Source organism: Peromyscus eremicus, chromosome 12, assembly GCF_949786415.1.
Source record: "Peromyscus eremicus chromosome 12, PerEre_H2_v1, whole genome shotgun sequence".
Classification (NCBI taxonomy): domain Eukaryota; kingdom Metazoa; phylum Chordata; class Mammalia; order Rodentia; family Cricetidae; genus Peromyscus; species Peromyscus eremicus.
Genome location: NC_081428.1, coordinates 74,346,478 through 74,490,656, shown reverse-complemented (window position 1 = coordinate 74,490,656; position 144,179 = coordinate 74,346,478). Strand labels below are relative to the sequence as shown.

At 41.0% G+C, this 144,179-nt stretch overlaps 1 protein-coding gene across 1 annotated transcript; it reads left to right on the top strand.

Annotated features, from left to right (window-relative positions):
* The first annotated feature begins 40,964 nt into the window (after positions 1-40,964).
* On the top strand, positions 40,965-108,841 carry LOC131922282 (PH domain-containing protein DDB_G0287875-like). Its single transcript, XM_059277043.1, has 19 exons — positions 40,965-41,109; positions 70,156-70,226; positions 73,001-73,025; positions 76,571-76,684; positions 79,913-79,983; positions 80,648-80,672; positions 82,052-82,165; positions 84,991-85,061; positions 85,726-85,750; positions 87,127-87,240; positions 90,063-90,133; positions 90,798-90,822; positions 92,198-92,302; positions 95,112-95,182; positions 96,297-96,321; positions 100,921-100,955; positions 101,741-101,765; positions 104,295-104,471; positions 108,474-108,841. Exons 1-19 carry the CDS (start codon positions 41,088-41,090, stop codon positions 108,839-108,841), a joined length of 1,554 nt encoding a protein of 517 aa, XP_059133026.1. The 5' UTR covers positions 40,965-41,087.
* The last annotated feature ends 35,338 nt before the right edge of the window (positions 108,842-144,179 follow it).

Here is a 144,179-nt window from a genome sequence, read left to right as displayed (position 1 = left end):
CCATGATGTTACCTGGGCCTCGCAGGGGTGCTTATCCATGTCCTGCTTAGGCCTGATGCTCCTTCGTCTCCTGGCTAATGACCACCATTGTCCTAACACTTCTGCTCCCTGGAGCCAACTCATCTCCAGTCTTGCTGATTCCATCTCCTCAGAATTACCACTTTCCCTTGCATGCATGCTCCCCGGGCTGGCAATCACCTCATTCCGGTCTTGCCCCATTTAAGGGGTCCCGGGGCTTTCCAGTATTAGTATATAAAGTGCAATTTTGACCCTAACACTGTCCTCTGTTAGTCGCTTACTGAGACCTAACAAACTTCTTCACAACTCAGTGGTTGACACAATCTCAACTTATTATCTCCCAGTGTTCTGTGGGGCAGGAATCTAGGGGCAGCCTAGCTGTTGAGAGGTCTCTCTGAGGCTACAGGACTGTGTTTTGATCTGAGGGTTCAGGTGGGCAAATCTGCCACCAAGCTTCAGTAGCTATTGTCAGGTTTGGTTCTTGCCAGCCGTAGGCTGGAGAGTCCTTGCCATAGGGTCACTCATAATGCCCCCAGAGTCGTTAAGGCCGGGGCCTGGAGCCTGGTAGCCCTGACAAGTTAGGCTTGGCCATCCACCTTAAATAAGCCAACTAAACAGAGAGGTAGCAATGGGTCGCAGAGAAAGGAGACTTAGTCAATGTTGGGAACACACAGGAAGGAGAAGTAAGGAGGTCCAGTGGCCCCAAGTTCACCTGCGAGGTCTTGGCATGAGGCTTAGGTTTGACTAGGCGTCTGGAGGTCTGCATACTGAAGCAGTCTCAGTCAGAGTGTCCCCTGCCCCATCATCCACCCATCAGTGTCTTCAGCTCCAGTCTCTCCGGCAAAGTTGTCACAACTGTGAAACTGGAGACAAATTCCTCTCCTGCTGGCCCCAGGCAGTCAGCATTTTCTTTCTCTTAGCGTGAGATTCCTGGAGAATCCGGTTTCTTGAGGGAACCATTGTTTCGGCCGAAAGGAAGGGCACAGATGCCTTCAGAATATTTTGTTTCCGCCAGGCTGGTTCCAAGAGGGCTGTTGACAAGAGGCCAACACAAATCACATTCTTTGCAACCTAATCTTGGAAATGCTCCCACCTCTATTTCTGGAGCTGCAATTGCTCCATCCGACCCATATTTCTTTCAAGAAGACGGCAGAGCTGGCCCAGGCCTTGCTGGCTGCCCAGTGTGCACTGCCCTCTCCCTGGCCTTTGTACAGCCAGTGCGTTCTTGCTGGGAAATGTGTTTTGATGGCTCTGGGCAGAACTGTGCTTCTACCCTGTCCTTTGTGCTTTGTTTAAAGCCGTACAAGCAATTACCTTTTATAATCCTAGGCTCGCTTTAGGTTAGCCCCTTCAAATTGTCTCCAGCAAACTGTTAGGGTGCTGTGTCACTTTCCCTGGGGAGACATGAACAACATCTCCTCACCCCGGGATAGGGGTGATAGGGCACCCGGGACTAACTAGAGGAAGGATTCTGTGGAAGTCTAGCTTCGTGAGCCAGTGAGTTTCCTGAGGATACTTACTAGAGCATGGGGCCTCACGGGCAGCTGCATCACTGAGAAGCCCACCCCAGAAGGAGGACAGAAGCTGTATCCCTGGGGCTCCCTGAACACCCTGTACTCAGCTGAGTTGATTGGAGACTCCCCTCTTCACAGCAGTTGTGAGACCTTGTGAGTCTTGTAACTTTGTCCACCCCCCTGCCACACACTTCTCCATTTAGGAGAGAAAGTTTCCATTTAAAAAATGCTACACAAATGAGACTGTGGCGGCTAGAAGGCGCTCTCTGGGCACTGGCTTGTACCTGAGTGTTTGGTAGAGGGCTGACTGCAGGCTGTTGTCCTCACCAGTGCCTCATTTATACTCTTGAGTCAGCCATTGTATTCTAGATGGTTCTTTACTGATACTATAATCTCCCAGTGCTTCCTGCAATGGGCTAATTAAGGCTTGTTTAATTCTGTTTTAAAAGTTCATCTTATTTTTATGTATGTGTCTGTGTCTGTGCAATGAGCACATGCCTGCTTCCCCAACACACCACTCCAACAAGGCCACGCCTCCCAATCCTTCCTAAACAGTCCATCAATGGGGAACCAAACATTCACATATATGAGCCCAAGGGGCCATTCTCATTTAAACCACCACACCCATGTGCTCTCACAGACCCAGTTCACCCTGGTAAATACGCTTGTCTACCTAGGTGCAGAGCCATCTCCTTCCTCAAAATGGAGTCGTAATTTGCTTGTACAATGGAGCCTCTCAAGGCAAGGAACAGCCTGAAAAACCACTGTTTAATACAATGTGGAGCCACTTAGGACAAGGTACCACCTGATCTCAACAGGCTTCAAAGCAATCTGTTCATTCTGGGGATTTTGGATTTAAAAATCAGGTGTTTTGTCTTTCCATACACTTCACAATATTCAATCATCTCTCTCTCTTTCTCTCTCTCTCTGTGTGTGTGTGTGTGTGTGTGTGTGGGGAGAGAGACAGACAGACAGACAGACAGACAGATGGTTTTGGGGATCCATTTCAGCTCCCTTCACATCTACCTTTGAGCTACATCTCCAGCGTAGCTGTGAACATTTTGATATGTCTATTTAACATGATTTGCCAGATGCCTCTGATGCACCCAATACAATGTCAAGCACTGGGAATAAACAGTACCTGCTAGACTGTTTGAGGTGCCACGTAGAGGGACAGCAAGTTCTTAAGGTTGCAGAGGAAGCTGGTCATGGTGGCACAGGCCTATACTCCCAGCTACTTAGGATGCTGAAGCAAGAGGATCTGCAAGCTTGAGGGCTGCCTCTGTCTCTTAGTGACAGCCTGTCTCCAAATACAAAGTGTAAACTGGGCTGTAGTGGGTAGCCATTCCAGCTTTGTTCTGGAAGTTCCAACCCCCATTGAGACTTCGGCAACTGTCACTCCTACAAGGCGGGGCCAAGGGAGGCGCCTGGGGACCCGAGATTGGGATCGGGGAATGCTCTCTTGGTTCCAGGACGCTGGATGGTGGAGGTAGACAGAGGAGAGCTCCAGAGAACACCGCTGGACTGTGATACACCTTCCCCAGACCCCGCGACCTACCTATCCCTTAATTTGTAAGTTACGCCATTAAATAAATCTCCTTTTAACTACGTGGAGTGGCCTAAATAATTTCGCCAATATCTGGCGCTCACGTGGGGCAAATTCCAAAAGCCTGGGTGGCTCCTGCCCTCAGCCTCCTCCCCGGCTAGCGGGTACCTAAACCCGCCTGCAAAGTTCCATATAACCAGGGAACACCTACACGGTTCCATTCCCGAAAAAGGGAGCAGCTAGTCCGGTCTCAGCTCCCTAGCTTAGCCCTGAGACCAGCGAAAGAGGCACTCCCCAGTGCCTGAGTGCACACAAGCCAGCTGCGGCTCGGCTCCGCCATCTTGACTCCAGCAAGCTGCAGTCAGCCAAGATCACCAGCAGGCCCTGCTTTGGAGCTGTACCATCGCCACCTGCCGGCTGAAAAGTGCTACTACACCCCCCAAAACCACAAAAGGTAAGTAAAAGTACCTGATAATTTTACACCTTAAAATTGACTAACAAATTTTGAGTAATTCTTGTAATATGGCTGACAACATTACCTCACAAGAATTTGAAAACCTTTTTGCCTGTATGATGAATGACATCTTCCTGGAAATATACGACCTTCCTAAGGCATATCTGGCCTGTACCATTTTGGCATTCATTGTAATAATCCACGCAGTGTTCAAACACTGGTTTAAAAACAAGAACAAAGATGAGTCATTATTGGGACTGATACAGGCTTTAAGCGAGAGCAATGACGGCTTACAGAAAAAGATTCTCTCTCTGGAATCTGCTAACCAGGATTTACAGGCTTTCAAAAATAACAATGAAGGCTTACAGAAAAAGATTCTATCTCTGGAATCTGCTTTAATGGATAGCAATGAGACCTTAGAGAAAAAGATTCTCTCTCTGGAATCTGCTAACCAGGATTTACAGGCTTTCAAAACTAATAATGACGGCTTACAGAAAAAGATTCTATCTCTGGAATCTGCTTTAATGGATAGCAATGAGACCTTAGAGAAAAAGATTCTCTCTCTGGAATCTGCTAACCAGGATTTACAGGCTTTCAAAACTAACAATGACGGCTTACAGAAAAAGATTCTATCTCTGGAATCTGCTTTAATGGATAGCAATGAGACCTTAGAGAAAAAGATTCTTTCTCTGGAATCTGCTAACCAGGATTTACAGGCTTTCAAAGATAGCAATGAAGACTTACAGAAAAAGATTCTATCTCTGGAATCTGCTTTAATGGATAGCAATGAGACCTTAGAGAAAAAGATTCTCTCTCTGGAATCTGCTAACCAGGATTTACAGGCTTTCAAAACTAACAATGACGGCTTACAGAAAAAGATTCTATCTCTGGAATCTGCTTTAATGGATAGCAATGAGACCTTAGAGAAAAAGATTCTTTCTCTGGAATCTGCTAATCAGGATTTACAAAACAGGCTTGTACCAAAAATTGATCTTATTGATAATAAATGTGAATATTTAATGGACAGGACACTAACTCTCCAGACACTATATAAGGAAGAAAGATTATCATTAATTGATAAGATAAGGTCCATGGAATCATGTGGTTCTGAGGAACATAAAAACTTCTATGATTCCATGAGAAATCTGGAGTCCCTTGCCAGAGAGGAGGTTCACTCCCTAGAACAGACCCTAGGTGCTCGTTTGCAGGCCTTAGAAGAAACTCTCAGTAAACATGACAAGGGACCTAATAAGCAGAAGGGCAAGACCATAGAGGTTGTAACATCTCCAAATGGCTCTCACACAATGGCTTATCCTGTTATCATCCATGAGAAGCCAGCGGATGACACACACCCCGAGCCATATAATACATATACATTACAACCAATTTCAACAAGGGACTTTAAAAATATAAAGGAAGCAGTAGTTATGTATGGGATACACTCCACATACGTAAAACAATTGTTAAATTCAAGGTCTACCTCACATAGAATCATCCCAGATGACTGGCATCAGTTGATTTCAGCTGTTCTAGAATATAGTCAGCAGCTACAGTGGAAAAGCTGGTTGAGAGAAGAGGCAAAAAATTTAGAACAACAAGGTAAACTCAGAGGTTTTGTGATCTCCCAAGATCAAATACTTGGTGAGGGATGTTTTGCTGACAGGAATGTACAAGCCATTTATGATGAACATACAATATCCCTATGCCGTACAGCAGCTCTAAATGCTTGGGAAAAAATTCCAGAACCTGGAAAACCAACTGAGGTATACACAAAGATATTTCAGGGACCGTACGAACCCTTCACTGATTTTTTACAAAGACTGAACACAGCTATAACAAGAGCTGTATCAGATAAAGAATTAAGAAAAGTATTAATTGAGTCCTTGGCGTTCGACAATGCTAATGCAGAATGCAGAAGAATACTTACACCATTAAAGATCAGATCAGCTCCTTTGGAAGAATGGATTCAGTATACTAATGGTGTTGAGTCTCGTAATTACAGTAATGAGGCTTGGATAGGAGAGACAAATCCCAGAGGTGAAAGAAGGCCCAGTGTTACCAAATGTTTTAAATGTGGTACACCAGGTCATATAAGTAAAAACTGTACATGGGGTACTCCTAGGAGTAATACTCCTTTTAGGAATAGCCTAAACAGGAGACCCCAACCACCTCCTGGATTATGTAGAAGGTGTGGCAAAGGCCAACATTGGACCAGTGAGTGCAGATCAAAAATAGATATACGAGGTAACCCTTTACTGGCGGGAAACGCCTCAGGGGGCCTCTTGCAGGCCCCCAAATCAAATGTAGTACGAACATTCCCAGCCACTGTGGAAGAAATTCCTCTCCAGGACAACTGAATAAACCACTGCCTAATGTAAAAACCGATACTGCAATGGATGATAAAACAGCTCTGATGGATGGATCACAGTTTACAAAGAACACTATAAAACAAATATTTTGGCAGACTTCCATAAATGGTCAAAGACCAAAGCTTAGAATTCGAATTAATGGCCTGGTTATGGAGGGACTGGTAGACACAGGTGCAGATGTGATTATAATTACACCAAAATCATGGCATCCGAATTGGCCTCTTCAAGAGGTAGATGTCCAACTTTTAGGGATTGGCACCCTATCTCAGATAAAACAGAGTTCGAGATGGGTTGAATGCATAGGGCCAGAAGGACAGAGAGGAAGACTGAAGCCATATGTAGCAAATGTAGCAGTAAATCTTTGGGGCCGAGATCTGTTACAACAGTGGAATACCCAGATTAAAATTCCTACACTTTCAGAAAAAGAATACAGACCAATGCATGTTTCTAGGAATAATATCATCGCATGCTATAAAAATCAGGCACCAACCATTCAGGCTGTTCACAAACAGAGCACAACTGCTGTTGAACTCTCAGAAGTACCAACTGCCTTACCTTTAAAATGGCTAACTAATAAACCTGTCTGGGTTGGACAATGGCCTTTGACAAAAGAGAAGCTACAAGCTTTAGAACAGCTGGTTCAAGAGCAGTTAAATGCTCAACACATTGAAGAATCTACCAGCCCTTGGAATTCTCCTGTATTTGTTATTTAAAAAAAGTCTGGTAATTGGAGAATGCTGACAAATCTGAGAGCTATTAATAAAGTAATTCAGCCAATGGGCTCCCTACAGACTGGGATGCCCTTGCCCTCTCTGCTACCTAAAGAATGGCCTATAATAGTTATTGACTTAAAAGACTGTTTCTTTACCATACCCTTACAAGAAAATGATAGAGAAAAATTTGCCTTCACAGTACCTAATTATAACAATTCTCAGCCAGTCAAGAGATATCAATGGAAGGTCCTGCCACAGGGAATGTTAAACAGCCCTACTTTGTGCCAATACTTTGTGCAGAAACCATTGGAGATAATTCATGTAAAGTTTCCACAATCCATAATTTATCACTATATGGATGATATCCTATTAGCTGATCCAAAGTTAGATACATTAGAAAGCATGTTTGAAGAAGTAAAAAAAGTTTTGCCTCACTGGGGACTGCAACTTGCTCCTGAAAAAATACAAAGAGGAGATTCTATTAACTACTTAGGATATAAGATAGAGCTACAAAAAATTAGACCCCAAAAGGTACAGCTAAGGAGAGATCGATTGAAGACTCTTAATGATTTTCAAAAGTTATTAGGAAGCATTTCCAACTTACTGGGTATCATGGGAATACCCAAAGATGGACTACAAAATTTGGCTAATACTCTAGAAGGGGACAAAGAATTAAATAGTCCAAGAGAATTATCAGCCGAAGCTGAGAAGGAATTGGCTCTAGTAGAAAAGACAATTCGAGAAGCACATGTGGATCGTGTGGATCCAGAACTTAAATGCATTCTTGTCATATTCCCCTCCAGACATTCCCCAACAGGTATTTTGATGCAGAGGGAAGATATTATATTGGAATGGATATTCTTACCACGTAAACCAAATAAGAAATTAAAGACTTATATAGAAAAGATCTCTGATTTGATTCAAAAAGGTAAACTAAGACTTCGCCAGTTGACAGGAATGGACCCAGCAGAAATTGTAGTACCTTTAACTAATGAAGAAATTTCATCACTATGGAAAGATAATGAATACTGGCAGAGAGCCTGCAGTAACTTTTTGGGAGAGATTAACAACCACTATCCCAAAAGCAAGAGAATAGAATTTATAAAGAAAACCGAATGGGTCCTTCCTCACATTGTATGACAAAAGCCAATTTCTGGAGTCCTCACATTCTATACTGATGCAAATAAATCAGGGAAAGCAGGATATAAATCAGGAGACTTAAGTAAAGTGGTACAAAGTCCATACAGCTCTGTACAAAAGGCAGAACTGTATGCCATTCTTATGGTACTGATGGACTTCACAGAACCCCTCAATATAGTCACTGACTCTCAATATGCAGAGAGAGTTGTTTTACATATTGAAACTGCTGAATTTATTCCTGATAATACAGAATTAACTTCATTATTCATACAATTGCAGGAAATCATCAGAAAAAGGGAACATCCTATATATATATAACACATATCAGATCCCATACAGGTCTGCCAGGACCTCTAGCACAAGGTAATGATGAGATTGATCAGTTACTAATAGGTAATGTGCTAGAAGCTTCAGAATTTCATAAGAAATACCATGCAAATAGCAAAGGTTTGAAGAAGGATTTCTCCATCACTTGGCAACAGGCTAAGGATATTGTGAAAAAATGTCCTACTTGTTCCATCTATAACCAACTTCCATTACCTGCAGGGAGCAATCCAAAAGGTATACAAAGAAATGAAATTTGGCAGATGAATGTGTTTCATTTTGCAGAATTTGGAAGATTAAAGTATGTACATCATACCATTGACACCTATTCAGGATTTCAATGGGCAACTCCTATGAGTTCTGAAAAGGCTGATTCTGTGATTACACACCTATTAGAAGTTATGGCCATCATGGGGATACCTGTACAAATTAAGACAGACAATGCTCCAGCATATGTCTCCAATAAAATGAGACAATTCTTTGCTTATTACAATATAAAGCATGTTACAGGTATACCACACAATCCCACAGGCCAAGCAGTCATAGAAAGATCCAATTGAACTTTAAAGGATATGCTAAATAAACAGCAACAGGTAACAATGACTCCTAGAAATAGATTGCATAGTGCTTTATTAACCTTGAATTTTCTCAATGCTGATGAGAAAGGAACAACAGCTGCAGAGAGACATTGGACGACAGACAAAACTCCCGAGCTAAACCAACCGGTTTATTTCAAGGATGTGCTGACATCAGAATGGAAACCTGGATATGTTCTACGTTGGGGAAGGGGTTTTGCCTTTGTTTCTGCAGGAGAAGAAAAGCTATGGATACCAACAAAATTAATAAAAATTCGATTTGAACAGGAAAAACCCCTTGATGAGGTGAAGTAAAAGATCATCCACCAATGTGACATCTCTACAAGTTGTAAGAAAAATTTAACAATCAAGGTTGGGGTAGGGTTCTGTTTTTGTCTTTCCAGGATAATGGAAATACCCATCTTCCAAAAATCATAAGGCCTTGGATATCCAGATGTTTACAGCAGAAAGAAAGAATCTATTGGTACCAATCTACACACGGTAAAATCTCACTGTCTAACATCTATCTTTCTATCAATCTAGAAAAGTTGTGGTTCCAATTCAATTATAAGCCAAGCTGGCTTTGGAGATGGAACTGGCTCACTCCTTCTCTAAACCCAAGCACATTGCTAAAACAAAAGTTTGAGAGATTCTTCAGTACCATATCAGAAGAGCCCTCTGGTGTGGGACAGAAGGAAACCAATAAAAAGGGACCATTGTCTTCTAGATTCTAATTCTCTCCATGCTTACTCTTGATTTCTCAGAATCCTTTCTTACATGCTATGTCCTCCTTAAATCCAAATCTTCCATTTTGATAACAAATAAGTTTTTCTAATAGCAATCTCAGAAGTCTCCAGAAGGAAGATGGGGCCCCAACAACAACTCTACCCAATCCAGAATGATGCCATGGTAATCATCATCATACTACACTTCTTACCAGAATTTCAGACAATCTTACCCATTACTCTAAGAATTGCTGCAGAACCTACAGTTAGTCTAACTGAAATTTAACTATCTGTGCTTTCTCACAGTACCCAACAGAGATAACATCACCCCTTAAACAGCAGGAAGCAATTCTAAGAAAACGACGCCCCTTCTCCCTTAGGTTTCATAATTCTCAGGGTTATGGATGATGGTTATAGGGTTGGGGGTGGAAGGAAATATTAAACTCAGTACTCTTAAAAAAAAAAGGAAAAGAAGAAATGGAATGGATACGTATAAGACATTATGGTAGATTATTGTGTATACTAGTAAACAAATTTAGTAAAATAGCAGCCTTAAAGAATTTGCACTGTAATTTGCACTGTTATGGATTCTTATATGTTGATACAAATGTAAACTATTTTTATATTCCTGTTTAAGATAATTTGTATATTGATACAAATACAGAACTATACTTGGTATAATGTACATATATTTCTACTCTTATTTGAAATGTTTGTATATTGATACAAATGTAAATTTATATTTGTCATACTTTATGTATGTTCTACTTCTGTTTAGGATATTTGGTATATTGATATATATTTAAGATTATTGTCATATTGCATATCCCACTACATACTCCTACCTCTGTTATAAATATTGATATATATTTAAGATTATTGTCATATTGCATATTGCACTATATATTCCTACCTCTGTTATAAATATCTTGTGTATTGTCACAATTTTGAAGTCATCATTCTTTACCATACATTTGCTTATAGACTGTCTACCTTGTTTACGTGAAGCCTTAGTCCTTAGGTTATTTCAGTAGATAAGACTTATAGATTTATAGTCACCTATGCTTGTCATCTCTATAGTTACGTTAGTTAGGTTATACAGATTTACAGATACATAGGTCAGATGGACAGGTAATCTTCAAACACTTCATAGACCTAGAGAATATGGCATTTAAATAACTTAGAATTCTGTCGATGTGAGACACAATTGCTCCTGGCTGCACCAATTTGATCCCGAGAGAATGTTGGGCTTCTAGACATTTCCATTTGGAAGTTTGTCTTCTTGGCACAAAATGGCCTACTGGGCAAAGAACTGCCCTTGCCTCGCCGGCTGACAGTACAAATGCAATGCTATCCTTTCTGGACAAGCGGGACACAAGGAAAGCGACCACTGTACTCTGCCAAGACAGGGTAAGATGGTCTTTCAGAATTCCTGCTTCTGAAAATGGTCTGTCAGATACTTTAGGCCTGTAGCCAATTTGAATGCACCAACAATGCTGAGAAACATTAGGTGACTGTCCAGGCTGCCAGCTCTCTCGGTCTACTCTCGCAAGATTCCTGAAAGTTGCTTGCATCCATCTACCATTTCTCAGGTACCATTATATTCCTTCTCAGGTCTTTGATGGGATTGAAGACTAGCAGTTATAGTTACAACTTAGTAGATAGAACATATTAAGTATTAGATTCAGGTTCTTTAGGATAGGACACCTTTTGGAATGATCTTTGTAACATGCCATTTACCTATGCTCTATACTTCTCTGGATTTTAGTATGTGTTTCTTGCTTGATATTATTTGCATTGTAGTTCCATCTTATCTAGGTCATTATCCCTCATTATTCCTGGACAATATTTGATAACCATTCCTTTGTATATAGTCTTGTATTAGGTTAGAACTTTCTTATTTAGACAAAAAGGGGGAGATGTAGTGGGTAGCCATTCCAGCTTTGTTCTGGAAGTTCCAACCCCCATTGAGACTTCGGCAACTGTCACTCCTACAAGGCGGGGCCAAGGGAGGCGCCTGGGGACCCGAGATTGGGATCGGGGAATGCTCTCTTGGTTCCAGGACGCTGGATGGTGGAGGTAGACAGAGGAGAGCTCCAGAGAACACCGCTGGACTGTGATACACCTTCCCCAGACCCCGCGACCTACCTATCCCTTAATTTGTAAGTTACGCCATTAAATAAATCTCCTTTTAACTACGTGGAGTGGCCTAAATAATTTCGCCAATACAGGGCTGAGGGTATAACTATATGGTTGAGCACCTGAGGCCTTAAGTTCAACCTCCAGTCCCGATAATAATAATTAATAATAGTAATAACAACAGTGATGATGATGACAACCCAGAGCGAACTAGACAAAGACTTCAGACAGCAATTGAGCTCAAACAAGATCCAGAGTCAAGCAATCAAAGCAAAAGAACTGGGAGGCATTAGGGCAGGCAGAAGAGAACGGCACACTTCCAGAAATACAGCAGTGGTGGGCTTTGGGGCCTAGGGAAGAGGTTCGTTTTGAATAGCTGTTGTGGTGGTTTGAAAGAAAATGGCCCCCAAAGGGAGTGGCACTATTGGAGTTGTATGGCTTTGTTGGAGTAGGTGTGGTCTTGTGGGAGGAAGTGTGTCCACTCAAAGGCGGGCTTTGAGGTCTCATATATGCTCCAGCCATGCCCAGTGTCTCAGACCACTTCCTCAGCTACCTCTCCAGCCCTATGTCTGCCTACACACCAACGTGGCCCACTACGATGACAATGGACTGAACCTCTGACCTGTATGCCACCTCGATTAAATGCTTTCCTTTATAGGAGTTGCTGTGGCCATGGTGTCTCTTCACAGCATGTAACTAAGACAGCAGTTCTAAGGCAGTCTCTCCACAGCACCCTAGAGGGAGGGTCGGGAGGAAAAGGTCTCTGGTTGTGAGTGTTTGAGATGCTGGGTTGGTTAGTTTTTGTCAACTCGATGCTAGCTCAGGTCATCCCATCACTTAGGAAGAGGGACCCTCAATTGAGAAAGTGCCCCCATCAGACTGGCTTGTATGCAAGTCTGTGGGACTTTTTTTTTTTTTTTTTTTTTTTTTTGGATTAATGAATGATGTGAGCAATTCTGCTCTGGGCAGGTGGTCCTAGGTTGTATATAAGAAAGCAGGCTGGGCAAGCCATGGAGAAGCCAGCCAGTAAGCGGTGTTCCTCCATGGCTCTGTTTCAGTTCCTGTCATGACTTCCTTTGACAACGGTCTGTAACACGTAAGTTTAAGATAAAGCAAACCCTTTCTACCCCACATTGCTTCTGGTCAGCGTTTTATTACAGAGATAGAAAACAAACCAGGACAGGGACTAATATGGAGCATCTGCAGTGGGGGCCAGGTACAGGACAAGGCGGTACAGGGAAGCGTGACTGCTTCTGAGTCTAAAGATGCTGTTCTTATCTCCACACTGGAGCAAACGCTGAGTCCAAGCTGTGCTAATGGCCTTGCTGAACAGACTTCTTCCTTCCTCACAGGTGGCTCCCAGTTTAGCTGTACTGCATTTGGAAGCTGTTCCCCCCCCCCCACCCCCCCCGTCATCCATTCATAACCACGATGCTTGGTTGCTTGATTAGGTAACCAAAACCTGTACCATAAAGACTCAGTTTTTAAGTATTCGGAGGGTTGATGTGCAAAGACAACATACATGAACAATAGACCAAGAGGTATACTGTGACAGGAACAAGTCATCCAGCTCTTCATATTTGAACCTGAAGATTCTAACTGTAGCGTTATAGCCAAATAGACAAGTCACAGCCCTTGTCAAGACTGATCTTGGGTGGCTATGAGTGTCTGGCATCTTAAGTCTTTGGGTCATCCACAGCTTGGCTAGGAATAGTCCCATTGCATAAAAAAAATTGTGTCAGCATGCTTCCTAATTAATGGAATCTTGTGGTTCAGTCTGTAATAAAAGCAAATGGGGTTAGCTATGTAAGCCCTCCTGAAGGTCTCCCGTTATGTGGTCTCATATGATATGCCTGGTAGTAGAGGAAGTTTATACATTGGAAGTGAAAAATAGATTAAAACAAATCGATATACCAATTGTTTAAAAAAAGTGGTTGGTGGGTCTACAGCAAGGCTCAGAGGGTAAGGGCACTGGCTGTTCTTCCAGAGGACCTGGGTGTGATCCCCAGCATCGGCCTGGCAGCCAACAACCCCGTTACTCCAGTCCCAGGGAATCTGATAAATACTCTTCTGTCGGGCACTGTGTGCAAGTGGTGCACACACATACTGCCAGCAAAACAGCCAAACACACAAAATAATAAAATAAAATTTAGAAAAAAAACAAGGATTTGATAATATAGCAACAATGTGGTGTGGATTCCTTTTTTCTTTTTTCTTGCTGAAGTTATTCTGAGATGACTATATTAACAGCAGGGATGCATGGATGCTATGAGTCAGCTTTGGGACTTAAGGGGGTGGACACCTGGGAAGTAGGTGAAGCGATGGCACCTTATGTTTAACGCTGTTTCAGCGGTAGGTTAATGGGAAGCCAGAGTTTGTGACTTAGAACAGACAGCCTTTGCCGTCTGGATCTCCCTCTATCCCTGACACATGAAGATTTCACTAGAGTCAGACGTATGCAAATTAGATTTCCCTTCCTAAGCCAAGGTTAAATAAGAGGGAAAATTATGAAAGGTTGCTTATGGCAGCAAAGATTTTTGAGGGCTTGAGGATGAATTTGCTTTAAAGCCAGGCTAGATCTCACTGCTAAGCGGGAATAAGGTGGAGGGAAAGGAGATCCCGGTATAAGCACGTTCCAGTCCAGCATTTGTGTTGAGGGGTTCTGACCCTTGCTAATTACAGGCATTTTCCTTGGCCTTGAGAAGCATTTGGCAAGGAAGCTGAAGGAGGGCGTTCCCTCCTTTCCGTGTTCCAGGCTGGGTCCTGGCACCCACTGCAGGGACAGCCAATTCCCAGCGTGGCTCCCTAGGAAGAAGGATTTCTTTCCTTTTCTCTGGTTCAGCCTGGGATGGAAAACCTATTCGATGCAAGTTGTGGTCAAGAGGGAAGACAGACGAGCAGACTTGGGGAGGTGGGAGGGGACGCTGCTGCCTGGGCAGCCACACCCATTGGCCAGGCTGGGCCCCACGGCGGCGGTCCCATGTGTGTGCCCACGTCCGTGTCAACTCCACACATACACTCCATGCATAAGCCCTCTACGCCATTCCAGCCCACCACATGGCCACACACACTCATGCTCAACCTATGCAGTTAATCAGGCTCACACACACACTGTGGCATCCACACTCACTCCCCCGCTCCCACCCCCAACTCGACCACTCGACTGTACGCACAGGCCACACACATAGACATTACAAGTCACTCAGTGAACACCCCCACCCCCATCTATCAGGACACGAGCCTAACACAATCTCCCACCCCAGCTGCCCGACGCCCCGAACCCAGCACTAGTTCCGGGCGGCTGGCGCTGGGAGGAAAGCGCTAGGTCTCGGGTCACTGTCGGACCGCGGCGGGGGCGAGTGCGAGCCCCGCAGGACGCCATGGCACGTATGTGTGTATAGTGTTTATGTCTGTACACACTTGTGTGTTTATGTGTGAGTGAGGGTGTGTGTGAGGCCCTGGGGTCTGTCCTCCAACTTCCCCCTTGTTTGGGTCAGAGTCTTTTGTTGTCTGCAGACTGGCTGGTCTGTGAGCTTCTGGGGACTCTTCTCTGCCCACCTCCCGTCTCAAGGTAGGAGCACTGGGGTTGCAGACACAGGTTTCCGTGCTTGGCTTTTCTGTGGGGTCTGCAGATTTGAACTTGGGTCTCCTCACTTGCGCGTCAAGCACTTTGCTCGCTGGGCCGCCCCCCAGACCTTCATCTGTTCTTCTTCGTCTCTGCCAGGCCCCCACTCCTGTTCTGTGCCCCTGCACTGGCAGCGATGCAGGGGTCTCATTCATGTGTGGCTGTGGTGCCCAGAACTGCCAGGTGCTCTGTTTCTGTCCCCTCACTTGGTTGGGTATCAGTTCTTACTACCTCTTCACCAAAATAAAATTGTTCTTGAGTAGAAACAGTTAACGTGTTTGGGAACCTTGTTGTCTGTCACGATTCTTATAATCTGTTCTATGTATCTTACATATTTTCTTTTCATGAGATGTTGTAGAAACGAAATACAGATATGAATACAGCTGCATCCACCCTTTAAGCAGCGTCTAAGGGTGTGCCCCATGAATTTTTGTAATTTCTTTAAAGTAGCACATGTATAGATGAGGACACCATTGGTTTGTTCATTGAAGCTGAGAATGCAAAATGAGAGATATCCCATCATACTTGAGAAAGAGAGAATCAGAACAATTAAGCAAGTTCAGTATATATGATGGATGTTATATATATGATGGATGTCAAAACTGTGAAGTTCATAACCATATAAAATAGAAAAAGCTGAAAATATGTACATGTTTATAGAAGACATGTAAAATATATACTCAATGGTGCATTATTGCATAATTAGCGTGTTTGGATAATGACTAGTTTTTGAGGAATAAACTAGGACTTTTGTAAACCTTCCGACTACAGACTCTTACTGTGTTAAGAGTGTTACTTACTGTGTTACTTAACCTTTTCCTGGTAAGAATGATGTTGAGTTGAATGAATGAATGAATGAATGAAGGTTTCTAAGAACAGTTTTGAGAGGAGGGGGAAGTTGTGGCTTAGCTGTAGGAGAGAGGTAGGAGAGAGTAAACCATATGAAGATATTAGAAAGTAGACTTTTGTCCTTGAGTAGACATTGGTTTAGAAGGAAGAAGAAATTAGAGATGTAGGTGGGTGAATTTGAGAGATGTTTGAGGTGAAATATATGGGTGTGAGTAGACTTGGGGTGAGGGGAAGGGATGGGAAGTTTATTGGGATCAACTTCTAGGCTTCCGTCCTTTACAGCTGGGATAAACGGAGAGCAAGTGACGTGGGTGGTCATAAAGTCGGGTTTGGATTTGCTGAGTTTATGTGGTCTTAGTTGCATACAGGGTTGGAGAACTCAGAGGGGAGGTTTGGGCCAGAGATTGTATGAACGTTTTCTGTTAACTAGAGCTTGTAGTTGGAGCCATGGGGAAGTGTGGTATCTCCAAGAGCAAGAAGACACAGGGCAAAGAATAAAGAAAACCACCCTTAGGCTCTCTCTTCAGACAAGTGTGGCGAGTCAATGCATGAGGATAAATTCTGAGATGACTAGAGAAGACAGATCTTCAAATGGAGTGCTGGACGGGCAAAGGGCGGTGAATTCTGGAAGAAGGAACAGGAAGATGTAACCAGTACTCATCAGGTTGTTCCTTAGATATTGCCAATGACACTCCTGGTTTTTTTTTTTTTTTCTGCAGAAGAGGATGAAAGATTTAGCCTTGCAATCATTACTTCAGGAATATACTAAAGTATTAGTCAAAGCAATTTCAGATAGATTCTTCAAGGCAAAAAGCCAGCAGAGTCCCAGGAGCTGAGAATTAGGAAGTGACTGCTCATGTTTGCTCACTGATTACTTTGTGATGGACTAAACTGACTGTGCTGAGGATATTCTCGACAATCAATGCCATTCTGTCCATTTCAAAGTTGATAAAGAAGACCCAGTGGAGTCAAGAAGCTTTCTCACGGCATATAGCTAGTTAGGACTAGAGCTTGTATCTGGATCCAGGTATGCCTGATGCTGGAATCTGACCCAAAACCAGAACAGAGAAATTTAGAGTTAATGAGCAGAACCAATAGCTCAAGTCCATTAGAGCCAACGATGGCGAAAGTGTTTTAGAAATGGGCAAGTGTCGTTTACAGTAATGAAATCCAGCAGAGTGAGAGCTGTAAAGAGGTCACTGGATTTGGAGAATAAAACTCAAGTGAAGGCTTATGAAAGAGAAAGTGATTAGAAGATGACAGGTGGGGTTGAGTGGGTGTACATGATATGATGTAGGTGCCACTAGCAGAACTCAGAGTTGGCTTCATAAAGTCACATAATAGATGAGCTCGATTTCCTGCAGAATGCATCTCAGAAGATGTCTGTTCCTTTCGGGTTGAAAGCAGTCGGAGTGGGACTTAATGTCACCTAAGATGATATTAGCATATCTAAAGAAAGACTGTCTCTGGAGAAGATGGAAGAATGGAGACAGAGGCAGGGCTGGAGGTGATTTTCAGGACTGTTTAGGGGAGACTGTATGCTACCTAAAGGGTGGGAAGCAGCCTGGTCTTCAGGCATTTGGATATAATCGAATCCCTGTTGGTCGATGTCCTATACAGAGGTAAATTGCTGATTAGAGAATTTAGCTGTTAGAACTTCAGAGCAAATGAACTTTGTCCGTAGGTTAGCACTGTAGTTTTGTGTTATTCTAGTGTTCTCTTTCCCCACATCCATACTATGAACGCTAGGAACCTCATACTCTCTGTTTTCCCTGGCAGTCCCTGGTTGCTTCTTCTGAAGGATAGCTCTGTCATACCCATAATTGGGGCTACAGGGAATATATTCACTGCGGTGACAGTGAAACGTAGCCGGAGGGGGAGAGGGTAGTTAGGTAGAACAGTCAACTTCTACCCTTTATTTCTCCATAAGACTGAAGGTCCTGCTTGACCTTGACTGGTAGTTGAAGAGGGGAGCTCAGGTCTTGGGTAGGAGATGTGGACTAATGTTCTGGGTAAGTCTATTGAGAGATGTCAGAGCTGGAGAAGGCCGATAGGTATCCTCACATTAGACTGGTGCTCAGGAATGTGTCCACCTCCCCAACAGCATAAAACAGAATGCTTGTCTACACACGCTGAAGTCTTTCTGTATGAGTGTTAACTCACCCGCTGCCAACAGCTCACACTGAGCAGTGCTGAGAACAGTAATGTAAGCATACATATTTAGTAGGTAGTTTGATACCATGTCCATTCAGGAAAACAACAGAAGTAGGTTCTTCATTGGGGCCTGTGACCTCAGGACCTCTGACCAGGTTTAGAATGTATTGCTGTGATAAAATACCCTGACAAAAGCGTGGCGGTTTTTTGTTTGTGTGTTTGCTTTGTTTTGTTTGTTTGTTTTTTGGTTTTTCGAGACAGGGTTTCTCTGTGTATTTTTGGTGCCTGTCCTGGATCTCACTGTGTAGACCAGGCTGGCCTGGAACTCACAGAGATCTGTCTGCCTCTGCCTCCCGAGTGCTGGCATTAAAGGCGTGAGCCACCACCTCCTAGCGGTGTGGCGGTTTGAATGAAATGTCACCCGTAAGTCTCAGGCATTTGAAGATTTCATCCCCAGTTGGTGGCTGTCTGGGGAGAATTCAGTGTGACCTTGCTGGAGGAAGGGCCACTGGAGCCTGGACTTTGAATTAGCTCTCGCTACTTCCTGTTTGTGGTTTCTGAGCTGTTCCTGCCGCCATGCCTCTGCTCAACCATCAGATACTCTAACCCTCTGGAACCATATGTCCAATTAACCGCTTTATTTTATAAGTTGCTGTGATCATGGAGCTTTATTACAGCAACAGAAAATAACACAAAAAGTACCCAAAGACAGGAAGAATTTATTTTAGCTCACAGTTCAAGGTGTAGTGCATCGCATCATGGCAGGGAAGTCAGAGAAGCAGGGAGCTGGAACAGCCGTTCACATTCCATCTAAAGTAAGGAGAAAAGAGCAAAGAATGCATGTTGTGTTCAACTCTCTTTCTCAATTTTATATAGTCCAGAATCTGCTGTCCTAACAATGACCCCACTCACAGTTAAGGTGGGTCTTCCTACATCTATTAACGTAACTAAAATAGTCCCCAGTGGGCATGCCCAGAGGTCCATCTCCCAGATGACGCCATATTCTGCCATGTTGAAAATTAACCATCACACAGTACCAGGTATGCATTCCCTCCCATGGTCCTCTAATTCAGTCATGATGTGGTTGGTTATGCCACAGCAGTCATGCCATTATTGTATGAGTGGCATGTCCTGCCTGGCAGGCCAGTATTTTAATGCCAGAGTTTCATAGCTGGGTAAGACTGTTGATGACTTTTCTCTGCCAGCAGCCTGCATGGCATTATGAGAGCTTTCTAGCATGAATGAAGCTTCCATCTCATTTCCAGTGTGATTTTTCTATGTCCTGTAACCAAGATGTGTGGTGTCTTCAGCAATATGGCCTTACCATCAAGTTCTTAAGGGCAACCAAGAGCATTGGCAATAACCTGTATTGTTTTGGGGACCTCTTGGGCCTCCATGACCAGTACTCTATAGGGAAGTGTCTTACACCTAGAGCTGGTATACATGGCTTTTGGGAGAAACATTATCTACCCATGCAGGATATGTCTATTCAAACTTTTTTTTTTTTCAAGACAGGGTCTCTCTGTGTAGTTTTGTAGACCAGGCTGGCCTCAAACTCACAAAGATCCTCCTGCCTCTGCCTCCAAAGTGCTGGGATCAAAGGTGTGCGCCACCACTGCCTGGCTAACATTTTTTTTTTTTTTTTTTTTTTTGGTTTTTCGAGACAGGGTTTCCCTGTGTAGCTTTGCGCCTTTCCTGGAACTCACTTGGTAGCCCAGGCTGGCCTCGAACTCACAGAGATCCGCCTGGCTCTGCCTCCCGAGTGCTGGGATTAAAGGCGTGCGCCACCACCGCCCAGCTACAATTGGTCTTAAATTGTATTCTTGAGTTAGTTTACAAAATAGGTTCCTAGGCGAGTTTTTCCGCATGTCCTTATTTCGGCCAGCTCTCTCAACCTCTCCTCTTCCACTACCCCATGTCTGTAGCCACTGAATCATTTCCTCTGGCTGTGTTCCTCCCCGGTGCCTTCATAGCACGTGTTCTACTCCCCTCTCCCCTGAGGCCTCCTCCCCTAGCCCCAACAGTGGTCCCTTTCTAACTTCCTGGCCTCTAGTCACTCCAGGGTAAACACACACATCTAAAATTTGAAAGCTAGGATCCTCTAATGAGTGAAAACATGGAGTTTGTCTTTCTGAGCTGGGTTACCTCAGTCAGGGTAATATTTTTCAGTTCTATCCATTTGCCTGCAGATTTCCTAATTTGGTTTTATGTACCACTTATTCATTACCCACTCGTCAGTTGGTGACATCTAGTTTGATTCCATTTCACATCTATTTTGAGCAGAGCAGCAATGAACATGGATGTGAAAGTGTCTCTGTAGTAGGAAGTGAAATCCTTTGGGCACATTCTCAGGAGTGATTTAGCTGAGTCGTATGGTAGTTCTATTTTTAGCTTTTGAGAAACTTCCACACTGATTTCCATAGTGGCTACACAAGTTTGCATCCCTGCCAACAGTGAATAAGGATTCCCCTTTCTCCACACCCTTCCAGCATTTGTTATCATTTTATTTCTTTTTTCAATTTAAAACGCTTTTAGGAAATACATAAATACTGTATTTACATAATTTTCACTTCTTCCTTTTCCACCTCCACCTCCTATCATGTCCCTTACTCCATCCTCTATAATTACACACACCAAACCAAACAAACCAACAAAATAGCACCCCGAATCTACTTTGTCCGTGTAGTGGTGTTCTCATGGGATGACCAGTTGGGATTGGATAATCCATTAGTTGGTTTGTACCTAAAGAAGATTGCTTCTTCCTCCCTCAGAAGCCATTGCCTGTAGCTTCTCGGCTAGGGGTGAGGCCCTTTGAAATATCCCCTGTCTGCATTGACATGTCGACTGGTCTGTTATTGTGCTGGTCTTGTTTAGGAAACGGTATTGTTGAGATTTCATGGGTGCAGAATCCCTGCCACGTCTGCAAGACACTGCGTAGCCTTTAGGCATCCTGGTCCTGTGGCTCCCATAACCTCTCTGTCCCTTCTTCTGGGATGTTCCCTGAGCCTTAGAGGTAGGGATTGCATTGTAGACGGTCCACAGGACACCCCATTGTCACCTGATCTCTACATTTTGACCAGTTGTATATTTCTGTCGTGGTCTCTGTCCACTGCAAAAACAGGCTTCTTTGATGAGGGGTGAGATCTATAGACATCTGTAGGTGTAAGGGTAAGTACTTACAATACAGCTGTACATCATATTGGCTTATGGAAATGACAGTAGTGGTGTCTCCTCTAGGGTCTATAACGTCTACAGCAGTGGCCAGTTGAGTAGGTGTACAGTCCTAGACATGAGTTACCTGCTGTCCAGCAGGCCTTAAGTCCAGCCAGTCAGCTGTTTGTCACTTCCAAGATAGATGTGCCACTATGACATTATCGTACGGTTTCTATTGCTGTGAAGAGACACCATGACCACAGCCACTCTTATTAAGGAAAACATTTCATTGAGGTGGCAGCTTACAGTTTCAGAGGTTTAGCCCTGTGATGCATGCAGGCATATCTTGATCAGAAGGCAACTTAGGAAGCAGACTGTGACTGGGCGTGGCTTGAGTATATATGAGACCTCAAAGCCCGCCTCCACAGTGACACACTTCCTCCAACAAGGCCATACTCACTTCAACAAGGCCACACTTCCTAGTAGTGCCACTCCCTTTGGGGTCCATTTTCTTTCAAACCACCACAGGCATCATTAAGGACATCTTGCCAAACTGGTTATTGTTGTGGTTTATAGGCTTTACAGCTTGGGAGGACTACTGATTACCCATTAGCAGCCTGTATGGAACCTCTGTGAGTTCCTATGTGCATCGGTCTGGTGTATTTAGAAGACCTTGTTTCCTTGGTGTCCTCCAACTCCCTGGCTCTTAAAGCCTTTCTTTCTACCTTCTCTTCCACAGAGTTCTTTGAGCCCTGAGGGGAGGAATTTGATGGAGATATTCCATTTAGGGCTGAGTGTTCAAAGGTCTCTCACTGTATAATGTCTGGCTGTGAGTCTCTGTATTTGTTTCTGTCTACTGCAGGAGGAAGCTTCTCTGATGGTGGCTGAGCAAGGCACTGATCATGTTTGTCTTTCTGGGTCTGGGTTACCTCACTCAGGGTCATTTTGGTTTTTTTTTTAGTTCCATCCATTACTTGTTAATTTTATTAAAAACAAACCAAACCAAACAATAACAAAAAAACCACTGGAGTAATATAGTCCATTGCAGAAATATCCCACATTGTCTTTATTCATTCATCTGTTAGAGGACATCTAGGTTGTTTCCAATTTCTAGATATTATGAGTAGAGGAGCAAAGAACATGATTGAGCAAGTGTCTCTGTGGTAGGATGAAGCATCCTTTACGTGCCTGAGTGTGGTGTGGCTGGATCTTGAGGTAGATCAGTCCCCATCTTCTTGAGGAACTCCCATACTGATGTCCATGGTGGCTGTCCCAGTTCACACTCCACCAGCCGTGGAGGAGTGTTCTCCTTACTCCACATTGTCGCCAGCATGAGCTGTCACTGTTGTTACTCATCTTGGCCATTTTGACAGGTATAAAATGAAATCTCAAAGTAGTTTGATTTGCATTTCCCTGATGACTAGGGATGTTGAACATTTCTTTAAATGCTTCTCAGCCATTTGAGTTTCCTCTTTTTGAGAATTATCTGTTTAGCTCTGTACCCCAATTTAATTGGGTTATTTGTCTTCTTGATATCCAGATTTTTGAGTTCTTTATATATTTTGGATATTAGACCTCCTCCAGATGTGTTCTTGGTGAAAATCTTTTCCGATTGTTTAGGCTGCCACTTTGTTCAAATGATGGTGTCCCATGCCATGCAGAAGCGCTTCAGTTTTGTGAGGTCCTGTTTATTAATTGATATTAGTGTCTGTGCCAATGGTGTTCTGTTCAGAAAGTCTTTTCCTGTGCCAGTGAGTTCAAGGCTGTTTCCAACCACTTTCTCTTCTATCAGGTTCAGTGTATCTGGTTTTGTTTGTTTGTTTTTGTTTTGTTTTGTTTGTTTGTTTTTTCGAAACCGGGTTTCCCTGTGTAGTTTGGGTGCCTGTCCTGGATCTCGTTCTGTAGACCAGGCTGGCCTTGAACTCACAGAGATCCATCTGCCTCTGACTCTGGAGTGCTAGGATTAAAGGCGTGTAACACCACCACCTGTCTTTTTCCTGCTTTTTAAATAAAGGTCATTTAAATTGAAACCAGGGCCTCATAAATACTAGGCAAGACCTCTCCCAGGGAGCCATACCTTCATGCCCTAAGGTCATTTTTTTAATATAAAAGTGATTTTTTTGTTTTTTTGTTTTTGTTTTTGTTTTTGTTTTTGTTTTTCGAGACTGGGTTTCTCTGTGTTGTTTTGGTGCCTGTCCTGAATCTTACTCTGTAGACCAGGCTGGCCTCGAACTCACAGAGATCCATCTGGCTCTGCCTCCTGAGTGCTGGGATTAAAGGCGTGCGCCACCACTGCCTGGCGTGAATTATTTTTTTAAAGTGATGTTTACTTAGAATGTAGAAAAGTTTCCTATTGTGCCACTGCTTAGACATTCCCATTTGGTGCTTTCTTCTTCTTCTCCTCCTCCTCCTCCTCCTCCTCCTCTTCTTCCTCCTCCTCTTCTTCTTCTTCCTTCTTTCTCCCTTCATCCTTCTTCCTTCTTTCTTTCTTCTTCTGCTATTTTTTATTATTGTCCCTGTAGTATATGATTCTATATTCAGCTTTAGTTTTTCTAACTTGTAAGTGCATATGTATGCACGTGTAATCACACATAAAGTATGTATATAAGCTGGTGTGGGACACTTATAATCCCAGAACTGGGGAGGCTGAGGCAGAAGAAGCTCTTGATGATAGCAGCTTAGGCTGTTTAGCAAGACCCTTCTCAAGCAAACAAACAAAATAAAAGAAAAACCTTTGTCAAACATGGCAACACATACCTTATAATCCCAGCACTGGAGGTATAGGTGGGAAGATTAGGATAAGAAAGCCTTCTTGGCTAAAACTAAATCCCATTGTGCTTCAGAAATTTATACATGATGTAAAATGGTCAAGCTGATTGATAGACATGTGCATCCTATTTTATTTATGTGATGACACCTAAAGGCTGTCATGCTGTGATATTGTGCACAGAAGTGTGTAATACTGTTGTTTGTGGGATTCTTTTCAGCACCAGATGCCTCTCTTCCGGAAGAAGATGGTGTGGGAAATCCTCCACCAGCAGTTGCTGTGACAATGCCCTGCCCTGGGCCTTCTAGCTGCTGGTGGTTCTTTCATGGATGTTTCCATATACCTCATGCATTATGGGTTAAAAGTCCCCATATCATTTCTGTTCTCTCACAGGTACTGAGCTATCAAGAGTGCATGAAGGCCTCTCCACAGTAGCCCTGACTTGAGGTGTGGAGGGGCTGCTTGCAGCCCTGTTTGTAAGGCTGTGCCTGCCCAGAGCCCTGGACTGTTCACCCCATACAAGAACAAATGCTCATTAATATTTTTTGTGTTAAAGAGTTATTTCCATATGAATGTGGGAAATGCAGGATTTGTTCTATGAATTGTTGTTTTCTGTATATTTGTTCACATGTATTCATTCACTCATTTGCAAACATTGGGCAGTGCCCTTTTCTCACTGCTCTTTTATAATTAACTATAAATCATTTGTTTGAACTATTTATTTCTGAAAAGAATGTAATCTAACTGCCACTCCCTGCTGCAGAGGGACCTCAGCAGGGGGAGGAAGGGAGTGTTGACTAGCTTCTCTAGTGCTGGAGTAGGAACTGCCCACATGAAGTTAACGTTCTCCCTTTAGAGGCTTGAAAATGCCAGAAGAAATGACGATGCTGTGTTGTAGGGATCTAGCTGCCTCTTAGAGAGTCTGCCGCTATGACACGGCACAGTTCATGGAAATGTGGCCAAGGACCTAAGTCTCTGCGTCCTCAGAGCAGTGCGTGCTCATCTTAGAGACTTTCTTTTTTAGAACTGAAGTAGCTTGGCTTCCTCTCGAAACTGGATTCAAAGTGACTGTGACCATAAATGTTTCATCCTAGGTGTGGTTGAGTATGACCCTCACAATGGTAGAGGGCTGGCCTGAGTTGTCTGTTTCAGAAGATGCTCCTCAATTTAAGCCTATTTTTCCTCAGAGGTTTTTTTTTTTTAAATATATAAATATATATAAAGCTGAAATTAAGTTCTTGGCTCATTAGCATGCCCTACTCCAGTCCCACTGAGCCTCCGGAGAGAGATTTAGTACGTGGCTCTGAGGTCATCTTTTACAGTCATCTATTTTGCATATGAAAGTTTGTATTTAACTTTTTTGTTCATTAAAAATCTTACAGATGTGGTTATGCATTTTTTTTTCAAAGATTTATTTATTTATTATGTATACAGCATGTATGACTGCAGGCCAGAAGAGGGCACCAGATCTCATTACAGATAGCTGTGAGCCACCATGTGGTTGCTGGGAATTGAACTCAGGACCTCTGGAAGAGCAGTCAGTGCTCTTAACCTCTGAGCCATCTCTCCAGCCCCTGGTTATGCATTTTTAATTTCAGAAAGTTGGTCAGAGCTTATTTTACAAGATCTAGTGCCTAGTGTTGCTTTTATCATGTAATAAAAGACTGTCTGGCAGAACTTAGAATATGCTGATAATTTTTCCTCTTTTGTCGGCTTCAACTTTCCAAACTTGTTCTGGAAACAAACAAAAAGAAGAGATAAACTTAGAAAAGCTGCACTCATGTTAGATACAGATGCACATATCTGTTCTTGAGAATCCTGGGCAAGCTGCTCAGAGGTTATAGCTGTTGAAACCTGTTTTTTCTGAGACTTGAAGTGGCCTTGGTATGGAAACTGGGCCTGTGATGTGGGCCCAAATGACTGAGCCTACCCAGCGTGACCTGGGGGCCTGGCCAGACCTGAGAGCATATGGTCCAGTGATTCAGGGGTGAACTGTTTGTGCTTCTTCCTCCACAAGGACAGACTGTGTACAGAGATCCCTTCCTTTAGCCTAGACCCTTTTCCTGGCCTCCCTAGGAACTGTGCCAGTGATGCTGGGATCTGGCAGCTGGTACAACCAAAGGAGCTCAGAAGTTGACTGTGTCTACACTGCTGAAAATTGGATGCTAGAATTCTACCTGAGAGTTTATGGCTCAGACCTACGAAGATGGCTGCCTGACCTGAATTTAATCCCCTGCACCCACCATGGAAGGAAAAACTGACTCCCCAAATAGTCCTCTAACCTGCACACTGGCACACACCAACAGGTGCACCATAGTAGTAACAAGTAGATTTTAAAAGGAATTAAGGGCCTTGGATAAGGTTTGTTTCTGTTGGCTTTGTTCTCTTGGATGGTGATTTGTTCTCCACTCAGGTGAGTGGTGCTGTGGTTGATGTGGTATTTGAGGGACATCCTCTGAGCTTACCACCAATGTTTGCTCTTGAGAGCTATTCTTAATTCAGAACACGAAGCTAGAGAGAATTCACTCTCAGTCTCAGCCCAGCACCCATGTCATAAGCTGGGCAGCTACTCACATCTGCAATCCCAGTTCTGAGGGAATAGAGGCAGGAGGACCAGACCCTGAGGAACAGGAGGAGTGATGGAGGACACTGACCCCTCTTCCGGCCGCCTCCTGTGCACATCTGCAGGCAGTGCACACACCACACTCATGCAGACACACAGTAAGTCTTTACAGAACAGCAAAGTAGGGGTACAGATGTGAAGCTACAGGTGCACTACTCTGCCTGAATTCTGGGATCCAGGCTAAGGCACCACAGCCCATGGTTCTTGAGGCACTGATACGTCTCCCTTGGTGTGAGGACATGTGTGGGTAATAGAATTGTTACAGTCAAACAGATTATGAAATAAAAATAGGTGATAAAAACAGCTATTGGTGTAACTAGTGAGACAGCAAAATCAAAGCCAGTGATTTGTGTGTGTGTGAAATTTCAATTTTGGGACCTGAAAAAGTGTTGCATTGTTCTGTTTAGCCCACAGTCTCTGAAAATGAGTAAATTTTAAGAAATTCATAGTGTTGGTGACTTCTCTTTCTGCAGTCGACTGCTTTACGCTTGTGCTTTACCTGGAGTTGGGGTGGAGGAAAGCTGTCCAACCACCCCTGCAGATTTTGTATCCTACCCAAGTTGATTAAGGCTCTTAGAACCCCTACTCCTTCTCTCCCGAGTCTTGGACACAACTTGGGGACTGCTGAGGGGATGCTGGGTGTTCACCTACACCGAGAAGATGCACATGATGCTGGGGCCTTGTGTGGGTGTGGGGAGTCTTCCTGAAGATACAGTAAACCCCAAATACATAAACAACATAAAATACTGTAGTCACCCTGTAGCACAAATCTTAAAAGTTCTTATTAATAAACAAATCCAGAGCCAGGTAGGAATGCTGAATGATCAGAGAAACAGAACAAGCCACAGCTACCTCACCTTGCCAATTCCTCAGCAGATCCTGTTTCCTCAGGCTGGAAGCCTCCAAGTCTTCATCCAAAATGAATCTCAGCTGAACTGCTGCTCAAAAGCCTAAAAGCTTAACCAGGCTAGTTCCTGGTCCTCACACCTTATATACCTTTCTGCTTCCTGCCATCACTTCCTAAGATTAAAGGCGTGAGTCACCATGCCTGGCCGTTTCCAGTGTGGCTTTGAACTCACAGAGATCCAGATGGATCTTTGCCTCTAGAATGCTGGGATTAAAGGCATGTGCCACCAGTGCCTAACCTCTATGTTTAATATTATGGCTGTTCTGTTCTCTGACCCCCAGATAAGTTTATTGGGTTGCACAATATATCAACCACCGTCAACCACATTTAAATGGCTTTGTGAGCTAATTTTGAGAAGACCTCCATATCAAATAAGTTTTTAGAATTTATTTGTAAGGTAGAGATACAGCTGGCTTGCTAACTTACTGTTTTAATTATTTAATATACACAGGGATAGCCAGGTGGCGGTGGCGCACGCCTTTCATCCCAACACTCGGGAGGCAGAGCCAGGAGGATCTCTGAGTTTGAGGCCAGCCTGGTCTACACAGCAAGATCCAGGACAGACACCAAAATTACACAGAGAAACCTTGTCTACAAAAACAAAAACAACAACAACAACAACAACAACAAAAGCCCCCCCAAAAAAACAAAACCCCATACACGCGTGTGATTTTGGGTGTGTTGGAATAGATAATAATTTTATCTATTTACGAGGAAATTATTAAGTGGCTTTTTAGATTTTGTATTGAAACTCATATTTTATCTTATAATCAATATATAATGCATGTACACAATTATTTTGTGAAATAAATGTTTGCTTTTTTGGGCTGGAGAGAGGGCTCAGCAGTTAAGAGCCCTTGCTGTTTTTGTAGAGGACCATAAATTTAAATCCCAGCATCCACACTGGACAGCTAAGAATGGCCTATAATTCTGACTCCAGGGAATCCACCACCCTTTCTGGGCCCTGCACACTCATACATGGTATACACTCACATAGACAAACACACAGTCGGACCAGCTCGAGAGATGGCTCAGTTGTTAAAGAGCACTTGCTTCAAGCCTCAGGGGATCCAGTGCTCTCTTCTGGCCTCTTTTGGCACCCGTACTCACATGCACAAACCCCACACAGATAATTAAAAATAAAAATTTTGAGAAAGGGCCCCACCTGTCCTAAATATATAAATCAGGCTGGCCTGGAATCCACAGAGGTCTGCCCACCTCTTCCTCACCAGTGCTGGGATTAAAAGTATGCACCAGTATGTCTAGCTCTAAATTTTCTTTTTCATTTCAAAGTGCTGCAGGCAAATCCAGGGGCTTTGGTGTGCTGGGCAAGTTTGCTATCACAGAATAGACTCCCCAGCCATAGTTGAAAACACTGCTCTTAATGACTTGAAAACAAAATGAAAGGTTTTTAAAGACAGGAAATGGGCAAAGAGGGAGGAAGGGAAGGAGGGTGAAAGAGAGGCACAAGCTGATTCAAAATGATCCATCTAAACCTAGGCAAACAGGCTAGAAGCTTCCAGATCCTTAATGGAAATCTGTAGGGTAATCACTGGTTTGTACATTGGCATTTCCAGTAGAAGTCCTGTTACTTCTCTACATAGGTGATAAGACAGGGAATCTGGGATTGACAGGATGGCCCAACAAGCAGCTGAGTTCACTCCCTAGAACCTGTGGGGGAAGGAGAGAACCACCATCCGAAAGCTGTCCTCTGACCTCCGTATGCAACACCAACACACACACACACACACACACACACACACACACACACACACACACACACACACCACAAACAAATTCAGATTTAGAAACAAAAAGGAGTCTGGCTGAGTCGATGTGAGAAGTGTGTCTTCTTTCTGAACATGCATAGCCAACATGAAGGTTTTACATTAACAAATTATGTCTTTGTTTTTATTTTGTTTTGAGAAAGGTCTCTGTAACTCAGGCTGGCCTGGAACTCACTTTAAAGCCCAGACTGTTCTCAAACCTACTGCCTCCTGAATGCTGGGATTACAGGCATGGACAACTACGCCTAGCTAAATGTCTTAGCCTAGCATCTTTCAAATGTAGATATTGAGTCCTTGTCTCCAAGACTCCTATGGAACTGTTTACATGAAACTGTTAGAACTACAGAGTTCTTGAGGGCATGTGATTCAAATATATAAAGAAAAGTTCTACACCCCTGCTGTAAACACCCCCCCCCCCACTACATGTCATATGTCAAACATGTTACACATATGGCAGTCATAAAGTGTGATTCCTAAGTATCTGACACCTTTTATAATCTCATTTAATAATGTCAATAAAAAGTACTTATGGTAGAAAAATACTGATAGCAGGTAAAGAATAAAAATTCTGGCCACCTACCACCCCACTCCATATCCAGACTTCCCACATCTTCCAGGGTCCCACAGCCAGTCCCACCACCATCTCCTCTTCTGAAGTCAACCTCTAGATGTCCACTAAGACCTGCCCTACCTACATCCATCCATAAGACCCTTTGCCCTGCCTGCACCACCCCACATCATACATCAATCCATTCATAGTAGGCAATTTCACTGGCCCACTTTCTCCAGTAGATCACCTGGACAAAAAAATAAACATCTGAATTAATTGACATCATACATTAAATGGACTTCACATATCTACAGACTAGTCTATCCAAACACCAAAGAATATGCATTCTACTAAACAGCACATGGAAACTTTTCTAAAAATAGGCCACATCCTGGGACACAAATGATTACAAATTCAAAAAGATTGAAATAACTTCTTGTATCCTATCTGACCACAATGCAATAAAACTTAAAATTGATACTGGGCAGTGGTGGTCCATGCCTCTAATGCCAGCATTTGGGAGGCAGAGACAAGTTTGAAGCCAGCTTGGTCTACAAAGTGAGTTCTAGGACAGTCAGGGCTGTTACATACATACCCTGTCTCAAAAAACAAAACAAGAAAAAAACAAAAAGTCCAGGACCAGATAGATTCACAGCAGAATTCTAGACATTCAAAGAAGATCTTAAACCATTCAAAAGAGTGCTCCAAACTCCTCCTATGAAGCCAGATAACTCTGATACCTAAACCAGGTAAAGGCAAAACACAAAAAGAAAACTACAGGCCAATATTCCTGATGAACATAGACTCAAAAATAATAAATACTTGCAAACAGAATACAGACATAACATCAAAAAGATTATCCACCAAGTTGGAATTATCCCTGAAAAGCAGGGATGGTTCAACACATGCAAGTTGATAAATAAATGACATAAATGGACTTAAAAGCAAAAATCTCATGATCATCTCAATAGATGCAGAAAAAATACTTGACAGAATCCAACATTCATGATAAAAGTACTAGAGAATAGAAGGCTAGAGGGAGTAAAAGCTATATACAAGTAACCCACAGTCAACATCTTTCCTGATGGAGAAAAGCTTGAAGCAATCCCACTGAAGTCAGGAACAAGACAGGTCTCCTATCCCGACTCCTTCTCAACGCTGTGCTTGAAGCACTAGCTGCAGCAATAAGGCATGAGAAGGAAATTAAAGCGACACAAATAGGGAAAGAAGAAGTCAAACTATCGCTGTTTGCAGATGACACACTATACACGAGAGATCCCCAAAATCCTACCAGAAAACTTCTGGAGACAATGAACACAGCAATGTGGCAGGATACAGAATCAATTTGCACAAATCAATAGCTTTTCTATTGGTATTCTATACCAACAACACATATACAGAGAAGGTGGTTATAGACACACACTCATCCACAATAGCCTCAAAGAAAATACAGTATCTAGGGGTACACCTAACCAAGGAAGGGAGGGACCTCCACATGAAAAAAGAGATAGAGACACAAGAAAATGGAAAGACACCCCATGACTGTGGGTTAGTAGAATTAACATTGTGAAAATGACCATTCTACCAAAAGCCATTTATAGGTTCAATCCCAATCAAAATCTGTACCTCATTCTTCACAGAAATAGAAAAGGGTATCCTAAAGTTCATATGAAACCACGAAAGACTATGAATAGACAAAACAATTCTTGGCAAAAAGAATAATTAATGCTAGAGGAATTACAATTCCAGATCATAAGATATATTACAGAGACATAGTAATAAAAACAATGTGTATTGGCAAAAAACAGACATGCAGACCAAAGGAACAAAATTAAAGATCCAAACATGAGCACACATAACTTCAGCCATTTAATATTTGATGAAGACTCAAAAACAACAACAAAACAAACAAATAACCTTGGAAACAAGAAAGCATCTTCAACAAATGGTGCTGGGAAAATGATGTCCACATGTAGTATACATTAGATCTGTGTCTATCACCTTGCACAAAAACAAACTCCCAATGGATCAAAGACCTTAACCTGAAACCTGAAACTGCTAGAAGAAAACAGTAGTACCCTAATGATACAGGTGTAGGAAAGGACTTTCTGAACAGGACTCTATATGTCCAAGGATGAAGGCCAGCAATTGACAAGTGGGACTCCATGAAACCACAAAAGCTTCTGGTTTTTATTGTTTGGAAACAAGTCCTACAATAGATGAATGGATAATGAAAATGTGGCACATACACACTGGGAATACAAATCAGCTGCAAAGAAAGATGAAGTAACTTTGTGGGTAAACAGATGGAAGTAGAAAAGGTCAAATTGAGAGAGGTTACCCAGACCCAGAACGACATGCACCATATGGTCTCTTATTGAAGGTTCCTGGCTCCAAATCTTCAGATGTGAATACGTAGCCTATAGGAACTACAGAAACAAGGAAAGTAAAACAGAACCATTGTCAAGATAGGGAGGTAGGAGAACAATGGAAAGGGAAATGGGAGCAGGGAATCTCTAGGGTGGGAGAGGAGAGTAAATACAGAGGAGGGTGAAAGGAGGGTAAAGGGGAATAGCAGGACGCAAGTGATTTGATGGGGAAATGGAAAAGACAGGTTCTTCAGGGACTGAAGAGGGAGGTATATACAGAAGGAGGAGAGAGGTGGGTCAAATAACAATAAGGACATCTAGCCACATGGTGGTGGTGCACACCTTTAATCTCAGCATTCAGGAGGCAGAGGCAGGTAGATGTCTGTGAGTTCAGGACCAGTCTGGTCTACAGAGCTAGTTCCAGGACAGCCAGAGCTACACAGAGAAACCCTGTCTTCAAAAACAACAACAAAAAACCAACAAGGACATATGAAAAAGCTACAAGGAATCATACTATTATTTACAAAAAAATCCATAATACAAGAAATTGCGTGTATAAATATACATATATATATTTTAATGAACCTTTCTCATCTGGACTTTTTGTGCTCCCTCAAAGAGCCAAAGATCACCTAACAAAAACCCCAATAGCATACAGGAAAAGTTCTCTTCTGAGTTGTTGTCTAGGGCTAAGAGACTCCCAAAACATAGCCAGTTGCAATTTCCCTTGGCTACTCCTCAGAGGTGGAAGATAAGTCCCTATTGTTGAAGACACCAGGTACTGCAGAAACAGGGCCCAGAGGCCCAAGAGCTGGGACAGATTCGCAAAGTCCCCTCCCTGATGACTAGCTTTCATGGTATCTGAAGTCACTATGCAAGCTTCCAAGGGAGGGAGACAACCAACAGTCCTACCCAGCTATGACACCTGTGAGCCACATCAATGACCATCATGGCAGGATAACCCTAAAGATACAGTAATGGCACACATACCTTGGTGGTAACCAGTAGCTCTCTGATTGGACTTGACAAGTTCAACAAGAGGGAAACCATGCCTGGCACTGGAAACCTAGCTAGCTAATCAGTGCTAGTGAAGTCATGGTTATTGGAAGAGAGTCTACAAACACTAATTTACTAAACTAGCATGATCTCTATCAAAAGCCTATAATCATTTGTCCTTATACCCACAGATCAGTGTATTTTTCACCTTCATCAAGAAAACCTCTCTTCACAACACAAGGAGACTATTAGAGAAATTCACAAGCAATAAAAATGCAGAATTATAGAGCTCAGTCCCAGTGGATGCGTCTACAAAACATTCCTGCACCTAAGGCTCCGGGAACATTGTGGAAGAGGAAGTGGAAAGTTGTAAGAACCAGAGGATCAGGGAGTTTGCTGTGGGACTGTGTCTCCTAGTCATGTCTGGCCAGCATGACTGTCCGAACGTGAGCTGAACAAGGATGACACCAACGGACATGACAATCTAGATAGAGAACCCACGAGGCCGCAACCCTACAGAGAACTATACAGATAACTGAGGATGGCTAGAAATGGGAGGCGGCCTTCCCAGAGAAGTGCATACCAACTGATTCAGCGCCCAATGGTCAGCCCTGAAACTATACACACAGGTAGCATTATATGGACCGAACAGACTCTACTTAGGAATGCATATGTATATCCATATCCATATATGCACACAAATAACAATTAGTAAAAAAAAAAACCGGACATGAATTTGAAGGAGAGCAGGGAAGGGTATATGGGAGGGTTTGGAGGGAGGAAACAAAAGGGAGAAATGTTGTAATTAAATTATAATCTTAAAAAACTTTTAAAGGAAAACAGAAAAGAATAAAAATTCTCAACTTAACCACCCAGAGTTAGCTTGTGACTTTGTTTGGCATATATCCTGGCCGCCTTCCACCATATTCATGCTTATGTGTGTGTATTTTTAAATTAACAAATATACCAAGTTGTGCTTATATGATACCTTTTTATCATTTTTATTTTTACACAACATTTTGACAATTGATTCTGACCATATCTTCATGTCAATGTCATAATTGCTTCACAATCTAAGGTACAATTGTAACTGTAATATCATTACATATAACATTTTATACAATATATGGCTTTTCCTCTTAGAACAAAATGGAATCATTAAGATCTAGGTTGCTGGGTATAAGCTGGGTGTCTAGGCTAACACTTAGGTGTGTGTTAACTGCGTGGGAGCACACGCCTGTAGCCACACACTCTCCAGAGCTATAGTGATTGTCCTTTCTAGCATGAACTAAGGGTCTGTGTCTCCAGGGATTTAATGTCTACATTTTTCACAGGTGGGCCTTTATTCAGTGCACAATGAAGGATAGTCATCTCAGTGGATGACTTGAGCTTCACAGAAATTTTTACAAGAAACTTTTTGTAAAAATTTGAAGAGACAAAAAGAGAAAATAGGATAATGAGCCTTTATGCAAATATGTTCTGCAGTTATTAAAGTACAAATAATTCTGATAGGTGTGGCAGTACACACCTTTAATCCCAGCACTTGTGAAACAGAGTTCTGGGCCAGCCTGGTCTGCACAATGGGTTCCAGGCCAGCCAGGGCTACATAGTGAACCCCTATCTAAAAAACAAAAGAAAAAAATACTGATTTAGTTCACCTATTTCTTTTAATGGGGGATAGTCAAACCTGGCAAGCAAAACCCTGATGAACCATCATGTTCTTCTACTTAAATGCATCAGAATGTCTCCCTCACAACAAAGAGAGTCATTTCACATTTAACAAAATAATTGATTAAAAAAATTCCAATATCCAGGTCATTTTCATAGCTCCCTGATTATGTTAAGAATATGTTAGAATCTAAACTATTTGGGGGTTTGCTCCATTTATCATGTGTACCACACTGTGTGTCTTGCTACCCAACCAGGAGCTAAGATGTAGGTTTTGAAGTTGATTTTCTCAGGTAGTTGGTTTGGTTTATTAGGCAAGGACCCCCTTTAGCTGACTTTACTGCAACAAGAGCTCAGAATGTCAACTTGTGCCAGTTAGTGGTGCTGGTTGTGATCAGCGGCGCAGGCTATGTAGGTCTGAACTCTGTTTTAAGTTTTGATAAATCCTTCTTAAAGTGTGTGTGTGCACGTGTGTGCACATGTGCTATTTCATTCACAAATATAAAATGCTGATTTTATATTTCTGTCACTACTCCTGTGCTCATGAGCTTGAATTGTTCTAGGAAGGAAAAGCTCCCAACTATTTGGCTGTGTGCGTATTTTACACAGTGGAGGATGGCATGGCGCTTAAGTTCATTGTCATTGTTTTGTTACCACACAGTCCCTGACTTAAACTTGGAATTTCCTATTGGTGTCCCGATTTCTTTTCATAGGTCATTTAGAAAGCCATATTTGGGCACAGTTGCTCTCATCCCTGGGTTATTGGTACTTCCAGACCTTTGCAATAGAAGAGGAAATGCCTTTCTTTGAAGAGAAGAATTTTCACTTATTTCACTTTCAAATTTGAGACTCTGAGGTTTCTCTTCTTATATTATAATACTGCACATCAGGGTGGCCTTCTGCATCAACAATCATTTGCTTGGTCCTAACATATATGTATAATGATGCCACAGTCTCAATGCCCGTGTTCTACTCATAGGACCACTAAGCCCAGTGTGAGATGTGCTCTAGAGTCATGATGAGAGTACTCATCTGAAAACCAAAGAACTGGTGCTGCAGCCCTGAGGCCCTGAGTTTGATCCCCAGTGCCACCAAAAACCCCTCCGTTCACACTATGAGTGGTTGTGCTATCAATTCAGTATGCAGTTGTATTTGTGTTTGGGGACTTTTGTCTCTGTTTTTGCTTACATTGAGCAAATGATTGGGGCAAAGTTCCATGGCAAGGCATGTTCATAGTAGGTCTGCCACTTCTACCCAGTTCTCCCTGCAGCACTCACATGTTTACCTCCAGACTTCTGAATATAGCCAAGACTTACATGTTTTTCTATTGCTTTCCTAAAGAAGGCATCATAAACCATGCACACCCCTTGATTTAACCTCAGCTGTTCTAGACCCAATTCCTCATGTTCCTTCATATTACTGAGTAATTTGAGGCACTGTAGCTTATTGCTGTACCTTCCTAAACAGATGTTGAGGGTACCAGTCTTTCTATCATGAACAGTACAGTAATACAGGTACCTGTCTTGGGGGTAGGTTACATGAAATGAGGTTGCTAGGTCAAATACCCAGGAACATTTGTGATTTTGCTAGGTACTGCCAAATTTCCTTGCACAGAGGTAGCTTCTTCTTCATCACTCCCCAGACATGGCTTCACTGTGTAGCCCTAGTTGTCCTAAAACTCAATCTGTAGACCAGGCTGGCCTTGAACTCAAAGAAATCCACCTGCCTCTTCCTTATGAGTGCTGTGATTAAAGGCATGCATCACTACCATCCAGCTAGCTTTATTTTTAAATTAATTTGTGTGTGTGTGTGTGTGTGTGTGTGTGTGTGTGTGTGTGTGTGTGTGCGGTTGTTTGACCTGTGTTGGAGCCCACCTAGGTTTCCTGGTGGCTTTATCCTGCAGGTCTGCATATAGAGGATGATTGGACCACGGGCCTGCATATCAGGTGTTTGGAAGGGTCTACACTCTGGGAAAAAGTAGGGGTGGGATAGCCCCCAACAGATGGCACCAGTGAGCAGAGACAAAGACAAAAAGAAAATCCAGAGTACTTGGCAAAAGGGAGAGTTAGGTCTTCACAATAAGCAGTTGGTTCAGTCCAGTTTTGTAGTGAAAAAAGTTAAATGAGGCAGGGGTTTTATCCTCAGGAGAAAAAGAAAAAACGGGATGAAAGGATGCCCAAGTGCTGCAACAAATGTTTGTCTTTGTCTATGTTTCTCTGTCTATGTTTTTCTCTCTCTTTAGTGAAGTAAGTCATAAGTTTAGTTTGAGATATTAGGGTAGAATAAGCTTTAGGTATATACATTGTGAAGGCTTAGGTGAATTTAGAGTGGAGCAGGTTTTCCCAGCCTGGGACGCAGAGAGTAGTGTCCCTGGCAGACTGCGAGTTTGGCAGTCTGAGGGGCTGGCTTCAGGAACTCCAGAAGTCACTGAGAACGGTGGACACCAGAGGCAGCAAAACAGTCACAGCCAGGCATCTGCAGCTGAGACCCGAGGAACATCAGTACAGCGCAGGTGGCAGATGCCCCAGGGCCTGCAAGCTTTCTGCAGAAAGAAAGCAGCAGTGAGGAGAGGAGTGGAGACTCTAGGGCAGGTAGCAGCTTGAAGTGCAGCCAAGGCTTCATTAGACCCTAGTGGCTGGTGCAGGCCTGTCTCTTGAAACCACAGTCCCTGGTGGTTGGAGCCCCGAGACAGCATGGGAAAAGTGGAGAGCTGAGCAGGTGACACAGCAGAAGTGACATGGGAGAGGCTAAGTGCCAAGTGGGCAGCTGGAGTGCTGGAGCCCAGGGAGCTAGAGCCATGCTCCAGGCTGAACAGCCAGATCAGGGCTCTGCAGGAACTGCTGAGACACAGCTTGAGCTCCCAGCAGTAGGGTGTGGCTGGAGCCATGGAGTCACCTGGGGTTACATTCGTCATGCAACAAGAAAGCATATAGAGGTTTCCAGGACCCAGAGTGCTGGAAGCAGGTAATGGGACCCAAGGAAGCTGTAGTAGTGGCTGGATTTCCTCCCAGAACCAGGGTTGCTGTAGGAAAGCAATGGCTCATAGCAGCTGAAGGAGACAATTTTGAGCCTGTGTGGCTGTGAGGTGATTGAAAGCTTTCTAGCCTCGGGACACAGAGGTCCTGGGAATGGCCTGGTTTTGGGAGGCACAGACATACTGGGACTGTAAAAGCTGTAAAACTGAGCTAGCAGCAAAAGCTTTGCAGTTTCTGTTTGCTGGCTAAAAGAAAATCTCTTTTAAGAGGACTTTTCACCAACTAGCTCTTGTGGAGCTATTAGCTTTTGCTATGAGGGAAAACTACTATAAAATGCTGTTGTAATTGAAAGTACCTCTGTCTGTGAGAATGAAAGTTGCAGAGACACTTGTTTGAACTAAAATTGTTAACTGCAAAAAGTTTTTGGCTGTGAGAAATGCTTCTTCCTTTTTGGAAGTAGAAGTGTAGAACCAGAATTTATTTTTTTGAACTTTTTGAACTTAAAAAAAAAAAAAGAGATACAACTACAAAAAGGTTTTGGTTATGGTTCAAGAATTTATTTGAATTTTTGGATTTAAGAAATGAATTGCACAGGGGTGATTTCATTGCAATGGGACAACTTTGAGTTTACTTATGTGTATAGACTCTATCAATGGTGATGACTTAGGAACTGTTTTATGGAATTATTTGTGTTAAAAATGGAACTGTTGAAATGCAAAAATTTATTTTTTTTCTACCTAGGCTCACGATATAGTTTTGTGTATGCATATATGCTTTATTAACTGTGGTGATTCATGAACTGTTTTGTGTTAAAAATCGAACTGTTTTATAGAACTGTTTATATAAAAATGGAACTGTTTATAGAATTGGTTTTGTGTTACAAATGGAAGTGTTTAAATGGAGAAGTTGGGTTTTTTTTCTAACTAGGCTTGAGATTTAGCTTAAAAAATTATAAAGAAACCGGGGAATTAATATTCCTTAGTCTATTTAATTTAAAAAAGTATTTTCTTGTTGAGTGGATTAATGTTATGTTTTGTTAGTAAGAAATTCAAATGGTTATACTAAGAGATTACTTTAAAGTGTAAAGAGTTTTATTAAGGAATTGCTTTTGGATGTTTTGCTAAAGTTTTTAAAGTGTTAATGGTTATATTGAGAATATTGCTTTTAAATGTAGGTTTGTAGGAATTATAACTGTGTATAATAATATTGATGTCTTTTGTGGTTAAGGATACCTTCTGCATCTCTTATTGCTTACTTCTCTACCTATTTCCTAAGTCTGTACCCAGGAAAAGCAAGTAGTTGATCTTAGTTGTAAGTGAAATACTTACTTCAAAATAGGGGTCCAACTATATTTAGATTTTATATTTCTGAAATATTAGTCCAAAAATGAGATGTTTTTAAGTTTTTTAAAAAAGAATTTTGTTGTTTTATTTAACTTACTTTGGAGAGTTCCCAATTAATTACATTTTAAGGCTAGATGAAAGAGAAAAAGAAAAATTTTCACCATCACCACTGAAAAAAAAGAAGAAAATAAAAACAGAATTTTATATATCAAATAAAGCGTAAAAGGTCTAGGGGCCGAGTAGTACGCAGAGGGAAGTGAAGGTAAGAGGCATGTAGCTGACCAAGAAGCACATACAAGGACATGGAAAGTATCAGCCACTACCACTGCATGTATGTGTAGAATTTTGTAGAATAGAGCCTACCCCAATACACTCTGAGCAGGTCAACCATACTAGGTGGAAACTGAAAACCATACATTCATTATATTACTCCATAAATGTAGACTAAGGAACAATGTATTCGGACTGTTGTGTACTAGGCTTAAAAGAAAAAAAAACCTTTCCAGCCTACAAAGAGATTTCGGTCCAGGAAAAACTATAGCATGAGGTGCATTGCTGTGGGATGTTCTGTATGGCAAATGTGTTGCTGATTGGTCAATACATAAAACACTGATTGGTCATTGGCTAGGCAGGAAGTATAGGCAGGACAAGGAGGAGAATAAAGCTGGGAAGTGGAAGGCTGAGTCAGAGAGACACTGCCAGCCGCCACGATGACAAACAGCATGTGAAGATGCCGGTAAGCCACGAGCCACGTGGCAAGGTATAGATTAATAGAAATGGATTAATTTAAGCTGTAAGAACAGTTAGCAAGAAGCCTGCCACGGCCATACAGTTTGTAACCAATATAAGTCTCTGTGTTTACTTGGTCAGGTTTAAGAGGCTGTGGGACTGGCAGGTGAGAAAGATTTGTCCTGACTGTAGGCCAGGCAGGAAAACTCTAGCTACAGTGCATAGTACAAGGATCTATTGAATGGAATGATTAGAACTCTAGTAGGTCCAAATATAGAGATATTTCCCAAATTACAAACTAAGGCAGTTGTAGTGTGAGGCCATGCAGTAGTTCTGAAGCTCTGAACTTTATCTATTGTGAATTAAGTGGGGCAGACTGATTGGAAAGAGAGAGATTATGGAAAGAGATTTGCCAATATTTCCATATTTAAAAAGTCCTTAGGCTCAGGGTCTGGTATTTAAAATAGCTGTAGGGCAGCTGGTTAGCAGCTTGCCCAGGTTCAATCCCCAGCAACACAAACGTGAAAGAAAAACATCTATGGCCTGACTAGACCTTTCTTTGTGCTTATTTTATCCAGAAGTTTCTATTGAAGAAGCTTGATAGCCCAGCCAGGACTGAATGAACTACTAGTGACTACCTTGAGAACAAGAAGAGTATGTGTCATCTTAATAATGAATTAAGAACTTCATCCTTTTGTATAATTTTTTTTGTCATCAGTGTTGTGATTATTAGTGTGTACATCCTTGTGTATTTTCATTGAACTTGTAAAAGTACTCCTATGTCCAACTATCTATGCTTGTAATAAGCCAGCCTCTCACTACTCAAGGTTTAAAGTAGTAATAATGTGTGTGTGTGTGTGTGTGTGTGTGTGTGTGTGTGTGTGTGTTCTCAAGACCCTGACATTTGTCAGGACCCAATAGGGCTAACTGGTATTCATTCCTTAATGTCTAGGATTTGGCTGAAATGACTTAAAACAGTTGGGACTCTTTTCTATTCTGACCAAGAAGACGCAACAGTTGTGATAGGAAACAAGAAGACAGAACCCCAGACCATCCCAGCTGATGAAGAGCCAGGATGATGCAAGCTGCAAGACAAGGTAAGTAAGTTTCAAAAGAAAGTACTGAGGTCAATTTCTTCCCCCAAAGGAGGAACCTGAGAATTTGCTGGGCTTTTTGCTGCTTCCTTGGAAGTGACATGGGGGAGTTCTGACTCTGCTTGGCTCTTTCATGTCTCTGAATTTAGCATAACTACTTCCCTATTCTGAAGCCCAGACCAAGGCAAATTCTCTGTCAAGAAAGGTGGTCTTCACATATACAGAATAAAGAGATGATCTTTTCAAGGTATGGTTGAGGAAAAGTTTTTGTTTTTGTTTTTGTTTTTATTTTTGTTTTTTTGACAGGGTTTCCTGGATCTCACTCTGTAGACCAGGCTGGCCTTGAACTCACAGAGATTTGCCTGGCTCTGCCTCCCGAGTGCTGGGATTAAAGGCATGTGCCACCACCTCCTGGCAAGGAAAAGTTTTTTATTGAATATATGAGGGAGAGTACAGCCAGAAGTGTCTGGAAGAGTCCAGAGAAGGGAGAGAAAATAGTAGACTAAACATGACCAGTATACTGAACTGGGCCATGGGGGGAGCACCAAGAGAGGGGTCCAAGAACCAAGAGAGAAGAGAACCAAGACAGGGGCTGGAGAGATGGCTCAGTGGTTAAGAGCACTGGCTGTTCTCCCAGAAGTCCTGAGTTCAATTCCCAGCAAACATATAGCCACTCACAAACCATCTGTAATGAGATCTGGTGCCCTCTTCTAGCACGCAGGTGTACATGCAGGTAGAACACTGTATACATAATAATAAATAAATAAATCTGAAAAAAGGGAGAGAGAATCAAGACAACAAAAAGAGGGCACATGTCCAAAACGGCAAGGCCCTACAGGGATGAGAAGCTGGGGAAAGGGAAACCCATGAGCTGAAGAAGTTTAGGGTAGGGGTTGGGGTAAGAAGAGCTGAGAGGAGTCATGGACTCTATAACAGGTATTCGCAATGCTGAGAGAGTCTAGAGGCCAGCATGTTCTTTGGTGTGTTAATAGGTACCAGTCAGCCATTTGTCCCCAGTTTCTTTTGGACCTGACACACTAATAACACAGTTGAAGCACAAAAGAATGAGAGAAATAAGCACAAGAATCCACCTGTGTGTCTTTCCTGACCTCCTTCAGTCCTGTGGGGTCAGGCCTTCATGGTCAGAAAAATCCATTGGAGACAAACCCATCCCCCCAGTTCCTTGGGTTATTTTGTTTTTGTTCTTGTTTTTTTGTTTGTTTGCTTGTTTGGTTTGGTTTGGTCTAAAAAAAAGAAAAAGAGGCTCAGAGTGACAAGGTTCAGGGTAGAAGCTGCATTTCTCACTATGGAGACTGAGCTCCAGGCTATCCTATGAGCACAAATGTAAGCAAGAGTTCCCCTAATTTTCTTCTTGTGTTCCAGAGGAAGGTTCAAGAGGGTTCTGGAGAGACTCAACTAGTTGTGAACTCAGTGAGTGGATTGATACCTGAGAAAACAGAGAAGCATTGTACAACCTGGGGTGGAATGTTATCTAAGGATACAGAGGCACAAGGAAATGAAAGGGGAAAGGATGGGGGAAGTGAAGCTGGGAATGGGAAGCCAGGGGAGAGGTTATCTTTAAGGATACAGTCAGGAAACCCCTGTTGTTTTACTGTCAGCTTGGCAGCTGCATCTGAGTCTAAGGCTACTTTAGCTGCTGTCTACAGCTCTGCAGTCAGTGCTCCTCTACTCAGGCTGCGGCTGGTGGGACTTCCCGTCCTTCTGACATCGGTTCTGCCACTGCCATCAAATGTAGGTTTTAACTAAGTCTCTATCGTTCTATTTACCAATAAAGACTTGGGAGTCAGATGATGGGGTGAAAACCTGCTAGCTCAGAGATGCCTAAAAGCAACCAACTGACTGACCTTCCTCTTTGGCTAGTGACCCAGCAAGATTATCTCTCCAGCTGTTCCAAACCCAAAAGACTGCCAATACTCCAAATCTCCCTACTACTTCCTGTCTGTCTGTCTATCTGTCTTCCTGGCTCCCTCATACTCACTATGGCTAACTCCTGTCAATTAGTTGCAGGCTCTGAAGGTTTTAACTTTAACATAGTAAAATTACATATAACAAACAAGAATTACAGTTACAGGCTGAAGAGATGGCTCAGTGGTTAAGAGCGCTGGCTACTCTTCCAGAGGAACCAGGTTCAATTCCCAGCAACCACATGGCAACTCATAACTGCCTGTAACTCTAGTTCCAGGGGATCTGACACCTTCACACACACATACATGCAGGCAAAACATGAATGCATGTGAAATAATAATAAATAAATTTAAAAAAGAATTACAGTTACAATATCTAGTCTATTTGTATTTTGTAAAATTAAAGAAAATATCTATCTTATATTTGTGAGTCTAAAGTTTCATATCTACCTTATCTCTTATCATAACCAAGGAAAACCATAATTATAACTATTTAGTCTTCAACTACATCAAAGACTTCAGAAGGATATACTATTACCTAAGTAAACAGGAAGAACATTGTAAGCAACTTCCAAAAATCTAGAATGTCAAAGACAGTTGCCTGGACAGTCACCCAAAGTTCTGCAATGTTGGGTCATCCATCTTCAGCCTATGGGTCTAGAGTCTTTCAGTCACTTTTCTCTGTGTCCTGTAGAATGTCTGGCAGTTTCCTCTGTGAAGCAGGAACCTGAAGGACCATCTCACCTTGCAAAGTTCAGTGGTCACCTTCCTATGGGTCTTGTATGTTCAGTCAATACAACATTTTGTCAAGCAGTCCAGGCAAGAACAGTTTCTTGCCCAAATGGCTATTTTTGCCAAGAAGAAGATAAATTCCATATGGAGTGTCTTTGACGCTCATCTTTCTTTGAAGTAAATCAGTGCTGCCAGGAGCAGACATGTCTCGTTGTCCAGGAAAGTCTAAGTTTTTAAAACATTTAAATGCATATTCTGTGGGTCTTTGAAGTGTTTGAAGATTACCTACCTAATTGAAATGTATCTATATATATCTAGAAAACTTAACTAACATGACTATAAGTTTGATTATCATGGATTATTAATTATTAATCTGTATTTCTCAACTATACACTACAATTTCAAATGAGTTGCACAAACAAAATACTTTAAATAAGAATAGAAATATACATACAGTATAACAAAATTAACTTTAAATTTGTATCAATAAACTAAAATCCATAGCAATGTAAAACATTTTAAACAAGTTGCTCTTTAAAAGTAGGTTCAACAATTCACCCTTTTATCCTATCATATCTATATCCTATATTTTCATATCATATCCTCCTTTCTTCTTTTAGAAAGATACTGACTATGACCAATAACAATTTGTAACCAACAACCTAAACAAAGACAAACATCCATAATCCATTATTTGGGAATGTGGGCATAGTGTTCTAGGCTACTTCCTGCTGATAGGGGGCACTGGTAGTCTTATGGGGATCCTGAAAAAATTTGAGATAATGGTCAAGTCCTGACTGGAGTAGTCTGTGAGACTGCATTGTCTGAGCCAGTTGCCTTGAAACAGTTCTGGATGTTGGATCATCTGGGCCATGTTGTCATCAGAGACCTTTCAGGGGGTCTTGACTGGTCAAACCATATTAGCCTGGAAGCAGTCCACAGGTTTTCATCTTCTTTGGAAACAAAAGCAGAACCTCTTTCCCAAAGCAACATATCCTTAGACATACAATTTGAAATCGAGATACCTTTAATATATACATATTGATTTAACTCAGCAATTTTTACAATCAAATGTCTCTCTGCAGTTAAAAATCCCAAAGACAACATAATCCAGACTCTCTGTGTGATATCCATCTTTACATGGGTTATTTTTTATACTACCTTTACTGTCTCTTTAAAGATTTTCTTTTTTAAAACTATCTATTCCTTTATATAACTGCATATATTCCTTTTTCTCTCTTTTCCAAGCCTATGTACATTTTTACACACATTGTAAACTATTCCATCTGAACCTGTCTTATTGTGAACCTATTGCTTTAAATTGCAGTATTACTAGGACTGAAATGGCAGCTTTGGCTGCTGGCTCCACCCACCTCAGCTTCCCAATATGGCAGAACTATGTTTACAGCCAGCTCTGGGAACTATGCTTACCGCCAACTCTGATAAGCAGTGGGTCTATGCTTTCATCGAGCAGCATGTAGCCCAGAAACCTCTCTCTCTCTTTCTCTCTTTTTTTGTCTGTACTAGCAAAGGTTAAATCCACCACGTAGCATAATGTTTGGCTTGGAGAGGCCTCTGTGTACCACGGGAATGCATCATGCTGCAGGTCAAGCCCACACACTGCTGCAAACCCGCCATACTGTAGCTCACAGCTTGCCTGAGAGACACAACTAGGAAGCTGTTTTTAGCTCTGTTTTAGAATCTTTTTTTTTTTCAAGCTTTCTCAGGTTTTAGGTGGAAACACTTGCTCCACAGTGGGCACCATTTGTAGCTGAAGATTTCCTGTGTCCTGCCCAGTCTGTAGCAGCTAAGACCTAAGTAAACACACAGAGGCTTATATTAATTAAAACTGCTTGGCCATTAGCTCAGGCTAACTACTGACTAGCTCTTATATTTAGATTAACCCATTTCTATTAATCTATGCATTGTCATGTAGCCTGTGGCTTACCTGTTCTCTGACACCTTGTTCTTTGGGTGACTGGATCAAGTCTGCCAACTCCTCCCTTCCTTCTCCCTGTATCTCCATTTTGCTTTCCTGTGCAGCCTTATTCTGCCTGCCTATAGGCCAAATCAGCTTTTATCATCAACCAGTGAGAGCAGCACACATTCAGCATACAGAAGGATCTTCCCACAGCAACTGGGTCTTGGGAAATTGGTGTCATGAGAAATGAATTTATATAAGTCCTGCACATGAGAGAAAGTGTGGTATTAGGCTGAGTTTAACTTATTTCACTTAAAAAAGATTTCAGTTGTACCTCTTTTCCTAACAAATGTCATGATTTTATTTTTATTTACAGGATCACAAAATTCTACTGCGAATATGTATCATGCTTCCTTTATCCATTTCTTGTTGATGGGCATCTAGGCTGGTTCTATTTCAGGCAATTATAAATAGTACAGCAATAAATGTAGGTATGTAGGTAAGGTATTTCTGTCTATGTTAACTTAGCACCCTTCAAATATATACATAAGAGTGACATAGGAGCCTGAAATGGTCATTCAGTGTTTAATTTGTTGAGGCGCCTCCATACTTATTTCCGTAGTGGCTGCACAGGTTTGGTTTCCCACCAGCAATGATAAGGGTTCTCCTCACACGCCCTTCTCTCTTGAATTTGATGTTATTTGTTTTCATGATCATGGCCATCTGACTGGGTTGAAATGGAATTTCAAAATACTCTTGTGTCTCCTTCATGACTTGGAACACTTTTCCAAGTATTTATTGCCCATTTGTATTTCATTTAAGAATGGTCTGTTCAGTTCATTGGTCCATTTACCATTTCAGGTGCTTTGTTTTCATCTGTTCCATTTTTGCAGTTCCTTATATATATCCTAGAAAGCAATGACTTGTTTTTTGTTTTTTGGGTTTTTTTTTGGTTTTTCGAGACAGGGTTTCTCTGTGTAGCTTTGCGCCTTTCCTTGAGCTCACTTGGTAGCCCAGGCTGGCCTCGAACTCACAGAGATCCGCCTGGCTCTGCCTCCCGAATGCTGGGATTAAAGGCGTGTGCCACCACCGCCCGGCACAATGACTTGTTTTATGAGTAATAGGCAGATTTTTTTTTCCCCATTCAGTAGGTTGACTCTTCATTCTAGTGTTGTTTCTTTTGCTGTGCCAAAGATGTTTTAATTTCATGTAATCTCTCATTTGTTAATTTTTTTTTTTTGAGACAGGGTTTCTCTGTGTAGCTTTGCGCCTTTCCTGGAACTCACTTGGTAGCCCAGGCTGGCCTCGAACTCACAAAGATCCGCCTGGCTCTGCCTCCCGAGTGCTGGGATTAAAGGCGTGCGCCACCACGGCCTAGCTCATTTGTCAATTCTTAGAATTATTTCCGATGTATTAGAGTCCTTTTCCAAAACTGCTTGCCTATTCCTGTATCTCAGGTGTTTTTCTTAGATTTTCTTGGAATAGTGGTAAAGTTTCTTGTCTCACTTTAATATCTTTGATCCATTTTGAATTGATTCTGTGGAGGGTGAGAAATAGAGATCTAATTGTGTCCTTTTACATGTTAATCATTTCCTCAGAACTATTGGTAAAGGAGGCTATTTGGTCTCCAATCTATATTTTGGACAGCTTTTCCAAAATGATATGACTGTGACTCTAAGGCTTTCCCTTGCTCACAAAGTAAAGATGTTGGATCCTTTCTTTTTTGCCCATGACTTGGGTAATTTCCATAATTTACTGAATTGAACCCTCACTACTGAGACATCTTCATTAGCAAGATAAACATTTTATAATCTATCTCATGTTAAAAAGAAATAAATCTTCCTTAATTTGTAACCTCCTACAGCTTTACTACATTTTCAAATTTGTCACAATAATTTTCTGTATCATTTAATCCATATGCCCCCATTTCCTCACAGTCACTGCTTCTTTGAATTCACACTTTGAAGCACTTTATATCCACCTGCTCATCAAAACTGTACTCAGGATGGTGTGGCTGGCAATACATAGATTAATAGAAATGGGTTAATTTAAATAGTAAGAGCTAGTTAGTAATAAGCCTGAGATGTTCAGCCAAGCAGTTTGTAATTAATATTAAGCCTCTGAGTGATTACTTTAGAAGCAGCCATGGGATGGGGTGGGACAGAAAAAAGCCTCCATTTACACCAACCTCCTGCCACCTCTGTCCTGAAAATACTAGCTTTGCTATAACAACCCCACAATTTCCTGTTGTTATTATTATTTTTTGTTTGTTTTTTTCGAGACAGGGTTTCTCTGTGTAGTTTTGGTACCTGTCCTGGATCTTGCTCTGTAGACCAGGCTGGCCTCTAACTCACAGAGATCCACTTGTCTCTGCCTCCCGAGTGCTGGGATTAAAGGCGTGTGCCACCACCGCCCGGCACTCCTGTTGTTATTTGACCAGACCATATATGTAGGATATTACCCAATGAGAATCTCCCTTCAAGATTTTTATGTAAGTTGTTTCTCAGGATTTATGGGCTGGGAGCTTGGTCTCCAGTATGGCAGTGTCGAGAGCCTAATGGAAAGTAATTAGTGATGTTTTAATTTAGGCACAGTGGCTGAGCCCTCATGTACTGCTATTTCAGCCGGCAATTGCAACTCTGCAGTTATGGGCCTGCTTCTCCAGCAGTGGCCTTGGCTGCTCAGGCCACAGCCTGGTGGGAATTCTGTTCCCGCAGGCACCAGCTCTGTCACTGCCATTGGAGGTAGCTTTAACTAAATCTCTATCGTTCTATTTATAAATAAGACTTGAAATTCAAAGGCTGGGATGAAAACCTGTGAGCTTAGAGAGGCTGAGTAGCCAAAAAGCTAACCTTCTCTCCTTGCTTCTGCTTGCCAAACCAGAAAAACCTGTTCCACTCCAAATCCCTCCCTCCTACTTCCTGTGTCTCTCTATCTCTCCTGGATGCCCTCTGATGCTGTATGATCACTTTCTGTCAACTAATTGCTAACTCAGCCTCCTGATCCAAGGTTAATTTTATTTAATCAACACAGTGCAAACTCAGGGCTCACAGTGTGATCAAATATCCCCCAACAAATTAGAACATGGCAGGCCCCACCTCAGGAATGGATTAATGCTGTATACAGAGAGTGGGCTGGATCTGTCAGGAGTTAATTCCTGGTGGATCATGTAGTTAGAAATAGACATGCCTGCCCTTAACTCATACACCTTTTACACATGTCTGGTACCCTTTCTGATTTTCTGTGACTGTGCAACACAGTCAGAGGACTCTTCCTAGGATATCAGACAGCACTATACTATGTAGACTTTCTAGCTACTAGAATCATGAGTCAAATAACATTTTTTTCTATATTGTCCAACATCAGTTTTGTTGTCCTGACAGAGAGTATACTAAGAGATATAACAGAGATAATTCAGTCTTTTTCATCATATAAGTACTAAAGTGGTAATCAAGACCTGTTAGTGCCTGTGTTTCTCAATTTGTGAAGCTGGTAAAAGTGAAGGAAGTCCAGAGCTGGGGAGATGGCTCAGTGGTTAAAAGTCACTTTCTATTCTTGAAGAGAACCCTGTTTTTGTTCCCAGTACCCACATGGTGGCTTACAGCCATCCTTAACTTCATTCTGAGTGACATGGCACCCTCTTCTGGCCTCCACAGGTACAAGGCACAACACACACACACAGTGCATATATATTTGCAGGCAAACCATTCATACAAAAAACAAATAAATGAAGAGTCTTTAAAAATTGAATGGCGGGGTGGTGGTGGCGCACGCCTTTAATCCCAGCACTCGGGAGGCAGAGGCAGACGGATCTCTGTGAGTTCGAGGCCAGCCTGGGCTACCAAGTGAGTCCCAGGAAAGGCGCAAAGCTACACAGAGAAACCCTGTCTCGAAAAACCAAAAAAAACCAAAACAAAAATTGAATGAAGCCCACATGTAGAAAGGAGAAGAGATTGCTGGGGAGAGCCCTAGAGGTCTACGGGTCCTAGGTTGAAATTGTTCCATCCCATATTTAGGAAGTGGAACATCTCAGAGTCCTTCCAATAAATTATTTGCCACTTGTGACTAAGCAGTTCAAATCAAATAGAACAGGCCCAAACTCAGTGCTATTGGTGGAATAGGCATTGGCTCTACTGAGAAAAGTCTTGAAAGATGAAGAAAAAACCAGACACTGCTCACTATGGAGCATCATGACAAGCAGATGTCATGTGTTAGGTTTTCAGTAAGCAAGTTGCCAGTGTCTTCTCCATCCTAATCACTCTGCTCTCTTCTATTGGTGACAGGACTGAGCTGTACCTAGAGCTTCAATTCCATATGGCCTAGGTGGGACTTCCCTTGCTCACAAAGTAAAGACATTGGATCCTTTCTTTTTTGCCCATGACTTGGGTAATTTCCATAATTTACTGAATTGAACCCTCACTACTGAGACATCTTCATTAGCAAGATAAACATTTTATAATCCATCTCATGTTAAAAAGAAATAAATCTTCCTTAATTTGTAACCTCCTACAGCTTTACTACATTTTCAATTTGTCACAATAATTTTCTGTGTCATTTAATCCATATGCCCCCATTTCCTCACAGTCACTGCTTCTTTGAATTCACATTTTGAAGCACTTTATATCCACCTGCTGATCAAAACTGTACTCAGGATGGTGTGGCTGGCCAACCGTGAAGTGAGACGCAACAAAGGAAATTCTTGGATTCTAGCAACGCAGATGTAACAGGTGTAGAATGGTGAGGTTGGTCCAAAATGTGCTCAATTCTAGGGCTTCCTATCCTCACCGTTTCTCTAGTATTTCTTTCCCACAGACTCTAGACTCATATATCCAGTTGGCTACCTGGCTTTTCTACTTAAAAGTGTAACAGGCATCTCAGGCTTTAAAATCTCCAAAGGAAATTTGACTTCCCTCCTGTCTGTTCCCACAGTGTTCCTTATCTTATGAAAAGCATCATCCTCCATTGCATCCAAGATATTTAGAACATTTGCCTTTCTTCCCTGTTAACCACATGCCCAAAGCTTGGCCTTGGGAAAATAGTAGAGAGAAGTATGTGTCACAGGAAAACATTCCCACAGGAATGAGGGACTCAGCCATTTCTTCCTGCCATAATACTCCAGAGGAAATCCAGTTTATAGGGGACCATTGTTTTGATGTTCTGATAGCCAAAGGGAAGAAAACAAGTTGTTCTATTTAGAATATTTTTACTCTTGCAAGTAGGGTTACCTATAAAGCCTTTGCTTTCTAATACACTTGGGGGACTTCTATCTATCTAGTGAAATGTAAGCTCCAAAGGAAACTTCCTTCCTTTGTCATTCTTGACATCTCAGGCACCAACCCTAGCTGCAGATAGCTTTAACAGCCATATGTCTCCACCATTAGAAAGTCTTGGGGGGTTTCCAGAATCTTTTCTTCCCATTTCCTATTTCTCAAGCCACTTTAGCTCTCATATATTTTTTAAGCAGGGAGGTTAGACATAAAGCACTTGGCCAAGTTTCCCACTGAGGGCAAAGTCCCATCCTTAGAGCACAGTCCCCCTTGTAGATCTTAGTTTAGATGCAGAAGAATTAATGATGAGTGGTAAATTCTGTCATTTCATTCTGTATATTCTACTCTGCCATACCTGGAAACTGTAGAGGAAGAAGGGAGTGTAAGGGCTCAAAGCAGTGATTCCAAGTCACAAAGCATCTACTTCTATAACCATCCTGGCAGGCATGAAATAATGTAGAGATATACTTTTGGTCCTCCCTTTGGTATTAGGACACTGATACCATTGATGCCAAGAATCTCATACTGAGAGAAGGAACAAGCTAGGACCCTTGAGGAAGCCAGGAGGACTTATTTTCTGAAAAGAAACTTAAAATGTATCATATCACTTTTCAGGAGACTGAAGCTCAGACAATGGTAAAGGGGGTCAGGAGGGAGGGAATACCTTGACCAGCACTGCTGAGCTATGGATACCTCTTGACTTTGTTTAAAACTAAACCTCTGATAGGATCCTGAGGATGGTTTTGATGGAGGAGTCAATAAACCTCTTCGTTCCTCTTCACAATGTACTATCATAGCCAACATCAACAGGCCTTCTTAGGGTGCCATCTTGTGTTGTTCAGTGGGACTATGGCAGAGCAGTCAGGGCAGCATTCATGGGAAGTGGTCCAGTGGGGCTGAAGCAAAGAAAAGAGTTAATTTATCAGTCTTTCATTTCTGCTTTCCAGTACTAATTGTGTCTTTAATTGATTAGGGAGTGTCTTAGTTACTTTTATATTTCTGCGATAAAACATCATGGCCAAGGCAACTTATAAAAGAAAATATTTAATTTGGGGCTTAAAGAGTCTATGACCATCATGGCAGGAAGCATGGCATCTGGGAGGCAGAAATGGCACTGGAACAGTAGTTGAGAACTTGCATTTTGATCCACAAGTAGGAGGAAAACACACACACACACACACACACACACACACACACACACACACAATGGCAAAAGGTCTTTTAAGGCCACACCTCTTAATCCTTCCCAAACAGTTCCAACAACTGTAGACCAAGTGTTCAAATATATGAGCCTATGGAAGCCATTCTTATTTGAACCACCATAGTGGGATTCAGAGTCACGGTTTGGACCCTAACATGGGTACCACTTACACACCAAGTATAGGAACTGTACAGCTGAGGATGCCTAAAGAGATCTTCCTCTAACCTATTCTACCCCTCTGTTACAAGCTGGGTGGGTTAGCAATTCTAAAGAGCTATGCTGATCACCCCAAGCTTATGAAAAGCCTCTTGAGGCAATCCCAGGCTTGTTCTCCTAAGAACAAGAGGGGCTGAGCTCCAATAGACACATAGACAATCTAATCAAGAGGCTAGCCCTTGTAACCATATGACCACATTTTAGAATATCTGTACTCTTTCCAGGATGGTTGCATTTAAAGCCATCATGCAGTCAAACGAACCTATGATGTTGGGGAGGACAAAAAGACCCACAACTGGACAATGTACAGAGAGGGGAATTTTGGAACACTCAGTCCTAAATGATATGTCTTCATCAAGTCTGCCCCTCGTGACTCAGGGACCTATGCAGAAGAGGAGGTGGAAAGATTTCAAGAGCCAGAGGTGACAAACCACTCCAAGGAAACACTGTCCTCCAGATGTAGCAGGATTGATGCACATGTGAACTCGTAGAGCCCGTGGTAGCACACATGGCACCTTCACAGGGGCGAGCCACACAGGGTCCCAACTCTGAGAGGGGGAAGTGAACAGGATTCCTAACCCAGAAGCTATTTGCAAGCAATACCTATGGGCAAAGGAAAAATAAGTTTTCTACAATGTCAAACAGATGGCGTTTGCAGAGTTCTTGGCCTAAGCCCTCATGTTGATGATAGACTTCACTGACCACACTGCTTACTGTTCCGTGCATTATAAAAGCTTCTGCACAGAGCTTGTTGCTCATTCTGGTGTGACCTCCTGGTGTACAGACTTGCCTTTCTGTATCACTCAGCTCCACGGCCATCACCTAGCAGCGGTGAAGTAAATAAACTTCCAATTAGATGATGATGAATGAGTACAGTGTGTATTGGCACCTTCCCCACACTCTAACTTCCAAGGCCTTTGTGAAGTGGTAGAGAAAGCTGAGTTACTCGGGCCTAAGTGTTACATAGCTACTACAATATTAGTAGACTTGAAGGACATCATAATTAATAGTTTAAAACCCAGGACTACAACTACAGTCAACTAATCAATGGTCAAGAAGAATGGGACCTGAGTCATATCTCTGACCCTGGAAGGGAACATGACATCTTGAATGGCTAAGAAAACTTTAATTGATAACTGCCAAAACCTGGTTCTGGAGAAACCTGGTAACTGCCAATACCTGATTATTGAGAAAATGACCTTAGTTTAAAAAAAAAAAAAAAAAAAAAAGATCTGATCTCCGTTAGGGAATCTTGAAAAGCATGGTCCTGAAATCTCAAACTGCTAGCCACAGATTGCTGCAACTTGGCATCACAGAGCTGCAGCCTATTGCCCTGTGACCCACACTTTAACCTGAACCAAACTTTAGTCAACCAGAACTGCTCTTATTTGTATGACTCTGATTTGCACAGGCCCTATTCACATGGCCTGGAATGCATAATTGAGGATTGTGTGCACTACCGTTTATGTTGACCTCCCAGACTAGGTAATCTGAACTGCATTTCTTTGCATGGGATGAACTACATGCCAGGAAAGTACACAAGGAAAGTCCCCCTTACTATAAAAGTAGTTTGCTCAAATGGAGACATCCCCCACACCTGTCTCCCGCCCGCTGCCCTGTGCTCTAGGTGATACTGTAGTTACTTCCCAGCCTGCTTCCCTCTTGTAGTCTACTCTATAAACTATTATTCCTGTTCTGGGCTAAAGAGTGAATTTGTTAACTCTACACTTATGCCTTCCCTACTACTGTAGTGGCTGAACACTCAGCCTGCTACAAAAATCTTATAAAATTACTATCTAGCAAGAGGCTTCTGATAGTGAGCAAGGGATACCATATTCACTTCCCATAAGAATCAATCCGAATGGTCTTGTCAATCACCCACACAGGATAACACCCATGAGGGGGCTTTGGAATAAAGCTTGCTTAAAACATAAATTGACATAATAGTATCTTTGGTCACTGTTAACTTACCCCTGTTGAGAGTGCCAGACTTTACTCTGTAGTAAGGACTGTCTACCTCCTGTACTATACTCTAAAATGTCTCATCAGAATTCTCTCCATAGAGATAACAAGGACCAGGGAGAAGAGGCAGAGCCAGGGTGAAGTTTTTCATGTATTTTTTTTCTTCCACAAAAGGGGAGAAAAATTGGGTAAAACTTGGACTGGTCTTTTTGTGGCAAGGATGTGGGGAAAGGAGAAAACATTTTCTTTGGTGGTGGGAGTGCAAATTTTTACAGCCACTATGGCAGTCAGTGTGGTGGTTCCTCAGGAATCTGGGAATAGATCTACCTGAAGATCTAAATATGCCACTCTTGGGCATGTACCCAAAGGATTCTACCTCCTCCTACAGAGAGACTTTTTCATCCACATTCATTGCCGTTCTAGTCTAGATGATGTCCATTGACTGATTGAGAAGATATTGAAAATGTGGTACATTTACACAAAGGAATTTTGTGTTTTTTTTAAGCTGAATGAAATTCCATTGTATAATTAGACTAGAACATCCTTGCCAGCATGAGCTGCCATTTTTTTTTTTTTTTTTTTTTTTTTTTTTTGGTTTTTCGAGACAGGGTTTCTCTGTGTAGCTTTGCGCCTTTCCTGGAACTCACTTGGTAGCCCAGGCCGGCCTCGAACTTACAGAGATCCGCCTGGCTCTGCCTCCCGAGTGCTGGGATTAAAGGCGTGCGCCACCACCGCCCGGCCAATGTTTTATTGATAGATTTTGGTTGACTGGTATAAAATGAAAGTAGTTTTAATTTGCATTTCCCTGATGGCTAATGATGTTCAAGATTTCTTTAAATGCTTCTGAGCCATTTGTGTTTCATCTCTTGAGAATTCTATGCTTAGTTCTATACCCCATTTTGAATTGGGTTATTTTCTTGTTGTTCAGTTGTTTTAGTTTTTTATGTATTTTAGATACTAAGCCACTATTCAATACATAATTGGTAAAGATCTTTTCCCATTCTATAGCCTGATACTTTGTCTGAATGATGGCATCCTTCGCCATACAGAAGCTTTTCAACTTCATGAGGTCCCAATTAGTAACTGTGGGTCCTAGTGCCTGTGCTACTGGTATTCTGCTCAGGGAGCATTTTCATGTGCCAATGGGTTCAAGACTATTCCCCACTTTCACTTCTATCAGATTTGGTGTATCTGGCCTTATATTGAGGTCTTCAGTCCATTTGGAATTAAGTTTTGTGCAGGATCATATGTATGGATCTATTTGAATTCTTCTACATGTAGCTGTCCAGTTTGACCAGCCGCATTTGTTGGAGATGCTTTCTGTTTTACAGCTCTGGAGGGAAAGGTATTCTGACTGTTCAGGTAGTCAAGCTATACCTGGAGCTGCAATAGGACAGCTCAGCTCCGGAGAGAAAGGTATCCTGTTTGCAAAGTCAGGCTATACCTGAAGCTGGGATGCAGTAGGGGATGGTCTCCCTGCAGTATATAGCAATCCTGCTCCTCTCTTGGAGAAAGCCATCACAGTTGAGCTTTGTTCTGCCTCCCCACCCCCACGTTTAGGAGGACTTCCCAGAAGAGCGCTGCTGCTGCTGCTGCTGCTGCTGCTTCTCCTCTCTGGCCCAAGATGTTGCTTCTTCTGCTTCACTCTGCTAAATGGGAAACCCCTGCAGAAATGTAGCAATCTCCTCAGGCTCTGGTGGAAATCTGTTACATTTTTCTGCTCCACCCTGCTCAGTCCCCTAAGGGATGTCTCAGCAAGGTTCTTCTGTTCTGCACCTGCAAATGAAGATCTTCACCTAACACTCTTTTAAGAAAGAGCTTTATCACTCTGGAAGTTGCAAACAGCCCAGCACCAAAGTTCACACTGAAACCCTGCTGGTGGCCCTTTCTGATTTCATCTCTGTAACGCCACTGCTCAGAGGCACACAGGTAAGTTTGGTTTCTAACATTTTTTGTCAATTATAAGTTTTTGTTTTTAATGTTTTGAGGTAGGCAATTGGTTCCTTTATTGAAGTACAAATTGAGAAAAAAGAAAATGCTATTCCTTTAAGTCCAGTATACAACTCTACCAGCTGCACTAGCAGACAGCTGACAGGACTGGAGTTAGAAGAGACAAGAGTATTGAATCTTGGGAGAACAAAGAAAGAGATCCCATGATAAATGAAGGCACTGTGAGAATAGGGAGAAGCAGAGTGCTAGGGAGGTCCCCAGGAATCCACAAGGATGACTCCACCATAGACTACTGGTAATGAGCTGACCTACTCTGGTGATCAGATGGCTGAATACCCTAACTGTCATCACAGAGCTCTCATCCAGTGACTGATGGAAGCAGATGCAGAGATCCACAGCCAGGTCCTAGGTGGAGCTCCAGGAGTCCAATCAGTGAGAGAGAGAGAGAGAGAGAGAGAGAGAGAGAGAGAGAGAGAGAGAGAGAAGAGAGAGAGGAGAGAGAGGGGGGGGATTCTATGAGCAAGAGATATCAAGACCGTGATTGGAAAAAGTACAGAGACAACTAGCCAAACTAGTGGAAACATATGAACTGTGGACCAATAGCTGAGGAGCCCCCATGGTACTGGACTAGGCCCTCTGGATAAGCAAGACAATTGTTTAGCTTGAAATGTTTAGGGGGCCCCCAGGATTGGGACCTGTCCCTAGTGCATGAGCTGGCTTTTTGGAGCCTAGTGCCTATGGTGAGACACTATGTGCAGCCTTGGTGCAGGGAGGAGGGGCCTGGACTTGCCTTAACTCTGCTGACTCCCTATGGGAGACCTTGCCTTGGAGGAGGTGGGAATGGGGGGTGGGAGGAGGGAGGACAGGGGAATCTGTGGTTGGTATGTAAAATGAATAGAAAATCTCTTAATTAAAAAAAAAAAAGAAAAAAAAAGAAAGAGATATATTAGGAAGGAGGAGTCCAGGTGAGTGGCTGCTTCTGCCAGGGTGGGAAGGAACAGCCCACAACTGAACATGCAGAGATGTTTATATAGGGCTTCTTAGGGGTGGAGTTTCTTGATGGAGAAGATTTTCTGCTTAGAGATTGGTTAGTTTTCCTGCTCAGGGATTGGTTGGTTTCCTTGATCAGAGGCAGAGATGGCTTTGGTTTCAGGGTCAAACTCTGTTTCTTTTACTGGCCCTTTTCAGCTTTTTGTCTCTAATTCTAAGACTAGGGCATATTTATTTCACTGGCTCTGATTCGAGGGACAAAGTATGTTTCTTTGGCACTGGTTTCAGAGTCAGGGCATGTTTCTTAGGTTCTGGGTTCAGAGATAAAGTGTTTCTTTCACTGGGTCAGGTCTCAGATTCAGGGTGTGTTTCTTTCACTGGCTCTGGGTTCAGGGCCGGAGTGGGTTTCTTTGGCTGGCCCCCTTTCCCTACAATAAGTATGGATCTATTTGAATTCTTTTACATGTAGCTATCCAGTTTGAACAGCAGTATTTGTTGGAGATGCTTTCTTTTTTTCAATTGTGTATTTCTGGCTTTTTTTTTTTTTAATCAAAATCAGGTGCCCATAGGTATGTGTACTTATTTCTGAATCTTCAATATAATTCCATTGATCAATGTGTCAGTTTTTATGCCAATACTGTACATACTCTGTAGTACAATTTGAGGTTGGGGATGGTGATATCTCCAGCAGTTCTTTTATTATTCAGGATGGTGTTAGCTATCCTGAGATTTCTCTCTCTCTCTCTCTCTCTCTCTCTCTCTCTCTCTCTCTCTCTCTCTCTCTCTGTTTCCACATGAAGCTGAAAATTATCTTCAATTTCTGTGAAGAATCGTGTTGAAATTTTTATAAGACTTGCATTGAATCTGTAGATTGCTTTTGGTAGAATGGCCATTTTTTACAATATTAATTCTACCTATCCATGAGCATGGGAGATCTTTCCATTGTCCAATGTCTTCTTCAATTTGTCTATTCAGTGTCTTAAAGTTTTTATTATATGTCTTCCACTTGGTTAGGGTTATCCCAAGGTTTTTTTCATTTATTATTATTATTATTATTAAAGAGATTTTTCTATTCATTTTACATACCAACCGCAGATTCTTCTGTCCTCTCTTCTCCCTCCCCCCAGCCTTCCCCCAACCAAACCCCCATTCTCACCTCCTCCAAGGCAAGGTCTCTGAGAGGTGTTATTTTCCTGATTTCTTTCTCAGCCTGTTTGTGATTTGTATATAGGAAGGCTACCAATTTTTGTGTGTTAATTTTTAATCCTGCCACTTTTCTGAACATGTTTATTGACTGTAGAAGTTTCCTGGAGGAGTTTTTAGGGTAATTTATGTATTTAATCATATCATCTGCAAGTAGAGATACTTTGACTCTTTTCCTGTTCATATCCCCTTGGTTTCCTTCAGTTGTCTTATTGTTCTTGCTAGGACTTCAAGTAGTACATTGAATAGGTATGCAGAGAGTGGACATTTTTGTCCTGTTCTTGATTTTGGTGGAAATGCTTTGGGTTTCTCTGCATTTAGGTTGCTGTTGGCTGTGGGCTTTCTGTAAGTCACCTTTATTATGTCAATGTATGTCCTTGGTGTCCCAACTCTTCAGGAAGGAGTGTTGGATTTTGCAAAGGGTCTTTTCTGCATCTAATGAGGTGACCATATGGTTCTGGTCTTTCAGTTTGTATATATGGTTCATTACATTGATTGATTTACCCATGTTGAACCATCCCCATGTCTCTAGAATAATGCTAACTTGGTCATGATGGATAATCTTTTTTATGTGCTCTTGAATTTGGTTTTTTAGGTATTTGTTGAGAATTGTTCCAGCTATCTTCATAAGGCTTGCTGGTCTATAATTTCCTTTATTGTTGAGTCTTTGTGTGGTTTAGTTTTCAGGATAATATTGGCCTTATAAAAAGAATTATGCAGTGTTCCTTCAGTTTCTATTTTTTTGTAATAATTTGAGGAGTAATGGAGTTAATTCTTCTTTAAGGCCTGATAGAATTCTGTGCTGAATTCATCTGTCCATGAACTTTTTTTGGAGTAGGAGACTTTTAATGCTTTATTTCACTAGGTGTTATTTCACTAGGAGGGCTATTTAAATTGCTTATTTGATCTTGATTTTACTTTAGTAGGTTATATATATCAAGAAATTCATCTGTTTCTTAGGTTTTCCAGTTTGGTAGAGTACAGAATTTTTAAGGTATGTCCTTATGATTCTCTATGTTTCCTTGGTGTCTGTTGTAATGTTCCCTCTTTTGTCTCTAATTTTATAAATTTTGATCCCCTTCTCTATATTTTAGTTCATTCGGCTAAGGGTTTGTTAATTTTATTGTCTCAAAGAACAACTTCATTTCATTAATTTGTGTGTGTGTGTGTGTGTGTGTGTGTGTGTGTGTGTGTGTGCTTCGATCTCTTCATTTCAGCCATGAGTTGATTATTTTTTGCTGTCTATTCCTTTTGGGTGTTATCTCTTCTTCTCTTCCTCCTCCTTCTCCTCTTCCTCCTCCCTCCTTCTTCTCTTTCTCTTTCTCTTTTTCCTTCTCCTTCTTCTGTTGGTCTTTTTCATCAGGACTGTTAGCTCCCCAATAATGACACAGAAACTTATTTAATTATGAAAGCTCAGCCTATAGCTTAGGCTTGTTTCAAACTAGTTCTTATAATTTAAATTAACCAGTTTCTATTAGTCTACATCCTGCCATGTGGCTCGTATCTCTTACCTGTCCTTCTGCATGTCTTGTTTGTTTCCTGTCTCTCAGCACCTCTGCCCTTCCTCCCATTGTCCTCTGTGCTCCCCAAATTCTGCCTAGCTATTGGCCATTTTAGCTTATTATTAAACCATTCACAGTGACATATCTTCACACAGTGTAATCAAATATCTTGCAACATTTCCCTCTTCTTGGGAAATAAAAAAGAAAGAGTTTTTAACTCTAACATAGTAAAACTATATACAATAAGAACAATTATCAAGTAAGGATTACATTTACAATACCCAGTCCATTTGTATTTGGCAGATTCAAAGAAAATACTCCATTATTTATCCTGTCTTGGTGACTCCAAAGTTTTGTACCTAACTTATTTTCTTTCATAACTAATAAAAAATATAACTAAAACTATGTAGTCTTCAACTTCATCAAAGACCCCAGAAGGATATACTATTACCCAAGTAAACAGGAAGTGCAGTGCAAGCCACTTCCAAACCTGTAGAAATAACAGACATCTGGCTGCCTGGACTGTCACCCAACATGCCTCTACAATATTGGGTCATCCATCTTCTGCCTACAGTCTATCTGTCAGACTTTTCTATGAATCAGGAATTTTTGAAGGACTGTCCTATCCTGTCTTGGCAAAGTTCAGTAGTTGCTTTTTTGTATGTCCTGCTTGTCTAGTTTAGATAGTGTAGTGACAACAGTAGAGGCAAAGGCAATTTCTTTTTTTTGTCACATAGAAAGAAAATTCCATATGGAGTTTCTTCGATGACCATCATCTTCTCTGAAGTAGATTGGTGCTGCCAGGAACAGATGTGTCTCACTGTCATGAGAAGCCCTATGTTATTAAAACATTAAAATACCATATTCTGTAGGTCTCTGAAATGTTGGAAGACCATCTATCTATTTAAAATATGTCTCTGATTGACCCTGAAAATATACCTAACTTGATTGTAATTTTGATTGTAATAGAAGACTAACTACTAACCTGTATTTCTTTATTATCCTAAATAGCTTTCAAGGACAAGAACTTTACATTACATTTTTAAATGAGCTCCATAGGTACAATATCTTAAATAAGAGTAGAAACATACCTTCAGTATAACAAAAATAACTTTAAGTTTGTATCTATGTACCAAAATCCATACCAATGTAAAATATTTGAGGTTAATAGTTGTCTTTTTTCACCTATATTCCTATATCCCCACTAAATTATGACAAACATCCATAACCCACTGGATTACCATAAACTACTCACTCCACCTCTTGGGAATGTGAGTGTTATGCTCTCTTAACTTCTTCCTGTTGTCTGGGGGCACTGACATCTTTGAGGGACCTTAAGAAAATTAGAATAATGGTCAAGTGCTGGCTAGAATAGCCTGTAAGGTAAGACCATCTCAGCCAGTAGCCTTGAAGCTGTTCTGGATGCAGAATTCTGAGGAAACTGCAACAGAGGCATTCTGAGAAGCTGGATCACCTGGACCATCCATTTTCCTTGGTGTCTGGTCCCCTTGCTCTGAAAACACATACGCTTTCAAAGGTAACATACATATCTAAATTAACACAAGTATGGCCTCTGTGGTGTGCAAAAGTCAGTTAAAGATGATTTTTTTGTTTTATGTTGTAGAATATTATTTTAAAATGTATTACATTGGTTTGTTCTGTGGAACATTGGTTTAATGATGCAAAGATGTGTTGCATTCTTTTATGTTGTGTTTGTTTGGCTTTGTGAAGTTGTGTTGCTTTGCCTGTCTAGAGTACTTGATATTCTGATGAAGGGCTGATGGCTGGTGGCAGGCCAGGAGAAAGGAAAGAAAGGGCTGGCAGAATAAATAGAAGGAGAAATCTGGGAGGAAAAGAAAGATGGAGCCAGAGAAGGCTAAGAGGACTTCAGGGGCCAGCCACCCAGCCACACAGCCAGCCATGGAGTAAGAGTAAAAGTAAGCTATACAAAAGTAAGAGAAATGTAAAAGCCCAGAGGCAAAAGGTAGACAGGATAATTTCTGTTAAGGAAAGCTGACTAGAAACAAGCCAAGCTAAGGCCAGGAATTTATAATTAAGACTAACTCTCTGTGTGTATTTATTTGAGAGCTGGGTAGCGGGACCCCCAAAAGAACAAAAACAACCAACAACAACAGTTTTCTGATTGAGCAGGTAAAATATACATCACTTGTCTTGGGTTTTTTTTTTTTTTTTTTTTTTTTTGGTTTTTCGAGGCAGGGTTTCTCTTTGTAGCTTTGCACCTTTCCTGGGACTCACTTGGTAGTCCAGGCTGGCCTCGAACTCACAGAGATCTGCCTGCCTCTGCCTCCCGAGTGCTGGGATTAAACGCGTGTGCCACCACCGCCCGGCTGTCTTGTAGTTTTTATAGGCTTATTTCTTTATGTCTGTAGCCAGGATTTTTATGGGGTTTCCCCTGATCAAATCTGATCCCAGTTATCTTGAATGAATCCACAGCCTTTTATTTCCTTTGGAAACAAAAGCATAACCTCTTCCCCAAAGTAACATATTTTTTTTTAACTTCAATTTAAGACATTTAAAAAATATACAGACTAGTTTAATGTAGTAGTTTTTATAATCCAGTGTCTCTCAGCAGCTATTGTTTGCTCATCAGCAATCACAAAATTTAAAGTCAATACAACACTATACAGGATCCAGACTTTCTGTATATTTCCCATCTCTATGTGGCTTATTCTTTTTTTGTTTTTTAACTTTACTTCTCTCTTTAAAGACTTTATTTTATTATTTTTAAACCATTGCTTTTTTACAACTGTCTATATCCTTTCTTTCCCTTAAGCCTTCGCACATTGTTAAACACACTATAACCTGTTTAGAGGTTTCTTGTATTTGGACCTGGCTTTACTAACCATCTGCAACATTCTCTGATCACATAACATACAGCTCAGCTTAGCCTATGGCACTGGCACATGGTACTAGTGGATGGCAACTGGCTCCATCCCACAGGCAGCAGCCTGTAGCCATGTCTTTGTACACTGCCAAGAACCAGCCTGCCTGAGAGACTACAGGGCTAGTTCTTTGCCCATAATTTTATTTTTTGTTTTCTCAGGCCCTTTGTTTGGATATTCATACCCCCACATTAGACGCCATTTATAGACAGATTTTTTTGTTGGGACCATCAGCTCCCCAATAATGACACAGGGATTTCTTATTAATTATTAAAGCTTGGCCTATAGCTTAGGCTTGTTTCTAACTAGTTCTTATAACTTAAATGAACCTATTTGTATTAATCTATGTCCTGCTATGAGTCATGTCTGTTACTTCTCCTACTGCATGTCTTGTTTATTCTCATCTCTCAGCATCTTTGCCCTTCTTTTCAGCATTCTCTGTGCCCCCCCCAAATCCTGCCTAGCTATTGGCCATTTAGCTTTTTATTAAACTAATCACAGTGACATATTTTCATACAGTGTAATCAAGTATCTCACAATATTCTCCTTCTCCTTCTGTTTTAGAGCTTCCAGGTTTACTATTGAGTTGCCAACATTAGATCTCTTTGTTTTTGTTTTGTACGTTTGATTTATATGTGGGCACTTAGTGTTATGAACTTGCATCTTAGAATGCCTTTTTTATGTCTCACAGCTTTGGGCTTGCTGTGTTTTCATTTTCATTCAATTTGAAAAATTTCTTTCTTGATTTCTGTTTTGACTCAGTTTTCATCAGTAGTTAGTTATTTAGTTTCCATGTCTTGGTTTACTTTCTGGCGTTTCTGCTGTTGTTTATATCTAGGTTTAATCCATGGTGTTCAGATAAGATACAGAATGTTATTTCCATTTTCTTATATCTATTGAGACTTACTTCATGTCCAGTTGTACGGTCAATTTTGGAGAAAGTTCCATGAGCTGCTGAGAAGAAAGTATATTCTTTTGTGTTTGGATGAAATATTTCCTAGATATCTACTAGATACATATGGTGTATGGCATTATTTAACACCAGCATGTCTCTGTTTAGTTTTTATCTAGATGACCTGTATATTGAAGAAAGTGTATTGAAGTCACCCACTATTGTTGTGTGAGGGTCACTATGTAATTCTAGCTGGGATTAATGGTGTGTGCCACCACCACCTGGCTTAATCTGTATTTTTAATTATACATTACATTTTAAAATGAGATGCATAAGCATAATAACCAAAACAAGAGTAGAAACATACATGCAGTATTACAAAATTAACTTTAAATTTGTATCAATGTATAAAAATTCATACTAATGTAAAATATTTAAGACTGGTAGTTGTATTTGGTTTAAAAATAGATTCAATAATCTATCCTTTTATTCTATTATTTTTATATCCTCCCTTTTTCTTTTCAGAATGGAATCTTGAATGTAATCTCCTTTGTTCAGCTTATTTTTCCTGACCATTACCAATAACAACTTGTAATCAACCCCCCTAAAATTATAACAAACATCCATAGCCAATACTTTTGGAATGTGGATGTTGTTTTCTCTAGACTGCTTCCTGTTTTCTGGGGGCACTGTTAATCTTTGGGAGAACCTTGAGAAAATCAGGATAATTGTTAAGTCTTGGCTGGAGTAGTCTGTGAGGCTGGATCATCTTAGTCAGCAGCCTTGAAGCTGTTTTGCATGCTAGATCACCTTGGTCCATCCATTTTTATTGGTGTCTGTTCCCCTTGTTCTGAAAATATATAGACTTTTAAGGGTAACATTCATATCTGTATCAATATAAATATAGATTGTGCATTGTACACAAGTCGGCCAAAGATGATTTTTTTGTTATGCATTTGAGCAGGTAAAATATACATCATGTGTCTTGTTCTTTTAGGTTTATTTCTTCATGTCTGCAGTCAGGATTTCAGGGGGTCTTCCTCAATCAAACCTGATTGTCTTTAACCTGGAATGAATCCACAGCCTCTCATTTCCTGTGGAAATAAAAGCATAACTTCCCCCCCAAAGTAACATATCTTGTGACTTAAAATTTGAAGTCAAGATATTTTTAAAATATATAAGTTGGTTGAATCTAGCAGTTTCCATAATCCAATGTCTCTTAGCAGCCAAAAAATTAAAACACAACACAATAGCATATAGGATCCATACTCTCTGTGTATTTCCTATCTTTATTGACTTTTTATATTTTTTAAATTACTCTATTCCTTTTTACAGGACTTTCTCTACACTTTATCTTTCCTATCCCAAGCTTATGCATATTTTAAAACATGCTATTATCCATTTAGAAGTCTTCTTCATCTGAATCTGTCTTTACTGTGTATCTGTAACCTTTTCTGTCTGCAAAAACCCTAAACCTGCCATGCAGTATGGCTCTGGGAGATATCTCTCTGTACCATGCCCCATGTGATGGGAACGTACCACGTGGCTTAGCTCATAGTGTGCTGGCAGTTGCCAGGAGATTTGTCACTGTACTGCAGCAGGTATGAGAGATACAAGACTAGGAAATCATGTCTGGCTCCATTTCTATATGTTTAGAACCTTTTTTTAAAGCTTGCTCAGGCTTTGTGTGGATGAACACGGCCCTGGAAGTTGGGTGCCATTTATAAGGCAGAGTCTTCCTCTCCTGACCCCCTGATCCCAGATAATCAACATGGAGACTTAAGATTGCTTATAAATGTCAGCCAATAGCTCAGGCTTATTACTAACTAGCTCTTACATTTTAAGTTAACCCATATACCTTATTCATGCTCTGCATGTGGTGGTACTTTTATTAGCATGTCACATACATCTCCTGCTCCCTCTGCATCTGGCTGGCAACTCCTCTGACTCCACCCTTTCTCTTCCCAGCATTCTCAGTTTGGCTCTCCTACCTAAGCTTATCCTGTTCAGCTATTGGCCAGTCATCTTCTTTATTAAACCAGTCACAGTGACAAATCTTCATAGTGTACAGAATGGTTACTCTACAGCAGGACTATCTTTGCAGACTGAAGGAAATACCAAAGACCTGATGTGTTGTGGATGTGTTACATTTGTTTATGCTGTGTAATATTTATTTAATGATGCAAAGATGTGTTGCATTCCTTTATATTGTATTTGTTTAACTCTGTGAAGCTGTGTTACTTTGTCTCCCTAAAACACCTTATTGGTCTAATAAAGAGCTGAATGTCCAACAGCTAGGCAGGAGAAAGGATAGGCAGGGCTGGAAGGCAGAGAGAATGCATTGGAGGAGAAATCTGAGAAGAAATATCAAGGAGCAAGAAAAGGAGAGGAGAACTCCAGGGGCCAGCCACTCAGCTACACAGTAAGCTGTGGAGTAAGAAGTAAAGAAAGGTATATAGAAATAGAGAAAGATAAAAGCTCAGAGGCAGAGGTAGATGGTATAATTTAAGTTAAAAAAGCTGATTAGAAGCAAGCAAAGCTAAGGCATTCATGAGAAAGAATATGCCTCTATGTGATTTATTTAGGAGCTGGATGGTGGGCCCCCAAAAAGCAAGAGTAAAAAAACAAAAGAAACTACAGAGATCTTTTCTGGAAAAAAAAGAAAGCATAGCAATATAGGACTTTGGCGAGAAAGGCATGAACAGGTATAGTGCGTTCTCAATGCTCCTGTAGTCATTACCCCTATCTTAGCCAGAATTAATAAAGGCTGTACAGATGGTCAATGAGGATGTCACCTAGAAAATGATGTGTACAGACACTGTTGTAGATGTAACAGTCTTATTAAATAAGAAACACAGAGCCAAATGCAGAGTTAAAAGCCCAAGAGGTCAGAGCAGTGGCTAAGAGCTGAGACTTAAAACCGCCTTCTTAATCTTCCTGCCGCTGCCGTCCTTCCCCTCAGAAAGAGGTCTACTTCCTGTGTGTCTGTCTTTTTATTGACTTTCTGTTCTGCCTTCTTATTGGTTGTAAACCCAACCACATGACCTCCTCGTCACTGCCTGTCTATACAGACCTCTAGGTCTCTATGGTTGGAATTGAGATTAAAGGCGTGTGTCTCCATGCTGGTTGTATCCTTGAACACACAGAGGTCTGCCTGTCATGTGATCAGGATTAAAGGTGTGTGCCACCACCACCCAGCTTCTGCTATGGCTTGCTATGAGCTCTGACCCCCAGGTAATTTTGTTTATTAACATACAAATAAAATCACATTTCAGTACAAATATCACCATAGCTCCTGTAGTCATTACCCCTATCTTAGCCAGAATTAATAAAGGTTGTACAGATGGTCAATGAGGATGTCACCTAGAAAATGATGTGTACAGGCACTGTTTATTATATTACCAATGCACCTGGCTACTGTTCTTGTCTGTTTGTGATGAGGACATATCCAGGCCTGGCTAGTGGAAGGGAAGTTCCTATTTATCCCAACCATCATGTGACAACTTGGCTTTGAATGACTTTGAATCTGAGCATCTCTAGAAAATATGGAAGCCTTGTTCACCTCTCAGTGTGGTCCACTAACCAGAGAATCACTAACTGAGAGGCACTAGGCAGGTTGAAACTATTGGAGGAAGACCATATATTTCTGCTAAGCTAGGGCCCTTCTATAGCTTCTTATGTAAACAGTGAAGGTAAACAGTGAAAATAAATACATTCTCTACTGTTAGTTACACGAGTAACCAACACAATCTCATGCTACCTGAGTTCACTCATGTTGCTCACTCTTCTGCCATTTAACAGACACCACAGAGAAATTCTGTAACGCAAGTTGTGTGTGTGTGTGTGTGTGTGTGTGTGTGTATGTGTGTGTGTGTGTGTGTGTGTGTAGGGAAAACATTTACTTTGTAGTTGGCCATCATGAAGTACAGTACAGTGGCATTTAAAATAACTCAGACTCTAGTCTTGGACTTAGATGAGTTGACTTGCCTAGACAGCAGCTGTTGGATGTCACAGTATGATGAGTTCACAATGAACGTTCTATGACACGCTGCTGACATGTACTTAGATATGTTCATGCCTCAGTGCAGAGTGCCAGTATACTCTGAGGATTGGCTCATTGTAAACGTTTCTAAATACAGCGATAATTGTTTGGAGTTGGTAAAATGGGGAACTGCTGTTACAGTCCAGGTATGACATTACTAACCATTGAATACTTCTTCAATTAGACTGGTTAATGTTTCTCAAAATATCTTTAAATATTTATAACTTCTGTGTTGTTAGAATTATTTTTATCATGTATAATGTATGTTCTATTCTCTATGAAATACTTTGTAATGCAGTCCAGAGGAGGCTAGCTCCCCAGAACTGCTCCAGGGTTGTGAATAGAAGACCTCTTTCAGAGTTATAGCTGTCTTCATGAATTGTTCAAAACCTAAATATAGAGATGTTCATATTTGTGAAGAACTGTTAATTAAGGTTGTATGTTTTCAATGATCTTATAATACTAGACATTTTAATATGTAATGTTAATCCATCAAGAATTCTGGGGCTCATTTCATTAAACAGGTATACACTGACCATGGTAAAGCAGCTAGAATACTCTAGTGAACAATGCTGGCTATTTTTAGGCATGGACATTTGATTGATTGTATACTTAGGACAACATAGAAATCATTTAAAAATCTACACCTCTTTTCAATAGAGATTGGTAAATTTGAAATGTAGGTCTTTAGGACTAGCAGTCATATGCCATTGAAGAACAGTGACCTGGGAATTTAAAATTCAGGACTTTGGATAGCAGGATATTTTACAATAACTAACCTTCCCAAGTGTTGACACTGCTTGGATTATATTCATTAAATGACTCAGCAACAGCATAGACACATGTTCTTCTTTATTGACTATGTGAATTCCCAGGGTGGAATAAACACACACACACACACACACACACACACACACACACACACAGAGCACACACACACACACACACACACACACAGAGAGAGAGAGAGAGAGAGAGAGAGAGAGAGAGAGAGAGAGAGAGAGAGAGAATATGCTCTTAGGTAGAAGAGCCAAGATGTGAACCCAGACATATTGCCCACTATCCTGAGTCTCTAAAATGTTACTTTATTCACCAAACAAGATGTTCTATCATCTAAGTACATGTCAGGATATCTGCAAGTCTGTAGAAGTCCTAGGTACTATCTACTTTATGACATAGCCCAGGATAGGTATTGTTACATCAGTGTCACATTTCATCCTAGTCATTATAAGGAAGTACCAGTACTTCTCATCAGTTCACAGATACTTAGGGTTGGGACACTCACCTTCACACCTGGCCTAAAGACAATTACAAATGGGGAGATCTTTGATTGATGTCTAATGGCAATACAAATGTGGCTCTTACAAGTACAGAGACCTTGTGAGCTATACACCCTGAAATAGTGACACATAAGTACCAAGAATATCTACCCAGTTTTAAGAGTACGCATCAACCTTGAAGCAACTCTCATGTAGAACTGTGTTAAAGGACTTGAATGGTCAACAGGATCCAGACAGTCATTCTTCCCCATCACTGCTGGTTTTAAATTGGATGCCACAAAACGCATGAATACAAAGGTTCATAGAATAGTAAGAAAAGACTAGAAGGAGAAACAAGACACAATATGCTTATTATTGCTTTCCACTCTTCAATAAATTATTGTTGTATGTCAAAGGATGAAGGATCAATACAGTTACACCATATGCCTCATACTAAATTCACTTCCCCAGTAAAATGTATATGTTATCAAGGCTAAAATTCTATGTTCTTTGTGGTGAATGCAGAATCAGAATGTATCAATTGATGGAGGTTGAAATATGTTTGTGAGATATGCTAAAGGGATTGTTAGTTCTCTGGGTTTCAAAACGATCTTAGGAATCGATGGTGATTTGTTGTTTAATTGTGAGATTTATTTTAATGGAGAGAGTGAGATGGCTCAGTAAGTATCAGTGCTTGTCACCAGACCTGATGTTTTGATTCTATCCCCAGAATACACCTAATGGAAGGAGAGACTTGGACACCAAAGGTTTTCCTCTGATGTGCTCCCTCCCAAACTGAATAAATGTATAAAAGTTTTTCAAAACATGTATTCCATAGTTACATATTGAAACATAGACTCTCACGTTGCTTTAGATTCCTATTCTCTAGAAAGCAGAAAAAAACTCTCTGTTTATTATTTTTTTTTAATCTTTGCCTATATTTGCCATTAGGAAAAAGTCTAGTAGTCGCTTAACTAAGTCTAATCACATGTACTGACGCCATACACTTTTATTCATGTCAAGTAAAGATGCTTGGGTGGGTAAATGGTACCATGAACTGACAGTTATTTTTCTGTCCCTCTAGTTGAACCGGAATATCCAACTGTCACACCTTCCCCAACCGATGTACAAAAGTTCCCGAATTCCTTAGTGAAGGTAAACAGTTTCTTTCCTTTATGAAAGAGTGAAAAGCTGCTTTAATGATTATTCCCTTATGTTTTAGTGGCTATCACATTTGAAAAATAAAGTTGGTTAGGTTATCATGAGTGTTAAATAGTATATTTAGGAAGAGGGGGAAACAGAATTAGACCAGATTAGTGATTGGATAGAACATTCACACATGCTTATGTCAGGTATTGATTCTGAGTCAAGGGGACAGGATGTCTTTGGGAGAATGGTGTTCTGCTTTTGACAAAAGTATGTAAATTTCACTTGGAAGTTGATAGGCATATCATCCATGTAGACTTGAATATTCACGTAAGGGTCCCCTCCCTTTTTTTATGACTTCTAGAGCCTCTGGTTTAGGTTGAATTTGATTGTTTCCCAAAGATCAATGTTGTGGAAGCTTCATATGCCCCAGTATAGGGTGTCCAGGTGCTCAGAACTCTAAGTCATGGGATGCACGTACATTATTAGAGTGCCTCATAAAAGGGCATAGTAGTAATATAGTAATCATAATAATCAGTAGAATACAGGAAACTTAGATATTTTTGTACCACTCTAGAAATCACAACAGAGATGGGGCCATTTTTTTTTCTCAACACAGAAACACCAACTCATCCTAAGCCTATGAGGTCTTATAAGGGCTATTACAATTCGGAATACCTTAAATATCCTAAAACTATGGCATGTAGGACTGGGTCTCCTACAACTCAGACTTGCCTCAAACTACTGGTCTCCTGAGTGTCTACCACCCTAGTGCAGGAGCTACAGGTGTAGACCAGTATGCCTGATTCAAACAAACATGTGGAAGTGCACGTTATCCTCGGGGACCACTAAACCCTCGGCCTGGACTGGGGTGCGTGTGTGAGTGTGTGTGCATGTGTGTGCGTGTGTGCGCGCGCGCACACGGATAAGGGGGTCCTACCCAACTCACGGACACACCCTCCCTCAGATCTTGGCCTCAAGAGGAGGCCGGACAGGGCCTGTTTGGGGCTCTCCTTGAAGAGAGGGGGACATTTTCCAGTCAGAATTTACGTCCTCCTCCAACACCCCGCCCCCCCCCCCCCCCAGCCTAACACACCAGCCACGGGGCCATTTGGGGTCCACAATATTTCTCTTTCTGGAAGCCCCTGCAACACCATGTGCAAACGGAGCCCTCAAGTTAACCTGGCCCCCCTCAGCTGCCGCCTGGAGAGAAAAGAGACCCCACGCAGCGACGCCCTGCACTTCCAGCTTGTGAAAAACCGCGGGAAGCCAGTGCGTGGGCGTGGCAATCCGCGCAGGCATGGCCATCCCGGAGCACCTGTGCTACTGACTGCGCAAGCGCAGAGGGTGGCCCGTGCGAGGAGGCCTCACAGAGTCACAGGGCGGCTGGAGTTTCTCTGCCTGGAAAGTCAGAAGCGGGGCCGGGGGCGTTTGCTGGCGAGGGGCGCAGCCGGCACGGGCGTGGCGCTGCCCCTTTAGCTGTTCTGCCCAGCCCTGCCATGTCAGCCCCTGCTTGTCAGAAAACCAAGGCCTCGCTCTCCTTCCGCCTTGCCCGGTTCCTAGACGCTAGGTATTTCCTAAGATGCTGCTGGCATCCTGGACCGCGTGCCTGGAAGAGAATGACTCCCAAGGCATCAGAACAAGGTGTGGCCTTTCTGATCGGACGCCCTGGATCAGGCAGGGAATTTAGTCTCCAGGAGGCCGGTAGGAAGCTGAGGCCGCTTTTGAACTAACACCATCCAAAGCAAACCACAGTGCGGGAGAGCCAGGAGGCGGCAGTTGTTGAGGAGAGCAAAAGAGCACGTGGTGTTGGTTTTCACCAGTGTTGGTTTTTATGTGGCGGCACAATGTCATTCATTAAGCGGCACTGTTACCGTGTGAGGAAAGGTTCGAGGCACCACAAATCCACTATCAGAGTTTATTAGGGAAGGAGGGACAGGAGAGAATGTGCCTAGGCCTATGGAAGACTTGGGTGGAGGGGAAGGGAGAAGGGGGAAGGAGTCTGTGACTAGCTTTTTATGGATTCCCCTGCCCATGCGCATATGTAGCTATGCCACGCATACGCATAGATTGCCTAATGCAGCGCATGGATTACATAAGACGTAAAGCCTTGGAATGACTAATCATTTTGGCAGTGCATGCTTGGTCATGTAGCTGGGGAGTGGGGGAGGAGGGAGTGGCCAGTGACCAGGAATTCCAACACATGGGCCACAGAGGGACTCTACAAAGGAAGCCGGTGGTATGACAACCTGAGCTCTGAGCTTCAAGCCTCCTGTGTGGAAAAACTGGGAGTTCTTGGCTCTGTGACTTTGGGCAAACTTACCCTTTCTGTGTCTACATTGCCTTCCTCAATAAAGTAGCAATAACAATATTTACTTAATTGCCTTAAAATATTAAAAGATATTAATCTGTCCTGTCACATAGTAAGTGCTCAATAAAGGTTAATTCTTGTTTCAAACAAACAAATCATAGTAATCAGATATGGAGTTGCTCTGTCATGTCGTGATATACCTTAGCTGACCATCAGTGGAGGCTAAACACATAGGGATACCTGATGTGGCCTCTAGTCAGCAAAAGTGAAAAACAGACTAGTGTTTGTCACAAAGGAGACGTCCTGAGATATTCTGTCAGTATCATATAACATACTAATCCAGAATCTTCCACCCAAGGGCTTGGCAATCCTTGGTGTAATAATGCCCAGCAAACAGGTGAACCAAAGTGTTGTGCAAACAGAACTCACCATAATCTGAGTCTCAAAGTGTTTTCTTTACTGTATGTTGCAGGTGGAACCTGGAATACACAGACACGGTATGTATTCTGGAGTCACTGAAGACATGTTTTAGATGTGAATTATGTGAATACTGGTTGTCTTTTGTCTAGTGTACCACAGTAAGCAAAAACACATTCATCAATTGACAGTTGGGAGTTCGATTTAAAAAAAAAAAAAAAAGTGATACCTCAAGTAAGAAACCATACTTATGTGTCTACAGTTGCTACATCTAGCTGTGACCTCTTTAGTTTGGGATTTTGTGCACTAGGCTATGTTTAAACTTCTTTTATCTAGACAGATGTCCATGTCACTGAACCCAATTTTCAGGGAAACTGTTGTGAAAAAAAAATTAAGGACTTGAGCCACTGTGTCAGCTGGCCATGAGTCAACCATGGAGGATCTAGCACAGGCTCCATTCTTGTTCTGGGAGACTTTTTTTAAAAACTTTTTTTAAATTGTATTTTGTTTACTCCATCTATGTTGATTGAGTAAACAAAAATTTTTTTTTTTAGGAGTGGGGGAGGAGAACATAGGGAAATGGGAGGGTCAAGCTGGAACAGGGACAGAGTGGGAGGGCAGGGAGGAAGATACCATGATAGATGAGGACATCATGGGAATAGGAAGAGGCAGAGGGCTGGGGAGGCTCTCAGGAATCCACAAGGTTGACCCCACCTTGGTCTGCTGGCAGTGGTCCAGAGGGTGCCTGGACCGGTCTACTCTGGTGACCAGCCTAGCAAATAACCTAGCTGTCATCATAGAGCCTTTGTCCAGTGAGAGATGGAGGCAGATACAGAGATCCACGGCCAGGCACCAGGCTAAGTTCTGGGAATCCAGTTGATGAGAGAAAGCAGAGATACTGCAGGCGAGGGACGTCGAGATCATGATGGGAGGACGTTCAGAGATGACCGGCCACACTAGTGGAAGCCCATGAACTGTGGACTGGTGGCTGTGGAGCCTCCATGGGACTGGACTAGGCCCTCTGGACATGGAAGACGGTTGTTTGGCTTGAACTGTTTGGGGGGCACCCAGGCAGGGGGATCGGGATCTGTCCCTGGTCTATGGGCAGGCTTCTGGGAATCCGGGGCCTGTGGTGTGACATCTTGCACAGCCTTGGTGCAGTGGGAAGGGGCTTGGACCTGCCTAGTCTCAGTGAGCTGGGCTCTGCTGACTCCCCATGGGAGACCTTGATTTGGGGAATGTGGGGATGTGGAGTGGCTTGGGAAAGAGGGCTGGGGATGGGAGGAGGGAGGAGTGGGGGTCTGTGGATAGCATGAGGAGTGAGTAGAAAATTTCTTAATAAAGAAAAATAAAATTTAAAAAAAGTTGTAACTGGAAATGAGCCTTTGGGGATGAATGTCAGCTGGTTTCTATTAAAATTGTAAATTTCTTGAGAAAAAATAGTATTCATAATTTATCTAAACAATGTGTTTAAAGCTCACCACAGCCATTTGTAGTGGGTTGATTTGTGTTTTCCTAAACAGATGAATAAACCAATGCCCAGAATAAGTGATGAGGATCTTTACATATGCAGTGCAACAAGTGCATTTAATACCCTGCCTGCACACATTAGCAAGTATGGAAGAAAACAGCCCATGTTGTGGTGTAGATCACAGATTCTATGCTTACCACTACATTGAGTCAGGATGGATGTGTGTGAACTGGGTGTGTGCTAGACTTGGTTGGCTCCTTCCAGTAAAACCTGAAAAGCTTTAAGGTGTTTAACAATATTAGTATGGACACAAAAAGCAACACAATCTAGGCACAGTGTCCACTAAGAACTCCAGTCTCCACCTGGATGTTGATCTGTGAGGTCTGACTTTTTGGACAATATAGTGGGTTTTTTTTTTTTTTGTTTTGGTTTTTGCTTTTTTTTTTTTTTTAAAGACAGGATCTCATTATGTATCCATGGCTCTCCTGGAACTAGCTACATATATACCCTTCTGACTTGGATATCACACAGTTCTGCCTGCCTGTGCCTACAGAGAACTGTTATAAAAGGAGTTCACTACCACACTCAGTGAGACTATATATTTAAAAATGGGGTGCACTCTATTATGCTCCAGGAGTTTTCTTCTCAGTGGTGATTGGTCCTCATGTTTTCAGTGTGACCACTCAGATATCTATATCTATATATTCAGCAGTGAACGGCATATGGCTAAGTAACATCATTTCAAAAGTATTTTATGCACAGTGTGTTTACACTTTCAGTACTTTGTTATATGGTAGTTTGTTTAAGTTAGTTTAAGAAAAGCTAGTATGCTAATATGGGCTGGAGCTTGTGGCCCAGTTGCCTCAGTGTATGATTAGCATAACCACGGAGTTTGCTAATTAAACGCAGAGTTTAACTCCTAATTCTGCTCAAAATGTGCCCAGGATGTCTCAATCTTATTAGTCCTTGTCCTTGAGAAGTGAAAGAAGGAGAGACATAAGTTCATTATTTGCTGTAGAAATTTCAGGCTAGACTAGAATACAGATCTGTTCTGGAAAAAGAAAACTGCATGAAAAGGCATGAACAGGGATAGTACGTTCTCGATGCTCCTGTAGTCATTACCCCTATCTTAGCCAGAATTAATAAAGGCTGTACAGATGGTCAATGAGGATGTCACCTAGAAAATGATGTGTACAGGCATTGTTTATTATATTACCAATGTTCTTGTCAATTCGTGATGAGGACATATCCAGGCCTGTCTAGTGGAAGGGAAGTTCCTATTCATCCCAACCATCATCTGACAACTTGGCTCTGAGTGACTTTGAATCTAAGCATCTCTACCAAATATGGAAGCCTTGTTCACCTCTCAGTGTGGTCCACTAACCAGAGAATCACTAACTGAGAGGCACTAGGCAGGTTGAAAATATTGGAGGAAGATCATATATTTCTGCTAAGCTAGGGCCCTTCTATAGTTTCTCATGTAAACAGTGAAGGTAAACAGTGAAAATAAATACATTCTCTACTGTTGGTTGCACGAGTAACCAACACAATCTCATGCTACCTGGATTCATTTAAATGTAGCTAACTGTTCTGCTAATAACAGATACCACAGAGTAATTTGGTATTATATGTACATTTATTTGAGGGCAAGTTTTGTGTGTGTGTGTGTGTGTGTGTGTGTGTATGTGTGTGTGTACATGCATGTATGCATGCATGTGTGTGTATTTGGATGGATATACATGTATATGTATGTATATATATGTATATTCATATGTTTTGCACTGAGAAGTTTCACAGTATATAGCATCCTAGTAAACACTACTCAGAAAGGAGGGAGTTTATAAAGTTTACCATATTTATGGGACTCCAAGAGAGACATGGACACTGTTTATCAGGTAAAAGCAAACTTAACACAGTCATGTTGCTATTCTTTTAACAACATCACATTGACATGAGTTTAGGACTTGCCTACACCACCAATGCAATTCATGCAGGAGTGTGCAGTACACTCAGTGATCCTCCTGAAACACCACCGTGACTCTGATGACTGTGCCTGGAGAATGGGCATGACATGGAGTTAACTAAAACAGACTGGTTTCCTCTATTTTCTACCATGAAACTGACGTACTGTCTCTGCTGTTAAATCATTTCCAGATTCCAATGTCTTGGAAGAGAACCATCAACAGCACATGGTTGCTCCTGAGAATGCTGAAATACTGCAAGTCCAGGCAGACACTTCTGTAGATGTATCAGAAAGTGAAGCAGAAGGTACTGTTGAAATGCGTTAATCTCATTGGGTGACATACGGTAGTTGTAAATCATTATTGTATGATAGGAGGGAAAGATGATGACCTTAGCATTAGTTTCCTATGTAGATAATGTTGACTTGTATAGTTCCTCAGTTGAAATTCAACCACACGATTTAAGAATGAAATGTAAATTCACCTTTTGCAAACATTGAGTAACAAGAAACAGAGGAAAGGTGAGCTCAATCTTGTCTCTGTCACCGTCCCTTCACCTGGTGTAGACAGGAATAGGTGAGGCAACGTCTCTGTTACTTTCTCCCAGACACCTGCAGTGTGATGAACTGAATGTAAACAAGCTCAAGATTGACATGGTTATTGTCAAAACTGTCAAGAGTTAGCACAAAATTTCATACAGTTAACAGCATTTCTGGTGTGACCAAAGGGGATTCGGTCCCTGGAGTAGTGTGTCACACCCTGTGCTTATGGGAAAGAACAGAGACAAGGTCATGGAAGGAGGTTTCTGTGTTCTTCCTTTTCAAAGGCATCATGGTAGTCTTGTCAGGTATAATATTCTTGCGTTCATCTCTGTCATTTGAAGGCAGTCTTTCAACACTTAGTGCTCATCAGCATTTATCACTACCAAGTGTCCAAGCCTGTCACTGTGCTTAGTAGCTCTCCATGGAATTTGTGCATAAGGTACTTTCCCTGTTTGTGTGATGAAATACTATGACCCAAACATGCCAAAGGAGAAGTGCTTGTCTTCCTATGATACCATGAGTATGGTGTGCATATTTGCTGAGCAACCATAGATACAGGAGCCTGAGGCAGAGGTGCAGAGGTCCAGTGCAACAGAAATAGAGAAAAGGAGTGTTTCTTTATGCTCAGTTCACCTTATCCTTCTACAGTCATGGATCTCAGTCCCAGGAATAATGCACTAACAGCTGAACCATTTGCTACCTCAGTTAACCTTGTCAAGATAATGCCATGCAGGCATCACCAGAGCCCTGACCTTATCAGATGACTACTGATATTTGCCATCACAATGCCCACAAACAGTTTGGAGTTTCAGTCTACGATAAAGCCAGTCTCTCTGGTGAGGGACAACTTGCTCCTGTGCATTCAAATGTATGTATAAATTTCTTACCAAGTGGTCCTGGTGATACAGAATAAGCAGATCCTGTCCCTGGTTCCCCTGGGACATTTGTAGTAGTGCCTTCTTGGTCTTCTGTTGATCATTCAGGCCATCTTTAAAGGACAACCAAAGGTTAGACAGCCAAATAGCTAGCAGGCTTCTCTAGTACGGCCTCATTGCAACACTGGCTATGTCCTGACAAGTAAAGACCTTATATGTGTCTTTAGCTTTTACCAGTCTATGTTCCTTGACTTTAAGTGTCATGCTAGGTGATTTCAGTCAAGGGAGGTTTCAGGTTGATATCTATCATGGAACCTTTGACTTAATGGATGAGAAAGGGTCTGCCCTTTGGGTGATCTTTCTTGCTTTTAGAGGCATCCTTGCTTCAGCCTCTAATATGCAGAGACTGAGTTTGTGAGTTTCCCTAAAATACTGCCCATGTTCCTCATAATATAGGATATAGACCCAAGGGGATCAGCTCTCCAGACACCTATAGGAGGTGTCTGTCCCCTATGCTGTCAGTACTCGAATCTCTCACTCTTGGCCTGGTCTGACTTGTCTCTTCTTTCCTGGGGACATGAGCCTATGCTCTAAGGAGTCTCTCTTCTCTAAGTGGCCTTACTTTTTCTACTTCAGTAGACGCACAGCCCAGGCCCATCCGAACTACGTCTGCTTCTCTTGGATTCTCTCATTCTGCAGCTTTTTTTTTTTTAAACTTCCTACTGTGCACTATATCTGTAGGTTCAATGCATACTGTCCTCTTCTGACCTGTGTGTGGCAGAGAGACAGGATTCTACTTCTAGCCCCCCAACTTTCAATTTCCATTCATGTTACGCCTTGCTGACCTCTCTCTCTCTCTCTCCAGCCACTTCTCTTTCATTATTGGCATGTTTCTTGGTCTGGAAAACCTTGGAGGCCTATATGGTCCATTTTTCCAGTTACCTTATTGGTTATTTTGTATACTGGAACACATTTTTCAGGCAATGTGGACTAATTCCCACACTGTTCTCATCTTGTCCTGGGTGTTCTAGGTCTTTCTGTAATCATTTATTGTCTCACAAAGCTCATGAGATTGAAAAGATCAGTGGAGAGAACAGAAAAGAACCCTTTTCAGAAATATATGTCTGGAAAGTCAGTTGACTCTCTAGAAAGGGTATGGATCAGACCTTTATTAGATGTACATAGGTAAAAGTCTGGTGGCCAGCTGAGGTTGATGAGAGTAGCAGTTATCCTGTGCTTAAATCATCTCAGAGACTGATTGAACTCTGTGATTATTATCATAAGGTTAGCTTTCTGTGGTTGGTGCATAGCAGTAAAAGCACTTGTTGTAAAGACTGAGATCAATACTTTGAACCTGGAACCTACATGTTTGACTGAGAGAACCAGGTACAGAAGGTTCACTTCTGCTAGAGCACTGCCAGCTGTTGAGCCTCCCAAATATAATAAATGTAAAAATAAATTTTTGAAACATTTATTTAATCTTTACATGATATAACTATTCTTTTACACTGCTTTAGATTCAGATTCCCTAGAAAGAAAAATATATCTGTTCCTCATTTCTCTCCAGACATGCACGGGGCCTTAATTTGTCTTCCTGGAAGACAGTCCAGCAACAACCCAACCATATTTTCCATTAGATTTAGTTGCCATGGAAGAATCCTCTTGTACACGGTAAAGATTTGTCACTTTAATTGATTTAATAAAAGGATAATTGGCCAGTAGCCAGGCAGGGTGACCAAACTAAGATTGCTACAAAGAGAAAGGGCAAAGTCAGGAGTCCCAAGATAGACCCAGAGGAAGCAAGATGAGAATGCTGTATGGAGAAAGGTACCAAGCCACGTGGCTGCCTATAGATAAGAATTATGGGTTAATAAAAGTGAAAGAGCAAGTTATTAATAAGCCTAAGCTACCAGCCAAGCATTTGTAAATAATATTAAGCCTCTGAGTCAATTATTTCAAAAACAACTGCTGAATATTTGGGTGTTGCTGATGGAATAGAAAAGTCTGATTACAATTAATCCCATGTACTAAGTCCATGCAGTTTTATCCACATCAATCAAAAATTCCCTGTAAATAATAATAAGTCCTGTGAGCTGAGAGTCACTTTCTTTCCCCTAGTGTACCCTGAAACTTCTACCAGTGCCAATTCACCACACAGCAATCAAAACCTACCAACAAAGACGGTGAAGGTAAGAGGCCTTCCCTTGCCTGAGGTAGAAAGGTTACCTCAGTGGTCCCCTTGTGTTTCAGTGTGTATCACATTTCATTCATTAAACTGATCTGAGTCATCACGGACATTAGAGAGTTTATTTAGGAAGAGGAGGGAATGGAACTGTACCAACTTGGTCTTGATCAAGACAGCACACATCACAATGTGGCACAACTTTGTGTCCTGCTTTATGAGTGATCCCATCAAGGTGGGTACCTCTAGTTTACACCAGTCCTCATGGTTGAAAGATCCTCTGAACATCCTCAAGCTGGACACACTAAGCTTCCAACCATATACTCAAGTTCTTTGTAAACCATAGTCTAGAAACAGAAAATACCTTAGTGAAACATAAAAGTTTTTATAGATGGTATGTGATATAGGTTTTGCAACCCTCTATAGGCCAGATAGGTTTACCTGATCTGCCATTGAATAAGAAAAAGTATGCCCACTACTAGTTTGTATCACAAAGGACAGAGTCCCAGATCTCTGTGACATCATCAAATAATGTACCCATTAATATAGTCTCTTTGTTACTGCTCTTCTCTGTCCTGATTTCAATCACTCGATGTTAAGGGGAAAAAGGCTTTGTAGACATTACCCAGCATGATCATGGCATTAAATATTTTCTTTCCTATTGATTGCAGGTGACGTCTAAGAAACGCAGACGTGGTATGTATTATGGGATCACTTTCCTAAGACACACCTTAGGTGGGAATTGTGAAAACATTGGTTGTATTTTGTGTGATACACCACTGTGATGTGAGATACCGAACGATATGAGAATTGCTGTGTTAGATTTTTTTACTTAGTTTCTTTTATAGGCAAGGGCCACACCAAGTAAGTAATCATGGATATGTCTATGGTCCTTGTGTTCAACAGTAATCCTTTGTTATTTGAGGGTATTGTACTTCAATTCTTGTTTAAATCTGTTTTTCCCCCAAAAGTAGGATGGCTTTTTCACAACCCAATTTCCAGTTACAGATATGTAAATTGAAAATCAGAATACAGGTAAACTACAAAAATGTATTCAAACCTCATCTGAGATCTGCAGGGTCAGTTACATGCTTGTGTTCCTTCATAAATGAGTTAAGCAGAACTCAAGAGGTAGTGATGAGGCTCCTTAGCTGTGCATCTTAAGAGCCACTTCCTACCTCATCAAGGGCACAATAATCCCCTTGGAGAGCTCTGCCTTCTTACATCTGCCTGCAGTAAGGCAAATCGATAGGGATCCCAAACACTGCAATGACTGCTGTAGTGGTTAGAAGTCCTAGGAAGTGTCATTCAGCATGCAGCAGACAGTCACTGCTTTGAAAGGTAGAGAAGCACAGTGCTTCTTTTAAGATGACAGATTCCCAAAATTAAATAAAGGACATGGGACAGTAGGATGGATATTTCTAAAATGGGTTTTGGATCTGGAGAGATGCATGAACAAATTAGACAATAGAAGCATGGGCCCAAAGAGGAGCACAATTTAAGGACAATGTGCACTGAGAACTGCAATCACCAACTGGAGGTTGATGTGTACTACCTCATTCTCTGAGAATACATTGCTTTTAGGGGCGGGGTGCAGGGACTCACAGTTTGTCCTTATCTATACTGGAACTACCTACTTATGTACCTACCATACTGGCCTAGAACTCACAGAGCTTCACCTCCTCTGCCTACAGAGAACTGTTATGAAAGTAGTGCACTCCATATCCAGTGGGAATACATCTTTAAATGTATTGATTGGGTACACTCTGCTCCATGTGTTTTTCCTCTCAGGGTTGGTCAGTCCCTGTGATTTGATGGTGTACTCATTAGGTACATGTATTCAGCAGGGAAACACAACACTGTCACACTGCCATGAACTTAGGACTTGCCTACACCACCAATGCAGTGCATGGAGGAGTGTGCAGTGCACTCAGTGATCCTCCTGAAACATCACGGTGACTCTGATGACGGTGCCTGGAGAAAGGGCATGACATGGAGTGTACTAAAACAGACTGGTTTCCTCTATATTCTGCCATGAAACTGACATAACTATCTCTGCTGTTAATGCATTCTACTTTCCAAAATTCAAAGGAGACTGCCTTGGAGAGGGAATGTTTCTTCAACGGATGTTGAAGTACCTCAAGTCCAGCGTGGCACTACTGCACATATGACACCAACTGAAGCAGATGGTACTGTTGAAATGCATTAATCTCATTGGGTGACATCCAGTAGTTGTAAATCATTATTGCATGATAGGAGGGAAAGATGATGACCTTAGCATTAGTTTCCTATGTAGATAATGTTGACTTGTATAGTTCCTCAGTTGAAATTCAACCACACGATTTAAGAATGAAATGTAAATTCACCTTTTGCAAACATTGAGTAACAAGAAACAGAGGAAAGGTGAGCTCAATCATGTCTCTGTCACCGTCCCTTCACCTGGTGTAGGCAGGAATAGGTGAGGCAACGTCTCTGTTACTTTCTCCCAGACACCTGCAGTGTGATGAACTGAATGTAAACAAGCTCAAGATTGACATGGTTATTGTCAAAACTGTCAAGAGTTAGCACAAAATTTCATACAGATAACAGCATTTCTGGTGTGACCAAAGGGGATTCGGTCCCTGGAGTAGTGTGTCACACCCTGTGCTTATGGGAAAGAACAGAGACAAGGTCATGGAAGGAGGTTTCTGTATTCTTCCTTTTCAAAGGCATCATGGTAGTCTTGTCAGGTATAATATTCTTGCGTTCATCTCTGTCATTTGAAGGCAATCTTTCAACACTTAGTGCTCATCAGCATTTATCACTACCAAGTGTCCAAGCCTGTCACTGTGCTTAGTAGTTCTCCATGGAATTTGTGCATAAGGTACTTTCCCTGTTTGTGTGATGAAATACTATGACCCAAACATGCCAAAGGAGAAGTGCTTGTCTTCCCATGATACCATGAGTATGGTGTGCATATTTGCTGAGCAACCATAGATACAGGAGCCTGAGGGCAACAGAAATAGAGAAAAGGAGTGTTTCTTTATGTTCAGCTCACCTTCTCCTTCTATAGTCATGGATCAGTCCCAGGAATAATGCACTAACAGCTGATCCATTTGCTACCTCAGTTAACCTTGTCAAGATAATGCCATGCAGGCATCACCAGAGTCCTGACCTTATCAGTTGACTACTGATATTTGCCATTACAATGCCCACGAACAGTGGTGATCAGTTTGGGGTTTCAATCTATGATAAAGGCAGTCTCTGGTGAGGGACAACCTGCGCCTGGGCATTCAAATATACATTTGAAGCACTTACAAAATTGTCTTGGTGATAAAGAATGAGCAGATCCTGTTCCTGGCTCCCTTGGGACATTGGTAGTAGTGCCTGCTAGGTCCTCTGTGGACTATTTAGTCACTCCGTGTAGGACATCGCAGACTGCTAAGTAGTTAGCCGGTTTCTCTAGCAACACTAGATTCCTTTTTACCTTAGCAATGTCCTGAAAGTAGAAGCCTCATGTGTGCCGTTAGCTCTAAGCAGTCTATGCTCCTTAACTTATCTGGCATTCTGTGTCATTTGAGTCAAGGAGGGTTATAGGGTGATGTCCTTCTTTGATCCTTTAAATTAATGGATGACATAGGGAGAAAGGATCTGCCCTCTGGGTGATCTTTGATGCTTTTAGAGGCACGCTTGCCTCAGCCTCCAATATGCAGAGACTGAGTTTGTGAGTTTCCCTAAAATACTGCCCATGTTCCTCAGAATAAAGTGTATGGAGAGGAGAGGATCAGCTCTCTATGCACCATAATGTGTGTCTGTTCCTTACGCTGTCAGTACTCGAGTCTCTCACTTTGGCATGGGCTGACTTGTCTCTTCTTTCCTGCAGACATGAGCTTATGCTCTAAGGAGTCTCTCTTCTCTAAGTGGCTTCCCTGTCACTTCTTCAGTAGGCTCACCGCCCAGGCTTATCAGAACTATGTCTGGTCTCCTAGGATTCTCTCATTCTGCAGATTTTTTTTGCTCTCTCTCATAGACTATAACTGTAGATTCAGTGTATAGTGCCTGCTTCTGAGCTGTGTGTGACAGAGAAACAGGATTCCTCTTCTAGTCCCTAACTTTCTGTCTCTCTTCTTATGACCTCCTGCCCCTATCCTTTCCCAGCCACTTCTCTTTCATAATGGCCACAGAAGCTTACGTGGTTCCTTCTTTGTGTTACCTTATTGTGGGTTCTCTGTACAGCAACACATCGTCCATGCAATGGGTCCTAAGTCCCAGACATGTCCTTGTTCTCAGTCCCGGGTGTTCTAGGTCTTTCTGTAATCACTAAATGTCAGTTTCTCACAAAGCTCATGAGACTGAAAAGTTCCTTGGCAGAGATTAGAAAAGAACTCTTTTAAGAAAAAAGTGCCTGGAAAGGCAGTTGAGTCTCTAGTAAAGGTTGGGATTAGACCTGTACTACATGTACATAAGTAAAAGTCTGCAGGTGGCCACCTGAAGCTGAAGAGTGTAGCCATTGCCCTACACTGAAAATCATCTCAGGGGCTGATTGTACTCTGTGGTTTTTATCGTAAGATTTGTTTTAGGGGGCCAGTGAGAACTTAGCAGTAAAGGCACTTGCTGTAAAGACTGAGATCAATACTTTGAGCCTGGAACCTACATGGTTGACTGAGAGAACTAGGTACAGAGGTTCACATCTGCTAGAGCACTGCCAGCTGTTGAGCCTCCCAAACAGAATAAGTATAAAAAGAAAATTTTGAATGATTCATTTCATCTTTACACCATATAATAGATTCTTTTACACTGCTTTAGATTACAATTCCCTGCAAACAAAAAAAAAAAATCTGCTCCTCATTTCTCTCCAAAGCTACTCTCTGTCTTTATTTGTCTTCCTGGAAGACAGTCCTGCAACAACCCAACCATATTGTTCATTAGTTTTAGTAAGATGTACCAAGTCCATTTGCTTTTACTCACATCAAGCAAAGATCCCCTGTAAATAATACTAAGTCCTGTGAGCTGAGAGTCGCTTTCTTTCCCCTAGTGTACCCTGAAACTTCTACCAGTGCCAATTCACCACACAGCAATCAAAACCTACCAACGAGGACGGTGAAGGTAAGAGGCCTTCCCTTGCCTGAGGTAGAAAGGTTACCTCAGTGGTCCCCTTGTGTTTCAGTGGGTATCACATTTCATTCATTAAACTGATCTGAGTCATCACGGACATTAGAGAGTTTTTTTAGGAAGAGGAGGGAATGGAACTGTACCAACTTGGTCTTGATCAAGACAGCACACATCACAATGTGGCACAACTTTGTGTCCTGCTTTATGAGTGATCCCATCAAGGTGGGTGCCTCTAGTTTACACCAGTCCTCATGGTTGAAAGATCCTCTGAACATCCTCAAGCTGGACACACTAAGCTTCCAACCATATACTCAAGTTCTTTGTAAACCATAGTCTAGAAACAGAAAATACCTTAGTGAAACATAAAAGTTTTTATAGATGGTATGTGATATAGGTTTTGCAATCCTCTATAGGCCAGATAGGTTTACCTGATCTGCCATTGAATAAGAAAAAGTATGCCCACTACTAGTTTGTATCACAAAGGACAGAGTCCTAGATCTCTGTGACATCATCAAATAATGTACCCATTAATATAGTCTCTTTGTTACTGCTCTTCTCTGTCCTGATTTCAATCACTCGATGTTAAGGGAAAAAAGGCTTTTTAGACATTACTCAGCATGATCATGGCATTAAATATTTTCTTTCCTATTGATTGCAGGCGACATCTAAAAAGCCCAGATGTGGTATGTATTATGGGATCACTTTCCTAAGACACACCTTAGGTGGGAATTGTGAAAACATTGGTTGTATTTTGTGTGATACACCACTGTGATGTGAGATACCAAACGATATGAGAATTGCTGTGTTAGATTTTTTTACTTAGTTTCTTTTAAAGGCAAGGGCCACACCAAGTAAGTAATCATGGATATGTCTATGGTCCTTGTGTTCAACAGTAATCCTTTGTTATTTGAGGGTATTGTACTTCAATTCTTGTTTAAATCTGTTTTTCCCCCAAAAGTAGGATGGCTTTTTCACAACCCAATTTCCAGTCACAGATATGTAAATTGAAAATCAGAATGCAGGTAAACTACAAAAATGTATTCAAACCTCATCTGAGATCTGCAGGGTCAGTTACATGCTTGTGTTCCTTCATAAACCAGTTAAGCAGAACTCAAGAGGTAGTGATGAGGCTCCTTAGCTGTGCATCTTAAGAGCCACTTCCTACCTCATCAAGGGCACAATAATCCCCTTGGAGAGGTCTGCCTTCTTACATCTGCCTGCAGTAAGGCCAATAAATAGGGATTCCAAACACTGCAATGACTGCTGTAGTGGTTAGAAGTCCTAGGAAGTGTCATTCAGCATGCAGCAGACAGTCACTGCTTTGAAAGGTAGAGAAGCACAGTGCTTCATTTAAGATGACAGAGTCCCAAAATTAAATAAAGGACATGGGACAGTGGGATGGATATTTCTAAAATGGGTTTTGGATCTGGAGAGATGCATGAACAAATTGGACAACAGAAGCATGGGCCCAAAGAGGAGCACAATTTAAGGACAATATGCACTGAGAACTGCAATCACCAACTGGAGGCTAATGTGTAATTCCTCATTCTCTGAGAATACATTGCTTTTGGGGGCGGAGTGAAGGGACTCACAGTTTGTCTTATCTATACTGGAACTACCTACTTATGTATCATACTGGCCTAGAACTCACAGAGCTTCACCTCCTCTGCCTACAGAGAACTGTTATGAAAGTAGTGCACTCCATATCCAGTGGGAATACATCTTTAAATGTATTGGTTGGGTACACTCTGCTCCATGTGTTTTTCCTCTCAGGGTTGGTCAGTCCCCATGATTTGAAGGTGAGCACTCATTAGGTACATGTATTCAGCAGGGAAACACAACACTGTCACACTGCCATGAACTTAGGACTTGCCTACACCACCAATGCAGTGCATGGAGGAGTGTGCAGTGCACTCAGTGATCCTCCTGAAACACCACCGTGACTCTGATGACGGTGCCTGGAGAAAGGGCATGACATGGAGTGTACTAAAACAGACTGGTTTCCTCTATATTCTGCCATGAAACTGACATAACTGTCTCTGCTGTTAATGCATTCTAGTTTCCAAAATTCAAAGGAGATTATTTAGGAGAACCACTATTTCTCCAATGGATGTTGAAGTACCTCAAGTCCAGCGTGGCACAGCTGTAGCTATAGAACTGAGTGAACCAGAAGGTACTGTTGAAATGCGTTAATCTCATTGGGTGACATACGGTAGTTGTAAGTCATTATTGTATGATAGGAGGGAAAGATGATGACCTTAGCATTAGTTTCCTATGTATATAATGTTGACTTGTATAGTTCCTCAGTTGAAATTCAACCACACGATTTAAGAATGAAATGTAAATTCACCTTTTGCAAACATTGAGTAACAAGAAACAGAGGAAAGGTGAGCTCAATCTTGTCTCTGTCACCGTCCCTTCACCTGGTGTAGACAGGAATAGGTGAGGCAACGTCTCTGTTACTTTCTCCCAGACACCTGCAGTGTGATGAACTGAATGTAAACAAGCTCAAGATTGACATGGTTATTGTCAAAACTGTCAAGAGTTAGCACAAAATTTCATACAGTTAACAGCATTTCTGGTGTGACCAAAGGGGATTCGGTCCCTGGAGTAGTGTGTCACACCCTGTGCTTATGGGAAAGAACAGAGACAAGGTCATGGAAGGAGGTTTCTGTGTTCTTCCTTTTCAAAGGCATCATGGTAGTCTTGTCAGTATAATATTCTTGCGTTCATCTCTGTCATTTGAAGGCAATCTTTCAACACTTAGTGCTCATCAGCATTTATCACTACCAAGTGTCCAAGCCTGTCACTGTGCTTAGTAGCTCTCCATGGAATTTGTGCATAAGATCCTTTTCCTGTTTGTGTGATGAAATACTATGACCCAAACATGCCCAAGGAGGAGTGCTTGTCTTCCCATGATACCATGAGTATGGTGTGCATATTTGCTGAGCAACCATAGATACAGGAGCCTGAGGACAACAGAAATAGAGAAAAGGAGTGTTTCTTTATGCTCAGCTCACCTTCTCCTTCTACAGTCATGGATCTCAGTCCCAGGAATTATGCACTAACAGCTGATCCATTTGCTACCTCAGTTAACCTTGTCAAGATAATGCCATGCAGGCATCACTAGAGCCCTGACCTTATCAGTTGACTACTGATATTTGCCATCACAATGCCCACAAACAGTGGTGATCAGTTTGGGGTTTCAATCTATGATAAAGGCAGTCTCTGGTGAGGGACAACCTGCGCCTGGGCATTCAAATATACATTTGAAGCACTTACAAAATGGTCCTGGTGATAAAGAATGAGCAGATCCTGTTCCCGGCTCCCTTGGGACATTGGTAGTAGTGCCTGCTAGGTCCTCTGTGGACTATTTAGTCACTCCGTGTAGGACATCGCAGACTGCTAAGTAGTTAGCAGGTTTCTCTAGCAACACTAGCCTCCTTCTTACCTTAGCAATGTCCTGAAAGTAGAAGCCTCATGTGTGCTGTTAGCTCTAAGCAGTCTATGCTCCTTAACTTATCTGGCATTCTGTGTAATTTGAATCAAGGAGGGTTATAGGGTGATGTCCTTCTTTGATCCTTTAAATTAATGGATGACATAGGGAGAAAGGATCTGCCCTCTGGGTGATCTTTGATGCTTTTAGAGGCACTCTTGCCTCAGCCTCCAATATGCAGAGACTGAGTTTGTGAGTTTCCCTAAAATACTGCCCATGTTCCTCAGAATAAAGTGTATGGAGAGGAGAGGATCAGCTCTCTATGCACCATAATGTGTGTCTGTTCCTTACGCTGTCAGTACTCGAGTCTCTCACTTTGGCATGGGCTGACTTGTCTCTTCTTTCCTGCAGACATGAGCTTATGCTCTAAGGAGTCTCTCTTCTCTAAGTGGCTTCCCTGTCACTTCTTCAGTAGGCTCACCGCCCAGGCTTATCAGAACTATGTCTGGTCCCCTAGGATTCTCTCATTCTGCAGATTTTTTTTGCTCTCTCTCATAGACTATAACTGTAGATTCAGTGTATAGTGCCTGCTTCTGAGCTGTGTGTGACAGAGAAACAGGATTCCTCTTCTAGTCTCTACCTTTCTGTCTCTCTTCTTATGATCTCCTGCCCCTATCCTTTCCCAGCCACTTCTCTTTCATAATTGCCACAGAAGCTTACGTGGTTCCTTCTTTGTGTTACCTTATTGTGGGTTCTCTTACGGCAACACATCGTCCATGCAATGGGTCCTAAGTCCCAGACATGTCCTTATTCTCAGTCCCGGGTGTTCTAGGTCTTTCTGTAATCACTAAATTTCAGTTTCTCACAAAGCTCATGAGACTGAAAAGTTCCTTGGCAGAGATTAGAAAAGAACCCTGTTAAGAAAAAAATGCCTGGAAAGGCAGTTGAGTCTCTAGTAAAGGTGTGGATCAGATCTGTACTACATGTACATAGGTAAAAGTCTGCAGGTGGCCACCTGAAGCTGAAGAGAGTAGCCATTGCCCTACACTGAATATCATCTCAGGGGCTGATTGTACTCTGTGGTTTTTATCGTAAGATTTGTTTTAGGGGGCCAGTGAGAACTTAGCAGTAAAGGCACTTGCTGTAAAGACTGAGATCAATACTTTGAGCCTGGAACCTACATGGTTGACTGAGAGAACTAGGTACAGAGGTTCACATCTGCTAGAGCACTGCCAGCTGTTGAGCCTCCCAAACAGAATAAGTATAAAAAGAAAATTTTGAATGATTCATTTCATCTTTACACCATATAATAGATTCTTTTACACTGCTTTAGATTACAATTCCCTGCAAACAAAAAAAAATCTGCTCCTCATTTCTCTCCAGAGCTACTCTCTGCCTTTATTTGTCTTCCTGGAAGACAGTCCTGCAACAACCCAACCATATTGTTCATTAGTTTTAGTGAGATGTACCAAGTCCATTTGCTTTTACTCACATCAAGCAAAGATCCCCTGTAAATAATACTAAGACCTGTGAGCTGAGAGTCGCTTTCTTTCCCCTAGTGTACCCTGAAACTTCTACCAGTGCCAAATCACCACGCATGAAACAAAAACTACCAAAGCGGCTGGTGAAGGTAAGAGGCCTTCCCTTGCCTGAGGTAGAAATGTTACCTCAGTGGTCCCCTTGTGTTTCAGTGTGTATCACATTTCATTCATTAAACTGATCTGAGTCATCACGGACATTAGAGAGTTTATTTAGGAAGAGGAGGGAATGGAACTGTATCAACTTGATCTTGATCAAGACAGCACACATCACAATGTGGCACAACTTTGTGTCCTGCTTTATGAGTGATCCCATCAAGGTGGGTGCCTCTAGTTTACACCAGTCCTCATGGTTGAAAGATCCTCTGAACATCCTCAAGCTGGACACACTAAGCTTCCAACTATATACTCAAGTTCTTTGTAAACCATAGTCTAGAAACAGAAAATACCTTAGTGAAACATAAAAGTTTTTATAGATGGTATGTGATACAGGTTTTGCAACCCTCTATAGGCCAGATAGGTTTACCTGATCTGCCACTGAATAAGAAAAAGTATGCCCACTACTAGTTTGTATCACAAAGGACAGAGTCCCAGATCTCTGTGACATCATCGAATAATGTACCCATTAATATAGTCTCTTTGTTACTGCTCTTCTCTGTCCTGATTTCAATCACTCGATGTTAAGGTGAAAAAGGCTTTGTAGACATTACTCAGCATGATCATGGCATTAAATATTTTCTTTCCTATTGATTGCAGATGATGACTAAGAAAAACAGACGTGGTATGTATTATGGGATCACTTTCCTAAGACACACCTTAGGTGGGAATTGTGAAAACATTGGTTGTATTTTGTGTGATACACCACTGTGATGTGAGATACCGAACGATATGAGAATTGCTGTGTTAGATTTTTTTCTTAGTTTCTTTTAAAGGCAAGGGCCACACCAAGTAAGTAATCATGGATATATCTATGGTCCTTGTGTTCAACAGTAATCCTTTGTTATTTGAGGGTATTGTACTTCAATTCTTGTTTAAATCTGTTTTTCCCCCAAAAGTAGGATGGCTTTTTCACAACCCAATTTCCAGTTACAGATATGTAAATTGAAAATCAGAATACAGGTAAACTACAAAAATGTGTTCAAACCTCATCTCAGATATGCAGGGTCAGTTACATGCTTGTGTTCCTTCATAAATGAGTTAAGCAGAACTCAAGAGGTAGTGATGAGGCTCCTTAGCTGTGCATCTTAAGAGCCACTTCCTACCTCATCAAGGGCACAATAATCCCCTTGGAGAGCTCTGCCTTCTTACATCTGCCTGCAGTAAGGCAAATCGATAGGGATCCCAAACACTGCAATGACTGCTGTAGTGGTTAGAAGTCCTAGGAAGTGTCATTCAGCATGCAGCAGACAGTCACTGCTTTGAAAGGTAGAGAAGCACAGTGCTTCATTTAAGATGACAGAGTCCCAAAATTAAATAAAGGACATGGGACAGTGGGATGGATATTTCTAAAATGGGTTTTGGATCTGGAGAGATGCATGAACAAATTAGACAATAGAAGCATGGGCCCAAAGAGGAACACAATTTAAGGACAATGTGCACTGAGAACTGCAATCACCAACTGGAGGTTGATGTGTACTACCTCATTCTCTGAGAATACATTGCTTTTGGGGGCGGAGTGCAGGGACTCACAGTTTGTCCTTATCTATACTGGAACTACCTACTTATGTACCATACTGGCCTAGAACTACAGAGCTTCACTTTCTCTGCCTACAGAGAACTGTTATGAAAGTAGTGCACTCCATATCCAGTGGGAATACATCTTTAAATGTATTGGTTGGGTACACTCTGCTCCATGTGTTTTTCCTCTCAGGGTTGGTCAGTCCCCATGATTTGAAGGTGTGCACTCATTAGGTACATGTATTCAGCAGGGAAACACAACACTGTCACACTGCCATGAACTTAGGACTTGCCTACACCTCCAATGCAGTGCATGCAGGAGTGTGCAGTGCACTCAGTGATCCTCCTGAAACACCACCGTGACTCTGATGACGGTGCCTGGAGAAAGGGCATGACATGGAGTGTACTAAAACAGACTGGTTTCCTCTATATTCTGCCATGAAACTGACATAACTGTCTCTGCTGTTAATGCATTCTAGTTTCCAAATTTAAAAGGAAACTCTTTAGGAGAGGCAATGCTTTTCCAAAGGATGTTGAAGTGCCTCAAGTCCAGCGTGGCACTTTACCACCAACTGAAGCCGAAGGTACTGTTGAAATGCATTAATCTCATTGGGTGACATACGGTAGTTGTAAATCATTATTGTATGATAGGAGGGAAAGATGATGACCTTAGCATTACTTTCCTATGTATATAATGTTGACTTGTATAGTTCCTCAGTTGAAATTCAACCACACGATTTAAGAGTGAAATGTAAATTCACCTTTTGCAAACATTGAGTAACAAGAAACAGAGGAAAGGTGACCTCAATCTTGTCTCTGTCACCATCCCTTCACCTGGTGTAGACAGGAATAGGTGAGGCAACATCTCTGTTACTTTCTCCCAGACACCTGCAGTGTGATGAACTGAATGTAAACAAGCTCAAGATTGACATGGTTATTGTCAAAACTGTCAAGAGTTAGCACAAAATTTCATACAGTTAACAGCATTTCTGGTGTGACCAAAGGGGATTTGGTCCCTGGAGTAGTGTGTCACACCCTGTGCTTATGGGAAAGAACAGAGACAAGGTCATGGAAGGAGGTTTCTGTGTTCTTCCTTTTCAAAGGCATCATGGTAGTCTTGTCAGGTATAATATTCTTGCGTTCATCTCTGTCATTTGAAGGCAATCTTTCAACACTTAGTGCTCATCAGCATTTATCACTACCAAGTGTCCAAGCCTATCACTGTGCTTAGTAGTTCTCCATGGAATTTGTGCATAAGGTACTTTCCCTGTTTGTGTGGTGAAATACTATGACCCAAACATGCCCAAGGAGGAGTGCTTGTCTTCCCATGATACCATGAGTATGGTGTGCATATTTGCTGAGCAACCATAGATACAGGAGCCTGAGAGCAACAGAAATAGAGAAAAGGAGTGTTTCTTTATGCTCAGCTCACCTTCTCCTTCTATAGTCATGGATCTCAGTCCCAGGAATAATGCACTAACAGCTGAACCAGTTGCTACCTCAGTTAACCTTGTCAAGATAATGCCATACAGGCATCCTCTGGGATCTGGACTCTATGAAGTTGACTACTGATGTTAAAATGACTGGTACATTTATTTTAGGGTTTTAATCTATGGTAAAGCCAATCTCTCTGGTGTGGACAACCTTCTCCTTTGCATTCAAATGTACATATAAATAAAGGGCCTACAAAGTGGTTCTGGTGATGCAGTTCCTGTCCCTGGTTTCCTTGGGACATTTGTAGTATACCTCTTTGTTCATTTCTTGACCATTTTGTCTCTCTTTAAAGGACATCCGCAGGGCAAACTTCTAGATAGCTGGTAGGGTTCTCTAGTCTGGCTTCCTTGCAGCACTAGCAATGTCCTGACAATTAAGGATATAATGTATGGCTTTATATTTTTTTAATCTGTGTTCCTCATATTGGCATGCATGTTAGATGTTTGAGTCAAGGAAGGTTAAAGCCTGATGTTTATTTTGGATCCTTTGACTTAATGGATGAGAAAGTGTCTGCACTCTGGTTTGTCCTTAGTGCCAAAGCATTCTTGATTCATCCTCCAAGGCAGAGGCTGGGTTTGAGAGTTCTCCTAAAAGACTGCCCGTGTTCCTCAGGATAATAGAATGGATTCATGGAGATTGGCTATCTCTTGGTACCCATCTGGCCATAGGCTATGTCTGTTCTCTGTGTTTTCAGTACTTGAGTCTCTCACTCTTTGCATGATCTGGCCTGTCACATCTTTTCTGCAACATGAACTTATAATCTAAGGAATCATTTTCCTCAAAGTGCCTTTATTTTAGCTACTTGAGTAGGTTCACAGTCAAGGCTCATCAGAAACATGTCTGCTTCTCCTGGATTTTCTCACTGTACAAGTGGTCTGGTATCAATCATAGGCTAGCCCTGTAGGGTTAATGCACCATGTTTATTGATTGTAAATTCAGACTCCTGCTTCTGAGCCATGTGTGCCAGAGACATGGGATTCCACTTCTAGTCCCCACCTTTCAATCTCCCTTATTCCTCTTGCCCCTATCCTTCTCCAACCACTTCTCCTCTTTCATAATTGTCATGTTGACTCAGGACTATAGGTCTGGCAAGCCATGGAGGCCTATGTGATCCCTTCTACCTGTTACTTTATTATTGATGCTACATACCAGAACACATTGCCCATGCAATGTGGCCTAACCCCCAAGCATGTCCCCAGCCTCAGCTTTTGGTGTCCTGGGCCTTTTTGTATTCATTATATGTCCCTCCCTCACAAAACTCATGAGACTAACAAAGTCACTGGGAGAGAACTGAACAGAACCCTTCTTGGGGACAATATGCCTAGAAAGGCAGTTGAATCTCAGTAGGTCATCGGGCTCAGATCTTCACTACATGTACAAAGGTGTTGTATGATATTTTGTTTGTGTTCTGACAAAGCTTGCCTGGAGATCAGAGGGTGGAGCTAGCCATGAGTTAACCATAGAGGCCAGGCAGTAATAGTTCACACCTTTAATCCTAGCACTTGGGAGGAGGAAGCAGGAAAATCAGGAGTTCAAGGCCACCCTGGGCTACAGGAGATTTACCAGTCTAAAAGAGAAACAGAGCCAGGTGGTGGTGGTACATGCCTTTAATCCCAGCACTAGGGAGGTGGTGACAGGAATATAAGGTGGGTGGAGATAGGATCTCAGTGCCTAATAAACAAAATATTATACAACATAAAAATACATCTTCGTTTTTCTCCAAGTCTTCCCTCTGCCTTAGTTTGCTTTATGGGAAGATAGTCTAGCAGCAGCAGAACCATCTTGTTCAGTAGGTTTAGTCACATGTGCTAAGTCCGTACACTTTCACCCACATCAAGTAAAGTCCAGTGTAAATAGTAAGCAGTCCCGTGAACTGACAGTCACTTTCTGTCCCCCTAGTGTCCCATGAACCTCCTGATAATACAGTTTCACCAGTTAACCAGCGAAAGTCTACAGTGAGCATGGTCGAGGTAAAAGGGCCTTTTCTTTCTCTGAGGTAGAAAGGTTACCTCGGTGGTCCCCTTATGTTTCAATGGGTATCACATTTGAATTAAGAAACTGATCAGGTACATCATGTGTTGTTGTTTGTTTTTAAAGTGTATTTTGCCTGCATGTGTATATTTGTATCACGTGCGTACTTGGTGCCAAGAAGGGCAGAAGCACCATGTAGGTGCTGGAAATCAAATCCCAATATGAGCATGTATGTCTGTGTGAGGGTATCACAAGCCCTGGAACTGGAGTTGCAGACAGGTGTGAGCTGCCACGTGGGTACTGGGAATTGAACCCAGGTCCTCTGGAAGAGCAGCCAGTGCTCTTAACATCTGAGTCATCTTTCCAGCCCAGTACATCATGTTTTTAAAGATCCTCATGTTGTTGGGCACACTAAGCTCCAGACACATCAAACTTTGGGTCATATGCTCAAATTATTTCTACCATAGTCCCTAGAAACAAAAAATATCTTAGTGAAAAATATAAGTTTTCATGAGTTGGCTTTTTGGAGCCCAGTCTGTATGGTGGGATGCCTTGCTCAGCCTTGATGCAGGGTGTGTGTGGGGGGTGTTGGTCCTGCCTCAACTGAATGTACCAGGCTTTGTTGACTCCCCATGGAAGGCCTTACCCTTTTGGAGGAGTGGATGAGAGGTAGGGTGGGGGTGGAGGGAGTCGGGGAAAGAAAGGAAAAGGGGAGTGGAAGGAGGGATGGGAGGGAGAACTGTGGTTGGTATGTAAACTGAAAAAAACTGAACAAAAAAACCCAACAACATTGAAAGATGAAAAAAATAAATGAAAATACAAGTTTTCATAGACGTTATGTGATGTAGATTAGGGAACATTCAGTAGAGGCCAGACAGGTTATCCTGATCAGCCCTTGAATCAGAAAAAATTGTAAAAGGTACTAGTCTTTAGCACAAAGTATAGAGTCCCAGATCTTCTGTTACATCATCAAATAAGGAGTCAATTAATATAGTCTCCACTTGACTACACTTTTATATCCTCATTATGTCAACTACGGAAGGATCACAGATCTTTACAAATATTATTCAACATGATCTAAATGTTAAATATTTTCTTTCCTTTCAATTACAGGTACTATTTAATAAATGCAGACGTGGTATGTACTGTAGAACACTCTCTAAGACACAATTTAGATGAGAATTGTGTAAATACTAGTTGTCTTTTATATGATACACCACTGTGATATAAGCTGCTAACTGATAATGAAAATTATATGTTTTTATTTTTTTTTAAGGAAATGACATCCCAAGTAACAAATCATGACCAGGTGTCTATGGTTGTCATGTTCAACTGTGATTCCTTTAGTTATTTGAAGGATTTGTTCACCAAGTTGTGTCTAAATTTTTTTCCAAAGAAAAATATCCCAACTACCCAACCCAATTTCTAGTTATGAGTTTGTAAATTGAAAAATCAGAATACAGTTTATCTACAAAAATGTATTCAAACTTGACCACAGCCATGCATGGTTGGGTTACATGCTTGCGTTCCTTCATAGACGAATAAACCAGAACTCAAGAGGTAGTGATGAGGGTCCTTAGCTGTGCATCTTAAGAGCCACTTCTTACCTCATCAAGGGCACAATAATCCCCTTGGAGAGCTCTGCCTTCTTACATCTGCCTGCAGTAAGGCAAATCGATAGGGATCCCAAACACTGCAATGACTGCTGTAGTGGTTAGAAGTCCTAGGAAGTGTCATTCAGCATGCAGCAGACAGTCACTGCTTTGAAAGGTAGAGAAGCACAGTGCTTCTTTTAAGATGACAGAATCCCAAAATTAAATAAAGGACATGGGAGAGTGGGATGGATAGTTCAAAATGGATTTCTCTTAGATCTGACGTATTCATGTAAGTTCTGGAGAAAAGCATTAACAGATTATACAACATTGGCATGGGCACAAAGAGTCACAAAATTTAAGGACAGTATGCACTAGGATTTCCAGTCATCATTCGTTTAATGATCTGTGCTGCATCATTATTCCAGCAATACATTTAAATTTTATTTTTTTAATTATTAATATAATTTTATTAATTTTGATATGTTTATGCACTGTATTTCATCTTATTCATCCATCATGACTCTTACTGTTCATAGATCCTCTCCCTTTTTACATTTTCCCAAATTTTATCCTTAAGAATAACTTGCTAGTCCATTTTGTGCTAAACGACACACATCTTGCCACATTCTGTGATTGTCCTTAGTGTTCTGTGTATTTGTGGATTTCTTCTGGGAATAGCAAGTTGTCCCACAGAGATCCAGGACCAGTTTCCACCCCCATAATCTTCCATTTTTGTCTTCTCCAGCCACTTTCTCCTGCTTCTGGAGTGCCATGTGGACTCTGTACTCTGTACCTGGTAATACATCAATGTGTGACAATTCCCTTATACCAGGAATCTTTTTCGTGATGTTTCATACTATAAAACATTTCTCAGAAGAATCCCCAGAATGAGTCTCTATGTGTCGTGTCTTTTGTATTCCATAATTTTCTCTCCCTCTTTCTCTAAACTTATCAGTCACAAGAGAAGAGTCTGGAACACAAAACTTTTAGTGGACTACATTTGCAGAAGGACATTTGAATCTTACTAAGTCATCTGGCTCATCCCTTTACCTGATGGGCATAGGTGGAAGGCTGGTGGTGAGCAACTGAGGCACTTGAACGTGTAAAGACAGAGGAGTTAACCAGAGTCAGCTTGGAGCAGTCACATAAGCAGAGTGACACAAGACACAGTAAAAAACAACAACAACAAAAAAAACAACTAAGCGATCCATGCAACTACGTGAGCCAGGCAGTGGTGGTACATGCCTTTAATCTCAGCGCTCAGGAGGCAGAGGCAGGCAGATCTTGTGAGTTTGAGGCCAGCCTGGTCTACAGAGTGTGTTCCAGGAAAGGCGCAAAGCTACACAGAGAAACCCTGTCTCAAAACAAACAAACAAACAAAAAAAAAAACAACAAAACAAAAATAAAACCAACTAAGTGAAACCACACACATAGACACACCAAGACACGCCCAGGGATACACACACACAGACACACACACACACACACACACACACACACACACACACACACACACGGAAGAGCATTGTCTGAAATCTTAGGAAGAGTGACAACAGTAAAGTCACTGACATGTGATGGTCATTTGGACCAAACACCTGAAGCTGTGACTCCAATTAGTGGAATATCTGCTCGAATTTACCTGCATCTATATACTGGTGGCAGCCTCGTGTTCACAGGCCCTCATTTTGCATGGAAAGGATCACCTCTGAGAATTCCTAGCCTTTGTGCCTTCTCTAAGAGAAGTCTCATGTCTTTGGTCTTCACCTTGCCAAAAATGCACAACTTCTAATCATTATTTAGGAGTTTCGGTAAGTTTAAAGGGCTTGCAGATATATATGTATATATGTTTATATATATATTTCACAAAGCAGAAGTGTTATAAAGACCAGAAAACCATGTTCATAAACACATGTAGATTATCCATTGTGCATTATTCTTCCATAAAATATGCACCACATATGATGAATTATTGCAATTTATCTCATTATTCATACTTACCAAGATTGCATCATTTTTACCTTTGAGAGATAATGTCATGGGACATGAACATTCACTTTTAAATAGTTGTTTAAAGTTAAATACTTGGTGTACAGATGCTCAGAAGGTGATTAGACTGTGCACACACATCGGTACCCTGTTTTGCTTTTTAATTTTTTTAAATCTTATTTTATGATTTAATTTAATTTTGCATATCAGCCACGGATTCACTTGTCCTCCCCCCGCCAGCCCCCCCCCCCGCCTTCCCTCCAGCCCCCCCTCCATTCCCATCTCCTCCCAGGCTGAGCTAAGTGTCCCTGCATAAGCCCCAGGTTCCAGACAGCCAGCTCATGCACTGAGGACAGGTCCTGGTCCCACTGCCTGGATGCCTCCCAAACAGATCAAGCTAATCAACTGTCTCACTTATCCAGAGGGCCTGATCCAGTTGGGGGCTCCTCAGCTATTGGTTCATAGTTCTTGTGTTTCCATTCATTTGGCTATTTGTCCCTGTGCTTTTTCCAACCTTGGTCTGAACAATTCTCGCTCATACAAACCCTCCTCTTTCTCGCCAATTGGACTCCCAGAGCTCCACCTGGGGCCTGGCTGTGGATCTCTGCATCCATTTCCCTCAGTCATTGGATGAGGTTTCTAGCACGACAATTAGGGTGTTTGGCCATCAGATCACCAGAGTAGGTCAGTTCGGGCTGTCTCTCGACCATTGCCAGTAGTCTATTGTGGAGGTATCTTTGTGGATTTCTGTGGGCCTCTCTAGCACTTTGCTTCTTCCTATTCTCATGTGGTCTTCATTTATCATGGTCTCTTATTCCTTGTTCTCCCTCTCTGTTCTTGATCTAGCTGAGGTCTCCCACTCCCCTAAGCTCTCTTTCCCTCGACCCTTGCCCTTCATTACCCCCACTCACGTCCAGGTTGTTCATGTAGATCTCATCCATTTCTCTGTCATTGGGCGATCCCCGTGTCTTTCTTGGGGTCCTGTTTTCTAGGTAGCCTCCCTGGAGTTGTGAGCAGCAGTCTAGTCATCTTTGTTTTACATCTAGTATCTTCCTATGAGTGAGTACATACCATGTTTGTCTTTCTGAGTCTGGGTTACCTCACTCAGGATGATTTAATCTCCAGTGCACATATAAAAAAGGTCAGACAATTCTATGCACACCCCTAACCCCAGCGTATTCAGGGGCAGAGAAGGAGGATTCTGGGTCTTGCTGACTATTAGTCTGGGTTTAGCTTCAATGAAAAACCTTGATTGAAGGAAGGAAGACAAAAGTGAAAGACCAGGATTGTTATAATTTACATTTTTAATTCTTTGAGAATTTAATGTGACTACTGTGTTTACATCATTCTATCCTACCTTCTTTTCAATCCAACTCATCCCAAGTCCCCCCTTCAAATATATGAGTTCTTCTCTGATAACTATTATACTTACATAAACAGATGAGTTCATTTAATGATGCTCTTATATATACCTATGTGTGCTCTTGTATGTTTAGTGCAGTTAGTTCAGGATTAGATAACTTATGAGGAGGCTTACCTCTGGAGAAAATTCATCTCTCTGCAACCTCTCTGTAGCTCCTGGTCTAGGGTGCCATATCAGTAGGAGCTGTCATGATGCAGGTCCTATTTGGGGAACTTTGTTGAGATTTCATTGGCTATAGCATCCCTGCCATGTCTCGAAGACACTATCTAGCAGCATGTGTCCTGTCCCTGTCCCTCCGGTTCTTATAGTCTTTTCAATCCTCTATCAAAATGTTCCCTGAGCCTTAGGTATAGGGGTTATCTTATGCATCTACAATTTGGGATCCCACAATTTGTCTTCTGACCTCTACATGCAAACTGAAGCACACCAGTGGTCACTCCAAAGAGAATACTTGTGAAGATTTGTACTTAATCTTCAATTGGATAGATTATTTTATGTTGCTTTAGATCCCCCACTGTCTGGAAATACAACAACTCTGTTACTCATATCTCTCCAGGCCTTTTTCTGTTTTAATTTCCTTCAAGGGAAGACAGTTCAGCAGCTGCCCAACCATCCTGTTCAGTAGGTCTAGTCACATTTACTAAGTCCATGCACTTTTAGCCACATCAAGCAAGAATGCTGCATAAGTAGTAAGCAGGATCATGAGCTGACAGTCACTTTCTGTCCCCTTTAGTGTCACCTGAAGAGACACAAGTGAAGGTGGAGAAGGTAAGGGGACCTTTCTTTTCTCTAAGATAGAAAGGTTATTCTAGTGATCTTACGTTTCAGTGGATATCCCATTGAACAACGAAACTGAGCAGGGCATCATGAGTTAATTTAGGAAGAGGACAAAGTGGAATTGTACCATCTTGGTCCAGACTGAATCAAATCTTCCAGTGTCAAGTGTCACAGTCTGTATGAGGGGGCCTTTTCTTCTGGAGAAAAAAGGTTCCCCTTTAGATAAATGTGTGTAATATTGACTCAGAAATTAACAGGCATATCATCTATTAAGATGTGTGTTTTTCCTTAAGGGACCTCTCCCAGCCTGTCATCTAGATAGAGTTTGGATTGTTCCCCAAAAACCTATGTGGTGGGAAGCTTCATGCATCCAATAATTGAATATTTAGGGTATAATACATTTAAAATATGTGCACTCATGCAAATAATTGGAGGCCCCCTCATAGAAGGAATTAATCTCCCAGGGCAGGTTGTTAAGTTGGTCTGCCATGCTGGGATGTAGCTTAGGGAGCCCTCAGTGAAGGCCAAACAGAAGAGGTGCTCTGCTCTCACTTTGAGTCAGCATTAGTGTGTGATGTATTAGTTTTTGTCACAAAGTACGTAGCCCTGGTTTTCTGTGACATCATCACATAATGTATGAATACAGTCTTTTTTTTTTAATGTCTTTTTCCTATCCTGCTTTACACTATGCTGTGTCATAGGGTGAACCAAAGAGCTATGCAAACAGACTCTGTATGACATGAATCTCAAAGTGTTTTCTTTCCTTTCAATTACAGGTGGAGAGTAGAAGTTTTAATTGTTGTATGTATTATGGAATCTCTCAAAACACATTTTAGAATTGTTTAAATGCTGGCCGTCTTTTCTCTGACACAACAATGTGATATAAGACTCCTATTGGGAGTTTAAGTGGGGGAAAAGGCAATGCCCTAAGTAATGAGTCCTACCCATGTGTCTACAGTCACTGCTTTCAGTTCTGATGCCTCTAGTTATTTTGGCATTTTGTGTACCAGGCAGGGTTTAAATAGATTTTTTTCCCAATACAGTTATCCCTATGACAGAGTCCACTTTCCAGTGACAAATTTGTCAATTCAAAAAGCAAGATACACATTTTACCTTAAAAAAAGTGTTCAAAGTTCACCATACAGATGTGTGAGACTTGGTTTTGTTTTGGGTTTTTTTGTGCATCTCTCTGGAGAATGATAGGGATAGGTCATCAGTCTTTCCAGTGATAGAACTCAGGAAGTACTTTTTATTTTGTCAAGGGCTCAGGAATACCTATGTGAGAGACCCAGCTTCCCAGCATCTGCCTGCAATAACCCAGCCTTAGGTAAACACCAGACAATGATGAGCACCAAGTGGGCAGAAAGCCGGGCAGTGCTCTTTAGCTGCCTGCAGACACTCATAAGTATGATAGATGGAAAGTCCATATGTTTGGTCAGATCAGAGCATTTGACTATAGGAGACACTGCACTGAAAAATAGGTCGGATATGTGTGATAACTGGATTTATGGTAGAGATGGCTCATTCCAGTAAGAACTATTGTAAAAGCTTAACAGATTAGACAACATTAACATGAGCCCAAAGAGCCACACAATTTATGGGCAATGTCCACTAAGACCTCCAGTCATCCCTTCATTTTTGAGCTGCACTGGATCATTCTTGGCTATATATCCATCTTTAAAGGTGAGCTCCAGTTTGTGTTCCAGTATTGCTTCTATCACTGGTGGTCAGTCTCCCTGCTGCCTGCTATGTCGGAGCACTCAGTGGAATGATATAAGCAGCAGTGAGTTACACAGTCAGAGTATGGCTGGGTATCATCATTTTGAAGATGCTGGCTGTGTTAGAGTACCCTCACAGCCAGATTTGTCAAAGAAGGTCAATGGGCAGGAATGTAAAGACCAGTTCGCTTTAGTGTGCGTCTACCATGTGCAAAGCCCTGGATTTGATCCCAATGACTGTATAATATGTGCCCATTGTGGCACACTTCTGTAAACCCAATTCTTCAGAGCTAGAGTGAGGAGAACCATAAGTTGAAACTCATCCTGTTATACATAGGGATTTTCAGCCTGATCTTTCATTAGAGGTATTTCTATAGGTTTAAAATAATGGTTAGGGAGTGAGCTTGACTCATTTCCCCCCTTAGAGTCTGTGGATAGAAGAGTGTGTAGAAATTAGACTTTGATGAGTCGAGCAGAGCAGGTATGGTGCACACTTGGTGCTAATATAGACTCTGCCCTTCTAGCTACATTTTTCTGGGTTGTCCGTAGAGTGGCTGAGAATATTTGTCATCTAGAAAGCCATGTGCATACTTACCACCCAAATACCAGACTGCTTTTCTTACCTGGTCATGTTGAAGACATCAAGGAAGGCTTGGCCAATTGAAGGGAAGTTTCATTTTTGTCAAACCATCGTGCAATAACATGATACAGAATGATTTGGACTCTGAGTATTTCTAAGGAATATGCTCGAATCTATAATCTCTCAGTGTGGTTCCCTGGCAATCAAAATTAGTCAGTGGGAGGGATATGACAGGTTGAAGATGCAGGAGAAGGGTCACATATTGGTACTAAGCCAGTGCCCTCTACTCCAGTTTTGAGTCAGCGATTGGAAGGTAAAGAATATCTCTCTCAGGCTGCTTCTGTCGGGTGTGGTCACAGTGACAGAAGTGTAACTAATGTGGTACCTGAAGGTGAAAAGATGGGAGTGCACACAGTTTTTACTTCTCAGTCATCTAAGGCAATGCCATGTGTTCTCTGTGAGCTACAAGTACCATAGGTAAATAAAGAGTGAAAGTCAGCAACAGCCACCTTTCCATGTTGGATGCAATGGATCACTCTAAATTCAGTCACTAGCTTCTAGCTGAATTCCTCTGGTATTTAACAAACCTCATCAGAGTATTTCTGCTGTACATGTGCCTTTCCTTATGATTTACCATTTGTAGTTCCCTTTTAGACTAGAAAGTATCATGAGAAGTCCTTCTGAAACTTCCAGTGTTTGGAGAAAAGCATGGAAGAAAGGGGAATCGTATGAACAACAGTGTATTCATGCGATTGTCAGAAGGAAGAGCTCCCATCTGGCACCAAACCCATATAACACATTCAGTCCTGCTGCTCCTTCTCTATTGCACCAGCCACGTAAATGCAGACAGTACTTATAGTGTCTTTATACTGCTTAATCACAAAATGTGGTGATTTTCCACAAGCAACACTCTGACACTGATGACTAGCTGGAACGGGAAATTAGACCATATTTATAAACACACAGCCACGATTAGTTTTCTGGTTTTCTGCCGTAAACTAACATAACTCTCCGTTGTGACTACATTCCCAGTTACTTCAATCTTTAAAAGATTTTATAAGAAGTCTGTCATCCCTGAAGTTATTGAAGAACCTCCAGCTGCTCCAGCTGCTCCAGCTGCTCCAGCTGCTCCAGCTGCTCCAGCTGCTCCAGCTGCTCCAGCTGATGTTGTGCATACATCTGAAGAAATACTACAAACCCAAAGGAAAGGTACTGTACATATTGAGGCTTTGCTTCCATTATACGTAGTAGTCAGTTATCCTCTGTGCCATATGTAAAACTGAACAAATTTACTGGAACTTTCACTATCTGAAATATAGCAGTGTATCCATCTCATCCCTAGAAATACAACCATAGAATTTTAAGATGTATTTAAAACAATTAAATAAAAATAAAAGTCACTTTGGCTCTCGCTGAATAACATGAACTAGAGGAAAGCTGGAGCACATGTATAAGTTGATATAGCTTCACCTGATGTGGGCAGGAACAGGTGAGTCACCCTATCTGCTACTTAATCCACATGTGGGTGACACAGATGGATTAGATCTAAAGAATCCCCAAAGTACAAGTGAAATTTGAAATATGTAACAGTCTTCTTGGCCAGGTTCAATGGGAAAGGGTCCCAGTAGTGGCCATGTCACACCCTGTGCTTGGGAGTGTGAGAGAGCAGGAAAGAGATCTGTAAGTACAAGGAAAATGGGAGGTTCCTGTGCTTTTCCTCTTTCGGAAGCAAATGATCCATTTTATAATTCCATAAAATATATACAAACTATCAAAGAATCACAACATGTCCTCTGAAAAAGACAGATGATCTTTACCTCAGCCTTCTTTTCAGGCTATCAAATGTTTACATGGCAAGCCATGGCATCTGGCATAATTCTCTGTTTGAAGCAATTCCAATTATACATTTTTGTTTGACTATTTGTGTATATATTTAATCTTATAATTTTCCATTTAGCCTTTTCAAACATCCTCAGTGTGTCCCTCCTTGGTTCTACTCTGCCATCCCTTTCCCCACTCAGATCTCCCTCCCTTTACTCCTCCCTTTCCCTTCATGTCACCTGTGTTCTCCCATGACCCCCTTAATATCTTCCTTCCTCCTTACCAATTAATGTTCCCTTTCTAGTCTCCTAAACTCTATAGGTTCTCCAAGTTAGTATCTAAATCTTAAGTTTCACACTACGATCAGATGAATATTATGATAACGTCCTTTTAAAGCTACCAATTAGAAACTTTGAGTTTTAGTAGCACATTTCCATATATTTCATGTTTTCAAACATACCTTATGGTTTTTTTTTTGTTAATCAGACATTGCTATAAAATGGTTTTGACTACCTTGAAATTGATTATTGCTCCTGTGTGTTTTAAATCTTCAGTTTCTTTAGTGACTTTGTGAATGAATTGTTTACAGTGATTATTCTCTTCCTCATGTGTTTCTGGGGGTTTTCTGTAATAGTGAATTAGTGATTGGAGTGAGTTTTAACTGCATACAACCAGCAAGTATCCTGTCTTTGTCATGGGATTCTACTGGTCTGTGGGAGACAGCTTCAATACACTGGAGGGTACAGAATTCTTAGTTTAACCTTCCTATGTGAACAGAACTTCAGTGTCAATGGGAAAATAAAGCCTCATGTCTTGATTGTTCAGAACCACGTGTGTGTGTGTGTGTGTGTGTGTGTGTGTGTGTGTGTGTGTGTGTGTATACATTGTCCTCCATTTGTGTGAATCTTGGATTAACCAAAAGAATGTAGGAAGTGTGTAAATTATCTCCATGATACTCATTTTATTGCGATTTCATTTTATGGAATGTTTGCCCCAGAATATACCTATTACCACAGGAAACCACTGGAAAAACATGGTCTGCCAATGCTTTTAGCAGATGATTTGGGAAAGTGCTTTCTACTCCAAAGAGAAAAATTACATAGCTCTATTAGTCTACTCTAAAAATAGTATCTATTCCAGAGAAAAGCTGTGCTGCTCCAACACAACAGCATTTAAGGTTTTCCTGTCCCTGGGATGTGACTGCCCCTTTGTGGTTCATGCACTGAACTAGGGAGTGGAGCATGGTGCCACTAGAGGTTAAAATGCTACATGGTTCATTGAATTATCTCCTGGATTGCTGTGAGCCTTGTTTTGTTTCCAGCATTCTGAGGTACCCAGATGTGCAGCAGAGGGGACACGTTATCATGGTCTTTATTTTCTCCTGTTCACCAATACCACTTCATAAACCATATTCCTTTTGGTACCCTGGAGAGCGTGTACTAGATGGCAACTTAGCATAAATTAAAACTCACATTGTTTCTTGGTTTTAGAAGACCATCCATCTGGTCTTCAAGTGATTGATAGGAGTAATGGGAAGCTTGTACCATTGGAGGATGATCTTACTGTCTTCTATTCCCATCAGCACACTGCAAGTGTTCCATTTTCCATTTCTTCCCTGCTTCTCGTTGACTCAGTGTCTTCAATGAGGATGCTCCAGCAGCCACTTGGTCTAGCCTTGAGAGCATAGCCATACATATAAGCCTGTTGTGTAAGCTAAGCAGATATTACTAGTTCATCATGGATGCACAAAATCCCAGGAATTAAAGTGCATGGCCACTTGTATTTTATCTCTTGAGTCCTCTCTGACTTATCCTCTGTATGTCTGAACCTCAGTTTCCTGCCCTGTCTCATCAGATCACCTTGCCATGTCTTCATGTGTGTTCTGTACTCTAAGCAGTCTGGAACTGATACAGCTTCATGCTTAGTATAGTTCTCACCTGTCTCCACTGGTCTAGAGTATGAATCAAAGGAGAGTATATTCCCCCAATGTCTTTTATGGAACCCCTGCAGTAGGGTGAGGGTTTTTCTTCATTGCAAAGTATGTCTGCCTGCCCTGTATTCTTCTACTTCTGATGCATTGATTCTGCATTGTGTAAACTCAGGGACTCCTCTTTCTAATCAATGTGTCCACAGCAAAAAAGGAGCCCACTTCACTGGCCACATCATTTGACCACTCTTCTGTCCTTTACCCAGAGCCTTCTTCACCCTCCTCCCTATTTCCTGAGTGGAATGGGGACTCTTCTCTTTATGCCTAGTAATCCATGAAATTGTGTCCCTGCTGCCTTATTCCTGATTCTGCATACTGAGTTGATTGGCCCACCTGATCGGACCTAACCATCCATCATGGATCCCTGGATTCATTCCTGTTTTATGCATGTGTACCCAGTTGTCTTCCCCTTCCCTTGAAATGTGGCCTCACCTGAGTCCTTTACAGAGTTTATGGGACAACCAAAATCCCAATAGGAAGTGTATACAATGGGACATTGCTTAGGGACATGCCCAGATAGATACAATTGAGTCTTAACAGGTCATCTGGTCACACCATTACTTGTGGAAAAGAGGTGAAGTGCTGTTCTTGCTTAGCTGAGGAAAGCAGGGGAGCTGAACAGGGTGGGAACAGGGATGCTAAGCACAGCACAGTTAGCAAGCAAAGCTTTGTTTCTGATGTGAAAGGAGACCCAAGGGAAACATCCAAAAGTTACAAACAACAGAACAACAGCCAATAGAAAATTGTCCCAAACAATGTTGTTAGCATGGATGGTGGCACCTGTGGGAGCCGTCACTCACCTAGGATGGTCAATTTGGTCCCTGCAAGAAATACCCAGCAATGTCCCAGAGCTTTGTTGTGGTGGTATTGTGTTCCCCAAAATATCGTGTACCCTAATAAACTTATCTGGGGTCGGAGAACAAAAAAGCCACTAGACACTTAGGATAGGTAGTGGTAGCACACGCCTTTAATCCTAGCATTCCAGAGGCAGAAATCCATCTGTTCAAGGATACAGCCAAGCATGGTGACTCACACCTTTAATCCCAGAAAGCAAGCCTTTAATCCCAGGGAGTGATGGAAGATAGCAGAAAGGTATATAAGGCGTGAGGACCAGAAACTAGAAGCATTTGGCTGGTTAAGCTTTTAGGTTTTGAGCAGCACAATTCAGCTGAGAGCCATTCAGATATGAGGACACAGAGGCTTCCAGTCTGAGGAAACAAGGGCAGCTGAGAAGTTGGCCAGGTGAGGTTAGCTGTGGCCTGTTCTGTATCTCTGATCTTCCAGCTTCACCCCAATACCTGGCTCACAGGTTTGATTTTATTAATAAGACTCTTTAAGATTCCTGCTACACTTTGTGCCATGACTCCTTCCCTATTTTGAACCTATTCCTACTCTATCCCTAGCGATAAATATACTGTACCAAGCCCCACCTCAATCTTCAGATGAAGATATGCTTGAAGAGGAGGAGGAGGAGGAGGTGGAGGAGGAGACGGTGGAGGAGGCGGCCACGGCGGAGGAGGTGGAGGCAGAGGAAGAAGAATTGGAGGAGGTGGTAGAGTTTGAGGCACCAGGGGAAGAGGCAGAGAAGGAGGAAGAAGAGGAGGAGGAGGAGGAGACGGTGGAGGAGGCGGCAGCGGCGGAGGAGGAGGCAGAGGCAGAGGAAGAAGAGTTGGAGGAGGTGGTAGAGTTGAAGGCAGCAGGGGAAGAGGCAGAGAAAGAGGAAGAAGAGGAGGAGGAGGAGGAGGAGGGGATGGAAACCTACTACCTATAAAAATATAATGCCTATAATCATGTATAAATGTTTTTTGTTTTTATTTCTATGTCTCTGAGTATGCCCACTGGAGTCACCCCTCCAGGTTGTGAAATTCCCTGGAGCTGTTGTGATAGACAGTTGTGACCCATCCATCCTATGTAGCTACTTAGAACTGAGCTCCAGCTCTCTGTAAGAGTAGCAAGCACACTTAGCTACTGAGCCATCTTTCTAGTACTCAAATCTCTATCTTGAAGGCACATTTGATATTTTGATAGTATCCATCCACAGATACAGATAGGTTTAAAAGCACTCCCTCAGAATACCTCTAACACCTAAGACAGGAGGTGTGGATGTCTCCAAGAGGAGTATATCATCCCTGAACATCCCCTTGTAGTACACCCAGGTCCTGGAGGTCAACATAGGCAAAGTTCCTCTGGAGACACCTCAGAACCTCACTGGGTAGCTGGGGAACCTAAGATAGCAAATTTCAATGGTGCTCCTTCAGAGGCTGGGCTTGTTCCCTGGGGTGCCCTCCAGATCTCCAGTCCTTAGGTAAAAGTGACAAAGGCCCTCCCCCTGCCACATGACTGAGGGGACCTGCTTCAGTGGCTTTAGGCTTTGAATATGGCCCACCAGACCAAAGCCCTTCCTTGAAGGGTCCTGTGTACCCTCAACAGGTCCTAGACACTGTGGGGTTGGGTGCCCACTGAGAGGTCGTCCTCACTGGCTGAGCCAAGCAAGTGTGGTGAGAGCTAATTCAGTTGCCTTCGAGAAACTCATGTCTAGGGCCAAAGATCACATGGGCTACCTGTATGATGCCTCTGAAAGAAGCCCAGGGATTAGCAAAGAGACCCAGTGTTGTAGCACAAATTCTAATTGATCTTAATAATAATAATAACAACCCAGAGTCAGATGTCATGGTGAAAGCTGAAAGATAAGAGAAGCAGAGCAGCAAGCCACTAGAGTTCTTACCTCTACAAAATCATCAGACTGAAAGGGGACTGGGTTCCTGTCTCCTCCCACCTTACATTCTTCTCTCTACCCAGCCATATCACTTCCTGTCTTCACCTCCCTAGTGCTAGGATTAAAGGCGTGAGATCCCAAAAGCTGACATCAAAGGTGTATGTCACCACTGACTGGCCTCTGTGGCTAACTAGTGGCTGGCTTTGCCCTCTGATCTTTAGGCAAGCTTTGTTAGAGCATACACAAAACATCATCACACAGTGTGCTAAAGAAAGCAGATTCTGAGTACATAGCTGACTGCTTAGGTTCATGGCCTGGAATTTGGACATCCAGAATCCACCCAGGAAGAGGTTTAGCCCAGTTTTACAATACCTAGAAAACTACAAGTTCCAGCATAGTCAAATGCTGCTGTTAGGGCAAATTGTCTTCTTCACAGAAGTCTTTTCTTATAGAAGCTCAACTTAAGATTGCAGCCTGGCCCCAAGAGATCACAAAACTCTCAACATACTGACTGATCTGGAAGCTCACACAGTTGTCCACACCTGTTCAGGTAAGAAGGTAAATCTGGATGTACTCTGTTCTCAGAGCCAGAAGAAGAGAGCAGGCCCAAAGACCCATGAACTGACACTAGGGAGGCTGGGATGATTTGTGCATAGATCTCATGACTGGCAAGGCTCAGAATGACTTTGAGCTCATCATCTATGTCACTGAGTGAGAGACTTGAGACATAGGTAAGACTTTCCTCATGCATCTTCTACACCATGGTGCCTTTGCCATTGATCATCAACCTCTGGGAAGGTGGCCTTGGAGGTAAAGCTTTTTACTAGGTCAGCAATCTGGATTACACAGAAGAGAGCCAAGAGTGTTTGGCATGGACATCATATTTATCTTCAGAGCCTGATAAGGAGCAGACTCAATCCCTCTTCCCCAATCCATTGTCTAAAAGGTCTGTCTAAAAGGATGGGAGTATATTGGTCAGGTGGTTTGAAAAATATGAATTGGCAAATCTTCACTTCTTCTGCTCCACCAGATTCAGTCCACCCAGTCTCACCCCCAACTCTGTTGCAGAACACCTGCTGCAGTCTCCCCTTCTTCTCTGACCCCATCTCCAGTGGACCACAAAGATCTTTTCCTACAACCTTCCTTCCCCCAACTCATCCCATTATTTCAAGCTCCAGTACCACCAGCAGGCATTCATTTGAAAAACAGTCCAGGTGAACAGTCCAGGGAAACAGCCCTGCAACCATACCACTGTAGACAGACTTTTCTTTCCTGCCCACCAGTTCCCAAATACCTGACATGGAGACTTAATATAAATTATACATGATTGGTTGATAGCTCAGGCTTATTACCAACTAATTCTTACAAACTTAAATATACCCATTTTTATTAATCTATGTATTGCCACATGGCTCATGACTTTACCTGTCCTCCAGTATGTCTTCTTCCCTCTGTATTTCCCGGAGACCTCTCAGACCCTGCTCTCCTTCCCAACATTTTCTCTGCACTGAAAATTCTGCCTCGCTATGGATCAATCAGCTTTTTATTTACAACGAGAGCGATACATATTTACAGTGTAGAAAGATTATTCCATGGCATACCAAAACAGGCCCTGAATATTCCAATTTAGCTGAAAGCACTAGAAAAAAGATCTTAAAACAGTCTGTATGAAGATGATAGAGGTCCTTAAAGAGGAAATTAATGAATCCCTTGAAGTCCAGGAAAACAAACTGTGGGAGGAAATGAATAAGTTCCTTAAATACAGGAAAAGACAAATGGAGGAAGAAAATGAATAAGGCAATTCAAGACCTGAAAATGAAAATAGAATCGACAACAACAACAACAAACCAAACAGGGAATTCTGTAAATGAAAAACTTAGAAATTTGAAAAGAAACCACAGAGGCAGGCTTCACTGACAGAATGCAAGAGAGGATGAGAAAATATCAGGTGTTGAAGGTATGATAGAAGAAATTGATACATCAGTCAAAGAAAATGGTAATTCTAAAAAACTGCTGACAAAATATCCAGGAAAGATGGGACACTATGAAAAGACTAAATCTAAGAATAATAGGAATAGAGGAAGGAGAAGAAACCTAGCTCAAATGCCCAGAAAATATTTTCAACCAAACCATAGAATAAAATTTTCCTAACCTAAAAAAGGAGATGTGAATAAAAGGTACAAGAAGCATACAGAGCACTAAACAGGTGGAACCAGAAAAGAAAGTCCCTCTCAGCACATAATAATCAGAATACTAAATATATAGAACAATAAAAAAAAATGTTAAAAGCTACAAGGGAAAAAGACGAAGTAACATAAAGGCAGACCAATTAGAATTATACCTGACTTTTTCATGGACACTCTAATAAAAGCCAGAAGAGCCTGAACAGATGTTCTGCAGGCTCTGAGAGACCACAGATACCAGCCCAGACTACTATACCCAGCAAAACTTTCAATCACCATAGATGGAGAAAATAATATATTCCATAATAAAGCTGTGGTGGTTTGAAAGAGAATGGCCCCAAAGGGATTGGCACTATAAGGAGATGTGACCTTGGTGGAGTAGGTGTGGTCATGTTGGAGGAAGTATGTCACTGTAGAGGCAGGGTTTGAGGCCTCATATATGCTCAAGATATCGCCCAGTGTTTCAGATCACTTTCTGTTGCTTGCAAGATGTAAATTCTCAGCTACTTCTCCAGTACCATGTCTGCCTGCATTCTGCCATGATGATAATGGACTAAACCTCTGAAAATGTAAGCAAGTTACCTCAATTAAATGTTTTCCTTTATGTAGAGAGTCGTGCACGGCCGCGCCTCAAAGATGGCGCTGGCGTCCAGCTTCCACCTTCCTGATGGCGGGTGTTCTCTGAGATAAACAACTCCTTATTTGGCTTGGGCGTAGAATCTGGCTTGCTTGTGTATGTCTGACCCTATCGGCATTGTCCACGTGCACTATGGGGTTGGTTGCTCAGAGGCTATAAAGGGTGTGGGCTGGCTTTCCCTAGGGTCAGAAGATTGTTCAAGGTTCCTGAATAAAGGGCAGAAAGAAGAGCTCAGTGTTGTGTCTTCCTTGCTGGTCGAGGTGGTCGCAACACCTTTATAAGAGTTTCTGGGTCATGGTGTCTTTTCATAGCAATAGAAACCCTAAAAAAGACAAAAGCCAAATTTAATCAGTATTTATCTACAAATTTAGCTCTATAGAAGGTGCTAGAAGGAAAATGGCAACCTAAGGAGGTTAACTACAACCATGAAAACATAGGGAATAATCTCATACCAGCAAGACGAAAAGAAGGTAAAACACACATATACACACACACAAACACACCACCACCAACAACAACACAATAACAACAACAACACAACAGGAATCAACAATCATTGGTCATTGATATCTCAATAGCTGTGATCTCAACTGCCCAATAAAGGACATAGACATCAATAGAATGGATAAGAAAACAAGATCTATCCTTCTGTTGCATTCAAGAAACACACCTCAAAACCAAGAATAGACATTCCCTCTGAGTAAAGATTTGAAAAAAGATATTCCAACAAATGAACCTAAGAAGCAAGGTGGTGCAGCCATTTTACTATCTAACAAAACAGACTTCAAACCAAAACTAATCAGAAGAGATGGGAAAGGACACTACATACCCATCAAAGGAAAACACCAAGATAACATTTCAATTCTTAACAACTATGCCCCAAACACAAGGGCACCAAAGTTTGTAAAAAGCAACACTACTACAGCTTATATTACATATTGACCCTCATGTGGCGACAGTGTGTAACTTCAATACCCCACTCTCACCAATATGCAGGTCATTCAAACAAAAATTAAACAGGGAAATACTTGAGCTAACAAATGCTATAAACTAAATAGACCAAACATGTTTATAGAATACTTCAACCAAACTAAAAAGAATATACTTTCTCTGCACCTCATTGAACTCTCTCCAAAACTGACCACATGCTTGGACACAAAGCAAGTCTCAACAGATACACAAAAATTGAAGTAACTCACTGCATCCTATTAAGCCACCACAGAATAGAGGTTGATATCAACAGAAAGCTTACAAACTCATGGAAACTGAACAACTCTACCAAATGAAAAATGGGTCAAGACAGAAATAAAGAAATTAAAGACTATATTAGACTTTCTATTGCTGTAAAGAGACACCATGACCATGGCAACTCTTTTTAAATAAAAACATTTAATTGTGGATGGTTTACAGTTCAGAGGTTTAGTTGATTATCATCATGGCAGTAAGCATGGTAGCACACAGGCAGACATGATATTAGAGAGGTAACAGTTCTACATGTGGTTTGGCAGGCAGCAGGAAGACAGACAGACACTGGGCTTGGCTTGTACTTCTGAAACCTCAAAACCCAGTGGAACACTTCTTCCAAAAGGGCCATACCAGGCCAGATCAATATATAATGTCATTCACTACGAGCCTACATAGGCCATTTTCATTCAAACCACTACAAAAAATTTCCAGAATTAAATGAAAATAAATACACAACATATCCAAAATTATGGAATACAACGAAAGTTATTCTCTCATATAATAATCCTGTCTTTATCTTCCACTCCGTCCCCTCCTCATAATCCCCTCACCTCCTCTTTCCCCTAGATCCACTGCTCCTCTGTTTCCCTTCAGAAAAGAGCAGACCTAGAGGTTTTAAGAGGCAAGTACATAGCACCAAGTACCTACATAAAAAAATTAATTAAAAAAAAACAATTGAAGCATGTGGGGGAAGGGCCTATGGAGCCAGGTGCTAGTAAAGCTGGTCCTGAGGGAGAGTGTAGAGGGTGGAACCCAAGTTATTTACAAAAAAATATGATTGGTGCTTCAGGTCAAGAAAGATGATGTTAGTACATAATTCCCTCATAGACACCATTGTAAATTCTGTAGACTAGGCAGGTGCGTTATTGGGTAACCTTTAAGATGATCCGCACATTGGGGCATTTGCCCCTCCCCTGCCCCGGTCTCATTTTCTTTATGCTTTAAAAGGAGCTTGTTGTTTTTAAATAAATGAATCCCTACCTGACTTGGCTTCTTGCTGCCTCTGATTGTCTCCCGGGTAAAAGGGAGGCTGGTGAGCAGTGCATTTTCCTTTCCTCAGTTCCAGGGCTCCCTTCTCAGGGGATCTAGGTTCCCAGTGGAGCAGGACTCCACAGAAGAGTTCTCATGATAGCAATATAACAGAACACCTGAAACAAAAAGAAGAAATCACACACAAAGGAGTAGATGGCAAGGAATAATGAAAGCCAAGGTTGAAATCAATTAAAATAGAAACAAAGAGAACAATACAAAGAATCAATTAAAGATTGGTTCTTTGAGAAATCCAGTATGATAAATAAACCCTCATTGAAATTAACTAAAAGTCAGAAAGAGAATTTCCAAAGTAACAAAATCAGAAATGAAAGGGAGGACATAACAACAGACAAAGGAAATCCATAGAATCGTGAAGGTGTAGTTTAAAAACTTGTACTCCACTAAATTGAAAAATCTAAAAGAAATGAATAATTTTCTGAATAGGTATCACTTAAATTAAGTTAAATTAAGACCAGGCAAGCAATTTAAACTGGTGCAAAACTCCTAGTGAAATAGAAACAGTTATTAAAAGTCTTCCAACTAAAAATAGCCTAGGGCCAGGTATTTTGAGTGCAGAATTCACCAGATATTCAAAGAAGAGTTAATGCTAATACTCTGTAAATTATTCCACAAAATAGAAACAAAAGGAACATAGCCCAATTAATTTTATGAGGACACAGTTTTTCTGATACCCAAACCACATGAATACCCAACAGAGAAAGAGAATTACAGACCACTTTCCCTTATAAACTTAGATACAAAAATACTCAATAAAATAGTTGAAAACCAAATCCAAGAATATATCGAAAAGATCATCCACCATGATCAAGGAGGCTTCATCTGAGAGATGCAGAGATGGAACAACGTGAAAATCAATAGATGTAATCCACCATATAAACGAACTGAAAGAAAAAAAACTACACATGGTCATCTCAGTAGATGGAGAAAAGACCTTTGAAAAAATCCAACACCTTTTCATGATTAAAATCCTGGAGAGTTTAAGGGTACAGGGGACATACTCAAAATAATAAAGGCAGCTCACAGTACACCTGTAGCCAACATTAACTTAAATGAAGAAAAACTCAAAACAACTCCACTAAAATCACAAGCAAGACAAGGCTGTCCACTCTCTATCTATTCAACATACTACTTGAACTCTTAACTACAGCAATAAGACAACTGAAGGAAATCAAAGGGATGCAAACTGGAAAGAGAGAAGTCAATGAATCTTTATTTGCAGATGATATGATAGTATACATAAGTGAACCTAAATATTCCACCAGGGAACTCATACACCTGATAAACCTTTCAGCAAAGTAATTGGATGCAAAATAAACCCACAAAAATCAGTAGCCCTACCATATACAAATGACAAATGGACTGAGAAAACACTCAGAGAAACAACACCTATCCCCATAGCCACTAATAATATAAAACATCTTGGGGTAACTCTACTCAAGAAAGTAAAAGGTTTATATGATGAAAACTTAAAGTCTTTGAAAAAAGAACTTGAAGAAAATATTAGAAGATGGAAAATCTCCCATGCTCATGGATCAGTAGGATTAACATACTAAAAATGGCCATCTTACCAAAAGCAATCTACTGATTCAGTGTAATCCCCATCAAAATTCCCAACACAATTCTTCATAGAACTTGAAAGGACAATTTTCAACTTCATATTGAAAAACAAAAATCTAGGCTAGCTAAAACAATTTGAACAATAAAAGAACTGCTGGAGATCTCATTATTCCTGATTTTAAGTTGTACTAGAAAGTTATATTAACAAAAACCATATAGTATTGGCATAAAAAAAAAGATGTGTTGATGCATGGAACAGAATTGAAGAACCAGACATAAATCCACACTCTTTTCGCACCTGATTTTTATAAAGAAGCCAGAAATACACTTTAGAAAAAAGAACAACTTCAACAAATGGTTCTGGTAAAATAGGATGACCGCATGTAGAAGAATGAAAATAGATCCATACTTACAACCCTTCACAGAACAACTCCCAATAGATCAAGGACCTCAACATAAGACCAGATACACTGCACCTTACTGAAGAGAAAATAGGGAATAGTCTTGACTTGTAGACACAAGAGATGACTTTCTGAACAGAACACTGTTAGTGTGGACACAAAATTAAACAATTGATAAATGGGGCCTCATGAAACTGAAAAGCTTCTGTAAGACAAAGGACACCATCATTCTTACAAAGTGATAGCCTACAGAATGGGAAAAGTTTATAACAACTCCACATCTAGTAGAAGTTTAGTACCCAAATTATATAAAAATCTCAAGACTAACCAAACAACCCAATTAAAAATGTGTTACACATCTAAACAGAATTCTCAATAGAGAAAACACAAAAGGCTTTACCATTCTTGGGCAAATACTCAAATGACACTTCATCCTACCACAAGGAAACATGTTCAACTATGTTTATTGCTGCTTTTCATGGTAGCCAGAGATTGGAAACAACCTAGATGTCCCTCAACAGAAGAATAGATAAAGTAAATGTGCTACATTTACATAATGGATTATTACTCAGCTGTTAAAAAATAACAGCTTGAAAAATAACATTAGCTGGATAGCCCTGCTCCCTAGGACCTAGCCTCCAGGGGCACATCTCCTGTCTCTACCCTATATACTGACACCTAAGCCCCAGAGATACTACAGCAGCATCTACTTACCTCTAGCCATCCCAGCCTCATCAGTGACCACCAGGGCCCCACCTGCACCTGGAGGAGGAGCTACCAGAGGAACCACCTGCACCTAGAGGAGGATGTGAGTGTCTGGGCACCCAGGTGGACAGCCCTGTTCCCTAGACTCTAGTCCCCAGGGGTACTTCTCTTGCCTCTCCCTCACCCTCAGACATCAAAGCCCCAGTGACCTGGCAGCTGCCTCCCAATACCCACAAACATCACCTGAGGCTCAGAGATCATCAGAGCCATAGGCCCCAACTGCACCCAGAAGAAGAGCAACCACCTAAGCCACGGGTCCCACCTGCACCAAGTGGAGGAAGAGATGAGTAGACAACAGTGTAAGAATACATTCAATAACATAAAGAGCAATATGGCACCACCGGAAACTAGTGGTTCTACAACAGCAAGACCTGAACACCCCAATGTAGAAAAAGCAGAAAAAAACAACCTAAAAATAACTTTATAAAGATGATAAAGGCCCTTAAAGAGGAAATGAAAAATTTCCTTAAGAAATAGAGGAAAAGACAAAACAGTTGGAAGAAATCAATAAACCCCTTCAAGAAAACTAAGAAAAAACAGGTGAAGGAAACAGTTCAAGATTTGAAAATGGAAATAGAGGCAATAAAGAAAACACAAACAGAGGGAATTCTGGAAATGGAAAACCTGGGTAAAAGATCAGGAACTACAGATGCAAGCAAAACCAACAGAATGCAAGAGATGGAAGAGAGAATTTCAGGTGTAAAAGATACGATAAAGAAAATAGATACATTGTTTAAAGAAAATGCTAAATCCAACAAATTCTTAACCCAAAACATCCAGGAAATCTGGGATACCATGAAAAGACCAAACCTAAGAAAAATAGGGATAGAAGAAGGAGAATTCCATCTTAAAGGCACAGAAAATACATTCAACAAAGTCATAGAGGAAAACTTTCCCAACCTAAAGAAGGACAAGCCTATGAAAGTACAAGAAGCTTACAGAACACCAAATAGACTGGACCAAAAAAAAAAAGTCCCCTTGCCTTATAATAGTCAAACCACTAAACATACAGAAAAAAAGAAAGAGTATTAAGAGTTGCAAAGGAAAAAGGCCAAGTATAAAGGCAGACCTATCAGAATTACACTAGAATTCTCAGTGGAGACTCTGAAAGCTAGAAGGTCCTGGACAGATGTTCTGCAGACAATAAGAGACCATGGGTGCCAGCCCAGACTACTATACCTAACAAAACTTTCAATCATCATAGATGGAGAAAACAAGATATTCCATGACAAAGCCAGATTTAAACAATACCTATCCACAAAACCAGCCCTACAGAAAGTACTACTAAAAAAAAATTCTAACCCAAGGAAATTAGCTGCACCCAAAAAAAAAGGCAATAGATAACCAACAAACTCCAAAGAAGGGAAACACACAAACGCTACCACCACCACTACCAAAACCAAAATTAACATGAATTAATAACAATCACTGGCCATTAATATCTCTTAATATCAGTTTTCTCAATTCATCTATAAAAAGACAAGCTAACAGAATGGGTACAAAAACAGGACCCATTCTTCTGCTGCATACAAGAAACACACTTCAACCTCAAAGACAGATATCACCTCAGAGTAAAAGGTTGGGAAAAGATTTTCCAATCAAATGGACCTAAGAAATAAGCTGGTATAGCTATCCTAATATCTAATAAAATAGACTTCAAACTAAAATCAATCAAAAGAGATGGAGAAGGACATTTCATATTCATCACAGGAAAAATCCATCAAGATGAAGTCTCAATTCTGAACATCTATGCCCCAAATATAAGAGCAACCACATCTGTAAAAGAAACATTACTAAAGCTTAAATCACACATCAAACCACACACACTAATAGTGGGGGACTTCAACACCCCATTCTCACCACTGGATAAGTCTGCCAGACAGAAACGTAACAGAGAAATAAGGGAACTAATGGATGTTATGACTCAAATGGACATCTATAGAACATTTCACCCAAACACACACACACACACACACACACACACACACACACACACACAAAATACCTTCTTTTCAGCACCTCATGGGACTTTCTCTAAAATTAACCACAACCTTGGTAACAAAGCAAACCTCAACAGATACAAAAAAAATTGGAATAACATCCTGTATCTTATCAGATCACCATGGCTTAAAGAATTCAAAACAACACTCATGGCAGAAAGCCTACAGATTCATGGAAATGAACAATGTTCAACTGAATCACCACAGGGTCAAGGAATAAATTAAGAAAAAAAATTAAAGACTTCCTAGAATTCAATGAAAATGAATGCACAGCATATTCAAACTTATGGGAAACTATGAAAGCAATGCTAAGAGGAAAGTTTATAGCACTAAGTGCCTGCATAAATAATGTGGAGAGATCTCACACTAGTGACTTAACAGCACATCTGAAAGCTCTAGAACAAAAGGAATCAAACTCACCCTGTAGATGACAGGAAATAATCAAAATGAGGGCTAAAATCAATAAAATAGAAACAAAGAGAACAATACAAAGAATCAATGAAACAAAGAGTTGGTTTTTTGAGAAAATCAACAAGCCCTTATCCAAACTAACCAAAAGGCAGAGAGAGAATATCCAAATCAACAAAATCAGAAATGAAAACAGGGGGCATAAGAGACACTGAAGAAATCCAGAGAATCATTTGATCATACTTCAAAAACATGTACTGCACAAAATTGGAAAATATGAAAGAAAGAAATTGACAATTTTCTGGATAGAAATTTACCACATACCAAAATTAAATCAAGACAAGATAAACAATTTAAATATACCTATAACCTCTAAGGAAATAGAATCAGTCATCAAAAGTCTCCCAACAAAAAAAAATTCCCAGTACCAGATGGTTTCAGCTCAGAATTCTACCATAATTTCAAAGAAATCTAATATCAGTACTCCTCAAGTTGTTCCACACTATAGAAACAGAAGGAACATTGCCAAACTCTTTTTATGAGGCTACAGTTACCCTGATGCTCAAACCACTAAAAGAAACAACTAAGAAAGAGAATTACAGACTAATCTCCCTCATGAACATTGACACAAAAATGCTCAATAAAACACTGGCAAACTGAATCCAAGAACACATTAGAAAAATCATCCACCATGATCAAGTAGGCTTCATCCCAGAAATGCAGGGATGGTTCAACATACAAAAATCTGTAAATGCAATCCACCATATAGATAAACTGAAAGAAAAAAAAAAACCCACATGATCATCTCATTAGATGCTGAAAAAAGCCTTCAACAAAACCCAACCCCTTCATGATAAAAGTCTTGGAAAGGTGAGGGATACAAGGAACACACTGAAACATAATAAAGTCAATATACAGCAAGCCAACAGCCAACATCAAACTTAATGGAAAAAAAACTCAAAGTGATTCCACTAAAATCAGGAACAAGACAAGGCTGTCTGCTCTCTCCATATCTATTCAATATAATATTCATAGTTCTAGGTAGAGCAATAGGACAACAAAAAGAGATCAAGGGGATACAAATTGGAAAGGAAGAAGTCAAACTTTTGCTAATTGCAGATGATATGATAGTATATATAAATGACCACAAAAATTCTAACAGGGAACTCCTACAGATGATAAACACCTTCGGTAATGTGGTGGTATACAAGATTAACTCAAAAAAATCAGTAGCCCTCCTATGTACAAATGATAAATGGGCTGAGAAAGAAATCAGAGAAACATCATACATTACAACAGCCATAAACAACATAAAATACCTTGGGGTAACTCTAAATAAGCAAGTAAATGACCTGTATGACAAGAACTTCAAGTCTTTCAAGAAAGAAATTGAAGAAGATATCAGAAAATGGAAAGATCTCCCATGCTCTTGGATAGGTAGGATCAACATAGTAAAAATGGCAATCTTACCAAAAGCAATCTACAGATTCAATGCAATCTCCATCAAAATCCCAACATAATTATTGAAAGAATAATACTCAACTTCATATGGAAAAACAAAAAACCCAGGATAGCCAAAACAATCCTGTACCATATAAGAACTTTCAGAGGCATCACCATCCCTAACTTCAAGCTCTACTGTAGAGCTATAGTACAGTCCAGTGGTTTCTCCCATCCGGCCTGGCCCTGCAGTCCTGAAACCACTAATAAAATAATCATTTAGAGGCTTAATATTATTTACAAACTATATGGTCTATGGCAAACCCCGTGTTAGTTAGCTCTTATATCTTAAATTAACCCATTTCTATTAATCTATGTTTTGCTATGTGTTCTGTGGCTTTACTGGTCTGTTGGCATCTTGTTTTTCCTTCAGTGATGGCTGCTGTCTCCCTAGATTCCACCTCCCCCCCCCTCTTTTTTTTCTCTTTTTGGATTTCCTAACTGTCTCTAAGTTGCCTTGCCACGGCCAAAGCAGCTTATTTATTAACCAATGGGAACAACATATATTTACAATGTACAGAAAAATATCCCCTAGAACTAAAGTATTAAAAAACAGCTTAGTATTGGCATTAAAACAGACATGTGGATCAATGAAAATGAATTGAAGACTCTGACATTAATCCAAACTCCTATGAACAACTGATTTTTGAAAAAGAAGCTAAAGTTATGTAATGAAAAACCAAAAGCATCTTCAACAAATGATGCTGGCATAACTGGATGTCAACATGTAGAAGATTGCAAATAGATCCATATCTGTCACCATGTACAAAACTCTAGTCCAAGAGGATCAAAGACCTCAATATAAATCCAGATACACTGAACCTGATAGAAGAGAAAGTAAAAGGTAGTCTTGAATGCATTGGCACAGGAAACTACTTCCTAAATAAAACACCAGTAGCACAGACACTGAGAACAACAATTAACACATGGAACCTCCTGAAACTGAAAAGCTTCTGTAAGACAAAGGACATGGTCCACAAGACAAAACAGCAGCCTACAGAACGGGAAAAGATCTTCACCAACCCCACATGTGACAGAGGGCTGATTTCCAAAATATATAAAAGAACTCAAGAAACTAGACATCAAAATACCAAATAATCCAATTAAAAGTAGGGTACAGAGCTAAACAGAGAATTCTCAACAGAAGAATATCAAATGGCTAAGACATTTAAGGAATTGCTCAACATCCTTAGTCATCAGGGAAATGCAAATCAAAATGACTCTGAGATACCATCTTATACCTGTCAGAATGATTAAGACCAAAACACTGATGACAGCTTATGTTGAAGAGGATGTAGAGTAAGGGGAACACTCCTACACTGTTGGTGGGGGTGCAAACTTATACAGCAATGTTGGAAATCAGTATGGCAGTTTCTCAGAAAATTGAGAATCAATCTACCTCAAGACCCAGAAATACCACTATTGAGCGTGTACTCAAACGATGCTCATACCACAAGGACACATGCTCAACCATGTGCATAGCAGAATTATTGTAATTATTTGTAATAGCCAGAACCGGGAAACAACCTAGATGCCCCTCACCTGAAGAATGGATAAGGAAAATGTGGTACATTTACACAATGGAGTATTACTCAGTGGTTAAAAAAACAAAAAACAAAAAACAATGACATCATGAAATTTGAAGGCAAATGGATAGAACTAGAAACAATCATCCCGAGTGAGGTAACTCAGACCCAGAAAGACACACACAGTATGTACTCACTCTTAAATGGATATTAGATGCAAAACAAAGGATAACCAGGCTACAGTACACAACCCCAGAGAAGCTAGGTAAAAATGACCCTAAGAGGGACACACATGGAGAGCCCCAAGAAAGGAAAATAGTTAAGATCTCCTGGGTAAACTGGGAGGGAGGTTAGATGGAAAGGGATAGTGGATGGGAACAGGAGTGACTAAGATGGCCAAGTGGAGGGAGGGACAGTGAGGGAGCACAATGAAAGAGATATCCTGGTAGAGGGAACCATTAGGGGGTTAGGGAGAAACCTGGTACTGGAGAAATCCCCAGAAATTCACAAGGATGACTCCAGCTAAAATTCCTAGCTATAATGGAGAGGGTACCTGAACTTATCTTCCCTTATAATCAGATTAGTGACTACCCTAATTGTCATCATAGAACTACATCCAGTAACAGATGGAAGCAGATACAGTGATCCACAACCAAGCACTGGGCTGAGCTCCTTGACTTCAATTGAAGAGAGGGAGGAGGGATCTCAGGAGCAAGCAAGGTCAAGATCATGATGTGAAAAACCATAGAGACAGGTGACTCAAGCTGGTAGGAGCTCATGGACAGCTGGGGAACATGCATGGGGCCTAAATAGGCTCTCTGAATGTGGGCAACAGTTATGTGGCTAGATCTGTTTAGAGAGCCCCTGGCAGTGGGATCAGAACTTATCCCAGGTGCATGAAATGGCTTTTTCAAACACATTACCTAGGGTGGGATACCTTGCTCAGCCTTGATACAGGAGGAAGGGGCTTGGTCCAGCCTCAACGTAGTATGCCAGACTTTTTTGACTCCCCAACAGAAGCCTTACCCTGTCTGAGGAATGGAATGGTGGAATGGGGGGGATGGGGAAAGATGGAGGTAGAGTGGGAGAAGGAGAGGGAGAATGAACTGGAACTGGTATGTAAAATGAAAAACAATGTAAAGACAGAGAGAAAGAGAGATAGAGAGGAAGGAAGGGAGGGAGGGAGAGAGGGAAACAGGGAGGGAGGGAAACAGGGAGGGAAGGAGAAAGGAAGAAAATACAAAAGTCCTTGAAAATTACAAGATCTTATGAAAAGAAAAATGAGTAGTGAGGAATAAACAGTATAAATTTGGTAAACTAGGTTCAGGTTTTGTTTGAAATTTCTTTCTTTGGTTTATAAATCAGATTTTTATTAAAATCTCTGACTTTGCTAGTTTATTTTTCCTGTAGGTATTCTTTAATACATATGTAACACACTGGGCAAATACTGAATCTAAAACCTAAGCAATAACTGATTCCAGACCCAGGTACAATGCTGACTAAATACATGACTTATAAATCAGATCGTTTTTTCATAGTTTTTACTTTAGCATAGGAATTATAATACCATCTGTATTTTCCTTGTAAGGATTTTTAATTTAAATTTTTATGTTTTTGAGAATATCATGTATGAGAACTGTAATTACATCATTTGTCTCTTCAGTTTTCTCCCCAACTCTTCCCACACCCCCTACTCCCTTTCAAATAACCTTTTTTTCCCCCATGGCTATGCCAGTTTTTATTTATTTATTTTTTATTAAGAGATTTTCTATTTATTTTACATATCAACCACAGATTCACCTGCCCTCCTTCCTCCCACCCTCCCAGCCTTCCCCCCAAACAACCCCCATTCCCACCTCCTCCAAGGCAAAGTCTCCCATGGGAGTCAGCAGAGCCTGGTACATTCAGTTGAGGCAGGTGCAAGCCCCTCCTCCCTGCACCAAGGCTGCGCAAAGTGTATCACCAAAGGCACTAGGCTCCAAAAAGCCAGCTCATGCACTAAGGTCAGGTCCTGATCCCACTGCCTGGGGGCCTCCTAAACAGTTCAAGCTAAACAACTGTTTCGCTTATCCAGAGGGCCTAGTCCAATACCATGGGGGCTTCTCAGCTATTGGTCCACAGTTCATGTGTTTCCACTAGTTTGGCTAGTTGTCTCTGTACTTTTTCCAATCATGGTCTCAATATCTCTTGCTCATAGAATCTGTCCTCTCTCTCATTGATTGGAGCTCTGCCTGGAACCTGGCCGTGGATCTCTGTATCTGCTTGCATCAGTCACTGGATGAGGGTTCTATGATGACAGTTAGGGTATTCAGCTATCTGATCACCAGGGTAGGTCATCTCAGGCACCCTCTTGATCATTGCTAGTAGTCTATGGTGGAGACATCTTTGTGGATTCTTGGGAACCTCCCTAGCACTCTGCTTCTCCCTATTCCCATGGTGCCTTCATTTATCATGGTATATCTTTCCTTGCTCTCCCACTCTGTTCCTGTTCCAGCTTGAACCTCCTGCTCCCCTAAGTTCTCATCCCCGTCCCTTGCCCTCCATTACCCTCCTCATCTCCAGTTTGCTCATGTAGATCTCATCCATTTCTCCATCACTAGGCAATCCATGTGTCCTTCCTAGGGTCCTCTTTACGAGCTAGCCTCCCTGGAGCTGTGGGTTGCAGTCTGACTGTCCTTTGCTTTACATCTAGTATCCATTTATGAGTGAATATATACCATGTTTGTCTTTCTGAGTCTGGGTTACCTCACTCAGGATATTCTCTAGTTCCATCCATTTGCCTGCAAACCTCATGATGTCATTGTTTTTCTCTGCTGAGTAGTACTCCATTGTGTATATGTATCACATTTTCTTTATTCATTCTTCAGTTGAGGGGTATCTAGGTTGTTTCCATATTCTGGCTATTACAAATAATGCTGCTATGAAAATAGTTGAGCATGTGTCCTTGTGGTATGATTGAGCATTCCTTGGGTATATGCCCCAAGAGTGGTGTAGCTGGGTCTTGAGGAAGATTGATTCTCAATTTTCTGAGAAACTGCCATACTGATTTCCAAAGTGGTTGTACAAATTTGCATTTTGCACCAACAGTGGAGGAGTGTTCCCCTTGCTCTGCATCCTCTCCAACATAAGCTGTCTTCAGTGTTTTTGATCTTAGCCATTCTGACAGGTATAAGATGGTATCTCAGAGTCATTTTGATTTGCATTTCCCTGATGACTAAGGATGTTGAACAATTCTTTAAATGTCTTAAGCCATTTGAGATTCTTCTGTTGAGAATTCTCTGTTTAGCTCTGTACCCTATTTTTTAATTGGATTATTTGGTATTTTGATGTCTAGTTTCTTGAATTCTTTATATATTTTGGAGATCAGTCATCTGTTGGATGTGGGGTTGGTGAAGATCTTTTCCCATTCTGTAGGCTGTCGTTTTGTCTTATTGACTGTGTGTTTTGCCCTACAAAAGCTTCTCAGTTTCAAGAGGCCCCATTTATTAATTGTTGCTCTCAGTGTCTGTGCTACTGGTGTTATATTTAGGAAGTGATCTCCAGTGCCAATGCATTCAAGTCTACTTTCTACTTTCTCTTCTATCAGGTTCAGAGTAACTGGATTTATGTTGAGGTTTTGATCCACTTGGACTTAAGTTTTGTGCATGGTGACAGATATGGATCTATTTGCAATCTTCTACATGTTGACATCCATTTTATGCCAGCACCATTTGTTGAAGATACTTTCTTTTTTCCATTGTGCAGTTTTGGCTTCTTTGTCAAAAATTAGGTGTTCATATGTGTGTGGATTAATGTCAAGGTTTTCAATTCATTTCCATTGGTTCACATGTTGGTTTTTATGCTGGTGCCACGTTGTTTTTATTACTGTAGCTCTATAGTAGAGCTTGAAGTCAGGGATCATGATGCCTCCAGAGGTTGCTTTATTGTACAGTATTCTTCTAGCTATCCTGGTTTTTTTTGTTTTTCCATATGGAGTTGAGTATTATTCTTTCCAGGTCTGTGAAGAATTGTGTTGGGATTTTGATGGGGAATGCATTGAATCTATAGATTGCTTTTGGTAAGATTGCCATTTTTACTATGTTGATCCTTCCTATCCATGAGCATGGGAGATCTTTACATTTTCTGATATCTTCTTCAATTTCTTTCTTGGAAGACTTAAAGTTCTTGTCATACAGGTCTTTTACTTGCTTATTTAGAGTTACCCCAAGGTATTTTATGTTGTTTATGGCTGTTGTAATGTATGATGTTCCTCTGATTTCTTTCTCAGCCCATTTATCATTTATACATGGGAGGGCTACTGATTTTTTTGAGTTAATCTTGTATACCACCACATTTACTGAACGTGTTTATCATCTTTAGGAGTTCCTTGGTTGAATTTTTGGGGTCACTTATGTATACTATCATATCATCTGCAAATAGTGAAAGTTTGACTTCTTCCTTTCCAATTTGTATCCCCTTGATCTCCTTTTGTTGTCTTATTGCTCTAGCTAGAACTTCAAGTACTATATGGAATAAATATGGGGAGAGTGGACAGCCTTGTCTTGTCCAAACTAACCAAAAGGCAGAGAGAGAACATCCAAACTAACAAAATCAGAAATGAAAAGGGAGACATAACAACTGACAATGAGGAAATCCAGAGAATCTTCAGGTCATACTTCAAAAACCTGTACTCCACAAAATTGGAAAATCTAAAAGAAATGGACAATTTTCTGGATAGGTACCACAAACTTAAGTTAAATCAAGACCAGATAAACTATTTAAATAGACCAATAACCCCTAAGGACATAGAAACAGTCATTAAAAGTCTCCCAAGCAAAAAAACCCCCAGGACCAGATGGTTTCAATGCAGAATTCTACCAGATTTTCAAAGAAGAGTTAATACCAATACTCCTTAAATTGTTCCACACAATAGAAACAGAAGAAACATTACCAAACTCCTTTTATGAGGCTACAGTTACTCTGATTCTCAAGCCAAAGAAAGATGCAACAAAGAAAGAGAATTACAGACCAATTTCCCTCATGAACATTGATGCAAAAATACTCCATAAAATATTGTCAAACAGACTCCAAACACACATCAAAAAAATTATCCACCATGATCAAGTAGGCTTCATCCCAGAGATGCAAGGTTGGTTCAACATAAGAAAGTCTGTCAATGTAATACACCATATACACAAATTGAAAGAAAAAAAAAACACATGATCATGTCATTAGATGCTGAAAAGGCCTGTGATGAAATCCAACATCCCTTTATGATAAAGGTCTTGGAGTGATCAGGAATACAGGGAACATTCCTAAAACATAATAAAGGCAATTTACAGCAAGCCAACACACAATATCAAATTAAATGGAGAGAAACTCAAAGTGATTCCTCTAAAATCATGACCTCTTCTTTATTATTGTAGCATACAAAAGACTCATGATATATAAATGTGAATATATAAAACATACTGATATGTATATATTTGTACTATATATGCACAATTCATTTGTATTGTGTTAAAAAATAAAAACAGCATGTTATTGGCTCAAAAACATACATGTTGACCAATGGAATCATTGAAGATCCAGACGCATATCCACACACCTATAAACACTTGATTTTTAAGAAAGTCTGAAATACATGCTGGAGAACTTGAGTAAATGCTACTGGTCAAACTGGATGGCTGTATGTAGAACAATGAAAATAGATCCATACTTATGACCTTGCACAAGACTCAACTCCATGTGGATCGAACTCATCAACATAAAACCAGATATACTGAACCTAACAGAAGAGAAAGTGGGGAATAGTCTTGAACTCAGGCATGGGAAAGGACTTCCTGAACAAAACACCAATAGCATAGTCACTAAAAACAATAATTAATAAGTGGAACCTCATGGAACTGAAAAGCTTCTGTTTGGCAAAGGACACCATCACTGGGACAAAGTGACAACCTATAGAATGGGGAAAGATTTTTTACCAACTACACACATAATAGATGGATAGTATCTAAAATATGTAAAGAATTAAAAAAACTGGACATCAAGAAAACAATTAATCCAGTTAAAGATCATCCCATTTAGGCTATCATGAGGAAGATGAGGCTGTTCAAACAGAGTGGGACCTAAGTTGTCTTGCAGGTCAATGGCACTAACAGATGTCACAGGCCAGTTATATTTGACAGAGGTGTCCAACAAACAATATTTGTAGATAAATAAAAAAAATAAGTCTATTGTTGCCTTTTTTAAGATCAGTAGTACTTGGTTTTACCCTAGGTCTCTGGACTATCCAGTCTCTGGTTCTTGGCCATCCAACCAGTGTTGGGTACAGGTTCCGTTTCTTAGAATGGGCCTTAAATCCAACAGATATTGTTGGTTACTCCCACAGCTTTGTGCCACCATTGCACTAGAATAACTTGCAGGCAGGACATCATTGTAGATCAAAGAGTTTGTAGTTGGGTTGATGTTTACATTTGTCTTTTGGTAGCATGCAGAGTAACTTCCTGTGTCAAAGACTCTAGAATGTAGGGGTGAAGGCTCTATGTAGACACTAGCTTTACTTCTCAATGTTCTGTGAGTTGTGTGTTGTCTCCAGCAATGCAGCCTTGCCATCAGTTAGTGGAGAGCAACCTATAGTCTTGGCAACAGCCTGGCTTGTTTGGAGATTCCCATAGGATCCCTTTGGCCACAACTCAATTAGATGTAACCCAATACTCAGATGAGAAACTTCATTTGGTGACAAGAGATGACTATTTGAAGCTCTGACTTCTCATTATTTGGCAATTTCAGTTAAGATTGCCTTCATATATGTCTATATTTTAGGAAGCTTCTACTGTATTAGGTTTCCACATTACCCCTCAAATGGCCCTTAAATTTTATCTATCTCTCCCTGTATTCTATCCCTTGTGCTCCTCTTCGCTCCTTCTCCCCACTTAATCCTTTCATTCCAGCTCCCATGTCCATCCATAATTATTTATTTCCATAAGAGGATCTATATGCCCCCCTATGGAGCCTTACTCTGTACCCAATCTCTGTGCTTCTATGTATTGTACGTTGGTTATCATTGAGTTAAGAGCTAATATCACATATAAGTGAATACATAGCATATTTCTCTTTCTGGGTCTGGGAAACCTCACCATGATTATTGTTTTCTAGTTCCATCCACTTACCTGAAAAAAATTTTTTAGCTGCTGAGTAATACTCCAGTGTGTAAATGCACCTTATTTTCTTTATTCATTTTTCTGTTGAGAGACATCTAGGTTGTTTCCAATTTCTGCTATTATGAATAGAGCAGCATTGAACATGGTTGGACAGGTGTCTAGTGGTAGGATGAAGCATCCTTTCAGTGTATGCCAAAGAGTAGTATAGCTGGATCTTGAGGCAGCTCAATTCCTATTTTCCCAAGGAACTACCACATTGATTTCTATAGTGGCTGTACAAGTTTGTACTCCTACCAGTAATGGATGAACATTGCCCATAATCTGTATTCTCCCAGCATGAGCTATCACTTACCTTATTGATCTTAGCCATTCATACAGGCATAAGATGAAATCTCAAGGTAATTTTGACTTGCATTTCCCTGAGGGCTAAGAATGATGAACATTTTTAAATGTTTTTCAGCCATTTGAGTTTCCTCTGTTGAGAATTCTCTGTTTAGATCTGTACCCCAGTTTTTAGTTGGGTTATTTGTTTTCTTGATATCTAGATTTTTGTAGTTCTTTATGTTTTAGATATTAGCCTTCTATCATGCATGTACTTGGTAAAAATTGTTTCACATTCTGTAGGCTATTGCTTTGTCCAAATTTTTTGAACAAAAAGAATTTGGACAAAAAAAAATGACAATGTCCTCTGCAGTGAAGTTTTCAGCCAAGTCCCTGTTTTGATCTCACAATCAACTACTCAGCCACGTCCCAGAATTATTAAAATGAACCAATTAAACATGTGCAGAAACATGACCAAATAACCAATGACTGTGCTGTTTAGGGAGATAAACATTTTCTAATCCTAGAGCTGAAAGGACAAAATGTTCTTCCAGGTTTGACAAAACCACTAAAGATTTTAGTCAGAGAAAGAAGAATTCACATCATTCGGTATCAGTGGTTCTCAATCTGTGGGCTGTGACTCCTTTGGCAAGCCCCTATCTCCAAAAATATGTACATCACAATTCATAACAGTAGCAAAATTACAGGTATAAAGTAACATCAAAAATGATTTTATGATTGGGGGTCACCACAGCAGGAGGAACTGTATTAAAGATCACAGCATTAGGAAGGTTGAGAACCACTGTTCCATATTATGTTGTTTCAAGTATAAGATATTTTCAAACTTAGTTTGATTCTAATGTGGAAAAATGATGTGTTATAAACTAATTAATTATGAATTAATCATAACTATTCTTTTAAGAGTTGCTTTTATTAAAAATGTAACTATAGCTGTCAGGCATGGTGCCTCACACTTTAGTCCCAGTACTCAGGAGGCAGAGGCAGGCAGATCTCTATGAGTTCAAGGCCAGCCTGATCTACATAGTGAGTTCCAGGACAGCCAGGGCTACATACAAAGATCTTGTCTCAAGAAACAAGCAAGAAAAGCAACCATATAATGCCAAAAAGTAAGAAGATGCAATATAAGGTTTTTTTTTTTCTTTTTATTAGAAGGAAGGATCTATGAGGAAAGTACTCTTAATTTTTCCTTCACTCGTCTACATCCAAAGTTGAAGACAACTTATACTAGAGGTTTCACTACGCCTTAAATAGAAAACAACATATGTAGGATGAAGTGCTAAACAGTCTTATTAATAAAAAACCTGGAGCCAGATATTTAGGTTAAAACTGAGAGATCAGAAAACAGAAAGAAGCTAGCCACATTCTCACCACTTGGAGATCCTCAGTCAAAGAGACCTACTTCCTGTATACTCACACCTATTTGCCTTTCTGTTCTGCATTTGACTTCCTCTCTCCACCCAGCTACATCACTTCCTCTTTCTGCCAAGCTCTGTCACTTCCTGTCTGTCTGTACAGACCTCCAGACCTTTATGGTTAACTAGTGTTGGAATTCAAGGCATGTGTCACCATGCCTGGTTCTGTTCCCAGTGTAGCCTTGAACTCACAGAGATCCAGACAGATTCCTGCCTCCTGAGTGATAGGATTAAAGGCATGTGCCTGACTTTTATGTTTAACATAGTGGCTAGCCTTTTCCTCTGTATCCTCAGATAAACTTTATTGGGGGGACACAGATAAAATATCACCACATTTCCCCTTTTTGTCTAATAAAAATAAAAAATTATAATTAATATAAGAAATTATATACAATAAGTACAATAACTATATACAATATATACAAGCAATAAATACAATAATAATGTCTAGTCCATTTGCATTTGACAAATTCAGAGAAAATATTACATTATCTATCCTATTTTGGTAAATCCAAAATGTACCTAATTCACTTTCTATCCTAACTTGTATTAACAACCGAAAACTATCTTCTATGTCTTTCAAACTTATACACTTTACACCTCTTAGTGAGTTTCTTTTCTGAAATTGTTAATGAGTAAAACTATAACTATAACTATCTAATCTTCAACTCCCTCAGAGACCTGAGAAGGAAATAATATTACCTAGTAAGTACAAATAAGTGACTTCCAAAATATGTGAGTTATGACAGAAACAGCCAGCTACCTGGACAGTCACCTGAGGTTTCTCTGTAACATTGGGGCATCATCTTTGGCCAACAGGCTTAGCATATCTGACAGATTCATCTGTGTGGCAGGATTTTCTAAAGAGCCTTCCTACCTTGTCTTGGCAAGGATTGGCAGTCAATCCTTGATGCAAGGGGACTTTCTTGCCTAGTGGCTAACTTTTACCACAGTTAAAATAGACTCCATATAGAGGTTCGTCAATGCCCATCTTCTCTGAAGTAGATTGGTGGTGCCAGGAACAGACATATCTCATAGTCATAAAAAAAAAAAACTGTGTTATTAAAACATCTTAAATGTCATATTCTATAGACCTCTGAAGGATTTGAAGATGACCTGTCTATCTAAAATATATCTCTGCTTGACCTTGAAAACATACCTAATATGACTACAAGTTTGATTGTAATGACTACTAACTTACATTCCTTTATATCCTAATTAGTTGGTAATAATAACTTTCAAGGATTAGCAGACTGCATTACACTGTTTAATAAAATGTATAGGTTCAATACCTTGAACAAGATTAGAAATATATATACAATATATTCTAACAAAATCAATCTCGAATTGGTATCAATATACATAATTTGTATACAATATACAAAAATCCAATCCAATGTAAAATATTTAAAACTAGTAGTTGCTTTCTAAAAGTACATTAAATACTCTACCTTTTTATCTTATCATATCTATATAAATCAGTCTCAAATTTGTAGCAATATATATAATTTTTATATAATATATAAAAATCCAATCCAATGTAAAATATTTAAAACTAGTAGTTGCCTTTTAAAAGTAGATTCAATGATCTACCTTTTTTATCTATATCATATCTATATCTGCTTTTTTTTTCTTTTCAGAGTAGATTCAATAATCTGCCCTTTATTCTATCATCTCTATATCTTTTTTTCAGAGTAGATTCAATAATCTATCTTTTATCTATATCCTCCTTTTTTCTTTTTTCTTTCTTTTTTTTTCAAACAAGAACCTTAAATCTAATCTCCTTTGTTTAGCCTTTTTTCTGACCATTAACAATAACAACTTGTAACCAACCATCCTAAATAATGACAATTATCCCAAACCCATTGAAAAACCAAAAACTAGCCACCCTACCTCTTGGGAATGAGGGCATCATATTCTTAAATTTACTTCCTGCTGTTTGGGGGTAAAGGCATCTTTAGGGGATCCTGAAAAGAAAAATCTTGGGTTAATTGTCAAGTTCTGGGAGAGGTAGCTGTATCATTTGTTGTCCAGTCTCTGCATAATGCAAAAGTGCAGGGCTTATCTCAAGTCCTTGTTCTAGTAGTCTGTGAGGCTGGATCATCTCAGCTAGCCATCTTGAAATTGTCCTGAGCAGTTTGTAGTTCAAAGCTAATCTTTGGGTGACGTTTGTCAGCTTAGTGGTATTATTATTGTCCATGTGGAATCATCATTGTGGAGCCCCATCTACTTTCTGAAGACTTCAAATTTGCTGTTAGGCATGGGTGTTTCCCATACAATGTGAGGCAGAATCCAATCAGCTCTGTTTATAAGTTCAGTTCTATCACTTTGGGGATATTTGCTGTTAATCTCTCCCCAAAAATTACTGTAAGCTCTTTGCCAAGGTTCACTTTCTACCCATAATTTGTCAATGTCATCCTTAGTTAAAGGTACTACAGTTTCTGCTGGGTCTATTCCTGCTAATTGATGAAGTCTCAATTTTTCTTTTAAAATCAACTCAGATCTTTTCCACGTAAGTTTTTATTTTTTTATTCTGTTTATTTGGTAGAAATATCCATTCCAATATAATATCTTCCCTATGCATTAAAATTCCTGTAGAAGAATGTTTAGAAGGTAAAATAAGCAAGTTTTGGATCTACAGGATCCACACATGCATCCTGTATTTTCTTTTCCATCAAGGCCAATTCTCTCTCAGATTCAGCTGATAATTTTCTTGGACTATATAATTCCTGGTCACCTTCTAAGGTTTTAAACAAATTGCTCAGTTCATCATTTTTTACCCCATCAACAGACTGTAGATAGGAAATGTCTCCAAATAATTTTTGAAAGTCAGTAAAAGTCTGTAATCGATCCCTCCTAATTTGTACCTTTTGGGGTCTAATTTTTTGTAGACCTATTTTATAGCCTAAGTAATTAATAGAATCTCCTCTCTGCATCTTTTCAGGAGCAATTTTTAATCGCCAACAAGGCAAAATTTTCTTTACTTCCTCAAACTTTCTTTCTAAGATACCTGCATTTAAATCAGCTAGTAAAATATCATCCATGTAATGATAAATTATAGATTTAGGAAATTATTTACATATTACTTCCAATGGCTGTCATACAAAATATTGGCACAAGGTTGGGCTATTTAACATTCCCTGTGGGAGAATCTTCCATAGATATCTCTTAACTGGCTGAGAATTATTATAAGTAGGCAACATGAAGGCAAATCTTTCTCTGTCTTTTTCTTGTAAGGGTCTTGAGAAGAAACAGTCTTTTTAATCAATAACTATAAGAGGCCATCCTTTAGGTAACAAAGTAGGCAAGGAAATCCAGATTGTAGAAAGCCCATTGGCTGAATTACCTTGTTAATTGCTCTTATGTCTGTTACCATTTTCCATTTACCAGATTTCTTTTTAATAACAAACACAGGAGAATTCCAAGGACTGGTTGATTCTTCAATATGCTGAGCATTTAACTGCTCTTATACCAGCTCTTCTAGAGCCTTCAGTTTCTCTGTTGTTAAAGGCCATTGTTGAACCCATACAAGCTTGTCTGTTAACCATTTTAAAGGTGGAGCTGTTGGTATCTTTGGAGGATCAGCAATTGTGCCCAGTTCTTATACAATCTGGATGGCCAGTGACTGTTCTCTATAATACCTCTTAATATTCCTCTCAGAAACATGTGTTAGTTTATGGTTTGTTTCTGAGGTTGGAGGAATGTTAATCTGGGTATTCTATTGTTGTAATAGATCATGGCTGTAGCTAGAGTTTTCCTGCCTGGCCCACAGTCAGGACAAATCTCTTTCACCTGCCAGTCCCCCAGCCACTCAGACCCGACCAAGTAAACACAGAGACTTATGTTGCTTTCAAACTGTATGGCCGTGCAGGCTTCTTGCTAACTGTTCTTATAGCTTAAATTAATCCATTTCCTTTAATCTATACCTTGCCACATGGCTCGTGGCTTACCGGCATCTTCACAAGCTGTTTCTCATCGTGGCGGCTGGCAGTGTCTCTCTGACTCAGCCTTCCACTTCCCAGCTTTATTCTCCTCCTTGCCCAGCCTATACTTCCTGCCTAGCCAACGGCCAATCAGTGTTTTATTGATTAATTAGCAACACATTTGCCATACATCCCACAGCACTTCCCCCTTTTTTTTTTTCAAAAAGGAAGGTTTTAACCTTAACAAAGTAAAATTACATATAATTTGGGAATTTGGGCGTAGCTTCTCTTACTACTTCCTGCTGGAAGGGGGCGCTGTATCTTATGGGGAAACAAAGAAAATTTTAGAATTATGGAATAGTCCATGAGGCTGTATCGTCTGAGCCAGATGCCTTCAAACCATTCTGGATGTTGGATCATCTGGGCCATGGTGTCATTGGAGACCTTCAGGGGGTCTTGGCTGGTCAAACCTGATGTATCTTAATCTGAAACAATTCCATAGCCTTTGGCTTTCTGTGGGAACAAAAGCAGAGACTCCTTTCCAAAGTAACATATCCTTATATCCAAATTTTGAAGTCAAGGTACCTTTAAAATAAACATTTTGGCATAACTCAACAGCTTTTACAATCAAATGTTTTTCTGCAGTTAAAAATCCCAAAGACAACACAATCTAGATTCTCTGTGTAATATCCATTTTTACGTGGCTTATTTTTATACTACCTTTACTGTCTCTTTAATGACTTTATTTTTTAAAACTATGTATTTGTTTCTATAACTCTATATATCACCTTTTTTTGTCTCTTTCAAGCCTACGTATCTTTTACACACATTGTAAACTATTACATCTGAATCTGTCTTATTGTGAATCTCTTGCCTTAAACTGCAGCAGCTGTGGCTACTGGCTCCGCCCACCTCAGCTTCCCAACATGGCTACGTTTACTGCCAGCTCTGGGAGCTATCGTGGGTCTATGCTTTTATCCAAGCAGCGTGTAGCCCAAAAACCTCTTTTTTTGTTTTTTACCTGCAAAGTCTAAATCCACCATGCAGCTTAATGTGCCACTTGCAGAGACCTCATTCCCACTATACTGCAGGTCGAGCGCGCACACCAGAAACCCACAAGTAGCTTAAACCAGCAGCTGCCGCTCATTTGAGAGAGACAATTAGGAAGCTGTTTTTAGCTCCGTTTTAGAAGCTTTTCTCAGGTTTTAGGTGGAAACTCTTGCCACCACATTGGACGCCATTTGTAGCTAGAGATTTCCTGCCTGGCCCACAGTCAGGACAAATCTCTTTCACCTGCCAGTCCCCCAGCCACTCAGACCCGACCAAGTAAACACAGAGACTTATGTTGCTTTCAAACTGTATGGCCGTGCAGGCTTCTTGCTAACTGTTCTTATAGCTTAAATTAATCCATTTCCTTTAATCTATACCTTGCCACATGGCTCGTGGCTTACCGGCATCTTCACAAGCTGTTTCTCATCGTGGCGGCTGGCAGTGTCTCTCTGACTCAGCCTTCCACTTCCCAGCTTTATTCTCCTCCTTGCCCAGCCTATACTTCCTGCCTAGCCAACGGCCAATCAGTGTTTTATTGATTAATTAGCAACACATTTGCCATACATCCCACAGCACATGGCTATATAAATTCATAGCTATATTAGCCACATATGGCTTTAATTTTTATCTCTGTCCTTCTGGCCCTATATATTTGACTCATCTTGTGCTCTGTTTCACTTGAGACGATGTTCCAATACTTAACAGCTGAACATTTACCTCCTGACCAAGCCAAATTGGATGCAAAATGCTGATGCAATTATTGTGACATCCATACCTCTGTCTACAAGACCTTCCAAGAGAACATCATTTATTTGTATTTTTAATTTTGGTCTTTGTTCATTTATAGAAGTTTGTCAAAAAATTAACTTTATGGTTTCTCCTGAATTTCCTGTTCTCTCTGCTATAGCTGTTCTATCACCCCAAGCAGTCTGGTTTATTCCAACTGGCATTTGGTTATTTAATTTCTCTGAGAAGGGGTTTCTTCTATGATGGAAGGAAAAGACTGAACTGAATTTGCCATGGGGGCCTGTGAGAGGCCCCTCAGGGGGTTTCCCAACAGCAAAGGCAAAGAATTACCTTATCTGTCCCTTGTTGATCTACATTTGTTATTTCAATGTTTACCTTTACCACACCTTCTGCGTAATCTAGAAGGGAGGGGCATTCTGTTGCCATTGTTCCTTGAAGAAACATTGTTTCTACAAATGCCCTGTTTACAGTCTCTTTATAGGTGACCTGGTTTACTGCAATTAAAGCATCTGACATTATTATTTTTCTTCAAAGCTCTTAAAATCACCTCTCCTATCCACATATAACCATGGTCATGAGACTCAATGTTAATTGTGTCCCTGATCTGATCCTCCAAGGGTGCTGGTCTGGTCTTTAATGGCCTGATTATTCTTTTGCATGCTGCATTCATGTTCTCAAAAGCCAAAGATTAAATTATTATCTGTCTAGCTTCTGAATTTGGTATCATTCTATTTTCTGCTGAAGACAGCCTTTGTAAGAAATCTGTGAAGGTTCTTTCAGGCCCTGTTTAACTTTCTTTAATGTCTCATTTTTTTTTCCTGCTTCCTGAGTTCTGTCCCATGTATTCATTGCTTCCATGTGGCATAGAATTAGAGTTTGGTTATCATATAAACATTATCTTTGTATATCAGCATAAGCACCTTCTCCAAGAAGCTGATCCTGGGAAATTTCCACACCTCTAGTCCTACATTGTTGTTCTATAGTTTTGGCCTCCTCTATCCACTACATTCTCCACTATAACTGTGGACTGACCTCTAGGACAGCTGTAACCAATTCTTTCCAGTCCTGAGGAACAATTCTATTACAAGTTGGGCATGAGTTTAACATTTGCTTTTCAATTGAGAGCCACTGGTAGCAAAAGTTCATGAAATATACAGCAGTGACAACTAGAGTTCGGAAGATCAACCTATCAGAACTAAGGGTTCTGTTAGAGGAAACCATCATGCAAAGCATTGTGGGATTACTGCCTTTTGAATGAACTGGCTCTCTCTTGTTGTAAACTTCTTGTGCAATAACAGCTATGATTCTCCCTATTTATTGTGCATCTCCATGTTGTATGTACATATAATCTCACGATTATATCTCAATCTTGGGCACAACTTTCCCTATACATTTGGGGTAATTGGATAACTGTCCCTAACTGTGTCTATTTTTCATTAACATATATCTGGCCAGGGCCATTCTCTGGACAAAAGTATTTCAGCAAAGATACCTTTTTCCAAGGACAAATACAGAGAAATAAATATTAGTTCATCTGACCCACAGATAGAGAAAAGAACCACTAACAATTAAATCCTCAACTCCTTATCTTCACCCCAGGTTATTTATACAAGACCCTAACTTAAGAGATTTACTGCTCTCATTCCCTGGATGATGTTTTAGCTATTTGCTAGTTACTGAGTTAAGGCAATTACTTCTCACTGACCCAAGGAGATTGCCTTCAAGGCCAGGCAGGCATAGGTGCCAAGCTTCTTTCTTGTGCAAATTAAGTTTTAATTTCTCCTCAGTCAGGTGCTATTCCTAGATTTTCTCCTCAGCAATTACTCTGAGTGAAAGTGCTTTTACTAACCAAATGCTACATGCTCTGACATAGGTTGCTTAGCCACCTAGCATACGTCCCCCTTCCTATCAGAAAGCAGCTGCAGCCAGGATGAGCAGGAAAAATGGCACCAAAGACAGTTTATTTTCTTGTGACTTATTGACCCCTAACATTCTACCTAGCCATTTCTAGGTTATAGTTTGAGCACACAAATTCCCTAATTGATCTTAGCCTTTAGTTGACCCTACCATAGAATTCCCCTTTAGTCACTCCCCTTTTGGGTTGTAATTGGAAGCTGACAATTATTGCTTTATGTGTGGATCCTTATCACCTCTCTCTGCGACCCTGAAAACTTCAAACCTCGCATTGCTTTGCCAAAGAATTACTGTTTGGGTATATATACTGGTTCTCTGAGAGCACTGAAGAGAATTTATTGAGAAGAACAAAGATGAGGATAGAGACAGAAAGAACTAGATAGACATGAGAGAAGAGCAGAAAGGACCAAGACCAGGAGGGACTGAGAGAAGCTAAGTATGAGAACAGAAAAGAAACTGTGTAGATTGAATTGACTTAGAAGAATAAAGTGAATGGAATAAGGAACTCAGTGTGCTTAGATTCATTGGATATCCCTCAGATTAGAATCCTCAGCTGCTTTTTGGACTCTTCCACAGACTCTGGGAGCCAACAATATAGGCTGGACCTATTATTGTTTGTGTTACTTTACAAATGAAGAATGCATTCCATATGATACTATAGCTTCTTTAAATCTCCTTAAATCTAATATTTCCACTGGAGTCCAGTTAGCTAGTAGACACCCTTGAGCATTTGGCAGTTCCTGTAAGGTTACTAGGGAGATTAATGTTTTCTGTCTGGTAACCTGAAGCTGTTTCTCTATAACCATATGATTTAACCCTGAGATACATTCACTTTTAAATTCTTCTGTCTGGGTCTGAATTTCTCTATAATTCATTTTAACAGGTTTTTCTAAAGCTTTTATCTTGGCACTCAAATTGATCAACCTTTTTAATGCTAAAATAAAATGAGAAAGCAAATAATATTCATAATTAATGTTATGTACATCCCATCAGCATTAATTATCCTCTCATTTAATTGTTCCATTTTCAGACTGCCTAATGTGTTATCAGAGACCAAATTCCTTCCATTGTAAAAATGTTTCCCACATTTTATGTGGGAAAAAAATCCCTTTTAACTAATTTCTCCTTTTAAGATATCTTAATTGACTTACCAAGTCTGTCAACTTTGTAGAACAGTAGAAGTCTAAGGGAATTTCAAAGAAGCTACCTAATGTGGTAGCAGTCTGAGATGAGAATCCAGAGAAAGCCCACCACCCACCAGGAGAGATAAAGCCAAAGAGACTTTGGCCCATGTGAGGTGGAGATCCAGCCTCATGCAGTTCCGGCCTGAGCTGTAAGGCCACAAGCGGCTTTTTAGGCAATTCTTGCCACAATCCTTGGAGCACCAATTGTAACATGAATCTTAAAAGGTCTTATAAAATAAAAAACATGGAGCCAGAAATTGGGGATAAAGCTGAGAGATCAGAGGAATAGGACAAGCCATAAGCCAACCTCACCTCACTGACCTTCAGTCTCCAAAGAGACCTACTTCCTGTATACTCGCACCTATATTCCTTTCTGTTCTGCTAACTCATTTCCTCTCACTGCCCAGCTACATCACTTCCTCTTCCTGTCCAGTTCTGTCACTTCCTGTCTGTCTATACAGACCTCCAGACCTTTATGGTTAACTAGTGTTGGAATTTAAGTCATGTGCCACTATACCTGACTCTGTTCCCAGTGTGGCCTTGAACTCATAGAGATCCAGACAGATCACTGCCTCCCCAGTGATAGAATTAAAGGCATGTGCTACCATTGTCTGACTTCTATGTCAAATATAGTGGCTGGCTTTTTCCTCTGACCTCAGATAAACTCTATTGCGGGGGCACAGATGAATTATCACTACAATTGAATATGTTTTTACATCAGTACCATGCTGCTTTTATTAATATGGATCTGTAATATAACTTCAAATCAGGTATGGTGATAACTTCAATGATTTGGTTTTTGCTTGAGATTGTTTTGCCTCTCCAGAGTCTCTTGTGTTTCCATATGGACTTTAAAATTGCTTTTTTGTGTGTGGAGGGGAGTGTGTCTGTTTTGGTTTTTTCAAGACAGGATTTCTCTGTGTAATGGTCCTGGATGTTCTGGAACTCACTCTGTGGAGCAGACTGGCCTCTGCCTCCTAAGTGCTGGAATTAAAGTTGTGAGCTGCCATACCTCACTTAAGATTGCTTTTCTGTTTCTGTGAAGAATGTCACTGGATGTCTGGTTGAGATTGCTCAGTATTGACTCTATATTGGGTTTTGTAAGATACTATTTTCACAATTATTGATCCTTCAAATCCATAAGCATGCTTAACATCTTCTAGTGTCTTACTTGATTTTTTTTCTTGAGTATTTTGAAGTTTTCATTTTAGAGATCTTTCATATCCTTTGTTAGGTTTTTACAAGGTACTTTATCTTTTTTGATGCTGTTAAAAATTGAATCACTGTCAGTTGGTGGTGGCACACACCTTTAATCCTAGTACTCAGGAGGCAGAGGCAAGCATATCTCTGTGAGTTTGACTCCAGCCAGTTCTACAGAGTGAGTTCCAAGACAGCCAAGACTGTCTTGAAAAACCAAAAAAAAAAAAAAAAGAATTACTTCCAAGATTTCAGTTTCTTTGTCATTGATATATAGGAATGATTTGTGTGTTGCTTTTGTGTTCTGCCACTGAACGTGTGTATCAGTTCTAAAAGTTTTCTGGTTAGTCTTTAGGGGCTCATGTATAAAATCATAGCAGCTGCAGATGGGGCCTTTGACATCTTTCCTTTGCTGTTTGTATCCTTTTATGCGCTTTCCTTGTCTTGCTCTAGCTAAGGCTTCCAGGACTGTACTGAAGAAGAGTGGAAAAGTTGGACACCTTTGTCTCATTCCTTATTTTAGTGGAAAAGCTTTGAGGATTTTCCCCATTTAATATCATGATGGCTGAAGGCTGTCATATGTAGGCTTTATTATTATGATTTTTTTTTCCTAATCCGAGTTAGAACCTTTACCATGAAGGAATGGTAGGTTTTGTGAGCGCTTTTTCTACATCTGTCCAGATGTCCATGGGATTTCTGTCCTCGGCTCCATTTGTGTGATTTAGAACATTTATTGGCTCACACCTGTTGTGTTCCTGTATCTCTGATCAAGTTACACCACAAGCTTCATCATGGTGAATTATCTTTTTGATGTATTTACAAGTATTTAGTTTAAGTTCATCATGGAAATTAGTTTGTTGATTCTCTCACTCCATGTCTTTATCTGCCTTTGGTTTGGAAGTGTTTCTTCCATTTCTATGGAGTGGCTTGAGAAGCATTGGAGGGTTTCATAAACATCACCATGACTGCATCTGGGCCTGGACTGCTTTTTGTTGGGAGAGCTTTAATTACTGCTTAAATCCCATTGCATGTTATAGATCTTTTTAACTATTCATCTCATTTTGGTTCAATTTTGGTAAGTCACATTGTCTAGAAATTCATCCATTTCTTTTTGATTTTCTGACTTAGTGGAATATGTATTTTGAACATGAGACCTGGTGTTTTGTGGAAGTCATGTTTTTTGTTTGTTTTAGTTTGATGTGTTTGGGTGTTTTGCCTGAATGTATGTCTATGCATCATATTTTACAGTGCCCAAGGAGGCCAGAAGAGGCCATCAGATCCTTGGGACTAGACTTATAGACCAGCTGTGAGCTACCATGTGGGTGCTGGGGATTGAACCCAGGTCCTCTGGAAAAGCGACCAGTGCTTTAACCCACTGAACTGTCTCTAACCTCCAGACCTGATGTTTTTCATTTCACTGGTATCTGGTGTGATGGTTCCCTTTTCACCTCTAATTGTATAAGTTGGTGTCTTCTTTCTTTTGGTTAGTTTGGTTTGTCAATCTTATTTATCTTTTCAAAGAACCCACTCTTAGTTTCAATGATTATGTTTTTCTTTTCATTTCTATTTCATTAATTTCTGGACTGATCATAAAAATTTCTTTTCATTTACTTACTTGAGGTTTGGCTTATTCTTTTTTTTTTTTCCTTTTTACCCAAAAACCTTTAAGGTGTATCATTCAGTTAGTATTTGCAAATGTTTCTGATTTCTTCATCAACATGTAGAGCTGTAAATGTCCCTGTAGGACTGCTTTCATTGTGTCCCAGAGGTTCTGAGACATTGTTTTCATTGTCATTTAGTTCCAGGACCCATTGTTCAATAGTATGCTGCTTCTGTTGTACCCATTTCACAAAACTCCCAGAGACAACCAAGGAGTCTGTTTCCAATGCAAGCACATAAGGGTCCTTTTATTCAGGTGTAGGGCCCTGGCCTCCTCCTAATTTGGGTAGCTGTTGCCTGCTTGCTGACCTTGACCAGATATCCTCCCTATGCTAATTCCCTGCTGGTTTCCACCCTCCTGAATGCTTAAGGGAAGTTCCTTGTTTGTGTATCCTGCATATTGGGCATTAACAGCTTAGATGCAAGATTGTAAACATCAGTAGCAAACTTCTGCCTTCTAGGGTTCTCCTATTGTGCTGTAAGCCTGTATTTAAGGTTTCTTCCCTCTTTCAATAAACAGCATTAGGCATTCTGCTGAGGCGAATGAC

Bases quoted from the DNA above. Each gene is read 5' to 3' on its own strand.
- LOC131922282 (XM_059277043.1), top strand. From the start codon at position 41,088: ATGATGCAAGCTGCAAGACAAG. The intron at 92,303-95,111 runs GTACTGTTGAAA...CTGTCCCCCTAG, and splicing joins ACCACCAACTGAAGCCGAAG to TGTCCCATGAACCTCCTGAT. The intron at 96,322-100,920 runs GTATGTACTGTA...TGTCCCCTTTAG, and splicing joins ATTTAATAAATGCAGACGTG to TGTCACCTGAAGAGACACAA.